Source organism: Lacerta agilis, chromosome 11 (genome assembly GCF_009819535.1).
Source record: "Lacerta agilis isolate rLacAgi1 chromosome 11, rLacAgi1.pri, whole genome shotgun sequence".
NCBI lineage: Eukaryota > Metazoa > Chordata > Lepidosauria > Squamata > Lacertidae > Lacerta > Lacerta agilis.
This window is the reverse complement of record NC_046322.1, coordinates 37,552,591-37,696,769: the sequence shown is the minus strand read 5'-3', so window position 1 is coordinate 37,696,769 and position 144,179 is coordinate 37,552,591. Positions and strand designations below refer to the sequence as shown.

Sequence of the window (144,179 nt, the reverse complement as noted above, 5' to 3'; positions counted from 1 at the left end):
CCACACTGGAAGGTGCTGCTTTAAACAAAGGTGGAAGTATTCTGCCCCTTCTGGTTCAGAGTTCTCTTACTTCATCACCTAGAGAAGAGAAATCTCTCTCGTTTCCTGACAAGCTCTCAGTGTGGCTGCCCCTGTTTTGTGGAACATTATCCCTGTTGAGATATTTGTACTTCCTGAAAACAATCAAAGACACTTTTGTTTTGACAAGCTCTTCCAGCTGAATGAAAAGGCTTCTGCCTTAGGGTGTTTATTCTGTGTTTTTAAAACCGTTCTTCAGTTGTCATTTTTTTTGCACAGTTCCTAAAGCTATTTTTAGTAGTTTTCATGTCAATCACATTAAGACTCATTTGGAAGGTGACTCATTAATTAATAAAGTAGTATTAGTATTAGTAGTAGTAGTAACAACAACGAAGAAGAAGAAGAAGAAGAAGAAGAAGAAGAAGAAGAAGAAGAAGAAGAAGAAGAAGAAGAAGAAATATTCCAGATACATGGAGAGTTTCCACACCAATGATAAGTGTCTCAAGAAACATCCGGTGCTGGGAAGTAAACTCTCAACATGATCAAGAAGGACACCCATGGCGACAAGCACTAAACATTACATTCAGGCAAGGAGAGCAATTGCATCTGGGGATAAGGTACCATGTAGGTCAGTCCACTCTTGATACAAAATGTTAAGTGGTCTCTTACATTCCAGTGTCAAGGTGAATGAGAAAGAGACAAATGTGCAATAAATGAGCACATAGATAGGCTTATGAATAAATGTGAGTCGTCGGTGTGAATATGGATATGCCTGCTTTTGTGGAATAAGTTGTGGTTATCATAATGTGATGCTTCCTTAAATGAAGATTGTCAGTGATGCTGAATTTGGGATGACCTTAGAATATAAGTTGGTCCCTCTATCTTCTCTTAGGTAACAGCTAAACAAGTTCCTGTATTGTGCAAAAGGAAGTAAAAGGTCACTTGATGCAAATACTGCAGTGGTCCAAATCATAGACGTTACCTCATGATATTTTCCTCAGACTTTAATTGAAACATGACCACCTGGGGAGTCTGAAAAAGCCCTATCAGAGGAGTTATCTCATGAGGCTTCCCACAGGGCTTTAAATGAAGCATTGATAACCATGAAGGCTGCAGACCATGAGTAATACATTTATAAAATGGAAAAATGGATGCTCATAAGCCTGGCCACCTCAAAGTTAAGCTAAGCATGGGCAAAAGCCTGTGACCCTGCAGTTCCCTATGAAATACATAACCAAACCAGACAACAGCATATATTGGTTACAGATGTGAATGGTTTGGCATAGGCATTGGGTGAAGCCAAATTATTCCACTCCAGCCCATCTATGGATAAACCACCACTAAGGGGACCCTATGACCTACATCAAATAGAGGTGCCCCTTGATGGGTTCCTGTTGGAGGTGTGCTTTGGCCCTAGCCCCCGCCTGGGTGTCAGACTGAAGCCACTCCTCATGGATCCCTTTAACAGGATACCGTTAACTATGGAGGGGCATGTAGGGACTACGACCTCCCCTCCAGCCAAGACTAAGGGTTACGCAATTCCTAACCGCCACAAACTTATTCATGAAAATTTCCAAATGCAATTTCTTTTCTTATAAACTGATGAAGAACAATTGTTGGGAACAATTGGGGGGGGGGGGCAAAAGACTATATCACATACAGTAACAATGGTATCCGAAGACATGTGCATGCACACAAAAGCTTATACGAAGAACAAACTTAGTTGGTTTCTAAGGAGCTACTGGCCATATATATAATGGTAAATTTTGAATTTCTGAATTTTCAGTTTGCATTTTGATAATAGAGAGTCAGAGCAGTTTTATATGTGCAGAATAGGCACCTACTGAATCATTGGTACTGAATGTTTTGGGAAAATTTATACTGAGTTGTTGGTTTTCAAATGATGAAGATATTAGAGGTGGGTTGTGGTTGTTGTTTTTCATTTTGGCACTATAGCTCAGGAAAACTGGCAGTATGATTTGGAGACCAAAACTCACTCATTTTTGACATGATTTGGAGGTTTCCCCCCCCCAAGCTGCTATGATGAGTCATGTGCAGCCTGAGGAATACAGTGGACCTTAGCTCCTCACCATGAGGAGAACCTGCAGGAACACAAATAAACATGCCATGTTCTTATTGAAATAGTGCCACTCAAGGCCAGACAATCCCTATGGTGTTGGGCACTTTAGCTACATAAAAGAAAAATGGCCATAGAACCATGAGCTATAAACATTATATAACATGCTTGAGAAGTTCAGTGCAAAATCTGAGAATGCCTATTTCACAAAACGGGCATTAAGACTTCAGGGGGAAAACATATATTACAATGGATGGATAGAAGTCTCTCATTTGCCATGATTCAAAGGCATGAAAGTGTCAACTAACCACGTGCCTTAACAATGGAGTAGGTTTCCATAAAGCTGCTTCTGTACCTCACATTACTTTGTAAACTCCAATGAGGTTTCTGTTTTGAAGGGAATGGACAGAAAAATACCTTGTGTGCAGTAGGAAGAGGTTTCATGCCAAGCAACTCTTCAGTTAGCTTCTCCAAGTGGCTTTTAAAAATATCTCTGAGTCTGAAAATGTCACTTTGAAACTTACTCTATTTGTGGAGAGAAGGCTTCAAGGGAAGATTGTAGGTGGGGGAATCTTATAGATATGTGATGAATATTTAGGCCTGCATCTGATTTGTCCTCCCTATTTCTTTAGTTCTTACTTCAACACTGGAGTGTTTCATTATAGGTAAGGTAAAGGTAAAAGACCCCTGAATGGTTAAGTCAAGTCAAATTTGACTATGGGGTGCGGCGTTCATCTTGCATCAGGCCGAGGGAGCTGGTGTTTGTCCACAGACAGCTTTCCGGGTCATGTGGCCAGCATGACCAAACCACTTCTGGCACAACAGGACACTGTGACGAGTGCCAGAGCGCACAGAAATGCTGTTTACTTTCCCGTCACAGTGGTACCTATTTATCTACTCACACTGGTATGTTTTTGAACTGCTAGGTTGGCAGGAGCTGGGACAGAGCAACAGGAGCTCACCCCATTGCTCAAATTTGAACCACTGACCTTCCAGTCGGCAAGCCCAAGAGGCTCAGTGGTTTAGACCACAGCACCACGCACTCATTAAAGTGAGACTTGAATTGATGGAGTGATGTGGTGGGCATGAAGAAATTGTTTTTGTGTATGTGTTCGTTGTGTTATAGATTAATTATGAATAAGTGACAGATTTCAGTTGTATTATGTGCCCTTTTTTAAAAAAAACCACATGACTTTTTTGATGTATTGCATTTTGATGTATCTTGATATATTTTGATGTTTTGGCACATTTGTTTCTGTGGTTCTGAGTTGTTTTTACTTATGTACATTTTTAGAGCTTCATTTAATTTTGTTGTTTAAAATGTGGAAATATTATTGCTATTATGAGGAGTAGGAGTGGTATTGTTTGGTTTTGAATGGGCCATTTGTGTTGTTTTTCTTACATTGATTCCTTTTTGATGGGATTCATAAACTACTTATGCGATTTCTGTTGAAATATGACTCAGTATTAAAAGTAGCTAAATATTTGCTTTGTTTGTAAGACCCTTGTAAATACCATGTGAAGTGTTGTGTATACTCAAGACAGCACAAGAAAATGAGTATGCTACATTATAAAATTGAGGAATTTGGTGCCCCAATCCAATGGGAGGGAAATCAAACTGCATACCCCACCTCTACAAACTGAAGGATTTGATCCAAGACTTGAGGCTACTCCAATCATTGATTCCCGGCAATATGCTGAGTAATTCTTGAGTGGGAGGAACTGCACTCTGATTAAAGGTAAGGTAAAGGTACCCCTGACCGTTAGGTACAGTCGCAGACGACTCTGGGGTTGTGGTGCTCATCTCACTCTATAGGCTGAGGGAGATGGCGTAAAACTTCTGGGTCATGTGGCCAGCATGACTAAGCAGCTTCTGGCAAACCAGAGCAATGCACGGAAATGCCGTTTACCTTCCCGCCAGAGTGGTACCTATTTATCTACTTGCACTTTGACGTGCTTTCAAATTGCTAGGTTGGCAGGAGCTGGGACCGAGCAACGGGAGCTCACCCCATCGCAGGGATTTGAACCGCCGACCTTCTGATCAACAAGCCCTAGGCTCAGTGGTTTAGACCACAGCTCTGCAATTGGTAGGGGGAGGCTTTTGAGCTTGGGGAAATGTTTGTGTGCAGCTTTGCCTTTTGAGTCTTGGTTAAATTGTGATAGTTAAGCAAGCCCAAACCACATGCAATTTCCATTGAGCTTTGTGGCATTCCTTGGCAAATAATATTTCTGAAATATTAACTCCAAATTATACATTTGCCTACCACATTGTTCTATATCGAATTTAAAACTTTAATGTAAGCAAATGAAAATACAGGACTCCAAAGAAGTGAAGATGTGAGATTAATTTCCCAAAGATGCAAAACACCACTGCAACAGTCAAAGTAGGTAGCCCTGGCAGATAAATATAAAGGGGTAATAAATATAAAGCAGTACACATGTCCCGCTTCCAGAACACAATGCGTTCCCTGGAAATCATTCGTTAGGCTAATGTTTGTATAACAAGTCAATGATTTATACTGGTTCCTATGGGGGAAATTCTAATGTGTTTCCAACCACAGAATGTTGACCCCAGAAAGCTCAAAAAAGCCCAGGAAAACAAATGCTCTGATTTGTCTTATCACTCCCCCTCTGTCCTTCCACTCCTCAGCCAACCAGCAAAAGGAAAACAAGGATATTTAAAATGCTGAATCTGTGGTGTGTATTTCAAGTTTTGGGTACTAATTCGTTGAGTTCAAATAAGTGAATTTTTGCATAGTTAATGTTCGTAAAGCAGGATCTGTGTGTCTATAGTACCAACATTTTGTATGCATAAAGTTGCAGTGTAGGATTTGCACCAAATTTCATTATTAATTGACAGGGACAGTGCTCTGTCAAGACAAGGGACTCCCTGCTGCTGCCTCTGCCAGACCCACCACCAATCTCCTGTCTCAGGTAAGTTTGAGGAACCTTGGGGTTCAGGGAAAGGAGAATTGGATAGCAGCAAAAGTGGTGATGTGGTCCTTGCTTAGCCTGCACCTAACTGTGAGAAATTAGCACAGTGCTCACCATTAAAAGTGTCTTTTAAAAATGACTCCTGACATCTTTACTCCCCAGTAAGTGTGCTTAGGATTGTAGCCTTTGTTTGTCAGCGATTTCACTATTACAGGCTTGAAGGTAGAGCTGAGAGAAGATAGATAGGGCTGTACAGTCTGTTGCTTAGGAGCATGAACTGAGCTCCACTCCTAGGTGTCACCAAACAATTAGGATAAAATATTCTCCAGCGTTTCTCATTAAATGAAATGGTTCCATATCACAGTGATGAACCCAGCAAAAAATCCAGAGAGACATTGACTCCAAGGAAGAGCAAAAGAAAGAAATTAATACTTGGCACTCAAATATATTTCTCATTTCCCCCCCGTTACAAAAGCATTTATCATATTTGGTCTGAGTAAGGCTGGAATAATAGCTAATATGATTATAATGACTGATAGGGGTTGTGGTTTTTTTTTAATCCTTAGCTAGATTTGTCTTGCAGAGTGATGGGAGTTACGTATAGGATATGAACTTTCCCACCAGTGGTGAAATAATAATATTATGTGAAATCCTTCTATGATTGTTTTTCCGGGGGGGGGGGGAGGGAGTCAAAAGTAAAGAAATTTGCCCTCTATGATCTGTCATATGCTAACCCTTTCCTTAACTTGGCACACCTGACCCCTGCTCTTAGCTTAGAACACATTCCTTGCACGTGACCATCAAAACATCTCCCATCAGGCCCAGCACCAGTGATCAGCCACTTTGGGGGCAGCAGAGAACCCAAGGGGCTCAGAAGGGCCTCCGCTGAACATGCCCGGCAATGCTGGTACTCAGCACCCTCTCCACTGGGTCCCCAGAGCTGTTTCAGTGCTCCATTGCTTTTGAATAGGAGCAGAGGGAGGGAGATTGGGAAACAGAACAATTGCTCACCCCTCATAACCTCCCCAAAGCTCCACTTCATGTCCTAGTTGTCCCAATATTTATCAAGCAGGAAGAGTTTGCCCATTTCACAAAATTGGCCCTGGAGGTGGGGTGGTGGGGGCTAGCCTGGATTTTGTTACATGTACCAGTATTTCAGAGCTAGACCCCCAGCAACAATCAAACCCCGAGAAAGAGGAGAGTTTTGCTGCAGACCTACTTGAAGGACAGCTCATATCCTTATTTTCTTTATCTGGTAGCAGTGACTCTGTAAAACTGTTTGTATTACTACATCCCAGTGCCAGGTCATGAGATTGCCTTCTAAAGGATTCTCAGCATAATACATGCTGGAATTACAACATAATGTTGTTGTTGTTCAGTCGTTCAATCGTGTCCGACTCTTCGTGACCCCATGGACCAGAGCACGCCAGGCACGCCTATCCTTCACGGCCTCTCGTAGTTTGGCCAAACTCATGTTAGTAGCTTCGAGAACACTGTCCAACCATCTCATCCTCTGTCCTCCCCTTCTCCTTGTGCCCTCCATCTTTCCCAACATCAGGGTCTTTTCCAGGGAGTCTTCTCTTCTCATGAGGTGGCCAAGGTACTGGAGCCTCAACTTCAGGATCTGTCCTTCTAGTGAGCACTCAGGGCTGATTTCTTTAAGAATGGATAGGTTTGATCTTCTTGCAGTCCATGGGACTCTCAAGAGTCTCCCCCAGCACCATAATTCAAAAGCATCAATTCTTCGGCGATCAGCCTACATAATATTTGATTGGTAATGGAATTGTGCCTGTAATTTGCTTTCTAGTGTTTCTCTTTTTTCTGATTCAGGTATGCATTTTGTTTCATTGTCCATGGGGCAAAAGGCACAGGGTGACACTGATATGAAGAGTCCTATCAACCACTATAGTGAATGCATCATTAAAAGGTAGGGGAGGACTTGCTGGGTTATTTTTCTTCTTGCTTTTCTGTAAGACCTTCATTTAAAATGAAGAGTTATGAAAGTCAAAGTAGAAGGATCAAAATAAAATTGAAGTGCCTAGATCTCTCTCTCTCTCTCTCTCTCTCTCTCTCTCTCTCTCTCTCTCTCCTTTGATCAACAAACCATGTTAAAAATAAGTGGTGCACCATCTATAAAATAAATATATCTTGGTGCACTTTCAAGGTGTTATTGGAAGCACTTACAATAACTCTGTTCTATAGCTTATTCATGCAGTTGATGTAATGACACCTGAACTTAACACATCACTTATTTCCTTGACAATAATGTAGCTTTCTCCCACATACTCACAAGTGTGCTCTTTTACTAGTGTATTTATCTTTTGTATTTAGTTTACCGGGTAAATATGTTATGTTATAGCGATTGCCCAAATTGCTAAAATTGTGAGCCACCACAAAGCAATATTGACAATCCCGCATGCATATGGAGGCACATGTTAGATTTTCTTCCCAAATGGGGTCACATAACTTGGCCATCATGGGATGTTATACATCTTGACTTGAAGTGCTGGGGGGAAAGAGGTCCATTTGCCCAGGAAACAAACTGAGCCAACCCTTAAGTGTCTAGACAAACTAACTAAAGCCTTCTTTAGGCATTATAAATAGGGCAAAGACATGGGGTGGCTGTGCTCCCTCCATTGCCATTCTTGTCACCTTCGGGCTAAGATCTGAACTGGCGGGGGGGGGGGGGTCCCAAGGTTCTAAAATTCAGTACATGGGAAGCCTCCACAAGTGTGGATGGCTACCCACTTCCGACCTTTGTCCTCCGTGAGTTGGAAGCTAATGGGGATAATGATAGGAGATGGAACTAGTGCATTTCCCCCTCGCTGCCCAACCCCTCATGTTTACCCCAATCATAGGAGCGAACTCCTAGGGGCTGTGGGGGCTTCAGCTCCCACAACAAAATATTTGAGTAGGCTGGACCCTCCCCCCAAAAAAAAAATTAAAAGGCATTGCCATTCAAATGCTGTGTGTGCACACCATGTCACGTAGTTGATTATGTAGGGCAGGGCTTACCTGGGCCCCCACAATATTTTATTCAACTTAGCACCTCTGACCCTAATTGTAACATTTGAAGAGGGCTTACCGTAATTGACTGGCCACTTTTGACAGCAGAATGCTGGATTAGGGAGACCTTGAGAAGATCCAGCAAGGCAGTATTTGTGCAAAGATATTCTTGTCACGTTGTCAATCACATTTTTGCTCATTGAGTTTTCAGTATGTGTTACTACTTCGAAAGCTTCTTTCCTGTATTATTTTGTACCTCGTGCAGATACTATCTCATCAAAAGTTTCATTCCATACAGTATAAGGACTGGATCCTTGGAACTCCCTCCTGGTATATATCAACAAACCTTGACTCAGGAGTGGGAGTGTCTATTAAAGACACTCCTTCCTTTTTTCAACAAACCTTTTAAGTGGGGTGTGTGTGTTTTATGCCAGTCTTTCTTTCTTTCTTTTTTCCCCCTGCTCGGATCTGAAATTGTCTTTACATATTAAAGTGTTTTAAATTGTTTTTAAATTTGGAAATAGTTTTACAAATATTTTTGATTGTTATAATTGTTTTATATACGAAATTGTTTGAATGTTTATATTGCTGATGTTTTATTGTGAAATTGCTTTGAGATATTTTATGAGAAGTTATTCATGAATGAAATGATTATTTTCTGCTTTTGTCACATTGTTTTCTAAACCTTGCAGGTTTTATATTGGTGTGTGTGTGTGTTAGTTAATCCCTAGCTTTGTCTTCCTGATTTACATTTTTTGTTACAGCATTTTTGACTGACAGACACTTTTCAATTCCTAACCTCTAGCCTATTTTCTTATCTTTTGAATTAAAACCTCCAAAGTACATTATTTAGTATTAATGGCCAGGCAATTTCTTTCTTTCTCTTTCTCTGTTCTGCTCACATACTGATTATCTCCCCAATGCTGTGTTGCCCTTTAGGAGATCAGATTAGCCCTTCACAATGGCCACAGTCCAGGAAATAGGTGTGCTTTAATTTCATTGATTTCAATGAGCTTAAATCTGGGCTGGACTGTAGCCATATCTCCCTCCCTCCCTCTCTTTTTCTAGTGACTTGCTGCACTGTAAATGGCAATGGATTTGCAATTGTAGAAATGGGAGATGATTGATTAAACTGTGCAGTTTATAGCACCAAGGACTTACCTTTATATAATAAAAAAATCCCATTATTACAGTGCTGTTGTGACCCAGTTGTGTGTGTGTGTTGGAGGGGAATCTATGGCAGGGGAGCAATTATGACCTATATTCAAATACTTATCTTTAGTATGGATTCAGAAGGTATAGCATCTTCAATCTGTTGACCATTTTCACAGGGTTTTTATCCCCTTTGATATCTTCTCAGTGTTGTCATTGAACCCCAATATGATCAGGTTTAGTGTGACTGGGAGCCTTGCCCATTCAATAACAATAATACATATATTTATTACTATAATGGCTGGCATGCGCGAGTAGCAAAGAACACTTGAACCAAAACCTTTCCATTGCCCTCTGTTGTTTCCTTTTACATCATCTTTGATGAGTGGGAGCCACAGAGAGCTGTTTCTCTTTCCAGAGCATCATGGATCCATGCTGTGGCATCTTCTCCACATTTGTTGTCTCCAGGTTCCAAGAGGTGTAAGGCTGGAGTGGGAAAACATGACAAGGTGGTTTCTTGTACATCACCCAGAGTTTTATATGCCCAAAGATGGAAGGACCCATTATTACCAACAATGGAAGAATGGCTTTTTAAACTAACAGACCTAGCTGAGATGGCGACATTGACATGTTTAATCAGAGAAAAGTCATTGTTAACATTTGTTAAAGACTGGAAACCTCTCATAGACTTTTTGTGTGAAAAAGAAAATGAATTAATGACATTTGGATTTCAGGATTGAAGATTATGTTTGCTTATAGAAAGTGGTTTTGTTGGGTGTTATATTGGAGTGGATGAAGTGAATATTGTTTGTATATACTGGACAGACAAAGAACTGGAAGTCACTTACCTGCTGAATTTTCTTTCTCTCTCTCTTTTTACCTCTTTTCTACTTCTTTTCTTTATTTCTGTCTTTCTCCTTTTCTCTACTCCTTTCTCCCCTCTTCTCTTTATGTTTTTGTTGTATTCGGATCAAGTCTTAGTTTGAACAAAAAAGAGGAAAATACATTTGATATTCAGTTTTGTGTTTTTCTCTAAAGGCCGTAAGAAAAATTTACTCTAAAAGGAGGTGTGGGGTGGAGGAATCCAGGTGGCTTAGGAATCGAGTCTCAGAAACAGTGGTGGACCTACCGGTACATATTTTGGGGCCCTGAAGCTTGAGCTGTTATGGGGACCCTTCACAACCAGCAATGAGGTCTAGGTAACTGCTATCATCTTCTTCAAATGCATTGTTTGTAACAACCTTGACAATAGCTGTGCTACTGACTCTCAAACTTCTGGATTGTTGAAATATACACAACAACAACAACAAAAAACAAAAAAATCAATTTGAGTCATGCAACTCAATTTGAGTCTACTAGACCCATTTTTAAAAAAGTGATATGGACTAAAGTCGCTTCTGAGGCCCCTCCAGGATTAGGGGCCCTGAAGCTTAAGCTTCAATAATTTCATAGTAGATATGCCCCTGATCAGGAACACAAGAAGCTGCCTTAATATGAGTAAGAATGCCGGTCCATCCACCTTAGTATTTTCCTTGGCACCAACTCCGCAAGGGCCCAGGCAGCTGTGTCCCCCAGCCATACCTGGAGATGCCAGGATTGAGCCTGGGACCTTCTGCGCACAAAGCAGATGGTCTTCCACTGAGCTATGGCCTTTCCCCTTCATACATTTAATCTCCACACACATTCATTTTGCCTCCACATTGTAACAGGGCTGATTTCCCAGGGATTTAATAACTCACGAATCCCAGTGACAAGCATACCCATGGATTATGGGTCCTCTGCACATTATCGCAGTGCACTTTCCTCCTTCTGACAATTTGATGCCTAAAAGGCATAGATAATCTATTGTTTCCTTGACACAACTGTGCATTTTCTATTAAAAGTGGAGGAGTCAGCCTGTAATATTTCACTGTAAATAAATAAACCTTTTTTGTAGTAAAATGAAGGCGGAGGAAGCACCTCAAGGAGTCATTTAAAAAAAAAAATCCCGTTACACAGAGACAGCCTAATGGGCTTCTCTGGAAATTAAACTAAAAAAAGATTTGCTTCGAGCTTTAGGCATCGTAGATACGCTTAGTTGGGAATGAATTGTTCATTGCCAGTTTAAAATACTTCGTAGAAAGGAGGGTTGGAAATTGAATTGCTGACAGAAGCTTTACTTTCTTGTGTCACTATAGTACATAGAATTGGTGGTGTCATCTCATTCTCTTCCATGGCTGATTTTTGCCATTGATCATGGCTGAAGAGTTCTGAACCTAATTTCCTGATAGGAAGTAAAGCAGAAAATGCCTTCCTTGGATACACAGAGATGAATTTTCCTGCATAGAAAATGAATTTAAAAGTCCCAGCAAATGACCTCCAGTGGTATCATTAAAGAGCTGTGAAGGACACAGTTCACCTATGATCAATTCTGATATGGTTCAAAAAGTGTACATGGGGCAGTTGACTAAGCATCTCTGTAAGTTGAAAAATAGTTCTTTAAAAAAAAAAAGTTTATTTATTCTTGGCCAAAACTGTTAATAAATTATACATTCTTGCTCGGTGTAGGACTCATTAGGATTCAGTTTTGCAACAGGATCAAGAGTAGAGATACAGTGGTACCTTGGTTCTCAAATGCCTTGGTACTCAAACAACTTGGAACCCAAACACTGCAAACCCGGAAGTAAGTGTTCCAGTTTCTGAACAATGAACAGAGTACATTGTTTATTGCTTTCATTTTATGGACCAATGGTCTCATTAGATAGTAAAATTCATGTTAAATTGCTGTTTTAGGGGTTGTTTTTAAAAGTCTGGAACGGATTAATCCATTTTACATTACTTTCTATGGAAAAGCAAGCCTTGGTTTTGGAACAGACTTCTGGAACAAATTAAGTTTGAGAACCAAGGTACCACTGTACTTAAATCCACTGTGGCTTTTAACAATTTAGAAATATGGATTGTGGTCTTATTTCATATATAAAGTGTGTCCGCAAATGGAATGCTGTTGGTTGGCAAGCAGGCTATATATAAAGTGGCTTATTACTAAAACCCACAAAAAATGCAAAAATTAATTAGAGATATGTTACAGTGGGGTAGGAAGCAATTTCTTCTGATCCCCTGTAGTTAGCAATGCAGTCCAGATCCCAGATTCTTCACCATTGAGGAGTACAGAAGACTGCAAATGGACTTGGGGGCTGGTTGATCAGAAAAATGCCAAACCACAGTCACCACCATTCGATTCATCTGCAATTTTTACACTGACCTGCTATTCCTCCCCTCCACCTGACTGCTCATGAATGCTGGTGTCTTGTGCTCAGGGCTCCACTGACACAACAGAGGAATGGTTTCACATTACATGAAGATATATATTTAATATTTAATATACCTGAAGGAATGTGTCCACCATCAGAGGTACTACCCCTCCTCTAAGACCCCACACACCCCAGGTAAAACCACAGCCTACGAGCCTAATTGAGAGTGCATCTAAAACACACCTCAGAATCCTCTGGGGTGATGCAGAAGACAAGCAATATACAAGCTGCTTCCCTGGAGGTTGAATGTTTGTGACCAATGCTATCAGTCAGGACTGCTGCTGTCAAAGCATATGAAATCTAAAAATGTTGCCTCATTGAATTCTACCCTTTACAGTGAAAGAAATGCATATGGAAGGATGGATCCAATTTTAAGCTTTTATTGCAGCTGGACTCAAGCAACGATCAAATAGATACTAATTGAACAACAAAGATATAAGTGAAAGCAACCTTATGCCGTACCTTATTTGCAATTAATTTGAAAGCTCCCCTTCCTGTGGTTACAACGTGAAATTCAGTGGAGAAAAATTGCTACTGAACCTATTAGCATTGTGCCTTGCAACCCTTATTACTCAAGATTATGAACTACAGAATTAACATTAGCTAGTGCAGGAGAATTCTCTCTGCGTGAAGTGTTGCAGAAAGAGGGAAAACAAATTTCTTCCAAAGCTTCTAAATTATTGTGCAGCTGAAATGATTGTGTTAGACCCCCTGCCTATTCCCATCAGAGAAAGAATCGGATTCCCCGAGTGCATCAGGCCTTTGCTATTAAATGCCATCATGGAAATCTTTCCCCACAGTAGTCGTCCAATACAAGCACAGAAAGCAAACAGCCTACAAGATGGGCAGTGATGGCGTACTCGGCTTCAGTACTTCCGTGAGTTCCAGCTAACCCATGAAAAAAGATATTAGGCTTTTCATCGCTTACCAGTTTTCTTGAATCTCACATTTTAATTTATTTATTTCAACTATTAGGACCCATTTGACAAGCCTGTTTGTTCACATCACACTAGCCCTTGTTCTACTAGCACCAGAGACAATAGGCTGATTTCCATCATCGTAGATCTTCAATACAAAACAAGAGACATCACCTACGTGTTTTTAAAAATAATAATGATAGCTAACAGAGGCCAGAGCTGTTTTCACTGTGCATTAGACTTGATTTGATTTGATCAAAAAGGCTTTTCAGGCATTCAACTAGGTTGAAATGAATGGTTTAGATAGAAACACAGGGATTTACACATCACCAAAAAAGAGGAAATGCATTAACAAAAAGGAAGGTATAGATTTGCATAAAAAATTACAGATGCTGATAGGTATGGGTGCACATTTAGAAATAGTTATTATAACTTAATAACACATGTCATCATATCTGATAAGGTGACCTATATGCTAGCCAAGGTGCTAATTGTTGATGGTCTATTTCAGTGCTTCTGCTCGACCTTCTAATGCAGGCATAGGCAAACTCAGCCCTCCAGATGTTTTGGGGCTACAACTCCCATCATCCCTGACCACTGGTCCTGTTAGCTAGAGATGATGGGAGTTATAGTCCCAAAACATCTGGAGGGCCGAGTTTGCCTATGCTTTTTCTAATGGGTCTCTCAACTAGACCGCCCTTCAAATAGGACTTTGTCAAAGAGAGGAGTGTCTTCTGACATCCATTCAAATAGAGGGTTGTCCTCTGTAAAGCAGTATACACAACTAGCCTACTGTATAATAGAAACAAGGCTCTAAACCCAACATTTGCAGACTTGTTCTGAAGAAGAAGTTCTGAAGAAAACCTTTGTACATAGTGTACAACAGTACACTATGTACTAAATGGTCGGGGACTGAGGCCACCACTCCACTGTTTCCACTCCACCCTCATGCATATACATTTTCACCCATACTGAATGTCTGAAAGGCCCTAATGTGCTCAAGGAAAGAGGCCAAATTACACCTCTTTCAGGATAGCTATTCTCCTCTTAGGAGCATAGTTTAGAGCTCTTGAGAGAAAATGGGATCCAAATGGGTACTTTCCCCCCTGCTCTGAGTTCTTAAAAGAAAATGGAATTCAAACCAATATGTCATTTATAGCGCACAGCAAACAGCACCAGTCGCTCCCCTTTCATAGTGCTGCTTGTCTCTCTGCAACAGACAGAAAGAGGAAATTAGATTCCGAAAGGAGTTGTTGAATATGTACACCATTCTATACTAATACATTTCTGAAAAATTCTAAGTGCTCAGAGACTGGCAATAGGGAGGGAACCCCTGTGTTATGTTAGAGGGTAGTAATGAAGTATTAGTAGGCATTCTGAATTTTTCTCAAGATGTGAGCTTGGCTTCTCTGGGGAAGCACTGAACAGTGTCATGTCCTCTCAAGCTTATCTCAGTTTTGGTGCATACCCTCTTTGGTCCAGTAGGCATGGTCCCTGTGTTTCATATTACAAAAGGACAATACAGATTTAAGAAGTCCGCTCATCTTTTCCCTAATAGGCGGAGGGACGCCACCTCTCCGCTTCATCACTCTGCATCATCATTGCTGGGATTCTTCCCCATGTGGCCCACAGCCAATCAGCTTTCAGGGTGGGTGTGGCCCCGGGCTATTTAACTGTAGCGTGGCCGGCCGGCCCCCTCTCTCTCGCCCCATCGTCTAAATATAGCATGAAGAAGGACACATTTGGGAAATCTAGGGATAATAATAATAATAATAATAATAATAATAATAATAATAATAATAATACACCCCACCCATCTGTCTGGGTCTCCCCAGCCACTCTGGGCGGCTCCCAACAGAATATTAAAAAACGACAAAACATCAAACATTAAAAACTCCCCAAAACAGGGCTGCCTTCAGATGTCTTCTAAAAGTCAGGTAGTTGTTTATTTCCTTGACATCAGATGGGAGGTTGTTCCACAGGGCGGGCGCCACCTCTGAGAAGGCCCTGTGCCTGGTTCCCTGTAACCTCACTTCTCACAGTGAGGGAACCGCTAGAAGGCCCTTGGAGCTGGACATAAGTGTCCGGGCTGAACAATGGGGGTGGAGATGCTCCTTCAGGTATACTGGGCCAAGGAACTAAGGAGAGGTAGTGCACATGTTTGGCCCAGGTTCATTATCTAGTGTCTCCAGTTAAAATGGCAGCAGCGCTGAGAAGGAGCTTTCATTGACTGAGATCTTTTAAATTTAACTGTGTGTGTGTATTTGTCTTAGTTTTGTTTTATATGAGCTTAAAGCTGAAATAAAGTGATTGATTGAGATCTTGCAGAGTAAAAGTTGAGAATACTGTACTGGGTTAGAGAAGCCAGTAATGCAAGTCAACTGCATATGTTCATACAACTTGGCTCTGTCTCATTTCTTTGAATTCTGCTGTTCCTGCCTCTCTCCATGACGGTATCAGGATAATCACCACCTGCTTCCCCACTCCATTTACCTGCTTCCCACAAGCCCTTGGCGATGTTGCTGCTTGGCAAATGAAGGGGAGAAATAGCTCGTTTGCCCAGTGGACAGGGCAGTTTTGACTGAGAGCCAAAATATTGTCTAAAGTATAGTAGGCTGCCAGTGTTCTGAAACCTAGACAGTGCCCTGGTACATGAAGGCAGAAAAAAAGCCCTTGTAGTATGACATCACTGCACTAATTTCTCCATGTAAATCTAGATACTGGGCAAGCATTGGATACTTTTTACTTAGGCCTTCATGGTGATTGTTTAACTTAATGGAATTCAAATACAGTAGAAGTATGGTTCACGCTGCCCAGCAAACAGCATTGAAGAGCTTCCAGGGAGGTGTTAATTGTGGGATTGGTGCTCCTTGTGCATGCAAATCTTTTGCAGCACCCATGTGTATTTTTGTCCATTTAATCCAGATTTACCCTTTCCAGGGAAAATCAAATAAGTAAGAAATAAAACAAAACTCTGCTGCAAATGAACTGTCCATGATAGTTCAGTGGCCCATGCAGAAATTCACCCTCCAACTGGAAACACCCTTGGTTGTTCTATTTTTTTATGGTGTTGTTTGTGCAATGAAGTGGTAAATGGAATCAGATTCCTCAAGCAGTTGCCGGGTGTCTTATATACCTCATTTGCAGAACTGCAGGATTACAGTTATAGTCCACCCTACTCCTCATTTTAGGTGTAGATTGATATTCAACACCACTTTCTTTCTTTCTTTCTTTCTTTCTTTCTTTCTTTCTTTCTTTCTTTCTTTCTTTCTTTCTTTCTTTCTTTCTTTCTTTCTTTTCTTCCTTCCTTCCTTCCTTCCTTCCTTTTGCTGCCTTGCCTTGAGGGGGGAAAATCCTGGTGCTCTGAAAGATTAGAACTGTTGATACTGAAACATCTAACTGCTTGGATGTCTGGAGCAACTCCTTATCAAAATAAATCACTTCTTTCACCCATCTTCTGAATTAACATATGAGAGGTGAATAAATCAAGCCCAAACTGCTTTATGATGCTGGACCAGTGCATTTAAATAGAAAGAGATGTCAAATGAGTTCTGTGCAGGACTATTTATTTTCTCTGAAGACTTCTATACCTTGCATAGCTTCCTGTCTTGCAGCAACAGAGGCAAATGATAAACTCTGCAAGATAACAGACAGGAAAACTTTAGACAAAATCAAAAATAAAGGAAGTGAACCTTTAAGTCTTGTCTATACTGCTTGCTCCTCTGTGCTGTGCTCTCTCTCTCTCTCTCTCTGTGTGTGTGTGTGTGTGTGTGATCATGCACTCTTATTTTCGCTATATCTTTATATCCATTTCCTTCCTCTCCTGCAGCCGCCAATGGTTTCATGAAACAAACAACACTGAAAAATACGTCTTTTTGTTTGACTGAGTCAGAAGAGAGGTTGCCAACATTTGGCAACATTTTAATAGTAGTAGTAGTAGTAGTAGTAGTAGTAGTAGAAAGGTGTCTTCATCTTGTTGAGTCAAGGAAAGAAGCAAAGCACAGAAACACGTAAATTTCTGATGCTACATTTTCTTCTTGTTCTTTCTTTTATGGTGTGATTTCTGATATTAGTGACATGCTCATTAACCTCAACCAAATAGATTATTCTTTCAGATTAACCCTGTGTAAGTAATGTGTGTTTTCCCCTCAAGGGAACTATTCTCACTGCTTTCATAATAACAGGGAACTCTTCTTGATTTGAATATTTTTTGCAGTTCATCTTTATGTCTGGATTACTATTGGGTTTTTTACTATCTACGAAGCATTTTAATTATTCAGGTACAAATTGTACTGTCAGCTGATACAAAAGAAAACTGCTTTTGTTATACAAGAAATGGCAGTCAGAATGTTTCTATTTGGCTTTGAACTGTAAAGTCAGAGTGAAAGCCTCTCATTAGTTATATGTGATTCGATCCAAAGGAGTGTACCAGAACCTTTTAACAAATATTATAGGTTTAATGAGGGTCGCAGGTGGTGTTGTGGGTTAAACCACAGAGCCTAGGGCTTGCTGATCAGAAAGTCGGTGGTTCGAATCCCCCCGACTGGGTGAGCTTCCGTTGCTAGGTCCCAGCTCCTGTCCACGTAGCAGTTTGAAAGCATGTCAAAGTGCAAGTAGATAAATAGGTACCACTCTGGCGGGAAGGTAAACGGTGTTTCCATGCACTGCTCTGGTTTGCCAGTCATGCTGGCCACATGACCCAGAAGCTGTACGCCAGCTCCCTCGGCCATTAACGCAAGATGAGCGCCGCAACCAGAGAGTCGGACACGACTGGACCTAATGGTCAGTGGTCCCTTTACCGTTTATAGGTTTACTGACAAGTTCTGAATGTAGCCAACCACTACACTAACCATCCAGAAACATGGTGAATTTTGGACAGGACTCCATGCACAAAGTCACAATTCTTGGATTGGAGAGAGGGACCATCTCTGTGCAGCAGCCCCTGTGTTCACAAACATGATTTCCCACTAAGCTAGGCATTTACAATCATACCTTGCTTCTGGAAAGGAATCTGTTCTGGAAGTCCATTCGACTTCTGAAAACGTTCAACAACCAAGGCACGGCTTCTGATTGGCTGCAGGAGCTTCCTGCACTCAATCGGAAGCCGCAGACATTACGTCGGATGTTCAGCTTCCAATAAATGTTCACAAAACGGAACACTCACATCTGGGTTTGCAGCTTTTGGGAGCCAAAACATTCGATTCGCAAGGCATTCAAGATCCAAGGTACGATTGTATATGCATAAGTCTGCTTCTGTATCTGGCACCACCACCCCTCCCCAAGCTGGACCAAGGCAATTCAGTTGAACCACCAGATATTAAGTATAGTATTTCAACCTTATTCATAGACAGAGCTGTTGAGATATCATGCTGGTTTGGCCATGAGGATCTGGGCTTGCTCAGCTTGGGCTGAAAATTCATCCTGAATTGTTTACAGGGCATTTAGACAAAGTTGGCTATTTGGTGAACATTTATTCAGATTTGTTTGCAGAGACATTAGAGGATGTGGCATCAAAGAAAGTGTTATCCAACAATTTCCAGTGAATTTCCCAATCACTTTCTTTACAGCAAAAAAGTGGGTTTGTTGCACAACATCACCCAATCACCAAGATTTGCACAACCTGAAGTTGCCGGTATGAGACTGACTCCTACCCCCAAAATAGCAACAGTCTGGGAGTGTGTGTGTTCAGAGTTTTAAATGCAAAGGGAGAGGGGTTTTTTTGGGGGGGGCATGCTTTCCCTTCTGCAGTTCTTTCCTTTTGGTTCACTCACTACTTCTTGTCTGCCTGTCCCTAGGCCTCAGGACTGTAAGCATAGTTTTTAGTTCAAATGGAAGAGCCCCCTCAATGTGAATTGGAGGGACAGCATGCTGCTTATTTCTTTTTCTGCCACAGCTGAAGTTTTTATTTGTGAGAGGTGGAATATTTTATTTCTGAGGCTGCCTGCCACTTCTCAGAAATACTTAGCTCGCTAAAATAAATAAATAAAATAAAACAAGAAAAATACTGCGATCTTGTTTTCTGATACTTTGTCATTTTCACCTAGATGAAAAATGACACTTCAATTTCTATTCATGCCCAGGGGACGTATGAGTGGAAAATTTAGCTCCATTTGAAGGTTGTTGTTTTTTTAAGTGCTCTTTGAAATACCAAGTGCATTAGCATTATCAGACACCTGCATTGCTAAATGTAAGTCATACATACATGGATTTATTTATTTTTAAAAAAAAGAAGAAATCACAGAAAGTTCTTAAAACCAACAATTTTTTTGCAAAAATATAAAATACAGCCAACATACTTGTTGGAATTTTCAAAATGCTTGGGAATCATTGCGCCAATATTTTGGTACTGAAGACAGCAGTATTCAGGACTGTCTTGTGCTTATAATAATCTTATTTATTATTAATATTTCGGCTCGCCCATGCCCAGGCAATCCCAAAGTAGTTTATATTAACATTCCAATTCACAATACAGAATGAAATAAGTTCTAGTAACATGGGGATAGTGACTCAGCAAGTGATTTCAGCTCTCTGACATAGCAGGCAGGAGACAGCTTCTTCGTGTAACACTCTTTATTCAGGCAAACAAGACTGGGGAACTGAGGAGAGGGAAGCTACATTTATAGGGACAGAAGACTGGCTAGAAAGGATACATTTTGGAGGGAACAATCTCAAGCAATCACAAAGCTGCCTTTTGGTGGGAACCAATAAGACTGAGGATCCAAATGCAGCAACTTGAATGAACCAATAGTAGTTGTTCCTTCTGGAACAGGAAGGCAGTTACTTTCCATTCATGTGAATACAGACAACAGTAATACAGATATGATAACCCATGAATCAATACACAACAAAATACAAGATAAAACAATAGCAATAGGACAGAAAACAACTAGCAGGGGGGGGATGACAATTCAGTCTGCCCCCACAAAAGCCAAAGCGAACGAGTGAATCATCTTCTGGTCAGTGTTCGCATCAGCTATCGCCATTAGGTCACTGAAACAATCAGGTTATTGGTGTTGGATGGCAGAAGAATCTGTCCTTGCAATGAGGCTGGGTTTTCACAGAGGAGAGCAGTTCCTTCAAATGGCAGCAGATATCAAAGGCGCCAACTCTATAGGGTTGACGTGTCTTCAGCCCCCACAAAGTTTGTTGGGACCGGGCTGAGACCCCCCCTTCTGATCTGTAGTCAGAAGTGTTATCCATTGTGCCACTGGCCCTGCTACACCCCCAATCTTGAGGGATCAGGCCTCACCGAGGCGGGCCTCACTGGGTCTTGTGGTGGTGGGTCTTGCTGGGCCTCGCAGCAGCAAGTCTTACCAGGCCTTGTGGAGGCAGACAGTGGCAGGCCTCACCACGTTAGCAAGCCTCGCAGTGGCAAGCCTTGGTGTGCCTCGCCACAGGAGCGGTGGGCCTCATCTGGCCTCGCAGCAGTGCTGGACCTTGCAAGGCCTCACGGTGATGGGCCCCAACAGGCTTCTTCTTGGCAGGTCTCTCCAGGTCCCACAGCAGTGACCTCCTTTTGATATAGGCCTCCTCCCAACGCACATTGCACAAAGCACATGGCATCACATGGGCATGCTATTCATGTGACGGCCCCCAAACATTGGGTGTAATTCAGCACCTCTGGCAGACATGCTCTACCTATCAATTCTGAATCTATTCTAAGAGCTTGATGTTGTCACCAGTTTCTTCTTCTGTGAAATTGGCATTTGGTGCTCCCTGTGAGTTTTTTAGATTTCCAAATGTGCCTCCAGACCTAAAATGGTAGACGGCTGCTCTACAGTTTACCAACAGACAGTACCCACACTTTCAGAAAGGATGCATGATACAAGTGAAGGAAATCTAGAAATTGACCCAGATATTTAGAAAATATCTGTCTTAGCCCAGGTACATTCAAGTCTGAAAGTGTTTTGACAATAAATAGTGGGAAGGAATGCAAGTGTTAGGATAATGGGGGTGGGTGGGGGCCAGAAATGAAGACAACAGCTTGTGCATTATGGATCTCCAGACACCGTAATTGCTTCTGAAGCATATGTCCCTGGTATGGTTGCCTTTCATAAGAGCTGATGGGCAGTCACTTCAGCCTTAAAATGAACCAATTTCACTAATCATCCTTTGCTTCAGTCTAAGGAATTACCTCAAGAAAGTTGCAGCGCTGGTTCGCATTCTCTCTCACACGTACACACAGTGTGAAAGCTTTCAGTGTGCCATGGAGACTAGCACTGGAAAATTATTGGCAGGAGGCGTTCATTTACATCTCATAAAAACACCCTCTAATTACAGAAAGAAAGGGCAAATTCAATAGGCCAAATTCAAAGACAGGCATATGGAAGAAGCTCCTAAGAGACAAAAGGCTTAAAGTGCATACCCTCCAACATTTCTCCAATGAAAATAGGGATGTACTGTTCCAGAAGAAGAAGAAGAAGAAGAAGAAGAAGAAGAAGAAGAAGAAGTTGTTCTATTTTTCTAGAAAAAGAGGTGCAGGAGCGCCTACCTTGTTCTCTTATAATGGCAATGGCGCCCACCAGAGATGTGCTGGAACTGAGTTCTGGCTGGGGAGAAAAGCCCTGGTGGCCCATTTGATAATCCATTTAACCCTTTCTGAATTTCTACAAGGAAGGGGTGTAGCCCAGTGCAAAAGCACATCATTTGTGTGCCCAAGATCTCAGGATCAAGCCTAGGTGTCTTGACATAATACTTAACTAGATGGGCCACTAGTCTGACATGGCTGAAGACAGCTTCTTGTGTTCCTTGTAGAACTTCAGGCATATGAACTGGCTTTACAGTTCTTTCTCCTTCATTATATTCCCTGGTTTTGTACTCTTTCTGTGCTCTCTCTGTTAAGACATTCATGCATTTAGAGATAGCCAGCATTCTCATTTTCAGCCTGACATCTGAAAAGTCATACATTTAAGACATCGTGAAACTGGGGTTTTTTTGTTCTTGATACTACACTGGCTATAATCTTGCAATGACAAATTCAACTATGGAATTTCACTTGGACAGATTGTTCTGTTCACAGTGACAGGTTATGATTACTGTTTGCATTCTGTCTCCTGCTCTGACAGGAATTTTAACATTTCCCCCTCATGATGCCTTCCTTGACAAGGGTAACCTTTCTGCCCCAAGCCAAACCAATAACAGCTATGACTCGTTACCTGTTGATCTTGAGTAGCCCATTGACTCTTTCAGCACTATGCCTGAGAAAACAATCTGAGGGCTGCAACCTAAGACTCTGATGCAACCTGTGGTCACCTGGTTTGACTCCAAGAGATGAAATTTCTGATTGCACAAAGGCAGCTTTTACAATAACTGAAATAAGAGGAAGGAAGACTGAGCAATTTTTCCTTTGTCTCTATAACAGACTCCTCAGTCCTGCAGACGGCTAGTGCTGTTGGGAAGAAGATGAGTGTTATGGGTTTGAGGTGTCAATCTAGGTGACACCCATGGGTCCCTTCCCAAACATGTGAAGTGCTGTCATTTCCAAGTTCAAAGAGGTTGCCTTAGAGACAAATGAGTGAGCCTTTTCTCACCACACCTGGCTGGCAGACACATCAGCCTGGGATGGAGAACAGTAGGTGAGTCTGGCTGATGCTGGAAGCTGGAGAGACAGAAACATGCCTGCTCTGTGCTGGACCCAAGAGTTGTGGCTTGGAACATCCCTGGAAAGATAATGGGGAAGCATAATGTGTTGGGGTGTTAATGTTTTGAGTGCAGGTTGTATGTATGTTGTAAATAAAACTATAGGTTCTGAAGACACCACAGTCTTTGCTTTTCAGGGAAGTTTTTAATGGTTGGTGTTTTTAATATTTTGTTGGGAGTTGCCCAGAGTGGGTGGGGCAACCTAGTCAGATGGGTGGCATATAAATAATAAAATTATTATTATTATTATTATTATTATTATTATTATTATTATTATTATTAACCTCTATTTCAATGAAACTGAATCCTGGGTAAATACAGTAACCCTGGAAGTCTCTCCCCACTCAGAGAGTGGGCTGCATAGAACACTATTTTGTAGAAAGCTAGATCAACCAAAGGGACCTGAGGTGGAATGAGGGGAAAGACATGACAAGTGCCACCAACTACTTACTGCTCATTCCCCAAGTACCTGCAGTAGCTGGCATAATGCCTCTGCTTCTCTGTCTTGTGACCTATAACCTCAGGCCCCCCACAAACAGTATCCACAGATATATGCATTGCAGAATAAGGACTAGAGGAATACCGGTAGGTCTTCACTGGTGATTAGGGTTACAGATCTGAAGATGCTGGACTAGATGGACCATTGGCCTGATCCAGCAGGCTCTTCTTATGTGGGAACAGGGAGTTCAGGGAGGGGTTTATTTATTTAGTGGGCTGTTTATATTGCAATTCATCCTTGGGTCACTGCTTTCTTTTCTCAATAAGAACTATCGATTAAATAAATACATATCCTGATTTAAGACCTAAAATGCCCCCTGTGAGACAGGTTGCCTATCAATTTAATGAAGTCAGCAAACCAGACAGAGGGCCTTCTCAGTGGCGGCGCCCGCCCTGTGGAACGCCCTCCCATCAGATCAGATGTCAAGGAAATAAACAAGTCTCTGACTTTTAGAAGACATCCGAAGGCAGCCCTATTTAGGGAAGTTTGTAGTGTTTGATATTTTATTGTGTTTTTAATATTCTGTTGGGAGCTGCCCAGAGGGGCTGGGGAAACCCAGCCAGATGGGCGGGGCATAAATGAAAAATTATTATTATTATTATTATTATTATTATTATTATTATTATTATTATTGTTGTTGTTGTTGTTGTTGTTGTTGTTATTATTATTATTATTATTATTTACATAAGTATTTATGCTTACTGCTTCATTTTCAACTCTGTGCATTTGGTTGTACTCCTCAAATCTCCTATGATTTCTGATGTTTGAAAATTAGCGTCAGGTTTTCTATCCAGCTGGAATATGATGACATATATTTATATACCTTTTTCAACCATTTGGAAGTCTAGGTTGAAAGCCAATGAGGGGCAACGGCACTATTTAATGGCCCATAATGGCAGCCTAGAATGAAGAAATGCCCTGTAGTTTTCTTGACTTCCACGGATGGCCTAACCATATAGAGTTGCATTTTCAGTGACATACGTATCAGCAGCAGCTAAGGCAACATCTTTGTAGTGTGCAATCAAATCATTTTCTGAACGAAATTCCCCCCCCCTTGACTTCCAGAGAAAGAAATGCTGTGGAACAGGGCGCACTAACATTTTATTTGCTTCAGCTTCATCTTCTGAAGTGAGTACTTCAGTTTACTAAGCAAACTTTTTATCCACTTTTGTATGCTGTTCTTTGAAATAGCCTTATGAAAGACACTCAGAACAAACCCAAGTTCATTGATTTCACTGTATCTGCTCTGAACATGGCTAACGTTGGATATCAGCCTCAATAAATTTGCCTACAGATTTGTTTTTTGTCCCCCCCCCCAAAAAAATCTTAATTGACTTTAATTGAGGTCAAAGCAGCCACGCTCATTTATGCTTATACCACTAGGTCCATTTGATAAAACCCATCAGCTGATTATTTGCAAAATTAAATACGTTTTTATTTAAGCAGATTTTATCTGAGCAGGTTCATCCTCTGCAGGTTTCAATTACAGCAGCATATGGGCTCACGGAAAAATAAAAACAAGGCACTTCTGCATAACCACGGAGTACTTTTCCCAAACAACAGATGTAGTGGTAAATGATATTCGTACTGAAGATGGGAATTCGTATAATTGAGTGCTCCTCCATAGAAAAAAATTAAAAGTACAGATGCAAATGCAGATGGGTGGATACTGCAGATCTGCAGCACTTGCATAGCTTCCACATAGCTGTGTGGGCTTTTCCTTGAGCTGTGCAGGACACTTTGAAGCCCCAACTATCAGCTGATGGTTGGGTCTTCAAAGCACTGCACAAGGCTGTCTGCAAGCACTGATGATCAGCTGTTGCCAATGCTTGCATAAAGAAGAAGAGTTTGGATTTGATATCCCGCTTTTCACTACCCGAAGGAGTCTCAAAGCGGCTAACATTCTCCTTTCCCTTCCTCCCCCACAACAAACACTCTGTGAGGTGAGTGGGGCTGAGAGACTTCAGAGAAGTGTGACTAGCCCAAGGTCACCCAGCAGCTGCAAGTGGAGGAGCAGAGACGCGAACCCGGTTCCCCAGATAACGAGTCTACCGCTCTTAACCACTACACCACACTGGCTCTCAAAGCATTGCAGGGTGCTTTGAAACCCGAACAATCAACTGTTTATTAGGGCTTAAATGTGCCATGCTGCTCTTTGCAGGCCCTTACAAGCTGCTGATAGTTTGTGCTTGCTTAGAGCCCTATCTTGTATTTTGAAGCCCTGGTAATCAACTGATAATCAAAGCAATGTATATGTGAAAATGGGCCATCTGCCACCACTGTGATGTCAGCTGGTGGATAGGTGAGCAGTATCACTGTATGACACCTTGCAGGTGATTAAGGTGCCTTTTTCAAAGAATCATAGAACTGCAGAGTTGGAAGAGACCCCAAGGGTCATCAAGTCCAACCCCCTGCAATGCAGGAATCTCAGCTAAAGCATCCATGACCGAGGGCCATCCAACCTCTGCTTAAAACCCTCCAAGGAAGGAGAGTTCACAGCCTCCCAAGGGAGACCACTCCATTGCTGAACAGCTCTTACTGTCAGAAAGTTCTTCCTGGTGTTCAGTCAAAATCTCCTTTCTTGTAACTTGAAGCATTTGGTTTGAGTCCTACCCTCCAGAGCAGGAGAAAACAAGCATGTTCCCTCTTCCATGTGACAGCCCTTGAGATATTTGAAGATGGCTATCATGTCTCCGCTCAGTCTCCTCTTTTCCAGGCTAAACACACCCAGCTTCTTCAACCATTCCTCAGTCTAAAGGCTTGGCTTTATGTGTTTCCAATGTCTAGAGCTGATCCACTTTATTCTTTACAACAGTCATCTTCAACAGCTTAAAGACTGTTGATCTGAGATCTGAGAAATTATTAGCCCTGGGTCTAACAGCACCATTTAAATGTTGCCTCTAATATTTTGCATTTAGGTGCTCATATACTCTTTTCAGGAGGCACGCCTGCTGTTTCTCTTTCTGCTACCACCATTGCCTGTCACATGAGCAGTGGCAGACCTACATTTTGGGGGCCCTGAACTATTATGGGGGCAATCGTCTTTGCAACCAGCAATGTGGTCTGGGTAGCCACTGTGATCTTCTTCAGTTGATCACAGAACAACCTCTACAACATCTGGCAATTTACAACAACTGACAACTACTGACTCTCAAACTTCGGGATTGTTGAAATATACCTATACAACAAAACATTAATTCATTTATGTTGTGCAACTCAAACTGGGTCTACTAGATCCATTTTTTTAAAGTGATGTGAACTAAAGTCGCTTTGGGGCCCCTCCAGCATTAGGGGCCCTGAAGCTTAAGCTTCATTAGTTTCATAGTAGATCAGCCCCTGCACATGAGTAAATGGTTGCCAGACACAAACTGATCCTTCAGTTGCCTTTGTATGTGCTGACTATATGTTTAAATAGCACTGGCAGAAGCAGGTGTAGGAGTACCTGAAGTAGCTGAAGATGCAAGTAGTTTTGTGAGTAGTATCAGAAGACTTCAGGCCAATTTGTACTGATTTTACCTGACAATGTGCATTCATAGCCCCAATAAAAAGGCACGACTCCAAGAATTACACAATGCTTTAGGAAAGAACCGTATTGCTGAATTAAAGACTGTGTCATATTTCTTCTCTCATTTTCTCCTATTCTGTTCCTGACTCTGAACGGCAAGCACACAGAGAAGCCCTTCTGGTTTTTCTATGCTAAATGAATCCCTGCTGGGTAAGAAACTGCTGTATATCTGTCTCTCCGCATCCCAAGCAAGGCACAATACTTAAGGCAAAACCAATAAATATTTGTATCTTAATAGCATCACTATAGTAAAAGGATTTTCAAGTCTTATTCGCTGTCAGCTTCGAGACTGGTACTATATGATAAAACTGTGAGTAACTGTTATGCTAAAACCATGTTCTATATTAATACTTTTGCGCTTTGTTTGATATCTCACCTATGCTATTGTGCAGAATAAACTACTGTAATGTTTAGCATAAGATCATTCAGACCTTGGCTACAGTATTCTTTGCTAAAAGGTTCCATATTTGAGGAAAATCTGAACAATGGAAGTCCAGTGTTATGTGCAACCCCAATCTCTGCTGAATGACTGCATGAGATTCCAGGGGTCCCAGGGGTTCATCCAGGGTTGTATTTCCACTGGGAAATCAAGGCAGAGAGGAGCCTAGCAGTTTTAAGAATTGTGGTTTATTGTACACATATTTACACCTGGGTTGAGTTTGGAGTCCAAAGAACCCTGTACGCCATTTCTGTGCCTCCAATCCAGCCTGCCAAGATGGTTCTGCCCCACATGGCCTCTGCTTGGAGTTCTGGCTCCCCCCCTCTCTTTCCCAAAGACCCCTTGCCAGAAAAATACACCAAGCTTTGTGTAAAATGACACTTTCCCCCTGTGGTGTAGTGGTTAAGAGCGGTAGACTCGTAATCTGGGGAACCAAGTTCGCGTCCCCGCTCCTCCACATGCAGCTCCTGGGTGACCTTGGACCAGTCACACTTCTTTGAAGTTTCTCAGCCCCACTCACCTCACAGAGTGTTTGTTGTGGGGGAGGAAGGGAAAAGGAGAATGTTAGCCGCTTTGAGACTCCTTCGGGTAGTGAAAAGTGGGATATCAAATCCAAACTCTTCTTCTTCTTCTTCTTCTTCTTCTTCTTCTTCTTCTTCTTCTTCTTCTTCTTCTTCTTCTTCTTCTGTGTCCATGCCCTCTCATTTTTCCTACATCATGGAAGCTGAAATCATAAACCTTTCGCCACACATGGTAACCATGGGAACTCCTCCATCTGTCCACCAGCAGAGAATATCTTGCCCTGGTTATGGCTTCTATTGATGGGTTAATGTCTTGTTTTCAGCACCTTTTGTCTTTCTTGTTGAGTTCTATTCCAGGTGAGGCCCTGGCTTGGAAAATAAACTTTGCCTTATTTTTCACTGGCCCGATATCTTCTCTTCAATACTCCAAATACTACCTAAGTTCCACCATTTATTCATTCCTAACATTCAGTAATTCTAGCAGTTATGGGTGCCCTTGCACCCCCAATCTCTGCTACCCCAAATCTGTAGCACCAAATCTGTAGCACATCCTGTTCCTCTTACTCCTCAAGCACAATCCTGAATCCACATTCACTTGGCATTTGGGAAAGCAGTGGAGAGAGAGAGAGAGAGAGAGAGAGAGAGAGAGAGAGAGAGAGAGAGAGAGAAGGTAAAAGGTAAACGACCCCTAGACAGTTAAGTTCAGTCAAAAGTGACTATGGGGTTGTGGCACTCATCTCGCTTTTCAGACCAAGGGAGCCAACGTTTGTCCACAGACAGCTTTCTGGTCATGTGGCCAGCATGACTAAACTGCTTCTGGTGCAACATAACACCATGATGGAAACCAGAGCGCATGGAAACGCCGTTTACCTTCCCGCTGTAGCGGTACCTATTTATCTACTTGCACTGGCATGCTTTTGAGTTGCTAGGTTGGCAGGAGCTGGGACAGAGCAACGGGATCTCACCCCGTCACAGGGATTCGAATTGCCAACCTTCTGATCGGCAAGGCCAAGAGGCTCAGTGGTTTAGACCACAGCGTACCCACCTTTACCTTTGAAAGACCAATACACAGAGAGATATTAGGTTAAAGGTTGCCACAAGATTAGGTGAAGTATGTTGGATGCAACCTGAAGAAGGAGTTTAAATCAGCTTGTGGAGATCAGTGATGGAGCCAGCAGGTGAGATCCTGGCTCTTTCTTTTAACATGCTCCTCCCCCTCTCGCACAATATATTAATTCTTGAGTTGTCATGAATGCAGACTTGGGGCCTTGTATCACTCAGTCTGCTCAGATACACCCATCTTTACATATGGGCTTTCTGCAAGTAAGTTCTAGCAACAGATTGCTACTCCCTTCCTGTACACAGTTTTGCTGAGTTTTCAGGAGCCAGCTGCTACAATCGTCATCTAGCCTGTCCAAGGCTCCCATTTCACCCTTACATTCTTACAATAACACATAAATCACAGAGAAAACTAGATGGCAGGGAGAAGAGGCCTAAGGTAGACATCCATAACATATGTGGAGCAGAATTTATATTTAGTGGGGTGTAATTATGTCAACCTCAACTGGAGCTTGAAGTGGGACAGCCCAGACAAAGGTGTACCATTTCAATCGGAATTAATCACACATTTTGAACTTTCAGAGGCACAAAGCTCTAGCAGCTGACTGTTATTTCACAAGAGATTTGGGGAAATCTGATGCATAACTGAGGAACTTACATTTACATATATGAAACTATGTCATGCATAAAATGGCACTTTTTTTGTAAATGTCATGTAAAATGTCATAAAATGTCATAAATCATTACTGTCCTTCGCTTCCAAATGGTAAGCGAAAATTACTCTTGGATCTTTTGCTCTGATATATCCTTTCTCTTGGATCTACAACAAAGCTGTCATTGATTTCTTCTTCTTCTTAAAAAAAATAAATCAAAATGACCATCTTGGATACTTTTTCTATTTCATGAAAGCCTTGTAAGGTTCACATAGATGAAGTTCTGTTTCTTTAAAAATGCAGTCTTGTCCAAATATTTTGTACAGCATTGATTAAGACTGCTATTCAGCCATGGTGTTTCTTCATGAGCTGCAGACGGAAAACCTATAGTTGCTTAGATGTTGCCACACTACAGTTCTCATCATGCTGTCTGAAGCTGATGGGAGTTCTAGTCCAATAACATCTGGAGGGTTTACCCTACACCTTGTGTGTAAAGTGCTAAACTACATGATCCAATAGTCTGATTTGATATAAGGCAGCTCCTTGTGCCTATATGTTGTTTGTCTTCTTTGTCAAATACACAAATTCACAATAAGCACCTTTGCACCCCATATCCTAATTAAGATCTCCTTCCTCTGGATGCCCCCAGCAACCCAAGGTATTTTCGGTGGTGGAACTCCAGATGTGAATGTTCTTCCCCGAACTAACTTGATACTGGTATTCTTCAGACATTGAGTCAATACCTGTCTGTTCTCTGGGGCTTTTAATTGATTGATCTCAAAGCTTTTAAAACTGATTTCGCTGTTTTTATCTGCTACTTTTAGCAACTTTTTGCTTCATCTGTCTTAATTGTTTTGTTTTCTTGCTTCTGCTGCCATGGCAGCAGCTTTGGATATTTTTTATATAGGAAGGTGCAATATTAATATTTTAGTTAATTAATTAATGACTGTAAAAACAAGAATAGGGAGGAGCAACAAATTAAAGCAAAGTTGCACAAAATTCAAGTAGAAAAAGGAATTTAAAAGAAAGCAAAGGAAAACTACCAAGTTCTGAAGGCCATTCTTGAGATTTCAGACAAAATATGCAGGGCTATACTGTACACTGCATAGTTTTTATACACACACACACACACACACACACATACACACACACACACACACACACACACTACATTGAAAATAGTTATAATTGTTTAATTGTCTAATTTTTAGTTTATTCATCTCTACCGAGATTTAATAAAGCTTTCATATTAATATTTCTTTTTATACTAGAGCCATAAGTTTACAACTGTAATATAATTCTACCTTTAATAAAAGTGGCAAGTACCGGTAACATTTACTGAGAGTTTGTGCACACAAGTGTTCTTTTGCAGCATATCCCTGCAGGGTAAATTATATTTTCCTGTTAGTTTCCATGTTATGCCAGAGGTGGGTTGCAGTTCTTGCCCATGCTGGTTTCATTTCTTTCTGGTAAATTATTTCTCGCCACTGTGTAGTGTAGTTTGCAGCCGTTTGGGATGTAAACATCACAGTCAGCTCTTGGTACAGTAAACACAGAGAAAAAAATCAGTGTATCAATCCAGGAAGGGCAATATACACAAGGAATCCTTGCTTGATCTGGAGCTGCATGAAAAATGGGACGCTGCAGAGGTAGCGTACAGTTGTGCCAGGGAGACCCAAGTTCAAATTCCCATTCAGCCATGAAACTCAGTGGTACCACATTCACACCATACATTTAAAGCACGACAATGCCATTTTAAAGAGTAATGGCTTCCCCCAAAGAATTATGGGAGCTGTAGTTTAAGGGTGCTGAGAATTGTTAGGAGACACCTGTTCCCTTCAAATAGCTATAATTCCCAGAGTTCCCTGTGAAGAGGGGCTGATTGTTAAACAACTCTGGAACTGTGGTTCTGGATCGCCTAACATCTGCCTTAACAAACTCCAGAATTCTTCGGGGATGCCATGACTGTTTAAAGTGGTACCATCGTGTTTTAATTATATACTGTAAATGTAGTCTGGGTGACTTTGAACCAGAAACCTTCTCCCAGCCTAACCTGCCTGACAGGAATCTTGTGAGGATAAAATTATTTGAAACCACTGCTATCAGACTTAGTTCCTGAACTAGCAATCACACTATTTAAATATTACAGAAACACAATGAATCCAGGGGGAAGAATTAACATTCTATCAAAATAATAACAACAAAAAGAATTAACAATGTACTAATAAAAGACAATTTAAAATTCATTTACAATATCTACCTTAAATAAATGTCAGCTTTTACACCAATCCGTCGCAATATCCTTAATTTTCAACGTTTCAGTAAAATGCTTTACTTTGATTTGATTATTACTGCTTTGTTATTGAAGTTAAATTATATCTACTTTTTATCAGCTTTTAATGTCTTTTTTAACTATTGGAATTTCAGTAACCTACAATAAGTACTTCAGTAAAGTCAGCAATTTACTTCCCATTGTACAGCTGATGAAGTTACTACCCTCATCCAGTTCTAAGCAATTAAAACCCTGGTGGCTATTGATATATGTTGTTAATTCTCGTGTCCCTGTAAAATTTTACAGAGAATTTTAGAGCCTCGTGGCCCTGGTGGCAAATGCTAGCCCTAGTTGGTTAAAATGTTCTTAAAATGCAAGCATAACTGTTGCAAAGGAATATTTGTCCTACAAATTCTCAGCAGAGAAGTGAATTATTCCAAAAAGTTTCATTAAAAAATCTGTTGAGTTGTTTTGGAGATAAGAATGTGGGGGGGGGGCACCTACTTTACACATCAAGGCTAATAATACTACTTTAAAAAAAAAAAAAAAACCAAAAATAAGCAATTTAACTAGAAAGGTTTTTCCAGGTGTTTTTTTCTGCACAGATAACTCAAATATGATGTAAGTTTAACACTTCAAACTCTGTATGTGTATAAGGCTGGATTGTGTGTGACACAGATAAACTCACTGCTTCATCCAAAGTGCTTAGGCAACACAACTTTCATTGAAGTGAAAAATGAAATACGTTCTCTTTGCCTCGTAGAGATGCTCAACAGTTTTTGAGGTTTTCAAAGAAGACTTAGAGTATATATAAACTGAAGTTTGCAGGCTTGTTTGAAGAAGTTACAGTAGACCTTAAAAAAAAAAGTTATAGCTGTTTATCACAATTCAAACTGCAAATAGCATTTGACTTGAATAGATTTCTTATGAGCAAATATAATATTTCAGTTGCTGTTTAAACAGTTTATTGCCCACTTGGGCCTATATCTGTCTGCGCCCCTTCAAACCACAGTGGGGAGGCCCACACATTTAAAAAAATATATTCATTGAGTATAAAAGGCTAGAGAAGAACCCATAGAGTTTTCTATGAATGGAAGAGCATTCATGTCACTGAGCTGTATAAACTGGTATAGCCCAACCATTGGCCCCATCTGCACTGTACATTTAAAGCAATACCGTTCCACTTTTAAAAGCCTTGACTCCCCTCAAATAATCATTTGAACTGGAGTTTGTTACGGTTGAAGACAGTTATTAGGAGACCCCTATTCCTTTCACAGAGCATCCATTCCCAGAGTTGCCTGGAGAGGGATTGATTGTTTGAGTACTGGAACTCTGTCGAATAGAACTCTTACAACAAGTCCTATCACCCTTAACATACTATTTTCCTATCAGCAACTCTAATAGCACCCTTGAATCTGCTCATTGACCACGCAAGCATCCTTTTAGCCCTGATGGAACCTCTCCTGGCATGTGATACACATTCTCACTTAACTTCTGTTATTGTGGTTTGGTAGAACCCACAGACATTCTGTAGCTTTGACCCTCCTGACAGCCTTCATGCTCACTTCCCCCACAGTTTGTTCCTGTATTTTATAGTATCATCTTTATACAGTGCAACTATTCTTTTTTAGCCTCTGAGCTACAGATACATAGATACAGATGAGTCAAAAACTATCTACCAGTGAGTTCTTGAATAATTAGAACATTCAGTAGAAATGCATCTCGCTGCCACCAGCATCACCATAAGAACTCTAGCATAACGCCTGACAAATGGAGCTTTAACTTCACAATAGGTCTCACAGCAGGCTCGAAACACGGAGGAGGACACTGTGGGCTTTTTTTTTTCCCTTATTGTTTTATTTATAGTGTGTCTTAATTTGTTCCTGGATAGGAAAATAGCCTAGTTAAGGCATTTGGAATCCTCATTAAAAACTTTGTGGAGACGACTACATATAGGGAGTGCATGCTTGGAAGGAGAGAGCTAGGAAAGAACAGGGGCAAGTATGTGGTCCAGGTGAGATTGAAGTCAAAGTTCAGAGCAGTGAACAAATGTCATATGGGCCAGATTCAGATATAGAAAAGATGAGGAAGATGAGAAGACTTGAAATATGGTAGCCAAAGGCAAGGCCAAGCAGTTCTGTCATTGAAAATGTCTCAAGAGGAAGATCTGACGTCTTTTCCCCAACTTGTTCTAGCATCATGTCCAGTTGAAGATTTGCCCTGTACATTATCATCTATGCAGGATCACCTTCATTTTTTTTTTTAATTAGGTGAGCATCAGTCTCCATTTTGATATTCACACCTTTACTTGGAAAGTACAGTTTTCATTAGGCTAAAAATATTCACTGTTCTTTGAAAAGTCAAGTTCATTTTTCACAATAATCTTGCTTTCAACTCCTAAGCTGCACATCATCAGGTCTGTAATTAGTTTGATGGACTGCTCATATGACTTAGCTTTGCCATGTCTGTCACAGATCATAGTATTTTTTGAAATTCAAAGTGCCTTGATCCATTTATAATTTCTTTCACACTCTCAAATTAATGTATTACGTATCTCTAGAATTTCTGGTCCTCGCACACATAATGCTGCAGAAAATATACCCTTCAAATATCTTTTCCAATATGACTAACTTCAAGAAAAAGAACAGGCAAGTTTCCAAACATTTTGTTTGGGGAGCGAAGGATTTGTCATGTTTGCAATCTTACATGTAGTGTTTCTTAACTGCCCAGTTATCAGTCCTGATATGCTAAGTATTTAAGCTTGACTATCTAGATTTAGGTTGATTTATTCCCCTAGAGTTTGATGACAATAACTTGATTTAGCTTAAATATGAGTGCCAATTGAAAAGGTTGGTCTATACATGGTATAGTTGTAATTTCTTGGTCCAAATCCAATGCCTAATGGCAAGGTTACATTATGATTCTATAACAAAGTTAGCCCATTACGTTGCAACATAGGGTAGGGACTTCTCTGTTGTGGTTTCCTGGCTTTAAAATTCACTTTCCCTGGAGGCATTGAAAGCAGAGACTTTAATATAAACACATTTCTGTTCTCCTAGACAATAGGGGTCAGTCCATGAGAGTCACTATTGTTCTTGATTTCTAGACTGCTGCCATACCGTACTGATTCCTATTGGTTGTTTTATTGAAATGTATTTTAAATTTAGTTGCTTTTTATGTTGGAAACTGCCCTGGGATTGCTGAAGTGATGAAGGACAGTCTATGAAACTGATTGGTGAATACATAAATAAATATTTCCTGTGTTACAAGTTGGCGAGGGAGAAGTAGGCCGTACGCCGAGACTCTTCTCATTCATAGAGTTAAAATCTTATCAAGGATTCAAATTCCTGAAATAGGCAGGCCACCTTCTTGGTGAAGTGATAGCCTAGGTAATGGGCTATTAAGGGAACAAAGGAAGTAGATTTGTGCCAGATGACAAATGAGGAGAGATGGGGAGGGGGGAGAAGAAAACCAAGGCACCTCTTTTCTTCTTCTTCTTCTTAAGTTACTTGCCTCTTATAAGGGCTTGGAGCAGCTAAGATGGCCATGGTTCAAAGAGACCGGGAGCCAAGAGGAATTTGTTTGTCAGATGATGGGGTGGCCCTGCTTCAGTTCTATGGAATGGCTGCTGCTAGGTGACAGTTAAGTGAGGGAAGGCTATGATGGAACTGGTCTCTGATAAGGGCAGATAGAGTAGTAGCTTTTCCCTTCTCTCCTTTTGCTGCAGCCTGCTGAGAACATTGTGAAAGCCAGTTCCCTCCACCCAAGTTGGTGCTTCTCTCTTTCCTCCCCTCAGGACTAACGGAGGTACAAGCATTTGTACAATCTGAGAAGAAACTCGCTAACAACATGTGGTTGAAAGACTTGTGGTAAAACTGCAAGTAATTTCACTTTATTAAACACACACACACACACACACCAGTGGATAGTGTCTTCCCATTACCAGAGCTCATGGCTGAGGACTATTACCTCAACCCTGCACCCAGAGAGCTCTATGCACTCTGGGCAAATAGTGGCATCTGGTGCATTGGATAGAGATTGAATCAGGTGGCAAATGCAACAGCATAGTTAGGATTATTCATGTTGGCTATATGCTACAATCCAAATTCTAAGGCAGTTTTATGTAAAAACCCGGCCTTTATTTCAGGCAGAACTTGCCTGAACTCAGTTCTGGCACCTTTCAGGTGGGTGCCATTGCCATTCTAAGAGAACAAGGGGAGGCATTCATAGTGAGTTCCAACACTTCTTTTTCTAAAAAAAATAGCACTGCTGGGGAACAAAAGAAGAGGGGCATTAATATCATTTCCTGCCCATGGACTTCCCAAAGGAAACTAACTGGTCAAGGAGGAAAAGGATGCTGAATTATATGAACCTTTGGTCTGATCCAAAAGGGCTCTTACATTCCTAAGGACACAGCAACATTTTAAACTTTTGAATGGGGGCAAGGCCCTGAGAGGAACATGCAAGCTCCTTTTCTGATCTGTTGCATCTTAGCACTTCTGCTGGAGACCATGGTAAAAGTAAAGGGACCCCTGACCATTAGGTCCAGTCGTGTCCGACTCTGGGGTTGCAGCGCTCATCTCGCTTTGCTGGCCGAGGGAGCTAGCGTACTGCTTCCGGGTCATGTGGCCAGCATGACAAAGCCGCTTCTGGCGAACCAGAGCAGCACACGGAAACGCCATTTGCCTTCCCGCCGGAGCGGTACCTATTTATCTACTTGCACTTTTGACGTGCTTTTGAACTGCTAGGTGGCCAGGAGCTGGGACCGAGCAACGGGAGCTCACCCCGTCGAGGGGATTCGAACCGCCGACCTTCTGATCAGCAAGCCCTAGGCTCTGTGGTTTAACCCACAGCGCCACCTGCGTCTTAGCACTTCTGCTGGGGACCATGAGTAGGAGGCTAAACCTCTGAAACTTCAGACTGAACCTGGAGACCTGGCAACCCTTGGAAGTAATAGCATAGAAACATTTTCCTAGATGTGAGACTCTTCCTCCAGCAAAGTTGGCCTAGAGAATTAATGGTAGCAAAGCTCAGGGAAACAGTTCAGGCTTAAATAATTAAAAGTTATATGTAATGAAGATTCCCTCCACCTAATAAAATTCTCTTTTTAAAATGTGGAGGTAGATTATGGTATTTTTATTCAGACACCTGAGGCCCTGGGCCACTATCCTTCACTTAGCATTCTTAAGGTTCTTCCAAATCTGACTTGTGTCTATTGAGTAAAATGGCAACAGTTTAATCTCTTTTGATTAGTAACTGAACACAGCTACTAACAGCAAAGCAAGATGCTTCAAGGCTGGGAGAACTGCCACCATTTTATTTTTTCTAGGTGGCATAGAGGGTAGTGTTGGAGGTCACAGTGGCAGGGTGAGCAATTCCCTAGCTTAAATGGGATTTTGATAACCTTATAACCTTCCACTAAAATAACATATAATGCGAGTCATTTTCTTTCTTTCATGTTACACCAAATACTAGGCAGGAATTGGTAATAATCCCCCCCTTCATTGCACATCCTTCCAGTATTGATTAGCATGGTTCCACACTCAACAAAGATCCCTGAAAGGCCCCATCTGTCTGGCAAGCAGTGTTTCACCCAATGATTCGTAACCGTTTGTGCAAAGCTGGGTAAAGATTGGAAAGGTTGGATAACTTGTATGCACAACAAGCCCTGAAAAGGCTGTTAGTACTGCTCGTGACTTAGTTTATTATCATTTCCTGTTGTAGCAACACCTTCCACCCTGGCCTAGTTATAGCTGGCCTTCCTCACTGGGTGCCCGGTGGGTTTATAAGTCATCTAATTATTTGGGGGGGGGGAAATATACTGCTTATATGAATAGATTCTTGGGGCAGATTTATGGCTGTGCGAGCAGTTTGCATGCACTAGGTGCTGAGCTGAGGAGACGCTGTCTCAAAACCCAGTGAGTGAGTCTTCCTCTTTCCTAAAGCCCTAGATATCACTTTCCCAGCTTTGGGAAGGAGGTGGGAGGTTTCTAGGACACTACCGGAGCCCTCACACCTCCTTCCCAAAGCCAGACACCTCCTTACCCACCTTTGGGAAGGCAGTGCAAGGACCCGGGGGGGGGGACCAGATTTTGGCTTTGCACAGGACACCATAGTACCCAATTCCGCCACTGTCACTTCCCGGTGGTGTTTTAAAGGAATGAATGCAGAACCAAAACAAATGGCCACTACTACGAATTTTTCCATATAGTTCTCTAGCCAAGTAATGTGTACCAAAAAAAGGCATCTACTCGAGTAAAGTGTGTGTAAAATGCACATATTAGTGAAAAAATAATGTCTTAGGAATACAAAATGCGTATACAGGATTATGCAAAATTGCATATAGAAATGTGTATATTCTGCTGATGAACTTTCATCAGGACTTTTCAAACTGACAAGGAAATGGGGAGAACCAACCTTGAGATTGGAAAAATGAGAAACTGAGCAAAACCCCAAAATGACAGATTCAGCCATCTCTAGTAGGCAGGTAAACTCCATCATTCCTCCTGGTAAGACTCACTTGCTGGGAAATTAGCATAGTGACAATGTCCCAGCCAAAGATCTGATTCTTCTGGCATGTGACCAACGTTCTCAGCGGTCCCTAATTTGTGGACTGTCGCAGTGCCTCTGTAGATGCTGGTCTTATGTTTTTGCTATGTTTGTATTTTCTGCTCGTGTTCCTCCCCAACCTTCTACCCCAGCTAAGCATACACAGGGTTTTGGTGGGATATCTCAGGACCTGGCATTAGGTAACTATAGGATTGCTTGGCTTGACAATTAAATTCAGCACACTACTGGGCTACAAGGTATTAGCATATTCCTCATTGGTCATTTCATCAACAGTGTTTGCAAGAAGAAAGAGTCAAACATGGATTTTAAGGACTGATATTTTAAAAGTCAAAGTTCAAATTATGCTGCCAATTTGTTAAGTCGTGTTAGCTTCAAAAAGGACTACTGTGTTCAACTATAATTGCTTCTAATATTATGCTTTCCTCCATCAAAGGAAGTATTTATATGTGACAGGCATAATTATGCTAAGAAATAAGCAAAAAGATTTTTTTTTTAAAAAAAAAACAACAACGTTAAATGTTCTTTATAAAGGAAGAAAGCACAACCTTCCCTGGTTGTACTTAATAAAAGCGTATTTGAAAAGTTATAAAAGTGCTCTGAAGACGATATAGTACTTATTTTTCTCTGACAGAAAAAAAATATTCCAGTACTGAATAGCTTCTAAAAGATTTTGATACCTCTTTTATCACTGTGGCCAGTTTAAACATTTCCATGCTTTAAGTTAACAGGATATTTTAAAATACGGTCTCCATTTCACTGGGGGAGATTGAAAATAATAGGATTAAGATTTTGATTGAAACTTTTCCAGTTATGGGATACGTTGGTGATTAATTCACTTTTGTTGGAAACTTCTGGCAGCCAAAAGATAATATTCAGTACAACTAACCCTGGTTGTGTGTATTAAAACTCTGAATGCAATCCTGTGTTTGAGACCTAGAACTGAGTTTTACACTCTTTGGGGATCTGGCTCATTAACTGCACATCTTCAAGGCCTAGTTCTAGTATAACCAACAGAAAAATATAGCCATATCTCTTTGTTGTTATTATTATTTTGCTGAAGTTAAGCTCACACAATTCCTGCCATTCCTTCTCCTCATTTTTAGAAGCCACCAAATCCTTTCTTCTTCTTCTTTTATTCTTTAATCAGGATTATGTGTTTTAAATGTGGCAATTCTAACCTCCTACAGCTTCTTGGTTGCTTCATCTTCCTATCACCAGGGGCGGAGGAAGGCTCCACGCTACTCGGGGTGGTGAAAGGAGACGCCTCTGGGGGTGGGGCGCCGTGATGTCACATTGTGACATCACGCCGATCGCGCACGGCAGCCCCACGAGCCGCCTTTTCGCTCTGCGGCTCAAAAGGGGGCCACTGAAGCGGCGGTCCTACGACGGAGTGTGCCTGCGCAAAACGTTGCGCAGGTGCACTCCGCCGTCAGGCCACGCGCTGCTGCTCCCAGGGAGATGGAGGGAGCGGCGGCACATGGGATTGGCGGGAGCGGCCGCTGCTTGTCACCCCCATGCGCCGCCGTTCGCTCCGTCGCCCCAGGAGCAGCAGCACCACACACGCCGTGTGCTGCTGCTCCTGGGGCGACAGAGTGGTGGATGGCGGTGGCCCCTCCCGCCACTCTCCACGCGCCGCTGCTCACTCCGTCACCCCGGGAGCAGCAGCACTGCACAGAGAGGGTGCTGGGCAGCGGGACTCCCCTTGGGGAGTGGCGGGAGGGGCCGCCACTTGTCACACCCCCTCCCCTGGCTCCTGGGGCGTACCGGCCCCCGGCCCCCCTAGTGACGCCCCTGCCTATCACCCCCTTTCCCCCACCTTAAAGTATTGTACTGACCTAGGGTGGGGAAACTCAGGCTCAGGCTCCAAATGCAGCCCTCCATGTCTTTCTATCTGCCCTGAGGAAATTTCTTAGACAACAACCCTCCTCAGGCTACACCCATCCATGTCCACAGCAGAACACTGAAAGGATACAATAGTGTGTGAGAGAAATAAGAACATTGCCCTATATCTCAGGTTCCACAAGTGCTAGAAACCTGTCTCTTTTCAATGAAAGTTGGGAATCTGGGAATTTACCCCATGTGGATGTCCATGGTCATCACCACCCTACTACTCCTGTTCCATGTCCTCCTATAATACTAGCTGGAATGTGTCCTTGAGCTATGGTAATACCTTTTGCTTGCCTAGATGGATTGTGGATTATTATTTTTGTAGGGAGCAGGAAGAAGGATGCAGAAAATTCTAACCTTTGTATGGCTGGTATGTGGCCTACTGTACATGGGCAAATTATGTATCTGCTGCTCTTCTCAGTATTTGCCTCTGGCCATGGCCATGACTGGCACATGGCCGTTGGAAGAAGAAGAAGAAGAAGAAGAAGAAGAAGAAGAAGAAGAAGAAGAAGAAGAAGAAGAAGATGAAGAAGAGTTTGGATTTGATATCCCGCTTTTCACTACCCGAAGGAGTCTCAAAGCGGCTAACATTCTCCTTTCCCTTCCTCCCCCACAACAAACACTCTGTGAGGTGAGTGGGGCTGAGAGACTTCAAAGAAGTGTGACTAGCCCAAGGTCACCCAGCAGCTGCATGTGGAGGAGCGGAGATGCGAACCCGGTTCCCCAGATAACGAGTCTACCGCTCTTAACCACTACACCACGCTGGCTCTCATGCAGGGGCAGAGGAAGGTGGGGGCGATGGGAGCGCACCGCCCCCATCCGCATGATCCCGGTGGGGTTCCATCGCGGCTGCCCTCCCCCGCCCACGCTGGGCGCCCCACCCATGCAGGCTACATGCCCCGCCCCAGTATGCATGCCCCACCCCTTTGGGCGGCGTGCCCCACCCCTGGGATGCGTGCCAGCCCCGCCCCCACCTGCTCCCCACCCCCGGTGCCAGAAAATGAAGCTCCGCCACTGTGTTCATGAGGGAATATGTCCCTTAGATTGAAAAAGGCTCCCCACAATTGTGCTGATGATCATGTTGTGTTGCCATTCATGGAACCTCACACCTTCCAAGTGTCCATATTTTCCAGGGACATTCCTGGATTTACAGAAGCCATCCTGGTTTCTGATTTGATCCTGGAATGTCCTGCTTTTCCTTAAGACTTCCCTATTTTTTATCAGAGAAATGTTGGAGGGTGTGGAGTTACGCAACCCCCAAGCCAAGGAGATAAGATACCACCTTTAGAAGAAATCTGAAGGCAGCCCTGTGTAGGGAAGTTATTTTATATTTAATGTTTCATTATGTTTTATATGTGTTGGAAGCCACCAAAGTGGCTGGGGCAACTCAATCAAATGGGCAGGGTATAAATGTTATTATTTATAAATATATTTTTTGTTTGTTTGTTTGTTTCAGAATAGGAACTCCCTATTTTCATCGGAGAAATGTTGGAAGGTATGGGACATTCCTGATATCTTTACAAAAATGAAGTCCTCTGTGAGACGTATGGGGCCTTTTTGCACTCTCCTGAGGAAACATACAAAAGGAAAGCCAAGCTTGCTCACTGCAGCACTTACTTGGGCATCTTGTGCGCAGCCAGCAAGCGCTTGAAGCCTGGAGAGAGTATTATCCTGTCAGGATTATGGATGTTTCCACTGCCCCAGAGACCAAAGGAGACTGACTGGCTGACCCACAAAAGACAGACTCAGTCCCTTTCCAATGCTTTATTATTACACACATAAGTATAGGTTCCCCTAGCACACAAATCTTAACACTAATAATCTAGCAGCCGATAATATAAATTTACTCGATCAGTCTGAAAACACGCTGGCTGGTTGCTCAGACCAACCAGAGGGCACGCATCTTACCAAACGCTGCAGTGAAATGGGTACCAGGAGAAATCTGAAGGGCTGTTTCATAGTAAAACACAGGGGGCTTTTAAAGGGTTAGAGCTTGATGTCCCCAATAAATTGGTCAGATGACGAAGTTCAGTATAAATTGCCTTGGGCTTAATGGAAAAGGAGATTCCTAAATTAATCTATTAATTATTATTAGTAGTAATAATTTAGTGGTAGTAGTTTAGTTGGAGTAGTAGTAAGTTGCTCTTCAGTAAAGCCCTCTTTAAAATGCAGGTATATATAACAGACAAAAGCCCAAACTTGGACTGCTGTATCACAGAGGAGGTGTATTGTGCAACCTATAATCATTTGTCTGTTGCATCAGCAAAGACTGGTTCCAAGGTGGCTGAATTATTTATTCAAGAGTCAGAAACTGCATTGTAAGCCACAGAGGGGGAGAAACGGTCTTGAACAGTAGCCACCTGGAGAAAGCACTGGTATTGCATGCATACTCAGGAGGGCTTCATTTGCAAATTGGGAGGTTTTACAAAAGCATCATGGGAGTTGAGTTCAGGTGCTGTAAGCTGACTGCCTTAAGAGTTACAGTAGCTGATGCTTTGGGAAATTAATTTGGAGGATGTTTGGAATGTGGCTCCGCTTTCTTTTTCTTTTTTCATTGAATGGAGGAATCTGCCTAAGAAAGCACACAGGCTTTCTTAAAAAGCACAATAATGCTTCTTTACAAAAAAAAAAAAAAAGCCACTATTCCAAACCGGGAAAAGAGGGTGAGGTTGGGGGCTCTCTTATCTGACAACAATTGAAAATTGACTATGGTTGTCACAAATTCGAATGCAAAGCTTTCTTCTCTGAATCCTAATCCACGGTATCGAGTTGGGCTTCCCACAGAGGATTGCTAGCAAAATGACAAGAGAGAATCCATGCTTATTAAAAACGTAGAACAATCTTGCTAAGCTGTACACCTTATGATTCACCAGAGGAAAACTCTCTCTAATTCTTAGCAAATACAGTACAGCTAAAAAATCTAGAAAGGTTTTCCATTTCCAACATGCCCTCTTTTTTGTGGCGCTCTTTATTCAAAAGTTCAAGCACTCCCAGCCTTGGGATGTGACACTTGGCTTAAAGCTATGAGAATCCAGAAGGAGCCACACCAGGTTTTTGGAAAATCACCCCTTCTACTGAGGTGGGCATGGCTCCCAGATTTATTACATTTTTATTCCACCTTATTTCTAAGAAGCTCAGAGCAATGAGCCATGTTATCTTCACAATCATCCAGTAAAGTAGGGGAGCCAGTGTGGTGTGGTGGTTAAGATTGGTAGACTCATAATCTGGGGAACCGGGTTTGTGTCTCCACTCCTCCACATGCAGCTGCTGGGTGACCTTGGGCTAGTCACACTTCTCTGAAGTCTCTCAGCCCCACTCACCTCACAGAGTGTTTGTTGTGGGGGAGGAAGGGAAAGGAGAATGTTAGCCGCTTTGAGACTCCTTCGGGTAGTGAAAAGCGGGATATCAAATCCAAACTCTTCTTCTTCTTCTTCTTCTTTGCTCTGGCAAGCCTACTCAGATGTGTACATCTGACATTTTAATATCTTATTTTATTTTATAATGTATGCATTTTAAAAACAGCTGATTTCATTAATATTTTGTCATTTTTGCTTTTAGATCAGCTTGTTTTTAAAATCTTCTTTTATTGGTATTTTAATGTATATTCTATGTAAACTGCTGAGGGGTTTTGATTATTACCGGTAAGTGGTGTTTAAATCCTGTTAAATAAAATAAAGATACTGGGGCCACATTTGCACAGATTGCTTTAATGGAGGTAGTGCAAGACGTGTATTGTAAAGTATATGCGATACGGTTATCGTTCTGCTTGTTCGTGCGTGGTTTCAGTAAATCCTGTCTGTTTATCTGGTTCGCTCTGCGTTGTGCTGCATTGAGTGTTTTATGCGAATATCCACGTTGGACAACGGAGGCAGTCAACTTATTAGCGGAAGTGTTATAATCATGGTGTAATGAAGAATTTCTCTTCAATTGTAAGTATTGTCCATATGGAAGATTTTGAAGTAAATGAGGAGGATGGAATGAATGTGCATGTAGCATGGAGTTACGATCTGTGGGTTTATGGAAGGAACGTACTTTAAGTTGTTGCTGGTTGTCTCTAAATACTATAGTATCTAGGAAGTGAACCTGTTTCTCATGAATGTGGCCTGAGTGACGAATATGGGGATCCTGTGTATTGATCCACTGTAGAAAGCCAAACCTATAACCTTATAACTAATGGTTTCACGAAAGGGTATAATATATATAAGTACTTATAAGTATTATAAGATTTATTTCTAACGTAGGATTTCTTAATATTCCAGGTACCGAAGAATTAGCAAAACAGAGCCTTGTCCTGGAGTTTATTTCAACTGGAATTTGTTTTAATACTATAATTATAAAACTGTTTGAAAACTTTAAAACTGATCTCCCGTCTGGCCAGAGTTCTTCAATTCTTTATTTTTGACTTCTGGGTATTACCAAGAACTCCAATTTCTAAAGCTGCTGAGCTAGGCTTGGATGATCAAACAAACCATGTGTATTTACTACATAAAATGTTAGTAAATCATGGCTTAGTGTTATGTGCAAACCAGTCCAATGACTGTCCAAAGGTCCCTCAGTGAGATTTATGACCAAATGAGGTTTTGAACCTGGCTCTCTCTGCTCTTAGTCCAACACTCTAACCGTTATGCGTTCAATAAAATGTGGTGATAGAAGTGCAGGCTTTTGCATGATAATGCTTTTTTTTTTTTTAATGAGATATGTAGTGCATTCCCTAAAACGCACACTGGCTGTGCTAATTAGCGCATTGTAATTTGAAGAGCTTAAATGTACAATTATTTCTATTATTCACATTTGCTCTTTCAGGACCACTTCATGAAGCAAACTGTGTCATCTTTAATGGCCATGAAACTGGATTTTTCTCAGCTGGTGTCTTCATTCCCTTAATTGAACTATTTAACATTCATACATACAAATGATTCGTTTGACACAAGCCACATAATTTATATTTCATTAGTCAGCTTTGCTCAGCGGCATCGTGAGGGGGGGGCGATGGGGGCAGGCAGCCCCAGGTTCCAGGGGAGGGGGGTGACACTTGGGCCAGCCCCGCCCCGCTGGTGGGCCCCAAGCAAGCTGTGGAGCGGGGCAGCCTTGCCCCGCAGCCTGCTCGCAAACCTGCTTGGCGGCCTGCGAGCAAGCTGCGGAGCAAGGCCGCTCTGCCCCACTGCCCACCCGGGGCCTGCCCACCAGCGCTGCTATGGGGCTGTGGGACTGCCCCCCCTGCTGCTCGAGCCGCCATGGAAGCAGCAGCGCCAGCCCAGACGAGTACGCATTTCGCGCATGCGTACTCCGTCCTGATGTTGCGCTGTGACATCATGACACAACGCCACGATGCCCCACCCCCAGGGGGTGCCTCTGTTCGCCGCTCCGGGTAGCAAGGAGGTTTCCTCCGCCTCTGGCTTTGCTATCAAATAACTGGCGTTGTTTGGAAACAGGGCTTCCATTTCTTGTCACTTTTGTACCTTCCCGCCACTGGAACAGGACGCGGGTGGTGCTGTGGGTTAAAAAACAGAGCCTAGGGTTTGCCAATAAGAAGGTTGGTGGTTCGAATCCCCGCAACGGGGTGAGCTCCTGTTGTTTGGTCCCTGCTCCTGCCAACCTAGCAGTTCGAAAGCACGTCAAAGTGCAAGTAGATAAATAGGTACCGCTCTGGCAGCAAGGTAAACGGCATTTCCGTGCATTGCTCTGGTTCGCCAGAAGCGGCTTAGTCATGCTGGCCACATGACCCAGAAGCTGTACGCCGTCCCCCTTGACCAGTAAAGCGAGATGAGAGCCACAACCCCAGAGTCGTCCACTATTGGACCTAACTGTCAGGGGTCCCGTTACCTTTACCTTTACCACTGGAACACAATTTAAAAATCAGAGTCACACAGCACAATCTATTGGGATACTCCTCTTCACAAGTAACACCCGCCCACCCACGCAAGCAAACAAACATATCTCACAGCTTTTGGAGAACTATTATTAATTTTATTATAGGCTGAGTTTGGAGATGGCTTGTGCAGTAGGTTATTGTGCCTGGATTATTTTTTTCCTTCAATAGATGTCTTTTGAATTGAAATAAACATTATCTTTGAAAATCAACCATATATCTTGTGTATGAATGCAATGGGACTCTTATAAGTGCATATACAAAATTGCTCCAGAAACATGTCACTGGTTTGATTAGCTATAAAGATTTGACATGGAATTTTATTTTCAATTAAAGTTGAAAATACAGGCAACAAATACTCAGCTATGCCCTGGTTCAGAAGTAATGCTAAATCGGGGATAGCCAACATGGTGTTCTGAATATGTATTGGGCTACAACTCCCATCATCCCCAACCAATGAGTATGCTGACTGAAGCTTTGAGAGTTGGAATCCAAAAGGTCTGGAGGGTATCATATTGGCCATCCCTGTGCTAAATCATAGTTTAGTGTTACCTGCAAGACATGGCCATAAGGAGGAGACAGGACCATAGCTGTCAAGTTTCAGATTTGAAAATAAGGGATCAGCACCCTCAGTCTACGGTTCTCAGGGACAGTCCACACCGCGATAATCCCGCCAAGGCTACAAATTAATTTACACCAGGAAAGAGCTCTCAGGAAAGAGAAATCAGGGCAGAGAAAAGAAAGCACTTATTCACGCAGCACACGGTTAACCTCTGGAACTCCCTGCCACAGGGAGCAGCGATGGCCACCAACTTGGATGGCTTTAGAAAAGGATTAGGCAAATTCATGCAGGAGGAGAGGACCACTGATGGCTTCTGGCCAGGTTGGCTCTGCTCTGCCTCCAGTTAGGGGCAGCAATGCTTAATCTGAGCACCTGTTGCCGAGAAACATTCGTCTATTTTATCTTCTTCTTTATATATCTGTCTGTCTGTCTGTTTGTTATTAGGTATTTATATTCCACCTTTTTCTCCAAGGAGCTCCCTGGTCCTAGTCCTCATTTAATCCCCACAACAGTCCTGTGAGGTAGGCAGTCAGGCAGGCAGGGCTGAGAAATGCAGGGACCCAAGGAGTCCCCGGACTCCAACTCTGCTTCCCGGAAATAAGGGAAATTTAAGGGATATCAACAATAAGGGATAGCAGCGGGAAACGGCTTGGAATAAGGGAGTTTCCCCGCAAAAAAGGGAGACTTGACAGCTATGGACAGGACACTTTTGCTTCTGTTTTCAGTTGACTCGTTTCTTATTGTTTGAATTGGGAACTATGGTCGATGCCAACTATAGTTTATTGAAACAAGCTGCAATTATCATTCATGGTTCAACGTTGGCTTATTTCAATCAATAACTATTAATTATCTCACTTTGTCCAGATATGGACGGAACAAGAAACTGTGGTTAGTTGAAAATAGAATCAAAGCTTCCCATCTACTCCCCCTTGCAGCTGCACCAGAGAAGGGGAGATGAGACAAGTGTGCATCAGTCCAAGGCTAGTGTGTGCAATGCTAAACTCTGGTTGGGTTTTATGCTGAATCTAAGACACAGATGCACCCATCACAGACTCTAGTCCTCACAGCATAGGAGCCAATTTACAGGGGCTGTGGGGGCCCCTAGAAATAAAATATTTGAGGGGGTGGGCCACCACAAAGTTGATGGGCATTCCAATTCAAATGGTGTGGGGGGGACTTCCGGCGAGGATGCCATTGCCGGCGGTTGAGGGTTGTCTCGGCAGCGAGACGACCCTGGCTTCCCCGGGGGTTAGGAGCTCCGCTACCGCACAGCGGGCTCCGTTAAGCCGCGGGTCGAGCGTCCCGCGGCGTGGGCTTTCCAGCTGGCCCCATTGCGCTGACCCTTTCTCCGGTTCCCCTTGTAAAAGGGGTGCAGGAGTGAAAGGGCAACGGCACAGGGCTGTGGAGGCTTTGCCCCAGCCGGGGAAGCAAAGTGGCGGCTGCCGCAGGCGATGAGCGTATCGTTCTTACCTAAACTGAAGCAATAAGAAGAACCCCGTAAGCTGTAAGTACGGAGTTTAATTGGCTTTGGAATTTCCTTAATTGGCTTTTGGGGAGGAATGTCAAAAGGAAGCCCATTCCTCTCCCCTGCTGAATTAGAAGAAAGTAACAGTGTATCTGGCTGTTGCTGCATTTGGCTGATATAATGTTTCTATTGGAGTTTTTCTGACAAGTACGATCTGTCAAAACCCCTGTTAGGGGAGGATTGAGACTTTTAAAGCATTTCTTCTCAAAGTTGCTGGAATATAATCTTCGCACCCTGATTAGGGGGAAATGGCGGCTGAAACTTGTGGCTTAAAGATGGAAAAGTACTGAACTTTGTTATTTCCTGCCTGCTTCTGCCATTTTTGGTTTCGCTTTCAAAATGACTTTAGATCCGGGGATGACCCAAGGACAAAGGATAATTCTTTTGAAACTAGAACTTTTAAACCAGAAATTAGAACTGCTGAATCAGAATGTTGACAAAAAGTTTTTTGGAATTGGTAAGGGTTCTGAGAACTTTGCTAATGAATTGGAGGAGAACCTTGCCGGGGAACTTGAGGAAATATTTGGAGAACAAGACACAGTGATTACGCAACTCCAAGAAGAAGAAAAACCCTGTGGGTGTGAGAGGCCCAGGGTTGAATTTAGACATGTTATATCCGATTTCTGGGGTGGGAGCCCAGGAATGAAGGAACAACAATCTTGGGAATTACAATTAAAAGTTGATTGGAAGTTTTAAATGGAGATGCTGGATGGTGACGTATTATATTTCCTGAAGAGCTCTGCAAGGATGCTTCTGGACAAGGCTCTGGCCTTTAGATACAAGGAAAAAGAGGACATTCTGGACAATGGTTTTGGAAAGGGGAGGAGGGAAGTCTGGTGGGTGATTCCGAGGTGGGGAAGAAAAATGGCAAGAAGAGGGGTAGGGTGAAAAATTTTAGATGTGTAATTAGGATGGCTTATCATGGTACCCCGAAGTCAGAGTGTTAAAAAAATTGATTTGGATTAGAGAAGAGATACTTGGACTGTTTTTAAAGAAGGATAGTTTAATATTATATAAGGTTTGAATCAGAAATACCAGCAGCAGTTTTAGTGGAATAAGAGTTAGATAAGGTTACAAGAAGTTAAGATTTGTATTAAGAAGTTGTATTTTGATATTTTGATGTTAAATGACTTAAATTTTAGAGATGAAGATTATGAATTTAGGTGAATGAATTGTTGAAATAGATAGAAAGTTACTAAAGTAAATTAGAATTGGAAGCAGAGGAGAGAACGGGGGAAGTCCCCCTAATTAGATTTGAAATAAGATTTTAATTAAATATATGGAGTGTTGGTGTTCCGGTGTAGGTATGTATTTTCTTTTAGTTCTGTTTTTCTTGTTGTATTTGTTGTTGTTGTTTTTTTTTCATTGTATGTGTATTTGTTCTGATGTGGAAAACCAATAAATTCTTGTTAAAAAACAAAAACAAAAAACAAATGGTGTGTGTGCACTATGTCATGTGATCAGTGCTTTTTCTGGGGGTACGCAGGGGTACGCATACCTCTAAACATTTTGTGAAACTAGGTTTGGCCTCATTGAGGGGCAGTATTTCAATATGAGTAGGAAAATGAGAGTACCCCTAAACATTTTTTTAAGAAAAAAGCACTGCATCTGATCTCAGCCCCCACAATACTTTATTCAAGTTGGCACCCCTGCCTCACGGTTGTCCAGTTAACATCCCCAGCCCACTCATGCAAGAATTGGGGGTAGGCATTTCTAGAATGGCCCTGCCTTTGAGCCTGAACTGTTTGCTTGCTTGTCTTTGAATGTTTTTCTATACCACTGAGTCCCAGCTATAAGCAGCCTGGAACATTGGAATGCAGCTTAGTCCAACCTAAAACGCCCTTGAAACCCATCCTGGGTTGTCTGTTGAAGCTTGGCATTCAAAGTCCACGCACACTGATACTTTTATTGAACAGGGTGATATACAACTCCAAGGAAGGATTTCTCCTAGTGGGATGGGAGAGAGAGAATGGAGGCTGGGCTGTACTTACAGTGCACCATCGCTTACTGCACCTCAATATAACACAGACCCAGCAGTGGGTCTTCTCCAGGCTGCATTGACAGCACAAGCTTTCGGCACGAGACTCTTAACCTCAGGGTCGTGGGTTCGAGTCCCACTTGGGGCAAAAGATTCCTGCTGCCTTAGAGGGGTGGGACTTCAGGTGCGTCCTCTCCAACCATCAGTTGCCGTTCACATCTTTCGGTTCCAGGAACAAAACCAGGCAGCGCGCTGCAAGTAAGGAACATTCCTCCCGAGTGCAAGGCTGTTATATGGCAGCAATCCTGCGCACGCTCCCTAAGCCCCGTTGCGTTCATTTAGAACTTATTTCCGAGCAAAGCCCCGGGACTGAATTGCAACCCCTGAGCTGGAAGAGATGCTGCTGCTTGCGTTCTAGAGATCCGTTTTTTCTCTCCGCTTTGCTGAGCAGCTCCGAGCCGGGAGCTGTTTTAAAGTTCGGGCAGGCGCCGCCTCCGCCTCCTCTGGCCCCCTATTGGCCGGGCTCGGCTCATCATTTCACCGCCAGGAGGAGGGCGGGGCTAAGTGACGCCCCGGAGACTGGCGGCTGCCGCCTCTGCTGTTACCTAAACTGGAAGGCAGCGTGAGAGGAGCGCAGAGAGGCTGGAGCGAGGAGCTCGCAGGAGCGCGTGGGCAAGAGGACTTTGCCCAGGGGAAACAGCCGCCGCCGTCGCCTTTGATCCCTACAGCATCACGACGCCTTTTGATTTTTTGCTGCTGGTCCTTAATTTGATCCCTTGCTCTTTTTCTCCTCTCCTTTTTAAAAACCCATCCTGCCAAACAAAGGAAACAGAAGGAACATACACACAAAAGCGCGCACGCCTATTTGCCGGAGGAAGGAGACATGCGTTCGATTAGGAAGAGGTGGACTATCTGCACGATAAGTATCCTCCTGATTTTTTACAAGACAAAAGAGATTGCGAGAACTGAGGAGCACCAGGAGACACAAGCCAACGGGTAAATGCAAAGGGTCTGGATGTCTGTCTGTCTGTCTCTCTCTGTCTGTCTGTGCGCACACCTTTTATTTTAATTTTTCCTGACCAAGGGGGGAAAGAGCGGGTAAGATGCAAGCGCCGCGTTCGGCTTGCCCCCCTGGACCTCGCCGCTTTCCATTCATCAGACCTGCCTCCTTTTGATGATGTTCGCGTGCTTTGATCTGTAGCCCGAGGACCCCCCCCCTCCCCGCCTAATTAAGCGTTCCGATGGGATCCAGGAGGAGATGCCTTGCAAAAAGCAGAAATAAATCGCGGGGGTAAAAAAGAAAATGTGGCCTCAAATGATTTAATGCCGGCTGGGTTAATTTGCAATTGATAAGCTGAACAAAGCGAAGGGATGGGGTGCGGTTTGTTGCTTTTTTAAAAAATAAATAAATTTCTAGCTCTCGGTACGAAAGTAGCGGGAGGTTTGCAATGCAGAAAGCGGTGTCACGCCGGCTCTGTTATGTTTCTGTGTTGATAAGGGGGAGTGGCATTTCTCCGAAGTTTGGCTGGCACCGATCGTTTTACCAGGAACTCCTAGCCGGATCCTTGACTGTGCACTGGGAGTTACTCCCAAGTAAATGCTCACAGGATGGTGGGCTTTGCCTTCTCTCTCTGCTGTCCCAGAGCAGCGTTCTTCACAAGTCCCCCTTGTACCCCGCCCACAGTAGGGGAGTGAGCCTTCCAAGAGCTGTTGCGCAGCGCGATCCTAAGCGTGCTAACTTCGAAGTAGCCCCCTTCGCTAGTTACCCTCAGAATGAAATGAATGGGTCCACTAGGAGGATAATAAGGCCGGAAAGGCGATTTATCTCCAGGTCCCACTGACGGGGACTTGCTTCTTGTGTTTGAGATTTCGGCCTCTCTTGATCCCCTTGAAGTTTTATTCTTAGCTAGTTCAATGGCACCTAGAATAAGTTCCCTGGGACTCTAAATACTATTCTCTCTCCCTGTTTGTCAGTGACTCGCTATAGAAACACGCGCTTCATCTCTTACAAAGATCCCCATCTGTTTCTTTCTTGTTGCTCTTTTTTATTGCCACCCCCCCCCAAAAAAAAACCCAAAGTCTCGTTTGGCTTCCCACTTGGGGCTTTGTTGTCCTTTCTCGCCTGTCAAGTGTGGTGAGGAGTTGTTGTTGTTTCGTTTCGTTTTTAAAAGCTAATAAAACCTCCTGTGAAAAGTTGCTTTGGAATCATAGAATCGTATCGTTGTAGAAGTTGTCTGAGTCTTTGAACAAAAACCCGATTTTTAAAATTTATTATTATTGTTTTCCATCCTGCACAAGATCGCATTTGATTTTCGCAGGCTTGCCGAACAAGCTACACCAAGGAGAGAGGGAGTGGTGGTGGGGATGGTGACATCTCGAGGTTGTTCTATTTATGTCGGCGGCGGCAGCAACAAACCGGAGAGCTTTGATAGCTCCGCGGAGGGTATTTGTTGCTGCATTATTTCATTGGCGCCTGCAAGCATTTCCAAGCGTGGCAATAACAGCTAATGCACAAGCAGGGTGGTTTGGCGTGGGGCGTGTTGGGATGTGTGTGTTTGTGTGCTTGCCTTGCACAGATGCTGTGGAGAGGGAATATGAAACGCTTAGGAAATCCAGCGTGGATCATTGTGCAGGAAAATAAAAGCAAGCCTTTAGGAGTAACTGCAACCCTCTCCCCATCCAATGTGCGATTTTTTTTTTAATCCTTCCTGCGCTTTGTCCAGTGGTGATATCATTGCAGCCGGTCACTCTGCCTGTCTCTCCCTCTCTCTCCCTCGTCTTTCCATGCGTGCCTGCCGGCGCCTTGGAAAACCTACGTCGGTTCCGTGTGGGGCGGCTAGGCGAAGAGGTAGCGCCTCTTTCCGAGGAGGGAGGGCTTGGAGGCTGCCTGAGGCAAGCGTGCGCAAGAGGTCATCGCCTTCCCTGTATCCGGGCAGCCTCATCCCAGCAGCATCTTTCCTCGAGTCCAATGGGACTTGCTTCCAAGAAGGCTGCAACACCCCTCAATTAACCGGGAGTATGTAAGCCCCATGAGACTCAGTTGGATTTGCGCCTGTATAGGGTGTTGAAGTTTATGCGCAGTGACTTTAGGATCGCGCGCGGCGCTGTCCCTCCCACGCGGCATCATTGCGCACCTGAGCCCAGTTCCAAAATTTGCCGGCGAGCTACGGTCGCCTAGTCTGTGCTGGCTCTCTCTCTCTCTCTCTCTCTCTCTCTCTCTCTCTCTCTCTCTCTCTCTCTCGGCTTCACGGCTTTCTAGGCAGCCGTGCCAAAAAGGGGAGGCGCGTACGTTTGACTGCCCACCTCTGGAGTTCCTCCGCTGCCTCCCTCTCTCCTGCCTGACGCTTGCATCCCGGGGCTACGCCAGGCCAGATGCGCACACAACTGGTTCACAGAGGAGAGCAGGCAAGCAGCAGAAGCCAGCCCTCGGCAGTGCTTTTCCGCGAGCAAAAAAAGAAAAAGAAAAGAAAAATAGGCGGGGGGAGGGGGCCTTTGCACTTCCTTTGCCAAAAAAATCCGCACGGCGGTTTTGCGAGGTTTACACAAACAGGAAAATGCTCTCCGTTTGGCTGTACGTTGGCTTCCCGTGTACGAAAGACAAAAGACGAGGCTCTTTGTTCCAGCTAGATAGGAAACCTCCTGCTCCTCGTCTCCCGCGAAGAGTTTGCGCAACCCATAGAGCACGAGTGAGGAGGCTTCTTCCTTTATTGAGTCCACTCATTACAACTCTGGAGGGGGAAACACATTGTGCAGAGAGCCCTTCTTTCATTTTTCACCAATCCTTCCTGTTTCGAGTTCGTTTGCAAAATCAAAAACTCCCAGATAAGACTTCTGGAGGTTATTTACTCATGGCTGTGAAGGTTAGGTTCCAACCCAGAAATGAGGAACTTGTGGTTGAATTAGTTAAATTAGTTCCCATTATCTGTGGCCATTGGTAATGCTGGCTGGGAATGATGAGAGTTGGGGTTCATGAGTATCACACGGTTCTCATCCCTGTTGGCTTTCCTGTCCAAACTTCGGTTGCTTTCAGGTGATCTGTTTATTTGGCATTCAACCTGATGTGTCTGTCCAACGTTTGCAGGCGGTTTAGATGACCTATGTGATCTATTGATTCATTCCGATTTTGTTTGCAGGGAGGTTATATGGCTGTGCAAAAAACCAAAAACATTATTCCACACTGCTGTACATTTCCCCCTGTTGTTTCTGAGTTTGCAGAGTGCCAAATCGGCTTTAGTTGTAACACCTGAATTTTCCGCTATATGATTGAATCCCAGCTGAAAATAGTGACAGTTTTAAAGTGCCCTTGATGTATTAAAAGCATAGGTTGAGTGCATATCAGGGGTTTTTTTTTTGGGGGGGGATCTCCAGGTTACAGATGCTTCAGGTTACAGATGCTTCAGGTTACAGACTCCGCTAACCCAGAAATAGTACCTCAGGTTAAGAACTTTGCTTCAGGATGAGAACAGAAATTGCGCGGCGGCAGCTGGAGGCCCCATTAGCTAAAGTGGTACCTCAGGTTAAGAACAGTTTCAGGTTAAGAACGGACCTCCAGAACGAATTAAGTTCTTAACCCGAGGTACCACTGTACTATTAAGAGTCGTAAAGGCCACGTGCTTTTCCCATCCTGTGACTGCAAGGTTTCAGGAGAAGGGAAAATAAGGGCAGAGATGTAGAATGAAGTTGGTTACTCTTTGCTGGGTACTTGCGATGCTACTTAACTTTAAAAGAAGTAACTGTCAGGGCAAGGACTTGCATAAGGTGATGGGACTTTCCAGTGGAGCTGCAGCTACGGTAATTTTGTTTCCATCTGTGACAAAAAAAACAAACAAAAAAAAACACACATTGCGAAACACATGTGCCCTAAATCACAGCAAAACAGGAGTCTGTATTCCCTGTCTCCTTGTTGCTTGTAAATGGAGTAATCAATACTCTTGTTTTTTTGGAAAGCCTTTTGCTCCCCTGCTAGCTTTCTCCTGGATCATGTATGCTGATGTCACTTTTCTGTGGGCAGAGGAAAACAACAATCCACCTGCCTCTTGTTTACTAACCAGACTAGTGGATCTTGTTGCTAGCTCTCCAGTCTGAAGCCCTTGGCTTGAAAGTTCCATGAACACCAGGAAACTTCATTCCAAGTCCTTTAAATGTTTGTGTAAAAGACTGGCTGCAGCTAAATAATATTGTAAATAGGAGCATCCGGCATATATTCACCCTTCGTTTACATTTTCTCATTTTATATCTGCTGCAGTAATTCTCTGAATGCTTATTTAGTATCTGCTTGAAAGATTTTATGGAAATCATGGAAAATAAGTCTATTTTTATAACATGAAATGAAAACGCATTGAAGTAAAATAAACGTATTTCGTCTGTAGACAGCTTTAGCATCGTCTGAATGAAATACCGGTAACCACTATCTACTCTTGCATAGTTTTAGTCATAGCTTGCCTCCAAACTTCTGTTTGCCTTTGAGACATTTTGTAGTGCAACTTGGTGTAAGAAACTAAGACTTCAATTTTTACTAAGATACCTAATCTCAGTAAAGGCTGTCTGCTAGATATAAAACCTACATATTTATTTATTTATTTATTTATTTATTTGCATGTGGTGCAAATGTTGAACCTGGTACTGTTTTTGGCATGATGGCATCTGCCTATCAGGAGACAATGGTTCAGGAGACAATGGAGGATGTGACTTTGGAGGTCAAGTCAAACTGTTGGACCTGCTATTTGAGAAGTAATGTTACATGGCACCACTCACTCTAGACTTCTGGTTAAATAATGTGCAAGAGCTTTTTGAAACAAACATCCATAGCAATTAATTTTAACAGTGTGCTTCTATGATTTGTCTTAAAGTTAATATCCTTTATGTCATAGAATGTACATATCTTGTTGTAGAAGCAATGGTCAGGGCATTGGTCTTAATCCTGCAGCCATAGCTCGTCAGCTTGCATTCCAGGGTTGTGTTCGGTACATTTAGTTGTTGACCTCAGTAACACTTATTTCTGAGTAAACTCGCTTAGAATCAGGCTGTAAAAGTCAAGTTCAGGGAAGAGTGGACCATAGGATAGCTAGATGCAGATGAGGCAAGGACTCCTGCCTCTTTTTTAAATAGTTGTTTAGGAGAGGGAATTTCAGCAAGTGTAGATTGCATGAGAATCTACATGGGCTAAAATCCCTTCTTCTATGCAGCTGTTATATATAGCCCTATGGACCATCGAAGTAGCACTTGAGTTACTTTTTGGACAACTTCCTTACAAATGTGGAAATACATTCTTGTTCTGTGTATGCTCTGCCTACTTGCCACAAACAGCAAAGCATGCTTTCTTGTGTTAAGAGTGTTGTGTTATGCTGACTGCTGATAATATGTATGGTGTGTCTCTAGATGAATTGTCTTACTAGATTTGCCTTTGGGTTCAAAGCTAAGCCTGGCTCTCCCTTTCATAGGATATTGCTTCACAGTTTCTGTAAAAAGAAGAAGCTTGCTTTTAAACCAGGGTAAGGCTTTGCCGTGGTGAATAAAATAAGCAATACATAGAGATTCTGCTTAAAAACATCAGTGGGGTCATAAAAATTATGTTCAGTAGCTCAAGTAAGGACCAGAGAGGCATGATCCAGCTAACATTAAATACATTGAAGTCCCAGTGGGATTTAAAAGCAATCGGATGTTGCTGAGATCCCAAGGACAATGTCTCAGTTTTGCTAGTTGAAAGAATGTCTTTTAAAGGACAAAGTGAAAGTAAACATGAACCAAATGCATCCTTGAGTGGGGATTTGGAGAAATGTCTTAATGATAAACAGTTGGGACCTGGAGTGCCCACAACAGATTTAAGGTTGCTTTAATGTACTTTAAATCTGTTGGTGGGCACTCCAAGTAAATTGTGAGCTCCTGGGTCTGCTGTATTTCATGCATTAGCACTTTTAGGGACAAAAACATTGTGAAAAGCCAACCTCTGCTCCCCACGCCACTCACTCCCTGAAAGTTCTAATGGGCTACACTTAGTCCAGCACAAGCAAGAATCCTTTCCATTGCAATTTAATGCATTTTCCTTCCTTCCTTCTTTCTTTCTTTCTTTTGAAGTGTATATTGCAATGCAGAAGAGGATAAAGAAGGAAAATCATTGATGGTTGTTTTGCGAAGGCTTTTTGGAATACATTGAGTATTGAATTAGAAGACAGAAAAACACCTTGTAATGAATCTCAATGTTGCTCTTTCCCTCTGGATTCATATAAGCAGTGTTCAATGAAGATCATATAATTATTCTTCACGGCATGACACTTTAAAGACCATGGTTTTTAATTTGAAAATCCTTCCCCATCCCACAAAAATAATTGTGTCTGAAGTGAGGAGTAAAGCGTGTTTGGTTTTTCAGTAGGTGGCACTCTTAGCTGTAAATCAATACTGCATATCGGATGAGGTGCAAATCCAGTATATATTAATGTATGATCATTGATTCTATAATTTCTTCACATAGTCAGGTTCCTGGATGCTTTTGAGCAAACTAAAGCCTCTATGCATACCAATGTATTGGATAAGATTTCTACCTGCAGTGCACAAAATTCCACTCACATTTAAAGTGACTTGTGATCTGCTGATGAGAGGCTGCATGCGGATGCTCAGACCCGGGTTCGGTATTCTCCTTCACTTGCCAGCACAGGAGCTGCTGGGCTAGTGGAAAGGCAAGAAAAGTGGTTGAGCAGTATGAACTCCAGTGCCACAGCTGCACTAGCAGAAGCTGGTTGTGCAACAGGAAGTATTACGGCTAAAGCAATCTGTTGAGCAACCAGCCTCATGAACTGTGATGGCTTCCTGCACTTTCTTTTGCAGAAGCCATTCCACAAGCACAGCCGGTATACTGCTAAGGGACATTAACTCGAATCCCAGTGTGGTGTAGTGGTTAAGAGCAGTGGACTCGCAATCTGGTGATCCGGGTTCGCGTCCCTGCTCCTCCACATGCAGCTGCTGGGTGACCTTGGACTAGTCACACTTCTTTGAAGTCTCTCAGCCCCACTCACCTCACAGTGTGTTTGTTGTGTGGGAGGAAGGCAAAGGAGATTGTTAGCCGCTTTGAGACTCCTTAGGGTAGTGATAAAGCGGGATATCAAATCCAAAATCTTCTTTTTCTTCTTCCCTCTCTAAGTTTGTTTGTTTGTTTTGTGAATGTTTGGAGAAGGCACCACAGTTCATGTTCCAGATTGAATAACCAGTGTCTCTAGTGAAAAGGACCAGGTTGCAGGTAACAGGGAAGACTCTCTTGGGAGCTGCTGGCAGTCACAGTGAACAATACTAGACTAGATGGACCATGTAGTTAGACCTGGCATGTGCATCCCTAGAAGTGGCTGGACTTTCTCAACTGGCAAAGAAATATTCTGCGTACGTATTTGATAAGAAAGACGAGGTCTTTTTGGTAGGAGGAGCTTTCCATAGGTAGGAAGGGCTAATCTTACCTATTCTTGCTCATTCTACTAGTTTTAAACATTCTGAATTTAAGGACTGCTCTTGGGTTCCATGATCACTGCAGATGGTGACAGCAGTCACGAAATAAGAAGACGCCTGCTTCTTGGGAGAAAAGCAATGACAAACCTAGACAGCATCTTAAAAAGCAAAGACATCACCCTGCCGACAAAGGTCCGTATAGTTAAAGCTATGGTTTTCCCAGTAGTAATGTACGGAAGTGAGAGCTGGACCATAAAGAAGGCTGATCGCCGTAGAATTGATGCTTTTGAATTATGGTGCTGGAGGAGACTCTTGAGAGTCCCATGGACTGCAAGAAGATCAAACCTATCCATTCTCAAAGAAATCAGCCCTGAGTACTCACTAGAAGGACAGATCCTGAAGTTGAGGCTCCAGTACTTTGGCCACCTCATGAGAAGAGAAGAATCCCTAGAAAAGACCCTGATGTTGGGAAAGATGGAGGGCACAAGGAGAAGGGGACGACAGAAGATGAGATGGTTGGACAGTGTTCTTGAAGCTACTAACATGAGTTTGGCCAAACTGCGAGAGGCAGTGAAGGATAGGCGTGCCTGGCGTGCTCTGGTCCATGGGGTCACGAAGAGTCGGACACGACTGAACGACTGAACAACAACAACAGGTTAGAATGCAGAGAGAGAGAGAGAGAGAGAGAGAGAGAGAGAGAGAGAGAGAGAGAGAGAGAGTTGTGTTGCCTAATGCATGAGACTCTTGCCTCCTGTGGTTAATAAAGGAAAATAAGAAAATAAAAAGTTTGTACGTTGTCAGGAAGCAAGCCAAACAGGACTCCTACTCAAACAGCCCAGCCCAATGATTTCATACAGGATAATTTCAGAAAGGGAGGCCATGTTAGTCTCTTGTGGCAAAAGACAGCCTGTTAGCATGCTATAGGCTTCTGCTGCAATACTATGCAGGCTTGGGAGTAAGTTCTACTATTGTCAGTTTGACTGGTGAGGACATAAATATAGAGTGGAGACTTAGCCAGCTTATTGTGACATGAATTTCCAAGGGAAGGAGTCAGCCAGATTAAAAAAACAAAACAAAAAACAGTTTGGCATCAAGGTGGGAACTGGGAAGTTGCTGTTAGTGTTGGCAAAATGTAAGTTCAAGTTTGGGGCCATTGATTTAATTTTTCTAAAACCAAAATTATCCCCTTTGGCACGATAAAACCTAATCCATTGTGGAATCTTGTGGGCCACACCATTGACCAATGCTCGGTCTTCAAATACTTGGGCATTACGTTCCACCGCAGATCATCCAGGACAGCCCACTTAAACACGACCATCCTGGCCGCTGCCGAACCATGGGTGCCTTGGTGAAATTTTTCTTTGCAAAAGGTGGGTAGCTGGTGGTGCCAATCAGAAAGATCTACCTTAGTAAAATACCCCCAATGTTGCTTTATGGGGTGGAAATAAGGGGATGGAACCTGAATATCCTCCAACGACAGGAGTCCCTGCAAAACCTTTTGGCAAGAAAGATCTTGGGCCTCCCTAATGGGACAATGGAGACCCAACTGAGAATGGAACTGGGTCTACCATCCATCGTAGCAAGAGCCCCTATCAGGATAATTACCTTCTACAAATCGCTTGCTGAAACTCCAAATTCTCTGTTAGCTAAACAAGCCTTCTTAGCCTTTACCGGCAGCAGCACCTGGTCAAGGGGCATGGAGATCATCTGCGATCGCTACTCCCTTCCAGATTTCGCCGCCCTATCCTCATGGGACAAAGACAAAATTCGCGACTGGATTCTTGCTAGGGACGCTGCCCTTGATCAAGAACTATCTAATGCGGCCAGACTCTCCACGTGGTTCCCCCGCGTGAAGGTAGTTAGATCTCTGGCCCACTATTTGAGTGATCTGATAAATCCTACGCTAAGAAGGACCTTTACACTAGCTCGATTTCATGCCATTCCCACAGCATTCTTACAGGGTGTATTTTCCAGTACCCCTTTGGATCTTCGACTCTGCCCATGCAACAAAGGAAAGATAAAGGACTTTATTCACTTTTTCCTCTACTGCCCACTATATGTCTCAATAAGACCCAGGCTTTTTCCTCTAATCCCACTGACTATTGCCAGGGACGATGACCGCATGAAATACTTACTGGCGGATGCCAACCCCTTGATTTCATGTGGAGTGGCCATCTATACATCACAGGACCACCTTTTCGGCTAACTTGCCTTAGCCTTAGTCCTATGTATCTTTCTGACATGGACACTGTCGACGTGCCCTGCTATTGCTCTGTATTTTATTTGTATTATCCAGCACGATTTTACATCTAATGTTTTAACTGTATTTGTAGTATTCTTTGTACAAATGCGCCAGGCCACTGCCTGGTCTTTTACTATGTGCTATGGTCATATGGCTAATGCAATAAATAAATTGATTGATTTAGAAATAGATAACAAGATTGCAGAATAGCTTTATGAATTCTTTGCCTCTGTTTTCACTGTGGAAGTTGTGTCAGTCTCTCAACCAAATTCACACATGCATTGTCTTGGTTCACACATAACACTAGCTACAAGTTGTTTCATGGGTGATAAAACAAATCATGGCTTGTTTCTCCCTCAAAATTTTATTGTTTCCCAGCTGCCGTTGTCTCATGTCATTATAGCTTGGCAAGCACCTGCAGTTTGATGGTGAAACAAAGCATGGTTTGGGAAGAGTGCTGGGTTTACACGTGGCATCAAGCCATAGTTAAAACAAATCAAAGTTTGTCAACCAGCAACATACTGGCTTCAGAACACATTTTGTTGGCAGGAAACAAACAATGGAGTTATGCTGCTGGGAAAGATTCACAATAAAATGCAAACAGAACTGAATTTCTCTCCCATCCCTTAATAATGGTATTGTTGCTAGAATAGTGGTTGGTGGCTCTTTGTTTTTGTGGCAAATGAATGGGCTGGAGTATCCTTTTCCTTTGCTTCTGCATTCCCAAGAGAAGGAAAGCAAGTCTCCTGCAGCTGGTCCTTCTCTGGATGATGGATGGAACCATGTCAATTTCCCCTGTTCCACTCCATGATAATCTTCCTGGGAGTTCAATCATCCAGTGGTCTTTGGTCCCCTTGGCCAATGTCGGAAGTCAGAGTGTGCTTCCTTTCTGCTCTGCAATCCCAGAGCAACGTTGGCTGCATTCAGACTTCACATCATTCTGTTTTTCCTGAAATTTCCTCATTTTGTGTGTTATGTAATCTTTCACACAATGTAGAAGCTACCTACAGAAATCTATCAGAATCTAGTGGATGTTCAGAGTTAAAAATAAAAATAAAAATACACAACCTTGTTCTTTTACCACAGCAGGGAAACAGCCAACTTTCCTATAGCAGTTTGTTGTAGCAATAGCTTTTTGTGGGCAAAAAAACTAATATTATTTTTAGGATGCAGTGATGCTAGAGGGCTTGAGGGGCAACACTCTAGCAGGAAGCTTATGTCTCTTGGGAAGGTGGAGGCAAATTTATTCATTGTGTTTATGTACCGACTTTCTGCCAAGGCACCCAAGGTGGCTTACAAATATAACATGCAAACTTGGGAGGGGGAGGGGAAAGAAGGAGACAGTCTGACCATTGCAGGCCTTGATGTTGTCTGTGCCTGCCTCCCTGACATGCTGCTTCCTCATCACAGGGCAGGTGGTTACCGTTGGCCTTCAACATATAAATAGGCCTGGCAGGGACGTAGCAAGGGGATGGGGGGGGCAGGTAGCACCCTGGGGGGTGACACTCAGAACGGGGTCCCGCCCCCCACAATCCCCGCCTCAAGCCAGCAGCGAAAAAAGCCGCTGAAAGAGGGGGCTTTCCCCCTTTCAGCGGCTTTTTTGCCGCTGCACTCCCTGAGGCAGCAGGAAATGGAGAGGGGCGGGCCAGCGAGGAGGGGTGTCACCCCCCTCGCTAGCCCAACCCTGCTCCATGCCCCGGGACGGAGCCCGCGGGGAATGGAGAGGGGCGGGCCAGCTGGCCTGGGCGGAGGCATCGCTCCGTGCGCATGCGTCATGACGTCATGCGCATGGAGCGACGCCCCGCCCCCAGGGTTGCCGCTTGGCTTGCCGCCCCCAGCAGCCCAGCGGCTCACTACGCCCCTGAGGCCTGGTATCAACAGCTAGCATTCCAGACCTGGTACTCTGGTAGGGACTAGTGGTGATGTTGACACCTGCCCTGTTCTTCCCATGTTCTCTCCTTAATACCTTGAAATGACACCAGGTAATGTGCCCCAGGGCATTGAGAGAAATTGAAAGGGTGGCTCTCAGTCACCCTTGGAGTAGGAAGTGATCCAGTGGGCGTTTGGTGCAGAGCCACGATCCTACATGGGTATAAATAAAACACCACTCCTGTAGATGTAGATAGGGCAGGGGAAAATGGTTTTTGGGTGGCTAGTACCAAGCTAATTTTTAACGCTCTCTTTTTGTATTGTGTTTTCAGAGACGGTGAGCTAAGTTTAAGTAGATCAATGGTCAATAGCTCTGATAAAATAAACCAAAAGAGTGGCTCTTCAATATTCCAGCATTCCGTAGAAAGATGGAAAATCAATTCTTCCTTGGTACTGGAAATAAGGTGAGTACCTCAAATAACACACAGAACTCATTTATACATTGTGGTAGGTTGTAACTGGGTATATGCGAGTGAGGACTGGCAAATTTGTTTTTCCTTACAGCTGTTGGTCTTTACCAATGTGGAAGACAAAAGTTTGGGGATTCCAGTGTAAAAGGTGTCTCTTTAATTTTGAACATTCCTTCAGTGAAAACTGAATCCTCTATTAAACTGAATTCTCCATGCAGAATAGGGTCTGTATAGTGGCATCCAGTAAGTTTGACTGGATTGGCTGCAGCATTTCAATGTGCTGTGTAATAAAGCACAAAAAAGATATTAATGGCACAGGGCTAATTAATATGTGCAGAGTTGCATTAAAAGAAATCTGCAGGAGGCCTCTAGTTTGATAGCTCTTGGAAGGCTTCGCCTGTGAATGATCCCACTGTTTCATCACTGTAAAAGCAAATGGCCAACAGTGATTCTGACAACTTGTATTTCAGTACACTTGACTGACTGATCTTTTCTTTTTTTATCTTACTGATATCATTGTACACATTTGGTTAAGAAAAAAATATCAGCAAATCACTTCTATTAAAATAAAGTGTAGTTGCTAGCTTTTGAAGAGTTTGCGTCTCTGAGTCATATCTTTCGTTTTCTGTTACATCAGTCTAAAACCACAATGGCAGAACGGGGCTGGGGAGGGGGGGTTTCCATTTTCTTCTGTGAGAAGGAAAAGAGACATCTTTTAAAGTGAGAAGTGTTGGGGCTCGCATCTGGCTGCAAGTCTCTCCCTGGACCCACACATTGGTTTATTCCTTTCTCCTAATTTAATTTCCACGCTATATATGAAGGGTTTCGCATGGAAACCATCTCTGGGAAATCTAATGAAATACAGTGGGAGTTTAGTTCTCATTTCCATGTTAATTTCTTCCAGAAAACAATTCCCTTGCAACCTCATTATTCACAGGAATAAAGTGACAAAATTTGGGGTGGTATATTGGCATATGGTTCTTTCATGGCACTTTAAATGTATGGTGTGAAGGTGGCCTTGGTTACTCCTACAGTAAAGGAACAACATGATCAGGTCTTAGTGCTGCAGATTATACCCTGGATAGGACTCAGGCCACCAGGCATTGTGCAGCCTGATATTTTACTATGATCTTTCCCGTTACTGGTTATTTTTAAGGACAGTTAAGGACTGTTTTCTGCTATGCTGGGAGCCTTCAAACCCCTTGCTCTGGGAAGGCTAGTGCGTGTATCTTTTGAAGGTGGTTCAGGGTCGGATTTCTAGAGAGTTTTGGTCATATCTTCATCTGGGATTGATGGTTCATGCAATACAAAAGACTAAGACTGTTGCTTTATTATGCTTGTATATTTGTTAGAAGCCACCTAGAGTGGCTGGGGAACACAGTCAGTTGAGGGGCTACAAATATAGGAAGAAGAAGAAGAAGAAGAAGAAGAAGAAGAAGAAGAAGAAGAAGAAGAAGAAAGTTCAGTTTTCTGGATGTGGATCTTTGTGTAGGCAAGACTAGACCATTCCCACCCAAGAGGGAAGTGCTGGCTGACTTGGGGAAACCTCAAAGTTTGCAAAAGTCCAAAAATACTTTACTCTCCCCTTATATTTCCTTATAGCACCCACCAAGCAGATGAGTAAGCAGAACTGAACATGCTTATTGGTCACGGAATGTGGGGGCAGCAGGGTGAGGAAAAATCGGGTGGGATGGAGTGTCCTGCAAGAGGACATAGCTGGTTGTATGGAACCCCAAACTGGATCACTGCACACAGCAACATTTTGTTTGTGGGTCCCACTTATCCTTTTAGTTTCACAGCCAGTTTGAGTCAGTCATAGGATGGCTGTAGCCCAGGAGGAGTTGCCCATTTAAAGGCAGTAGGGGCCTGGCAATTCAAAGGACACAAGCCATGGTTGCTGTAAGCAGACGCCTTTTTAATCCTTGCCATTATGGATTCATTTACCTCCTTTCAGCCTCCTTCATGCTCCTTCACACAAGAAGCAGTTTGCAAAAGTCAAAGTTCTGGAAAAGAAACCTGGCTGGGCTGAAAATGAAAATCCGTTATAGCAGTCTGTTCATTTGGCATAATTTAACTTAATTGTAGAATTGAGATTCAATCATTGCTGGGTATTGATAGGTGTGAAATATCTTGACTAAAGCTGTGCATCAGGCGTTCTCCCTTGTAGACATTGTGAACAGATGGCGTTTCAGTAACCAGGCAGTCCAGATCAGTAGTGGCAGAAGAAACATTGCCTCACGTTGTTGCACGGCACCTGTCACAGCATCTTGGACCTGACAAGTGACAGCTAACCTGGATGACCTATAACTGTGTTACGGCATAGTCACTACTCCTGCCACACTTAACAGTGATGGTGTGAGCACGTCACAGCAAACCTAACTTAATGGTTTACTATGCATGGCCTGATTGTGCCCACTCCATTCCTCGCTGCTAGTGTTGGTTTAGCATTTTGTCTGAACGAGGGGTTGTGATCATTATGGTAGATGAGCCAAAATCAACTCTCAGCTTTTATTCATTATGGTTTGTTGGGAGCAAAACATGCCCCATAGTCCGAAAGTAATGATAAGCCATGCATTGTTCTTTGTTTCCTCAGTGTGATGTTGGGGAGGAGCAAGAGTCCAAATTCATTGCCATTAAGTACACTTTACTGTGATGTGTGAACTGTGTGGCTCTGCAGCACCATGTGATGGCTTGGTGTATGTGCAGACAGTCTCTCGGTCGAGACTATGGCCTGATGCACTTTCCCCTAATGGGTGCTATTACACTGGGTGCTGATTTCCATTGATTGGGTTTATAGGATTAAGCCACTACGAGTCTCTGTCATGTGTTGGGTTGGAGTGAAGTTTTGCCTTCCATCCATGGAAGGCTTTTCATCCAGTGAAGGGATTTTACTGGTTGGGAATGGGTGACTTTTCTTGATCTTTATCCCACTGTCCCCATTAAAGGTTGCATGGAGATGAGGGAGTCAGAAGCATTAGCTATCAGTGGGACTAAAGTCTTCATACAACCCATATGTATATTGCAAGCAGTTTTGTGCAGTGACCTCATACAGACAAAAAATAAAATAAAAAGTAAAGCATTAAGAGCAGCTAAATGCCCAGGCTGCAAAGAGTTGGGTTCAAGTAAAAAAAAGAAAAAAAAGAACCACAATAAAGCAATTCACACATTTATTATTCGGGACCTATTCTGTTCAGAGGAAGTGATTTCAATTGTTAGAAAAATGATCAATGAAGTGAAGGCTTTGTTTACAAAGGTGCCTCATAGGATAAATAAAATAATGTGGAGTTAGTTATAATAGTGGCCATTTGTCTTTTGGTAATCAATAACTCCTAGGAGAATCCAAACATAAATCTTCCATTTTCAATCCTCACAATAAATTATCTGCAAACTCCAAAATATGGGAGCTTTCCTAAATGCATCCTCCGTAAAGCAGTTGTTGGGCCATTCGTCTTCTTGGCAGTGTTAGGAGTACGTACTTAACTTCTGATCTGCATAGCATACACCTTTAAAGAAGGAAATAATGTGTTAAAACAAAAAGCCGATCAAGTTAAATGGTGCATTTTTCATTTAATGAAAAGCATTACCTTAGATTGTTAAAAGTCACAAATTTCTTACATTTGGATGCTGAAGACAGGACAGTTGGAATGCGTTTCCCCCCTAATGATTTTCTTAAAGTAGCCTCTTCATATAAACAGTCAAACTTAAATTGTAAGATCAAGAGCAGCAACAAAAGGTCACTTTCTGCACAACTTCCTTTTTCATTATAGTATGCAGGAGCTGTATCTCTGTGTGTTTCAGAACAAAATGTTATCCCCCATTCATGTTTGCATAGCAATGTGCAATTAGAAACAAAGGTAATTTAGGCTGCAATCTTGTGCACACTTTTTCTTGAACTTAATGGGGCTTGCTTCTGAGTAGTTACGCATCGGAGTGCATTGTTAAGATCTCTGCAGTTTTGAGAAACTAACGTTTAAATGAGTACTTAGCTGTTTTACCCAAGACTGGCTGCACACAAGCCGGTTAATCTGCAGCATTTCAGTAGAGAATGAAGGTCTTGTGTATGCATGTTTGTTGTATCTGAAGTTGAACAACAGCATGAAATACTTTTAGAGGCTTTAGAACCAGCTTGGAGCTTTTCCCCCAGGCAGAAACTTAGTGAGTTTCTTTTGACTTTTGGCTACAGAAGGTACTTTTTAAAAAACCAGATAGAGGAAGGGGTGGTTATTGTTTTGCTGTTTTGCTTTACTTATTTTCATGTTTTTATCCTGTACTGGGAATAGTCCTCAGTAGACCCTCTGCATGTTGTTCCCTTTTAAAGTGCAGTCATCTGCAGACTAGGGGGGCTTTTGCATGCCTCTGCGTAGCTGAATACATGGAGGCTTCCATGTGATCTGGGACCATAAGTGAGTGAGTATAGATGCACATGCAACCCCCCTCCCTTTCCCCACAGTTGTTTGCATTGCATTTGCAAATGCAAGGGGAAGGCACTACAGTCGTACCTTGGAAGTCGAAAGGAATCCGTCCCGGAAGTCCGTTCAACTTCCAAAACATTCGGAAACCAAAGCACAGCTTCTGATTGGCCGCAGGAAGCTCCTGCAGCCAATCAGAAGCCACGGAAGCCCCGTCGGATGTTCGGCTTCCAAAAATAGTTTGCAAACCGTAACATTTACTTCTGGGTTTGCGGCGTTTGGGAACCAAAACGTTCAAGAACTAAGCTGTTCGAAAACCAAGGGATTCTCAGCACCTTCTGGTCACACCAGTATAACTCCTATATGGGTGTCAAGGCCCAAATGCTAACCAGACAAGGGAAGTCAGCATTAAACTTTACATCCCATGAGAGGTCTGGGTTGCAAGTCAATCAGGGTGTAAGGCTGGCCGCACTGTGGGTCCGGCTGATTAGCTGCAACGACTTGGCACTTCTGTCGCACATTTCAAATGCATGACCTCGGAAATCTTTAAAGCATCCCCATAAGACAGGCCAGCATGCTTATCACCATCGCCATCTTGCAGACAGTAGGCTGAAGGAACTGTGCCTCGCCCAAAACCACAAACAAGCTTGAATCTGAGGTGAACTGTGGGGGGCTTCACATCTCCCACTCATATCCACCATGCTGCAGCAGCTCTCAAGATTAAAAGATCAAAAAAGTCATTGCCTTCCGTGAGCCTTTTGAGAAGCTGTGCTGTGTTTGCTTCAGCTTGCAGAGCAAAAAGGCCTGTGCTCTGTTCATAACTTGATCTAGAGATGAGGTTTTCTCTGAAACTTATCTTTGATTCTGCACAGGTGTTCTGCCATATCAATAGGCCTCATTTCCTCTTTCGAAAAGCCACAGATCTAAGACTTCTGTGTCGTTAGTAACTATGAATCAGGGGGATGTTCAACAGTGTTTGAGTGTCAGAAGAAGCATGGGAGCTCCCTTAGAGTCGGGGAGGAGCCACGGATTGGTGTTAAAACTTGTATATTGTGATCCTGGGTTCAGTCCTAGGCATCTCCGGATAGGGTTGTGAGAATGGTGGTCTTTACTCAGTTTAAAGCAGCTTCCTATGCTCTTCCTCTCTAAGAAAATATGGGTCATCTTGTTAGATGAGATCAATGGTCCATCTTACTGATAGGACTGATATCTGGTTTTCAACATTGTGATATATCACCAGCTAAGCATCGGGATATACCAATATATCACAATATCTGAAATAAGGACAGAGCTATGTAGAGGCATTGGCTAGCTTCACGGTGATTCACCTGCTCCCTGCATGAAGCAGGGGAGAGTTCAGCCAGCAGAGTTAACAGGGGTTCCAGAAATCGAGAGAAGCATTGACTGGCTTCACGGTTTTTTGCATCACACACACACACACACACTCCATGTTTCGCGATATATTGCCAGGTCAAAAATTATGAAACCAGTGTCATGATATGGACTTCAAACCACTTTGGGACAATATATCAATATATCGCCCAGCCCTGCTTCCCGACAAGGCAGACTGTTGGCCCATCATTCCCGCAAGGATTGCTTAGGGCAATACTGTGCTTGGCCTGACTCAATTTAGAGCAACTCAATTTAGTATGCCTGACCCTTTATAGCAGGGAAAGGGAACCTGTAGTCCTTCAGATGTTGCTGGAATCCAACTCCCATGAGCTCTGACTGGGGCTGATAGGAGTTGGAGTTGAACCATATCTGGAGAGCAATAGGTTCCCCCGCCTTGCTTTATAAGGAAGCTTATAAATCAGGAGTTGGCAATCCTACTCAGTTCTCTTGCTATCTCATGTATTGTCCTATTGCAGGTCTTAAGTGCAGTTAGATCAGCTCATTTCCTTCTTAATGCATTTTCTCCAATATTTGCTGGTCTTGGCATATTAGTCCTGAGCAGCTTTTAAACCCATTTGTGTACAAGATTAAAAATATGATAAAAAAACATAGTCTTTAGGTTTCAGAAAAGCAAAAATCAGGGAAAGGAAACCTTTGCCTTTTCTTATCATTTATCTGATGCTCTCGGCACTTTGCATTTTAATATATCCCATTCTGCTTCATTACTATGTTCTCACACAAGCTCAGTCGTCAGATATTCTCTTCTCCAGCACGGCTTCAAATCTACACCAACATCCTAAAGGATGTTTTTCCTCTTCTATTTTACTGAAATGTAAGTTCCAAAAATCATGTCTCAGTTCCCTTAGGCTTAAGAAATAAGTGTAGCATCCTCATTGTTCTAAAACCAAGTATCAGAAATCTCTTTGCGACTTGAAGCTTTGACTATGTCTTGTATTGATATTATGGTGCCCTTTCCCTCTTTCCCAGAATGAACAAACACACTTAGGAAGTTTGTAGAGCCACTGCAATAGTTAGGAGAGTTGTTAGGAGACACCAATTGCCCTCACAGACCCACAGTTCCCAGAGTGGTTTAACAGTCAATCCCTCTTCCCAGGGAACTGTGGAAAGTGTAACTTTCTGAGGGGAATGGGGGGTCCCCTAACAACTCTCAGCACTCTTAACAAGCAACAGCTCCTAGAATTCTTGGGTGGGATCGTGAATGTGGCCTGATTCTTCATGACAGCAAAGGAACTGTTACTATGGGAGGTGAACACTGCTGTCATGTTCCTAAAGACACCATCCACCAACCTATCTGCCTCTTTCAGCTTCTCCAATTCAGCTACCCTGACAAACTTATTTTCTGAGAACCAGGCGCTCTTTATTAGAGTTGCCATATGGCTGGGTTCCCCCAGAGATGTCCTGGTTTGGGAGCCAGCATGCCCACCTGGGCAGATTTTTTTTTAATGAAATGTTTCTGGGTTTTTTGGGGGGGGCAGACACATGCCGCCAAAGGGTGGGAGAGGGCAGGCACTCTTCAGAGTTAGCCACTCTTCACCGCCTTTCTGTGCCGCGGCTGTGCCCCGGAAGCAGAAGCGCTGCAGCAAGATCCGGAACTCCACCACTGCCGCCACCCCACTCCTGGCTGCGCTGTTTGCACAAGGCTACCGCTTGCTGGTGCCGGGTGTGACTCTGGGCTGCTGAGTGGCTCCACTGTGGAGCTGCCTCTCCCTTTCAGGCCTCCTAGAGGTCACTGGCAAGGTCGTATCCAGGCCTGGGGAGGGAGGCTAATTGCTCTGTGGCCTCTCTGATCCTGCCTGAGCCTTCCCCAGCAGCAGTGGCCCCCCCCCAACGGCTGCTCAAGTGTGGAAGGGGATGCAGCGGCAGCAGCTGCAGCGGCATTCTGTGGAAAATGCCCCGCTACTATGTCATACCATAGAAATGCTTCCATTTTTTTAAAAAAAATCCCTTTTTGAAAATAAAATTCATTAGTAGTAATTGATAATCTTTAGTCTCTTGTCATATGAATTCATGGGTCCCATCCTTTTTCCCAAATGAGGTTTTTCACCCCCTTAATGGAATAAGCACCTCTTTTTCAAGAGGATATTTTAGAGTGCGGAATTTTCTGTTAGGTCTGTAGGCCAATCTGGAGTTATGGGGACAAACTTAAAGGTAGAGGGTAAGCCACTGCTGAAGTTAGCTTTGAAGCTGTCTTCTAAGTAGGATGTTAATTACCAAGGTGCCAAGGGAGAAGAAAGGAATAACTGTGTGCTAAGACATAGATGTTCCTTAAGTATCTCTACTTGATGGGACATTTATCAGGTGGGCAGGATGTGTGCTGTGTTTGAAGAGATAATGTGTGTGTGAGACAGTCTCCAGGGCACACTGTCTGTTTCCTAAAAAGTGATTCACCAGCCTGTTCTCACAGAAATCTCAAGCTGGTCTTTAATTTATAGATGTCTGGAATATCAAAAGGTACAGTATTCAAAAAGACCCTAGTTGCTCTAAGCAGTGGCATACTGTGGGTTGCCACTTTCCGGGGCCACATGGAAAGGGGGGGGAGAGGGAAACGGATGGATGCCTAATGGTGTCTGCTTCACCCAGGAGATCTCAGCTGCAGAGATAAGAAGAGCCATTCCATTGTCTGGAGATTGTTTGTGGTTCACATGGAGAAACAGTTTCTCAACAGAGCCCAGCAATGGAATCACACAGCTGTATTATTGAGGCATCACCGGGTGCGCCTAACAATTTTGCACCAGGCGTAACCTCCCTTGTGCCCCCCCCCATGCTGCACCACTGCTATGGATACCTTGTGTGTTTTGTGGCAGAAGAAATTGTGTAATTAGCTCAGGGCAGAAGGGAAGAAACTTTCTCATCTTCCCAGAGTGGCTGAATATTTAATACAATGGCTGTGCCATCTCCTGTCTTCAACCCCAAATCCACAGAAATGTCACTGGCCACATCAATGGAATTCAAGGACCTCTGGAGGTCCAGGGCCCACAGTTTGGGAACTCCTGGTTTAGGGCTCGGTGCTAATGTGCAGAATTAGCTTAAATGCGTCAGCATGTATCCATGCCTTGTGTCCATAAACAGTGCACTCTTTGCAGATTGCTATGCAATATGAACTAATCTGCACCTCTGGAACTAATGTGCATATTGAAATTTCGTTATCCCTGGGATTTTGTGTTTCTCTGAATGTTGCAATATAGTCCTCTGGTGTTTAAATGTATCATAATATGCATTCACAGACACATTTTGAGAGAGAACTTGAGAGAGCATGAACATTTTTATATGTACTCTGAGAGGAATTTTTAAAAATTGCAGATCGATTAGGAAATGGGTAGAAATGTGAAAGTGGCCGGACCAGAATTAAATTCACTCATCTCTTGCTTTGCACAATTACTTAATAAGATGAGAATTTCATGCGAGCCTATAATTTAGAATATTATAACCCTGCTAAAATCAATGACCATGTTGCTGCTGACTTCTGTGGGTTTTTTATTGTGCCTTATGTGATTAGAAACCGTAAACATGCTGGTTTTGAGCCTGGGCTCCACAAGTTTAACAATATTATTGAATCTGATTCTTGCTCTAGAACTGTTGATTGCTGTTTTGATTTTTTTAAATAAAAAATCAGTAAAGATGGATCAATGGAAACTGAGCTTTGACATTTTAAAATCAAGTGGTGGCTTCTCAATCATAGGTTTACACATGCAGTCTCATCACAGCAATGCAGTCTCCCCTACCTCCTGATTTCCCTATGGTGATTCCTTCCCGGTTTTAGCAAAACATTTCATTTCTTTTGAATTGGAAAACTTCGATTGGCAATCAGTACCAAGCCATGGTTTGATATTGCAAGTAAACCTTTCTAAAAGTCCATGCAAGATTACGCTGCAATTTTGCTCCAAGCAACGGACTACTCTGGAAGACCGTTCGACTTCCGAAATGTTCGAAAACGGAGGCTCAATGGGTGGTCTGCAATGGAGAAAATTGGGTTTTGGGCATTCTAAAACTGAAACATTAGGCTTCCGAGATGCTCGAAAACCGAGGTACCACTGTATATCTTGCAGAGCTATCATAAATTTGCATTCTTGTTTTCAATACAGGAAGAACATTCTTCGTTTCTTGGATGCAGAAAGAGATGTCTCAGTAATCAAAAGCAGCTTCAAGCCAGGAGATGTCATCCATTACGTGCTAGACAGACGCCGCACACTAAATATTTCTCAGGATTTGCACAGTCTTCTTCCTGAAGTTTCACCAATGAAGAACCGTCGATTTAAGTCATGTGCTGTTGTAGGAAATTCCGGTATTCTCCTTGATAGTGGCTGTGGAAAAGAGATTGACAACCACGAGTTTGTTATAAGGTGAGCATTCATCTCTCATTTGACAGGTTGTCTTTTACTTCAGCAGTAATGAACACAAATGTTTTAACTTGGAACAATGATTTGAAATTGCTAAGTGATAACTTTCACTGTGTGGTGCCCAGAGTTAAATATATTTCACAATAAAAAGAACAGGTCTGTCTTTTATATTGCAAATGAGAATTTGCACTGTTGGAGACCGCAGTGAGATTTGTAGTATTGTTTTGTAGGTTCTGGTTTTGCTCTTTATGCAGGCAAAAATCACTATTCCGATAGCAAGCTGGCTCTGCAAAATGAAAATGTTTTCATTTTCTCCTTCCTGCCAATAGTCATAGCAGAAAATCACCACCTTTACTTATTATATATGCACTGTATGGGGTACAATTTATGTGAAATGCATTGAGGATTAGCCAGATAGCTTCCATTAAGGGAATTGGAAGTATGCTGCACCGAAAATATATTCTGATTGCATGTGCAAATGTATTCACATATTTTAGTTTAAATAATTAGTTTGTTTGTCCAAAACAAAGTGTTCTACTTTGTCAAAGGTCAGCGAGAAATTAAAAGGAGTTGTGGGCACTGTTTAATAGACTGTCACGTACGAATGTAAAACAAGTTTTAGTTGAAAATATGAGGCATTGGGTGCCATCCAGAACCATTAAAAATCAATCTGAGTCTTGCTGTTGGCTTGAGTGGAATATGGCTTATGCCCACCATGCTTTTAGCAAGTAACAGTTTTCCATGCCTAATAGAACGGACAAGATCCTGCCACTTTCATTTGTCTCAATAGCATATTCTCAGCTCTTGCATTGAAATCAGTGGGCCTAAGTCTGCACTTCAGTATTATGATGGCTCGAGTTCAGTGGGACTTACTTCTGAGTAGGCATACCTAAGTACTTACTATGTAAGTAAGTAAACACTATTGAAATCAGTGTGAATTATTGCTGTGCCTCATTTTTGTGAGGTTTGGTTTTTGATATGAACGTTGTTGTTTCAGACTATAGAAACTTTGAAATAGAAATTTCGAAACTTGCTCTTTGTACATTAATGGCACCTATTAAGCTATTGTTGCCCTAGTAAGCTGCTGCTTCATCACCCTGTGCATTCTGCCTCAGTTATCCATCTACATTTGACTTGGGTGAGGCAAGGGGAGAACAGCCAGATTGCCTTGGTCATGGTAATACATGCCATCATATTGGATGTCCTGTCCCCTCTGCCCCCCAGAACAGTACCCGTGCTTACACAAAAGGCTGTATGTTTCATGGGAAGTGAACATTTTCTTGAAATATGCCCCCTGCTAGTTTACCTTGGCACTACTGAAATCATGCATAGGATTTCGCTGTTGAAAGTGCTGAACTTTAGATGGATTGAACCTCTGCCCCCTCTCATCACTGATAAGTACATCCAGGACTAAGTGCAGTGAGAGATGGAATGATATCTCAAAATATTTCTGCACCTTTCTTTTCTTAATTGTGGAATGCTGTCCTTGATTAAGGGACTTCAAAAAGACCAAGAATGCACACCCAGAACCCTACAAGGCACTCCTTAGTCTACATCATGGGTAGGCAAACTAAGGCCCGGGGGCCGGATCCGGCCCAATCGCCTTCTCAATCCTGCCCACGGATGATCCGGGAATCAGCATGTTTCTACATGAGTAGAATGTGTGTTTTTATTTAAAATGCATCTCGGGGTTATTTGTGGGGCATAGGAATTCGTTCATTTCCCCCCCCCCTTTCAAAATATAGTCCGGCCCCTCACAAGGTCTGAGGGACAGTGGACCGGGCCCCCTGCTGAAAGAGTTTGCTGACCCCTGGTCTACATGCTAAACGTGATGCTTTCTCAATCATTTGTTAAGATTGGTGCACCTGATACCTTTTAAGAGTTTTAGACTTTCAAGCATGTAAGATAAAAAGAAGTTAAGAGGTATTTGCTTTTTCTATGTATACAGTGAAAGAAACAGTAAGTGAAACAAACATTAAATAATTCCAAGACATGCCCTGTTAATCCAACGACACCATCTAGGCCTTCTAGGGTGTTTCACAAGCATATACAGTAGATTCTTTGGGTTTATATTAGAATAGCATATTTGAGGCCTGGATCTTTTATTAGTGCCTCCACCTGTTCTCCTAACTTAGGTTCTCATATTGCTCTATTTGGACACGGAATGCCCTGTGATTTACTCTTCTCTCGTCTGCGACCATTGCAGACCCATTCCTGCTAGCCAGATTCTAGGACTGCTCTTCTTATTTGCATGTGTTCAGGAAGGGGACAGACTCACAGGAGTCATTGCATCTCTGAAAAGTATAATGCAGGCAGCTGTCTTTGGGATTCAATTTTGAAAATAATATCACATTCAATACACTGGATACAAGTCTCTCAATGTGTTAGTCAAGTTAACTGCTATAGTTGGCATGTTGGAATCCAGGGATGTATAAACTCTCAATATCTGCAGAGTAATTCCAATTTATCCAGCAGTGAATCTGCTAAAGCAAGATGAATGCATAGTATAGGATATTCAAGCATGCAGTACGTGAAGTATTTGAAATCAGCAATGTATGCATTTATTATATTCTATTAAATGAATCTGGATTTCTATTTTTAAAGGGGCTAGGCTCGATAGATATTGCACTTCTGTAAGGTAGCACTAAAATACTCCTGTAGGGCAATTCTCTGGAAGTGGTCTGTATTACAAAAGATAAGAAAATTTATTGCTAAGTCTCTGTGCATCTGTAAATGACATGGTCCTACTTCATCCTTTCCCTGCATGCTCTCTTGCGGAGATTCAGTCAAGAACTGACTAGATAGTTAAGCTGAAATACCTACTATTAAATTGATCAGATAGGTCACAACTGCCTTTATTGATGAATTATATGAATAAAATGATAGGAATGTTTCACGCTTCCCCCCCCCCGAAATGGCAATCAAACATTTGTTCAGTTGATTAGAGCACCCTTGCTAGTGTGAGCACAAATCAGCTACTGACTTTCTGTTGCTCTACTGACTCCAATGTCAGAATTGAATCAGGCATATGTGAAAAGCCATAAGGGAGGACAAATAAACCTGTGTGTATGTAGACAGGAATGTAGAATAAGACTGTGAAATAACACAGAGATGAAGTCAAAAGACGGAACTTCTGTAGATTCCATTTGGATATACTTTCTTTCTCCCTCACTTTCTCCACTCCATCAAATTTCCTGCCCACTCTTACACAGGCAAAGTTGAATAAACCAGTGGCCTGTGTACCTCAGAAGAAGCCATATTTTTCATTCTCTAGAGTGATGTGTGGTCAGTGTTTTTTATGGAGTGGCATTGTTGTGCTAGCTAATGATGCCATTGCATTCTACATGGTGGGAGAAACTTGCTAGTATTATTCGAGATTGTCTTAGTGTCTGCCACATGGCCAAGTATAATGTCTAGATGGGCTTAAGCTTTCTTGACTCAGGAGGAAGGCCCATAAAATAGCCATACTTAGCCAAGACTCAGGAGGTAACAGATCCCTCCTGAATAAAGGAAATTGGTCTTCAGCATATTTGGTTGCAACCAATACTCGTGCTCTGCCTGCGCAACAGATTTTCACTCGTACAGTGGAAATTCCCTTTCCTCTTGATTGCAGATACCACCACACCTCAAACCCTCAAAATCTGTTAAGGAGCAGATTAAGGGGGATGCAAGGAGAGGAGGAGAAGGAGGAAAGTTCTGTTGTGTGTTCATGCAGTGTTGAATATAGCCCATTATGTCCGTGTCTAAATATCACTCAAGAACAAGCATGCATGCAAAAAGATGGTAACTTGTTGGTTATGTAATTCCAAGTGAGTAGTTTATCCCCGCTTCACAAAGTACTATTGAACTAGGTCATATTTAATAAGTATGCATACATTTTTATTATCACTAAACATAGCAAGAATTCAATGTAACACCAAGGAAACAAAGCAACAATCCCCTGTACTGATTGTAAGTGGCTGGTCATAGCAGCTGCTGCCCATGGTTCTGAAGTTTCATGGCTTTGCAATGGAGGAGAATGGGGTCCCATGGCAGGCAGAATTTAGCCTGCAGGTTTTACCTTCCCCTCTGCTGTACTAAATCATGCACTATTCTGATTCCCAGTATCTCTGCAATTTCCACAATACCTGTTGCAGATTATACCTCAACGACTTACATTTATATTTTGTGGATATATATTTTCCATGCAGCAGATCTTTAGCTCTCCAGCTGGTGGTCTCATGGGTATATAAGTATTATCTGTATAATCTTTACATAGCAAAGCAGATAGAAAGATAATGTGCATGTAGATTTGAAGAACTGGATTGTAGATTTTAAAAATCTACATCTGTTTGAAGCAAACACTCCAGTCTCTCCTACAGAAAGCATTAGAGTAATTTCAGAAGGTAGATGAATAGATCAAGGATGACAATCATTATTTAATGCTGTGTTATTTTTGCTACCTGTTATTCACATGGAAAAACTAGCCTTTGAAGCTGTCACACGAAAGGTCATGCAGGTCCCCAAAGACCTTTTTATATACAAAACTGAAAAAGTCACTGTAAAAAAAAGAACGAGTGAACGTATTGTTGGCCCTCCAAATGAGATGAGATCATGCAGATCAACAATGAGAGACTGAAATGAGTGACAACTATTTTTAAAAATGTTCTCTTTTTTTTTTAAGAAAACAGTGGTTCAGCCTGTTCTTCATATAGTCTGAAAATTTCTTGCTTTACCAGGCAGGTTTTTAATCTTGCCTAAAGACCAGATGGCAGGGCTGGAGAGGCTTTCACTCTCAAGAGACTTAAAAAGCTGTATGGTGAGCTTTTAATACATGGGTGAAACTGGCTACCCCATATTCTCTTCCCCCTGAAATTTAAATATATCCCTTTTGCTTATTTTTTTCATGCCCTTACCAACTACTGGCTTCAACAAATGAAACAATCTGAGAACTATGTTTAGCATCCTTCATGCAACTAAGAACTGAGAACGTGAGTTCTTTCCCCCACCTTCTTCTTTCTTCCTCAAACTAATCAGTTGCAGCATGCTGAAACCACTGCCACTGTTTTTAGCAAAGCAACACACTGTCCATAAATAGGTACTGTAAAAAGATAAAATTCACTTTCCTAAATTTGTTTCTGCACGGAATGAGTGGCATCGTGCCCATAGATTTACATACTGCATGCTTGCAAAAGTGGGGACTCTCAAGTGACATTAATGAAACCTCAAAATATAAATGCAAAATAAAATTTTGACGGGTTTTAGTAGCTTACTTTTTATAGCAGCAGAAGAACCTTCTGCAGTTGCCTCATGGTATCAGGGCCCCAGAGTCACACAAACTGGCTATTGAGTGTCAATGGGAAATAAATATATTTCCTCTTTTTCAAAATCCAGATTAGCAACAAGATCTATACCAGGCTTCCTCAACCTCGGCCCTCCAGATGCTTTTGGCCTACAATTCCCATGATCCCTAGCTAGCAGGACCAGAGGTCAAGGATGATGGGAACTGTAGTCTCAAAACATCTGGAGGGCCGAGGCTGAGAAAGCCTGATCTATACATTAGGCAAGCAGCATGCACTTACAGTCCTAGTAAGGTTAACTCAGAGATGTAGAACCTGTGGCCCTCCAGATGTTGTTGGAGCCCATCAGCCTCATACAGCATAGCTTAATAGTCAGCAGTCATGGGAGTTGTAGTCCAACAATGAATGGAGAGTCCTGGGTTCCATATCTGTGGGGTAGCTGAATTAGGGTGTTCTGATTCAATTCTTTTTTTGCAGCCATTTCTTGATCGCTCATGATAATTTTTTTTTTTCATGGCCTGCTTCAAAACTTACGAGATGACATGTTTTATGATTTCCTGCATGCATGAACTGTTAAATAAAATGTCCGTTTGTAGCCTAAGTGTCAGTGCCCGGACACTTGAAGCTTTGAAGTTTAAGTTTTGTATTGGTCTGGCCCATAAGTATTCGTTGGTAATGCCAAGACCAGTAAAATAGTTTAGTGTCTGTTTCTAGTTAACCTCGTAAAATACGTGCATATGTACCACAGGCTTTGTATGGAAGAACAAAACCCGGGAGGGTATGGTGGAAAAGTGTAACTCATGAAATAGCTGGACACGGAAAACCTTGAAAAGAGCTCTCTGCTTCTGAAGAATGGTATAGAGACAAATTTGTGCAATGATATATATATATATATATATATATAGAGAGAGAGAGAGAGAGAGAGAGAGAGAGAAAAGCAGGGAAAGTGCTGGGGTGTGGAGAGTGGTTCTATGAGCTGTGGCTTAAGTATGTTACATTGGCCAGGCAGATGCTTCCAAAATGTGCATCCCTCTATAATGTTCTCTGATACAGATCTACGTACAAGTTACAACATTTTACAAGTACAGTGGTACCTCGGGTTACAGACGCTTCAGGTTACAGGCACTTCAGGTTACAGACTCCGCTAACCCAGAAATAGTACCTCGGGTTAAGAACTTTGCTTCAGGATGAGAACAGAAATTGTGCGGCAGTAGCCGCGTGGCGGCAGCAGGAGGCCCCATTAGCTAAAGTGGTTAAGAACAGTTTCAGGTTAAGAACGGACGTCCAGAACGAATTAAGTTCTTAAACCAAGGTACCACTGTACTTATACTTTTTTTTAGAAGAGAGGGCTCTTATCATAATGGAGAATTCTTCTCTGACTGTGGGTAACTTATAAATATCCACTTAGCAAATACCTACCAAGTAACCCGTGTGTTTTGCCTAACAATGGCGACAGGTCAAGAGAACGGTATATAAGTATACAGAGATGGGGAATCAGCCATTGTGTATTTCTCCCCCACCCCCCTAAAGGCTGTTCTGCAACCTGAAACCTCCATAGCACCCACAGTCTATGTATTTTGAATGTCTGCCACCTTCTTCATATTCCGCCTTAACACTCTTTCAAGATGACTTTACATCATCCAGCTTTTCTTCTCCATCCCGTTGCTTGTTCATTTCGCCTGATGAGGAATTCTTGCAGAGGTGCACTTAAAATATGTATATGCCTCCAACCCTCCAATATCTATAATGTACTGAAATTTTCTGCTCTGGAGAGAAGCAGCAACATAGAACCCTTATCCTTTTTCTAACTACTGTATGTTTGATAGTAGCTACCCCTGACCACTAGGGCCAGTCGCGGAACTCCCAATTTTTGTTTTTGTTTCATTTAGTTGCAATGATGTTAAAAAAAAAATCAACACTAATTTTCCCATTGTGAAACAGTGATGTTAGCTAAAATAGTGAAATCTTTCTAAAGTTCTTTTGCTGCCATTGTTTCCTGGTTGCTCACAGATTGCATTTTAAATCCTTCCATAAACATATTCTGCAATGAAGGTATCAGTAGCATTGCAGTCTTCCACGGGAAGTGATGAATCACTGATACTCTTGCTGTTCATATTTATAGTCATGCACCTGCTTCCTTGAGTCAATATGCAGTCTGAAGAATGGCACTTATTTCAGATATGTGCTCATGGTGGAATGGACCATGCTGCAAATGGCTGAAATATTTACAGGAGTGTTTTGTAAGATGAAATGCTTTTTGAAATAGAAGGAGAGGTGGCTAGATTATCACAACAACTGAGATTTTAAATAACAAAGCTGCCCAGAGATGATTTTGAGCAGATGAAAAGGGAAGCTTTTCTTCCTTCTACCTTCTGAGCAAAAGAGACATTAATTTAGATGGGAAAAGTAAAGATTAGGGTGTATCTGGACTTCTCTTATTTAGGTGGTTGGGTGTGATGATCTAATGCTTCCAGTATTTTTCAGCTTATACTTGGCATTTAGGTAACTGCGGCCTGGTAGTCATTTAAGACTTGTGGACATTTTTTTTATATATTATAAATACTGAAAACCTATGTGGAGATTTGTGGGTTGTACTTTAGTTGTACTAAAGTAACAATGGTGGGTCCAGGATGCCAGGGGGATTGCCTCCTCTTGTACCAACCTACACTCTTCCCTGATATGAGATGGAGAGGCCCTTATCTGTGTCCCATCTAGGATGAAAGCATGGTTGGTGGTGGCATGGGATAGAGCCCTTTTAGTGGCTCCCACCATCATTGTGGAACTGTCAGGGTTCAGCCCTGTCCAGACCTGAAACCTGAGGTCTTCTCAGAAGAGGAGCAGAGGATTCAGTGAACCAGGTAGGAACTTCAGAGCTGCATCAAGGATGCTCAGCTAGCTGGATGCGAGGCTACTTGAGAAACTGGGGAAGCACCTGCTCAGATCAGGGCTGGTTGAGAGCTAGAAAGGGGCAGAGCTTCCAGCTCCTGTAGAAGCTCCCAGTCTGAGATGATTCATTGTGGAGGCAATAGTTCTTATTCAAACTCCATCCAGCCTGACCTGGGGAAAATGGACAGGACACATTGCCCTGAGAAGCCTAGGTGTACCCCAGTTACCTACGGCTTTTTAAAATGGCAATTGTTTTTCTAAACCTGAATCCAATCCTTAGCAGAAGACTTGCAGGACAGAAAGCCAAATCGTATGGAGAGGCTATTGTCCCTACTTCCTATAGGAAGCAATAAGGTCAGTCCCTCAGTAGTCTTTGCCATTGATGTCAGCCTGTGTTCCCTGTTCCTATGTAGTGATGCCTAGAATTATACTAGGTGACCAGTATAATAAATCTGCTATCCCTTTGCTTACAAATGGCAACACATTTGGGATTTTAAAATAGTAAGCTGCCACTTATACAATGTCATTTGAGATTTTATGGAAATTTTTCACAGCATTTTGCAATGTTCAAATAATATGCAGTCAATTTATGTCAACTAAGTAGCATGGCAACCATTTTTTTAAAAAAATATACATGTTTTTTTACAGATAAATATGTGAGCAGGGCTGCATTACAGTTTGAAATACCAGCCATAGAATGATTAATTTGATGGTTCGTATGACAGCATTCTTATTTGTGCATCCTGATGGCAACTTTCGAAAGGGTGTAAGAGAGAGAGAGAGAGAGAGAGAGACAGAGAGAGAGAGTGTTAGGGATGAATCCTTCTATTCCAATCTGTGACAGATCTGCATGTGCTCATCCATAAACCCGTTCTGTCCATTTCTGAATTAATATATGAAATCTGCAGGAGAATGTGGGTTTTAAACCATTTTGACACTTTTTGAAGCTGAGAACTGTGTTGCAAAACTCGGAGAAGTGCAAAATCCCTAGGATAATTTTGTGATGATTTACACATTAGTCTGGGAGGTGTGGATCAGGTTAGTCTGCATTGGAATTCAGAGAAATCAAATTCCTCAAGCACCCTTTGTGGTATGCTTAGAGTAAATGAACACTGTGTTAATTTCAAGAGCACTGGTTAGTTCCTTACAGCCTAACTATAAAACATTATTCAGAAGTTCGTTGCATTCATTGAAATGGTGCTTATCTTCTAGGTAACGCGCTTTAAATCAGTGGGCCATTCATTCAGCAAGTACTCTGTTCTTAGTGTTGCTTCAGTGCATCATAAAGTATGAGGTCCTTGTTTATTTCTGTGGGATTTAAGATGCTTCTGGATTTCACCCAATATTTTTTAGATGGCTAGATGCCACATGGTGCTTTGTGAAAGCATGTGGGACGCCACAGCCTTGCACGTTCATTTTCAGCCCTTATTTCACGCACACCTTTTTATCTGAGTTAATGTTTCATATTTATTATTTTATTTTTTTCCATTAATCTCTTCCTCTTCAGGTGCAATCTAGCTCCCGTGGTTGAGTATGCTGCCGATGTGGGGACTAAATCAGATTTTATTACCATGAACCCATCAGTTGTACAAAGAGCATTTGGAGGCTTTCGGAATGAGAGTGACAGAGAGAAATTTGTGCATAGGCTATCCATGCTGAATGACAGTGTCCTTTGGATCCCTGCTTTCATGGTCAAAGGCGGAGAGAAGCATGTGGAGTGGGTTAATGCATTAATCCTTAAGAATAAATTGAAAGTGCGAACTGCCTATCCATCACTGAGACTTATTCATGCTGTCAGAGGGTAAGTGTCTGGAAAAGACTGGCCTGTCCTTGGCACAATAGAACTCATAACTAAAATTTTCACTAGAGTGAAAGAATAGCACTGGAAAGGTTTATGATAATTCTGTTCCGACCACAATGGAGTATGCTTTTGATAAAGTCATGCTTGTTTGCCTGAAAACGTTTCCCACTCATTTAGTCCAGGCAGAGGCAAACATTGGCAATGATTTGATTTGGTGATCTCCCTTTCCTCTTTTTATGGGACAGAGCAACTTTATGAGGAATTATTTGAATCCTTCTGATTTATAACAGAACCAGCTAATCCCAATATTAAACACCCTTATTTGAAAGTTGTTTCTGTCCTCCAGCTGTATGCGTTAAATTTCTTCATCTGAAACAGGCCTTTCGTAGCCATAATTCTCCTGTACAATCAAGAAAATGGATAAGCTTAACAGGCCAGGCATGGAGTACCTCTTCGTGATTTATTTTTGTCTCAATCCTTCTTGTACCTCTTTTTAAATCCTCCCCACAAGTTTCTATGTCAATTTAGAAAATATAGACAAAGGTGCTATTCTAATTTCAGCTTACCTGGTTGTGTAAAAATCATGTCTAGCTCCTATTGCCCTAGTTCCTCTGTTTATGCATTAAGAATTGCATTAGTCATTTTGTCACAAAAGTCAAATTCTTGTCTGTTGTGATGTATTAAGTCTTCCTTGGAGACACTTCTTTCTAGGATTTATTTTTTCATTGCGCTGCATTGCTGTGCTGTGTGTTTTCCTGTTTTGCTTTTTCTTATTGTCTTTTCTTTTTTTTAAAAAAAAAAATTGGTATCGTAGCATATTTGTGGCTAGAATTAGCAGAGTTTTTCAGTCCATTAAGCATTGCTTGCTTATTAAATGGGAGATACCCTGTGGATTGAAGATGCTTTATGAAATTACAGGATTTTCATACTGAACTTGCTGACAGTATTTGCGCCCTATGCAAATTTCACTGTCAAGTATGTAGTGGATCGGATGCAGAGAAATGCATGCATAAGGAACTGGAAGAAGCAGACTTTAGTACCCCTCCTCCCTGGCAGAAAACCTCCCCCATGAGCTGTGGCACAGGGGTCTGAGAGAGCAGGGAATACCTGAAAACAGAGGTTGCCTTCAGCCATTTTTTTCCATAAACCCTCTTTTTCGTCTCAGCCCACTGCTTTATCCCATCCAGCAATGTCCCCCGATCCCCTGGGAAGCCTTCTCCAAGAGCTTCTGGTGGAGAAGGTCCTATTAAGCACACATTTCTCTGGATCCAACAGAATATTTTCTTCATTGATATAACGTTTGAATGATATTAATGTAATACAGGCGCTGACCATATTGTGCGGGGGTTCCATTTCCAGTCCCTGTGCATGTCGGGTGTGTGCATAAGTGTCAGGGAAAGAGGGGCTACTCAGGAGGAACAGGGAGAGAGAGAGAGAGAGAGGAGCAGGATAGTGTTTCCTCCAGAGAAGGGGGGTCGCTGGGCTACAGAGAGCAGCCAGTGATAATTTCCACTGATTCATCTTCCAGCTCAAGCCCACGTCAGGAATTGTCACCGGAAGAGGGAGAGGTGCCAGGCTATAGGAGGGAAGGGCAAAGACCAAGAGCAGTCAGTCTCAGGCAGGAGGAGGAAACAATGGGGGGGGGGAGGCAACGCAGACGCCGATTCAAAGTTCCCAGCCGTTTTCTGTGTTGGCGGGCAAGACAGAGCCCGCCACTCTGAGAAACTGAAAGTAACTGACCAGACGTATGTCAGAGACTCTGTAACTACATAATGAAAATAAGTTTTAGATTACCAGAGAGCCTGTCGTTTCTCATGAGCAACATCTAAAGGGGGTGCAGACCCATGACAATAAGCCTGCCCCATTCAACCCCCGTTCTGCCCTCTTCCGACTCCAAAATAACTCGTGTGTCGGCGATCGCATGCCAATTGGACGCACCTGAAATGTTCGCCGCTTGTATAGATCTGTTTTTAAATCCCATTCAAAATATTGCATCGATTAGGAGATTGACTCGGCTCTGCCACCACAGTTAGAAGCTTCCCCATGACCATTGCTGGAAACGGCAGGACAGGAGAGTGCTCTTGGTCTCGAGTCCTGTGTGCAGGTTTCCCATAGGAATCTGGGTGGCCGCTATGAGAACAGGATGCTGCACTAGAATGGCCATTGGCCTGATCCAACAGGCTGTTCTATGCAACCCATTAAAAACATTTTAAATATGTACCAGAAGGTTTTGTCCATTTTGCAAGTCTCCCTGATATTGTTAGGATGGAGCTCTTTCTTATATCCGCATATGTTCACAAGTCATTTCAAAATTTTAATATATTACACAAGCACAGCTATCAATCAAATGAACAATTTAAAAAAATAGCTCTAATGCACTAAATGGTTTTTTTAAAAATAAAAAAATATGAAATAACCTAGAAACAAATCAAGCATACATTAACTTCCATAGAGAACACTCCTTTCAGCTTTTCCATCATCTTCCCCAGTCTTTAGTTGCAAACAAACAAACCCTTCATATTTTCCCTGTGAGAGTATTGATAGAAGTTCAACTTCTTTCCGCTCAGATAGGGACTGAGCGTGGGAGAAGGATTTGATTCAGTTCTCATTTAAAGGTAAACCTGTTTAATTTCCGAAACATTGCATGAACTGAAACACAGCCATCCTTTGAAATGGCTGTACGGTGTCTACAAAAATGCCTATGTGAGGGCAAATTGTGCATAAAAATGCATATATTCATGAATACGACATAAAAGAATGCATTCTATCTGGAGAAGTAGCTTTGCAAAAATGTGTGTATTTGGAGAAATGTGCACTAATTAATTTTAATGACAGCTGACATGGAAATGTGGAGAACTGAACAAAATATTAGAAAAATGAGCAACTTAGAGAAACCACAATTGACAGATTCTCTCATCCCTGTTCTCGATAACACATGCTGGCTATATCTGCATTATACTTACATCCAAGGAAAGACTGCTGTCAGAAGCAGAGAGTAGAGCCAAACATCTGAATGCCTTTTCCAATTGTTCTCTGTGTGACTTTTCTCACAAATAGTTGAAAGAATTCAAATGCAGGCCCTGTTTTAAAAGGCTGGGGTTTTTACTCAGCTGTAATGTTTAAGCTAGTCTTTTAAATCCAACTTTCCGCATCTTCAGATCTTCTCAAGAAGAAAAACTGTGACATTCCACGCAGCAACATGAATGATCTTTTCACTCTAGCATCTGAACATTTTTCAGCAGCACTTTTCTGGGGCCCTTGCTCCCCATAGCTTTGTTGATTGCTCTGTTAAATAAGCTCATATCACCTGTTAGTTACAGAGGTAGAGAGTTGCCACCATTATACCTGGTAAGGCTCCTGTAGAGCTGCACAAAAATCAAGGGGACAAAAAAAGCCCAGAAATGAAACAGTTGCAGGGTTTTTAAAAGTCTGATTCAAAGATGCAGTGATGGAAGAAAGCTATACAAGAAATTCTGTATGTCATGCAGCTGTTTTGTTTGCTGTTGGATCGTTTGGGGAGAATTTTAAGAATATCAGAGCCATTTATGGGGGGGATGCATCAAACAACAAAGCAGACAGGCTTTCAGGATTAAATACTAAAAAGCAAAGATCCTAGCCTCCTTCTGAAATGAAATCGGAATGAGTGGAAGGTCACCTACCCTGCATTGCAGGGGGTTGGACTAGGTCAGACACGTCTAACAGGTAGATCACCGGATATCTGTGGTAGACCACTGGTAGATCACTGGCTCCCCCCAAAGAAGCTAAAAAACTTTGGCTCCCCTAAAAAAGTTCAATATTTTAGCCCTGCACCCCCCCCAAACAACTTTGATCTGAGCCCCTAAAAGGGGGGTAGATCACTGCCAGCTTTTAACTCTGTGAGTAGATCACAGTCTCTTGGGAGTTCGCCACCCCTGGACTAGATGATCCTCAGGGTCCCTTCCAACTCTACAGTTCTATGATTCTATAATTCTTGGGAGAGTCATGGTGTTCCAATGGAATAGGTCCTGTATTTGCTTCAATTTCAGTTGTGAAGGGACCATAGGGGGCCATTTGATGATGGTCTTAATCAGAGATGCTTGCAAAGTTTTCCTGAGCCAGGTTTAGGGAAATCTTTTAGGAGCTCATAAAAAGCATGTTCCAAAGGCAATGCAAGCTTTACTGACATTATTCTCTTTGGATGAAAATCCATGGCAGAAAAGATGTGCCAGCTTCCCTGGCTGACGAATGCTTTCCATGGCCAGAAGAGAGTTGTCTTCTTGGCTGAGCAAAGCGTTATCAGCCAGGCATCATGGCAGCAAAAGATCCAGTTGAAAATAGTTTTGGCATGCTGAATATTCGGCTGCCAGAGCCTCCACCAGCCACTTATTTCATTACTGTTTAATGTGATGGAACAAGGTTGCTCCATCCCATTAAATATTACCAGAATCAAGAAGTACAGGGGCATTAGAGAGAGTAGGGAAGCCAAACCTTCATGAAGGGCCAGCATAGGTTGGTGTTACTCTCCCATTTTTGGACTTGTGTCCCTGCCCCTCTTTTTCCCAGCCCTCTCTGAGGTACTGAGTTCACTAATTCGGTGTTTATGCCACCAGATGAACCCACAAAGACCTGTATTTTCCTAGCTAAACAGAGGGAAAGTGTCTCTTTAATTTCTTGCTTAAAAGCAGTGATGGGGCACACCAGCGGAGGTCATTTGGCAGGCCTCCTTGGGCATCTGTTAAACCCTGTCCTTGCCATCTCTCTGCCCCAGTTCTGTCGGTGTGAGTTGCAGCAATGCCTGTGTGAGGAGTGCAGTCCCACATCTTTGCCCCACCACACCAGCTGCTACTGAAAAGTTCTATGGGGGCCTTCTCTGAGATGTTGCTATAGGAAAACAATGCAGTGACTAGAAAAACTGGGAAACTCTGATTGGGGACAATTCGTGGAGTTGATGCTGGGTCAACATGGCTTTGGTTGAGACAGTACCTAATTGGACATATTTAGTATTTTTAGTGTCATATTTAGCAGAGTGTACAATAGGATTTTTCAGAAATAATGTTGCCAAGAAGAAAATATATGAGTATTATGTGGTTGTTAAAATTTATAAAAATGTAATATTTTAAATGAAATTGTACATTTCATATTTATTTATTTTTTTGTGTGTGTATCCTCTTCTCTTGTTATGGAAACCTTTAACAACAACAACAACCTTCATAATTGATCTGCACTCATCTGTAAGAGCTTAGAAGTGCAAAACATATTAAGCTATGCTGACTTTAAAGAATATTTAAATCAAATGATATTATATGAGCCTTGGATTCTTGGGTACCACACTTCCTTTCTGTGGGCAGAACAGTAAGAAAAAAACTGGAAAGTACTACATACATATTGCCCTGACCACAAAAATAATGGAACTTAAAAATTGTATGGCCTAGGGGAAACTGTTTCAGAAAATGTTGCATATCCGTATTCATTTGTTAAGCCTTTCTTCTCCCTATTTGAAGAAAGTGTGTGCGTGTGTGTGTGTGTGTGTGTGAGAGAGAGAGAGAGAGAGAGAGAGAGAGAGAGAGAGAGGCAGACTGTGTGTGTGTGTGTGTGTGTGTGTGTGTGTGTTTGTGCTTCATGCTGGGTTGAGAATTTCCTCTGGGATGCAATGCCTGAACAGGCACAGTGTTGTGTTGTATTCTATTACGAATCAAGCCTCGTATGCACTGAATATGATCTGTGAGCACGTCAAAGCAATCTTGCTCTTCCAGCAAAAGGGAGTGATATTGTTGTCGGCTTCAGCTGCTATTGAGCACAGCAAGATCTTGAAAACATGACCCATTAAGTTACTATCTAATAAGCAAATTATGGCAAATTAAGGAATGCAAATTTAGCAGAGGCATAGGAAATAGTACAATGGGGAACTGAAGATTGCTGCTAGCTCTATGAGGCGAGGTGTGTGTGGAAGAGTCAGGAAAGAGCAATGCACTCGCTGAGGCCTTGCCTCTTAATTGAAGAAGGGAGGAAGCTGTGAAAAAGCTTCTTATGACGTTCCCATTAGACAATACCAGTTATCACTGGTTGCACGGAAACACCAAGAGGGGATAATGTGGGTGTTACTGTTGAAACACAGATGAATCTGATTGTGGGAAATACGAACCTATGGAAGTTAGTCCAATGTATATACTCTTAGACCACCCATCACCACTCCCAGTTAGTAGATGGCTCTGCGTACTGTGGGAGGAAGGATGTGCAGATAAGCTAGAAAAGCCATAGCTGGAGAGTGCACACTTTGCATTCAGAAAGTCCCCACATCAACCTCCAGCCTCTTCTATTAAAGCAGGAGTGGCTAATATTGCTGTATCCCAGCTCACTTCATTTCCAGACAGCATGGCCAGTAGTAGGAATTACTTTGCTTTCCAAAAGCCATCACTTCACCATCGGAGGCAGTGTTAGAAACTGAGATATGAAAGCTAGAAGCTAAATGGCACCTTAAACCTAGCTTGCGCATAAAGGCCACAATCCAACCCCCCACCCCGGTGAAATAAAGACACAATGACACATGATTTAAAGTTTAAAATTTCGCCACAACTTTACTGATTACAGAATGTGAGCGGTATTGCCTTAGGCATTGGCATCCAAACTATAACTGACTCCTGCCCGCCTTGCAGGGAGTCTGGTAAGGGTAACCACCCAAAGAGGGAGCTCGGTCGATGGCAATCAACTCAAGCTCTACCCAGGGACTCCCGGTAGAGGGCATGACCCTCACCCCTCTGTGGGCTTTGGATGAAATCCAGAGCCCCGGATTCCTTTAACGGAATACCCTTGATCATGGAGGGGCAGGTGATGGCCACACCTCCCCTCCCCCACACATCACTAATCCAATGCCGAACCGTCATACGAGCCACTCGCTCACCATCAATACCCTCACACCTGCTAGTTATGAAAGCCAGGAGCTAAATGGCACCTTAAACCTAGGATATGGGCACAACAACAGAAGGTCTAGGCATGCTTTTGTTTTAATAACAATAATACAAAGCTGAAAATGAATGAACTGCAGCCAAAATATTATGTTCATTTTTCACATGGTCTAGTCCTTTCCCCTGCCCACCCCCCTAATATTCTTAAGAGGGTCTCTTCTCCAGTCTTCAGAGAATAGCTGGAAGTGGGGAGGCAGAAAAATGTCCCCCTTTCCTTCCACTCCGCAGTTTTAATCTGAAATCTTAGGCACAGTACTGCGCCCAGAGCTCAGAAACTAAACTGCTCACACTAATAAAATTCCCTGTCGCAAAGCCTGCCTAGAACAACGACAGTTTCGAACACTGATTGGAGATGCTCAGTCCATAAACCACGGGAGCTGTCCCATAGCAAAGGTACTAACATATTTATAGACAGTATTGCATATTTATAGACAGTACTGGGGAGAAGTTGTTGGTGATCATGGGACACCTTGGACCTGTTCTTCCTACAAATCAAAAGCACTCTAGACTTACCTCATCGATCACTGAAGGGATGAAGTTTAGCTTTTGGGAAAACAAATCCCCTCAAGTCCACACATTATGCCTGCCCTGGGCATGAACACAGGCACCTGAAACAGCTGCCACTACATTTTCCAACCCAGGCTTTGTGGAAGAGGGTGCCCAAGTGAATGGCTGGCAATGTCACTTGCCTGTTCAAGCTTAAAAAATCCCGAGCTGGATAATAGTTGCAGTAGTGTTAATAATAATAATAATAATATTTTTTATTTGTATACCGCCTTTCTATCTTACGATACTCAAGGCGGTTTACAAGCAGAAGAAACAAAAAATGTACATCTTATAACCATCTAATGCAATACAAAAATGTGATAATAATACAAAACTTTAAAATAAGCAACCTACATCAAAAAGTAACATTCAACAATTATTAGAGTAATATAAAATAATGCCAACATATAAAAGTTAAACAGAAATCCACTCAACATTTACAATAAACAATTTCTAAACTAATCAATAAAACAACGGCAAGCCACAGTACATAAAATAATACAATAAAAAATTGAGAAGCAAAGACTAGAGGGTGGGGCAAGGCAGGTGGAAGGAGGCCTTGCCTGATGGAGTCTCTCCCCTCACAGTTCTTCCTCCAGTACCAGCTCCCTTTGAAGAGTCCCAGGACCAGGGGGCACATTCTGGCTGGGATGCAAAGCAAGGCCAATGGGGGAAGTAGCCTGGAGGGCCTCGTGGTTTGATGTTCTCCATCCCAAGCAAGTACCTGTATGAACTGTTGGACATGCCAGCAGTGCCTACTGGATCTCTGTGTTTGTGGCACAGTGGAAAAGGAACACAGGGCTGCTCTGGAAATGACTGAGTAGTAAAGCAAACAAAGGGAGCAGAAAGATGGGTGATTAACAAAGCGGAGAGTCTGTGCCAGCCGAAAAATGGGTGAAGCCCCCTCATCGAGCTCAGAGTTGGGTAAAAGAACCAAGGCCTGTGGCAGAGTTCCAGGACTGCAGTTTGTCCTTGGAAAAATGTTAAGACACCAGTCAGTTTGGAGTAAGCTCAGCAGTTTATAATTGTATGGAGGGGAAAAGATGTAAGATTGCTGCAGTTTAAACGGCAAGTGGCCACGCCCCAATGATGCCGGTGACGTCCCTCCGCCCTCCAGCCGGGTCACTAGGTGGTCCCAGATGCCCTTCTGCAACACCACTCCCCAGGGAAGGGGAGCGGACATGTAAGATTGATTTGGTTAAACTAGAATATGTAGTCATAATCAAAGGAAACCATGGAAGGATAGATGGGAAGTCAACTAATTGTATTTCCCCCTCCTTTTTGTGCTTATCTCTTTCTTTGTATTTTTCTTTCTGTATTTATCAATAAATAAAGTTATAGCATTAAAAAAATGCATGGCAGTTTTCCCTGGTGTGCTCTAGAGCAGGGATGTCCAACAGGTAGATCGTGATCTACTGGTAGATCACTGGGCTGTCCCAGGTAGATCACCGGGGTGTCGCAGGTAGATCGCAGGATGACATAAAATGATCACTCCCCCCCAACCCCAAGAAAATTTTTGAAATGTGGTCTTTCCTCCCCCAAAAAGCTCAACAACTTTGCCTCCCACCCCCACAAAAAAAGCTCAACAACGTTGGGCAGTTAGCCTACCATCTTGGGTAGATCACTGCCAGTTGTTTTTTTTTATACTGGGAGTAGATTACAGTCTCTTGGGAGTTGGACATGCCTGCTCTAGAGGAGAGGTTAGAAGTTAACCTGTGAGCAGGAGAGCAGGGCAATCTGCAAGGCAACAGACAGGACTGTGCCTATGGGGAAAGCGAGACCTTCTTGGAGTGTAAAGCTGGGAGCCCTTCCATCCTAGGTCCAGGCTGTATATAGGTGTAAATAAACCATATATCATAAAGATACCACATTTGAGTGCCATTTCCAAAGGGAACATGAACCCTTGGGCAAACCTCTGGAACTCTCTGGAATCTCACACTGCAGTGGAGATTGTGGGTGGCATGTAACAATATATAGTAGACTGTACAATACTTAGATTTTTTAAAAAAAAATTTTAAAAAAAAATTAAGAATGCATTTGAATGCATACATACATATATACATCCACTCCTGGTGCTGTAGATCACATCACCCAAGTGTAGCAGAATTACCACCTATGGCCCAAAGATCAGGAAAGTCCTCAATTGTTGAAGGAACTTGCCTCTAATACCACCTAGATAGCAGGTGGGTAATCGTATCATCTCTAATGACGTCCTGATGATACAGCAATTGCCACTGTAGTACCAGTGTTGTACTAACATGTAAGACATACCCTCATCAATTAATATATTTTATCTGGAAGGTAAAGGAAAGCTTCCCTTTTAACATTTGCAAACAGTTTATTTCATTCTGATCCATATTAGCAGCCAGGCACTGCCTTGTGTTTTATTTAAAATAGGAACATTTGCATAGAACATCCATTTACAAAGAGTGTTGTTGTTTTTTTAATTAGATTTTAATGATGAGGCTGTTAGTCAGCAAAGTCACAGAGGCTGTTATGGCAATTTTTAATACATAGAAATGAATCCAGTGTCATATTCTTTTTTAAAAATGCAGGAATCTTTCTTTTTAAGCTCTACCAGAGGCACATCATTAGGGACATCTCCTCAAGTAGCAACCTGAACTCAAATCGATATAATCTGAGTAGGGAACACATAAACAGGACAGTATTATATTTAATAGCCTAAGTGAGTCCATTAAACTGTTTTGGAGTAAAGGAATATTTATCTCCGATAGTAACATGTCCCTTTGTGCCTCTCTAATAGGCTCTGTTTTACCTTCTGAAAAACACAACTGCTCAGTAGATACTCTGGAAAAGAATAGAATTCTTTTTTCACCCTGTCTTTATATAACATTTTATTATGAGTTCTATCGCTAAAAACTGCCTGAACACACACAATTGAATTGTTTATTATTTATATCACAGTAATGTCAAAGTTTCCAGCTGAGCATATGGCCCCATTGTTCTACTTTTTGTAGGAAATACAGCTCAGGATATTACTGGTATGCAGTCAAAGCATGAAAATTTCATTGTCAGCAACCTTTTATATTCAGATTATTTTGCATCTGTTTCTATATCTAGAGCTCTTTGGTGTGACCTTGAGTTGACTTACTATCAAATCCAAACTCCTCCTCCTTACTATAGCTTGAATTTTGGAGGCCTTTTTTTTGGCTGAAAAGTGGTATACAAATAAATTGGAAAAATAATTTATTTTATTTATTTTGATTTCATCAGTTCTTAATACCAGCGCATGCTGCAGCATACAGTATCATTAAAACAACCAGAAAAAATCTGTTCAAACAAATAACAAATAGATAAAACATGTGAAATTGGTAGAGTATAGATATATAACATTTAAAATTAAGAAATACATAATGCAACAACAGTTTACAGCTTAAACATCAGGTGCCCTCCACAAAAGCTGCCACCAAAAGGCAAGTTGGGCTGACTCCTGCCTTTCTGCACTGGGGAGGAAATTCTGCAACCAAGGGGCCACCACTGATAAGAACCTTTTTTATGTTGCTGCACAGTGATACATTTTAATAATAAATGTTTATCTTAAACAATCTCTTTGTTTAACTTTAAGTTATGTACCTCTCTTGATGAGAAAGATCAATAGTTTATGCCCAGTAAACTATTTTGCAGACAAATAAACACAGTTTCTTGTAACTATTGTATTGCAATAAATGCTGTGTGTTCATTCCCTTTCTTTTTTTTCTTTCTTTTTTTTGCATCAGAGCTGTGCTCTGGATAACTGCGCGGCGTATTTGTGCATTGTTTCTAAATAGTTTTTGCTAAATTTTGTTACATAATTGTGGGTACATTGTTGGAAACATAATTGAGATAATCAGTGCACTGCAGTGTTCATTAACAGTTGAAAGCAATTGCTGAAAGGTGACATTAAAATTATTACTTTCTGCATCTAGACTTCAGTGTCAGGTTAATAGCAAAGTCATTCCAGTTTCCAGGATAGAAATGTAACACTGAAACATAAGAGGAATTTGATGGGTGTTTTTAGGGACATGAAATGCATTGCAGCCAGACTTCCTTGAACGTAGATTCAGTGGAAAGAACATAACATATATGTATAGTAGTATCCCTTAATACTCAACAGCTTTCCATAATGAGGCAGCTTGCCTTGAGCCAGGGATCTCAGGCACAGTGGTGTAATGTGGATTGCTGGCACCCGGGGCAGGGCAAGTGTTGTTCCCCTTGGTGGACTGGGCAGTTGTGGTAGGGGTGCACGCCGGGGTGTGTGTGCATGGAACCCGCACAAAGGGTGCATGGAGCCCGCCTCCAACAGGCTGCTTGCCCGCTGCCTCCACCCACTAGACCAACCTGTCTGCCACTGCGCTTCAGCTGCCAAGGCTCTGTGTCTGTCGTGGGAGCACTCAACTGTGCCCCCTCAAAAATGTGTGCCCAGGGCCTTGGCTTCCCCATGCTATACCTCTGTTCACACAGCCACAGGTCACTGTGGCTTCAGAGTTTCAGTACCACTAATGTGCACTGCATAGTCCTGCTATTTGGCAATACACGAGATAATTCTGTAAGGGCAAACATGTATCTTTTTGTTACATGAGAATATTTTGTGTCATTTTGTCTGCCACCTATACTTCGCCAGGGGTGAGGGACTTCCTTGCATGCCTTATTTTAAATGGAGCAACCCATGATGTTTGTTTATTTTTATACTTTCGCCTTCAACAATCTAGGAAGACCCTTTGGCACTTTCCTACTCATTCCTTTATACAAGGAACTGCACAAAGAGTATCCTGTTCTCTCCCCCCCCCCCATTTCCAACTCTAGTTTGTGAAAGACAATAGCATTATGGTTCCGTACTTCCTACCAAATGCTTGGAATAATTTAATTGAGTTTGTGCTCAGGAAGATGATGGCTATTTATGATTACTTTTCCAGGGAAATTTCTTTTTTTTTCTTTTTTGGGCAAAACTTCAGTTAACAGCTGTGCCACAAATCACCCATCTGAGGAAGTTTAGCTGCCCCGTTTTTACATAGGTCTTTGTAAGTTCTAACTAAAAAAGAATCCTGTTCTTCGACTGTGTGTAATAGGTACGTCATTGCCATCAACTCTCTGTTTTGCTTAATTTGTTTATTTGGTTGGTTCATTTATGTCCCATCTTTTCCAGAAGGAGCTCAAGGTGGTGTAGATGGTTCTCCCCCTCCTCATTTAATTCCTCATTTAATCCACAGGTTGGCTAGACTGAGAGGCAGTGGCTGGTTCAAAGTGGCCCAGTGAGCTTCATGGTTGACCAGGGGTTTGAACCCTGGCCTCCCAGGTCCTACCCTGACACTCTAACCACTGTAGCACACTCGTTCCCATTCCATTCCATTCCATTGTTTCTTTCTTCCAAGGCAGAGGGTGTCTTTAGGAATATGGCTGGTCTCTAATTCACCCTCTTCTTTTTTGTGTGCTGGGCTTTCCAGTCTCCTGGTACCCACTCTTAGCCAGATCTGTCACTTTGCAGACATCTGGGAACACAGGATTATTCTTGTGCTGCAGTTTAACGCCAGACTTAGAGCAGTTAAACAACCCTTCTTCTGCTTCCCCCCCGTTCAGTAATGTGCATATTTGGAGGCATCAAGGAAGAGGTAAAATTCCTTTTCTCTCATCTAACTGCCTTGGTGGAAAGGTGGGAATACATAAATATATACATACATGCCTATCTATCTGATAGTTCCTTGAGAAGCTGGTCCTAAGATTAAATTTAAAGTTAAGATGCAGACACATATTGATGAAGAACCTTCCACAGGATCCCCAGAGGCGAAACCTCTCTTTTTCAGAAAGACAGTCTCCGGTGGCCATGTATCCCACAAAACAAGTCAGGTATGAGGTTGATGACTGAGCATCATGTAAATTTTGGCCAGCTGGTTTTTGAAGTTGTGCTCTGGAGAGTGTATGTTAATTGCTGCAGGCAAATGAGATCAGGAAAGGACACCCAACAGAGGCTGCTACAGAATTGCTGATACATACCGAGCTTTTAAGCTGTTTATCACTTGGGGGGGGGGCGGAAATGCACAGGAGATGAAGGTAGAATAGGTGTGGAGACCTTGAGACAACTTCACTATTTCCTGGAATATGAGGTCAGTGCGAGCAGATGAAAGATGATTTAAGAGCTCCTTTCCTTGTTAGTCCTCCGCACATGTAGAATACATACACTCTTTGGCTCTGAATTTGGCTCCAGCACATTCAGTGGAATGTCAGACATGGGAGCCTAGCCTGTGTGCATAAGGTCTCCTTTCTGGCATTCTTCTTGCAGACATCAAGAGTAGGAATACTGCACATGAATGCACAAATGGAAACAACATCCTGTCCCTCCTCCTTATAGAACTTAAAACATGGCTGCCATCTCTTTCACACTGAGCTCCATAGAACAGCATTTCACCTAGTCCGGACACAAGATTAGGCACATGGTTGGTTCTCTCACTGAAATACTTTAATTGAATATATTGATTGAAAAATCAGGTTTAAAAAGCAAAAACTATCAATGACAAACCACCCTAATCTCCAAGCAGTGAGACATTTCAGGGATTTCGGTTTCCATGGATTGAAGGCCACTGGAGAGTGTGGTGTCTTTTCGATATGCCATTTTTATTTACACTGATATACAACCAGAGCATAAAATGGAAGTGCTTACAGCATTATCACTTCAACATATCTTGCTCATTGGGTCTCTCTAGGAAGCCCCCCCCCTCCGGAAAGCTATAGCAAGTTAGACATTGTGTATTTCCAACTCCTGTTGTTCTCCTGCTAGACAGATGTGGCATCCCACCAGGTCAGTGCTGTGGGGAAGAGGTCTACCTGCTCCTTCTGGAGGTCTCTCTAGCTAGTTGTTTCTATGGCAACACATCTGCACCTCAGACCAACTGTTTAAAAGGCTATCAGCAAATAGAATGGTTTGACTACTTCAATGGTTCTTTCTATTATAAACTCTGATATTGCAGGTGCAAAATTTATTGTAATGTTCTTATGTAGAAGAAAATAACTTCTTTCCATTGTACCTTTCTATCTGCATTAGAGCAAAGATACATTAATTAAAACAAAAATTAAGACTTTCTAAAGCGAAAGACAATTTTTAAATATAATATTTATTAAATTTTCTTTTTTTCCTTTATAACAACCAAATAAAATTTCTTCATCACATATTTCTTTGCTCAAATTGAGCTTTGACTTCCTCCCGTTCCCCTCCCTGGCTTCCATATGCAATCACTTTTATCTAAATCACCCTATTTACCTTATCTTAAAGGGGAAGACAAATTAGTGTATACTGGTAAATGTATTAATAGCTACCTTAAGCATTATGTGCTCACTTACCAAAATAGAAATGGATAACCAAGTACTGCCTTCTGCTTTGAGTTTCGGGTTAAGATACTTTCATTCCTCTTCCTTGAATTTTCAGCAAGCAGTGAAATAATGTTTGTTCTGCTTGTGCAGAGGTGTTGTGCTCATGTGTAAGTTGAAGATGGCATAGCATGTATGGTAGAGATTCACACCAGCAAAGCTTATGGACATACAGATGTTGCTGGACCATAACTGCTACCACCTCAGGATTTGCAGACTGGATTTGCAGATAGGAGTGGGAGCCCACAACATCTAGAGGAAACCAACTTGGCAATAGTTGGAATACAGCATCAATTGCGGTGGCTATGAGGGACAGGTATTGAGGGGGGGCAGAGGCAGGACATACTTTTTGATGACAGCTGCAGAAAACTGATAATCCAGCTTCTTACGTTTTCCTTTCACCTTTGAAAATTTCATATCGGGCTCTGAAAGTGTAGTGTTGGTTACTAAATAAATATCCTTCAATATTTCTTCTCTGTCTCCTGTTGTGGAGTGTTTCGCCATTGATTTTGTTGAAGATCAGGCTGTGAGTCTGATTAAGTAGAACGGTAGTGCTTGACATCCTGTAGTGAATTTGGCACCTTACTATTAGTTTTCTTTTTAAAAAAAATGACCTCAAAGTTTGCTTTCTAAATACTTGAGAGTTCAGTGAGAAAGCTCTCTTCTTCCAGGTAGTTGCTAAGAGGAGCATGTGACATAACCCAGGTGACAGGCCCACCCTGGATTTAGCCGTTTAAGAGAGAAACGAAGTGTGCAGGCCGAAAGCCATTTTGTTGCTCCTTAGTGAACTGTAGGGTTCTGAGTGATCCCTTGGCGCCTGATGCGGAAAAACACCAGTTCCTCCTGGCTTTGCAGGCATGCTTGACTTCCTGACTGAGATAGTAACCAGGTTACCAAGGCCTTAGCTCAGGATGTGGGGCGGGTGGGGGGGAGAGAGAAAAGGTTTTAAGGTATGAGACTAGAGGAGGAAACATACATTTGTACTTTGCCTGCCTGCAATCTAGTTGTCAGATTTTATCAGAAAACGGAAATTAATGTTAGGGCACCAACAAGTTGGCGTGCTGAAGTGCAGCAGTCAGTCAGATAAGCCAAGGTCAAACAGTCCAGGTCAGAAGCCAGCTGAAGTCAGATATCAGTATGGGGTCAGGAGAAGCCGAAGTCAGAACAGTCCAAGTCAGGAACCAGCCAAGTCAGTCAGGGAAAAGCCAGGAGCCAGGAACAAGCCAAGGGTCAGGAACAAGCCGAGGTCAGGAACAAGCCAGGAATCAGGAACAGAACGAGCAAGAGCAACCACGCACTCAGCATAGCAGTTGCAGGTGCTAGTGAAGGGAGGAGCTAGCCTTTCTTAAGTAGCTGGCCTGCAACCACGTCTCTTACGAGTTGCAGCTGCCTCTAATTGTTCCCTGCGTCTCTCAGCTCTACGCTCTACAGCTGAGAAGGGAGGAGGGGAAGGGCTGTTTCTCTCCTGACAAGGGCCTGATTCTGGCTCGACTTCCTCCTCCTCCTGTTCTGGTCTTCCCCCCTCTCCATCTGACTCTTCCTCTTCCGAGGAGTGCCGCCACTAGTCTTCTCCAGGTACGAACTCCTCCATTTCCCCAGGTTCCTCCGTGGGTGCAGCCTCACCGGGGGGGGGGGGCTTGCCACCACTCCTCCTCATCTGGCTCAACCCTGACAATTAATTATATTTGCAGGGAGGATGCCGATGAGCCAAACTGAGAATAAAAATGGCACAGGGCTTAGTACGCTGAAAAGCATAATGGAAAAATGGATAACAATACCAAAACCAGTGCCATCCAGATTCAGCTAGGGGGCGTAAATGTACACACCTGTAAGGTAAAGGACCCCTGGACAGTTAAGTCCAGTCAAAGGCAACTATGGGGTTGCGGCACTCATCTCGCTTTCAGGCTGAGGGAACCGGCGTTTGTCCACAGAGAGCTTTCCGGGTCATGTGGCCAGCATGAACAAACTGCTTCTGGCGCAATGGAACACTGTGACGGAAACCAGAGTGCATGGAAACACTGTTTACCTTCCCGCCACAGCAGTACCTATTTATCTACTTGCACTGGTGTGCTTTTGAACTGCTAGTTTGGCAGGAGCTGGGAGAGAGCAATGGGAGCTCATCCCGTCATGCAGATTTGAACCACCAATCTTCCGATCGACCAGCCCAAGAGGCTCAGTGGTTTACACAACTGTTTCCCAAGCTGGATCAAGCACTGCTTTCACAATTGCCCACCTTTATCCTCAGCTGGAACATAATTTTTGTGACCGTGTAAAAGTTGGAATCACCCAAAGAATTTTTCACCACTGCGTAGATACATTGTTTATTGTGTAGGGTATAAGCCTTTAAAATAAATAAATGTATAAATTGCTGGAAATAAATTGCCGTTGATACTGGACTATACACATACTATCCTGGCAGCTTTGCCTGTGACTGATTCGTAAGCTTAAGTTCTCTGCTTTCATGATAATTGATACTTCCTTTGTTTGCTTAAAGGGTTATCTTTTATATTAATGCACTGTGGTTCTTCTGGCTGGCAATTGTGCCCAGGCACCAGTGGGATACACAACGGTAAAATCAATAGCTTTTATATCTGATTAATCTAACCTGTTTAAAACCTAAGCATCTGTAAATGGATATTTGATACGATAGGGCTTTGAAAAGGATGTTTTGCATTACATTGATTGAAGGGGAAAGAGGTCAGAGTTTAGCGGCATGATAAATTAATATTAAATATGTGATTTTATCAGGAATGCAAACCACAGTTGATTCATAGCAGTGTGCCTGAAGAAGAGAATCCTGGGTAGAATTTAAGCCCCAGAGTTCCATCATTGCCTTGCAATTATATTGAAGCAGTGTGCATTTCTCAGGTCTCATGTTGTCTGTAATTCAGAACCTTAAATGTTTACAGGTCTCCCATTGCTGGCAGAGATTATGACTACCCTTTCCTGCAATGAAAAGCCTGAGTTGCAGATGCAGGACTAAATGGTGGTTTGCAGTATCTGTCATTGATGTGCCCAGTGCTTTTTTTTTTTTTCTTTAAAAATGTTTAGGGGTACTCTCATTTTCCTACTCATATTGAATTACTGCCCCTCAATGCGGCGAAACTTTGATTCACAAAATGTTTAGGGGTTTGTGTACCCCCACGTCCCCCCCCCCAGAAAAAAGCACTGATGAAGCTGGTGGAAAATATAATTGGGACCAACCTCCGAAAAAAAGAGTTGATTTAATGCTTTTTGTGCCTGTTCACGTCAGGAGGCAGGTGGGAAATTGCAAACTAGAGTGTTTCTTTCATGTCAAAACCTTCCTGACTGGATTGTTGGCACGTCTGGAAGAAGAGCATTAGCTTAACTTTTCCTCTGAAATGCTAGTTTTCTAAATAGCGGTTCATTCATTGGTAACCTCAAGCCTTGATTACTTTAACACGTTTTATGCGGAGCGGCCCTTGTATCCGATCTGGAAGCTGCAACTAGTACAAAATGCAGCAACCAGGTTGCTCACAGGAGCAGATTGTCAGCACCATGTTATTCCACTGCTGAGAGAGCAGCACTAGACCAGGATCAAGGTACGTGGGTGAATTCGCAAAGCCCTAAACAACTTGGGCCCAAAATACTTTTAAGGAACACCTGATCCCTTATATTCCATCTTGATCACTGAGATCCTCTGAAGGGACACTTCTGGTGGTTCCCCACACCCCTGAGGTTTGGTTGGCCTCTATTAGGGATCATACCATTAGGGTTGCTGGCCCTGCCCTATGAAACTCCCAAACTCTCCAACATTTCGCTGATGAAAATAATAATAATAATACCCCACCCATATGGCTGACCCACTCTGGGCAGCTTCCAACATACAGTGGTACCTCGGGTTACAAACACCTCGGGTTGCAAACACTTCAGGTTACAGATTCCGCTAACCCAGAAATAGTACCTCGGGTTAAGAACTTTACCTCAGGATGAGAACAGAAATTTCACAGCGGTGGCAGCAGGAGGCCCCATTAGCTAAAGTGGTACCTCAGGTTAAGAACGGTTTCAGGTTACGAACGGACCACCAGAACGAATTAAGTTCGTAATCAGAGGTACCGCTGTATATAAAAACATAATAAATCATTAAACATTATATATATAAAAAAACTTTCCTATACAGGGCTGACTTCAGATGTCTTCTAAAGGTTGTATAGTTACTTGTATCCTTGACTCAGGGTTCACATAACTCCATATCCTCCAAAATTTATCTGATCAAAATAAGGGCATTCCAGGATCAAATCAGAAACCTAGCAGTTTGAAAGCAAATCAGAGTCCAAGTAGATAAATAGGTACCACTCCAGCGGGAGGGTAAACAGCATTTCTGTGCGCTGGTCTGGTTCACCAGAAGCAGCTTAGTCATGCTGGCCACATGACCGGGAAGCTGTATGCCAGCTCCCTCGGCCAGTAAAGCGAGATGAGCGCCACAACCCCAGAGTCGTTCACAACTGGACCTAATGGTCAGGGGTCCCTTTACCTTTAAGGAAAAGCAGGACATTCAAGGATCAAATCAGAAACTGGAACAGCTTCTGTAAATCTGGGACTATTCCTGAAAAATAGGGACACTTGGGGAGTCTGAACTCCCTACCTATAGAGGTTCTTCAGGAATTGTCCCTGCCTTCTTTTGAAAACTGTATTGTATAGACAGTTATTTGGAATATGATTTCTTTTTCTTTTTTAATTGACCATTATTTACTGATGTTTTATCGATGCTTGTATTTATGTTTTTACTCTAGCTTTTACTGGTTTTATTACCTGTATGTTGCGTACTGCCTTCTTGTACTGGTATGAAACACAGATTATCAATACTTCAATGAACAAGTAAATTCAGTGAAATTTTCATGAGGGGAAGTATTCAGTCATGCGATTCCCATATATGCATATCCCTCCCCAAATAACACAACCCCAGGAAAGTTCTTTTGCACTTAATATATGTGTAGGTTATACCATTTTTAGAGCAACACTGGTAGTTGTGTGGGGGACCTAATTTGTATTTGTCAAGCACCACACATGCAGGAACTACAGTTTCCTCCTTTGTGTCATCATTCCAGTGCACAATGTGTGCCCTATAATGTGTTTGTGCATGCCTGTGTGTGTAAAACATTCCTTGATGGAGAATTGAATGAGACAAGCTTTGCGTTTCTTAGGAACATTGGATACCCACATCGTACTTGTGAGTGCCTAGTGTTTTCAGAGCGAATACTCGGTTGAAATAGGCTTCAGAGATATTTGTGTAATACTTGCCTTTCATTTAGCATTTATGCTTTGAAGGAGATTGGCCTCATGCTTGTTCCACAACTCTTAACTCAGCTGAATTACAGCACTGACACCCTGAAATCGAGACAGAGCATTAGTCTTTTAACATCTGGCAATTGTGATTTAGATTGGTAGTTCAAAGAAGCCCGGAGGTCCCTGATGTGTGTTTATTTACTTCAAGATCACATGTCTGTGCCGTTTACAGGCTCTAACCTCAGATCTGCAATCGGAGCAGTATGGATTGATTGAGGTGTTGCAGTTGAGCAAAGGTGTGTGGTTCTGTTCTGTTATACTTTGCAATAATGTGTTCAGTCAGCAGGCTACATATATATCCAAGAATCTTAAACTCCCACTGTACATATGGCATGGTGCCACTCTGCAGCTTTTCCTTTCCTCAAAAGGCAAATTTGTCCACAGCAGTTTCAGCATTAACTTAATCCTTTTGGTAATTGTACCCAACAATAGTTCCCAATTGTTGTATTCTTAGCAACAGAGGGTGTCCGTGTTAGCAAATCACTCCTCAGTTGCTAACATTGTGGCTGGTGTGTCACATCTCTGTGTTTACTTCCCTGAGCTGGGAAAGTTCTGAGGACAGAAGTTACGTCTTATCTCTTCCGTCATGTTGTTCTGTTGCACTGTTTTTGTTTCTCTCTCTGTCTGTTGCTGAAGAAGAGAGCAGATGCCATTATGATTTGTCCTATAAATATCGTAGAATAAATCCTTAGGATGCTCATAGTCATGTTCTCAGTCATTACTGCTATCTCTGCTGATCAATAGCGTGCATAGGATCAGCCAATCTGTGTCGCTGGGCGCACCGGGATGAAGATTGATGGCCATCCTGGGGGAGCACAACATCAGAGGACGGCCAGAGAGTTTTTGTCTCATACAAGGGGTGCCCCCGGCTCCTCCAGAAAGTCCATAGGGGGCAAGTGGGGGTAGTCCCTATGGAATTTCCTCCCACAAGAGGCAGTGATGGCCACCTGCTTAAGATGGCGCAGGAGGGTTTTGACACCCACCCACCCTACTTTCCCAGAGCCATACCATTCCACAATTGCCACTGCCACCAAGAATGGCAAGCAGTCCCCCCCTTATTTTGAAAAAACCAGGCTGTTGATAGAGCAATTATCATCTATTTCATAAGAAATCTGCCAGTGTATGTTGCAAAAAAGGATGTTTCTGTATTCAAGTATGCGATGACGATTTATTTATCTATATAAAATTGCCTGGAAATATGATGAAAGGTTAATTTATGACATCGACCTTTGCAGAAACAAGTTTCTGAATAGTTGATCAACCCATCTCCTTTCCTAATGCATTGATGATAGAATGGCACCACTTTATATAAGCTTTACTTAAGTGATTTAAATTTCATTTAAACACTCCTGCCAGCTGTACTACAAGAATCTAGAGAGCATATATGCTTTTTTGGCATTGGTACACATTGGCAAATCATATGGCAGGAGGCTGATTGAACTATCTCTTGCCTGCAGATGTTCTTAAAGGAGCTGATATGCTTTAAATAAATATGAAACTCTTCCCTCCCCCCAAAAAAACATTCTTGGAAGGCAACTTTGTTCTGAAATACTTCAAATGGCCTCCTTAAAACCCACTGTGATCTTCTCACAAACTAATGGAAGTTATTTATGAAAGTAAAGTTTTACCTTCTTGTTTTGTTTTGTTACACAAGCATCAATTCTTGGTAAGAGCAGAGTATATTTTGGTATAGAGAGCGAGTCCATTGTTTATAAAGAAATGCATATGGTGTACTGGTAAGAACTGTGCTTTCATTATTATTTTTTTGTACGGAGAACTGCAAAGCAAAGATAAGTGGGTTTGGCACTCGTGCCACCCAGAAGTCGCAATACATTTAGCCTAACAACAATGGTACTGAGTTTCTATGCATGAGGTTATAGTAAATTGATGGGTAGCTTAATTTTTGTGTGTGCACACACATACAGTGTGTGTGTGTGTGTGTGTGTGTGTGTGTGTGTTATTTTCTCCAATGTAATATTTGCATGAACCAGTTTCTAGCCTACTCTCAAAATTTATTCCCGTGCCTACTGTCATCAAAGTCTCTTCCCTAACTTAACAACAATCCTAGTATTCTCAGAGGGACCGTCACAATACATTTATCAAAGCAGGAGAACTTCAGAAAAGCAGTGACTACTGAAGGCTTGGGCGGGTGTGCAGATAATGAGGAGTGACAAAATTCCAGGCACAGAGAGCATTCTGGTATGGCTTGAGGCACTGAGCCATGCTTGAAGCTCCAAAGGCATTTTTGAAAAGCTGTGTTCTGCAAACATAACTGCTCTGAGGGAGCAACAAGAACTCAGAGTGGCCCTGGACATTAATGATATCATCTATTAACGGCATGTTATAAACTTCTGAAGTGGGGACCCGCATATCTCTCCGAGGGAGATGTACATGGGGGTAGCCACTTCCTGAACACTTGCCTCCCTTTAAATGTTTGAAAATACACAAAGTGTGGCTTGGTCATTAATGTCTGAAGCCACTGAAACCAGATGAGTTTCACAGCATTTTCAGGGGAATTTACTTGTTGAAGCACTTGCAAAGGTAGGCAGAACAGCTTCAAAGGAATCCACCGTTCTCAAGGCATTCAAAGGCCTATATGAGTAGTAGAACTTCACACAGTTACCATTGTGTGAAGGAGAGAGCAGGGCTTCACTTGCTGCCCCTCCCTTGTCATAAAAGTCCTCACCAATATGCCCACCGCATTCCACATGTTGCGGGGGGGGAGAGAATCTACATTTTTGGGCTTTCAAACCATGTGGGGAAGCTACATACAGAGAACCGGCTCCCCTATTCAGGCCTACCCCAACACATGTTGGTCAGGAGAGTGATGGGGTTATGGGTTGGGAAAGGCAGTCTTGCTCTCTGCATGATGTAATAGTGTTTGCACATTGCATTCTTCACACATGAACTCGAGACTTCGCACAAGTACAAGTGAATTTTGCAAATAACTGTACCCATGTTGTTGTTTTAAATCAAACTGAGGGCACTTCTGTACTCATATTGTACTGTATGTGCTTGGATTTGATCATCTGCAATGTTTGTGTGTGTAGCAATTCAATTCAATTCAATTTATTTATTGCATTAGCCATATGGCCATAGCACATAGTAAAAGACCAGGCAGTGGCCTGGCACAATTATACAAAGAATACAACAGATACAGTTAAAACATTGGAGGTAAAATCATGCTGGAAAATACAAATAAAATAAAGAGCAATAGCAGGGCATGACGACAGAGTCCATGTCAGGAAGATACATAGGACTAAGGCTAAGGGAAGTTAGCCAAAAAGGTGGTCCTGAGTTTCAGGGCCTGTAATATGTAGATGGCCACTCCACGTGAAATCAAGTAAGTATTTCATGCGGTCAACGTCCCTGGCAATAGTTGGTGGGATTAGAGGGAGAAGCCTAGGTCTTATTGAGGCATATAGTGGGCAGTAGAGGAAGAAGTGAATGAAGTCCTCTATCTTTCCTTTGTTGCATGGGCAGAGTCGAAGATCCAGAGGAGTATTGGAAAATACACCCTGTAAGAATGCTGTGGGAATGGCATGGAATCGAGCTAGTGTAAAGGCCCTTCTTAGCGCAGGATTTATCAGATCACTCAAATAGTGGGCCAGAGATCTAACTGCCTTCACACGAGGGAACCACATGGAGAGTCTGGCCACATTAGATAGTTCTTGATCAAGGGCAGCGTCCCTAGCAAGAATCCAGTCGCGAATTTTGTCTTTGTCCCATGAGGATAGGACGGCAAAATCTGGAAGGGAGTAGCGATGACAGATGGACTCCATGCCCCTTGACCAGGTGCTGCTGCCGGTAAAGGCTAAGAAGGCTTGTTTGGCTAATAGAGAATTTGGAGTTTCAGCAAGCGATTTGTAGAAGGTAATTATCCTGGTATGGGCTCTTGCTACGATGGATGGTAGGCCCAATTCCATTCTCAGTTGGGCCGCCATTGTCCCATTAGGGCACTTCTGTACCCACATCGTACTGTATGTGCTTGGATTTGATCATCTGCAATGTTTGTGTGTGAAGCAATAATGTCTGAAATCGAAAGTATGACTATTATTAAAATGCTTTATTAGTTCTAGTAAGAAGAATGTGCCGTGCACATGATGAAATTTTATGGGCAATCACATTCAAAGAAGTGCCACTGTAGCCACACACCGATCCATCTCCCTTAAGATGGAAATAAATATGTATATGTGTAATAATATTCTCTACCGTTAGCTCCCCCTTTTGGGGTAACTTGGCTACCATACTTGCCCAAAGCAAGCCTATTTCCCTTCCAGTCCTCTCAATTTAAAAGCGAAAAATGTAGGAAACAAAAAAGTGCAGGGAAAATCTGCAAAATATTTATTGAAATTGGGCTGAGGGCCACATGCCCTCAGTATGGTGTGTTTGTTAAGAGTGTCAGATCAGGGTTAAAATCCTCACCCAGCCCTGAAGGTCACTGAGTGACCTTGGGCCAGTCATGATACCTCAGGCTCACCTATCTCAGAGAGGTAGAACCATGTGTGCTACCTGGAGTTCCCTGCAGGAAAGGTGGGATATAAATGTAATAATGAGGATGGTGTTGTTGCTGAGAATGCCCTATAAAAATGCTTGATAATGTGCTTCTTTCTGAAATATACGGTGAAAAATAATTCTGTTGCAGCATTGCAATTAATGCATTCTGTAGAGAATGGGGAGGGAAACAAACTCTGTTGCTAAGGCACCATAGTTACAGATGAACAGCCAATGTAAGGAGTTCCACTTTTGTTGGGGGGGGGGGCGTGTTTCCACACTCTTCTTATTTACAATGCTGTTCATGAGTCCTTAATCCTAATTGCCATATTCTCCAAAGAAAAATGTGTGTGTGAAGAAATAATTTTAGAGCTGCTGCTTGCTAAAAAAAATTCTGCTTGTGTCGTTTAATTTCATAGGTCTTTACAATGCTTGAAATATTTATTTTTAATAAGAATAGGCAGGTTTCGGGTAAATACGAAAAGCAAAGGTGTTGGGGGAATTAGTAACAACCAGGGTTTTTTTATTATTGGGAAAAAATACTACTTTTTACGGCTACCAAATTCTATGCCCCCATCTTGACAGAAGGTTATCTTTTTAAAGAGGGCACATACCTTTGCAATGACGGATGTTTCAAAGGCACTGATAACTCCCCAAAGCAAGTGAAAGCAATGAAATTTCCATGGAGCTCTCTGCCAAATGAAAGGCATTAGGTTTCCCCAAAGGTTTCATCTTTCTCAGCTTCTCAACTTCCAAATGGTACTGTATCTCTCCTGCCATTCTGTCAAAGGGGTTCAGGGGCAAAGGGTGGACAGATGTCTCCTCTGTGAGTCTGTCTCTCCACCACCTTCTTCTGAGATGTGCTTACATGGACCAGTATTTTTAGTGATGAGACTGAAATACATTTTGATTGTTCAGTGTAATTACATTGTTGAAGTCATCCATTTATTTTTAGGGAATTACAGTCATACCTCATGTTGCGAACGCTGCGAGTTACATGTTTTTGGGTTGCGCTCCGCACCGAACCCAGAAGTACCGGAACGGGTTACTTCCAGGTTTTGGTGCTCGCACATGCACAGAAGCACTAAATCGCGCTTTGCGCATGTGCAGAAGCACCGAATTGCAACCCGTGCGCGCACAGATGCGGCACTGTGGGTTGCGAATGCGCCTCCCGCACAGATCGTGTTCGCAGCCCAAGCATCCACTGTACATCCATTGCTGTCCATCCATTTGTGGACAGCTCATTGATCCAGCTGAGGATTCCCAAAATTGGAAGGGGGAGGGATAATATTTTTGCTGATTCCCTTACAGTCCCCAGTACAACCCCCTTCCTTAAAAAAAAAAAAACCTGGTCCAGAGAGTTGGGGTGCCCTCTAGAATGGCATGAGAGGTGGCATAGAGGACTGCAGGAGAAAGGTGAAATGTGGAAAAGTCCTTATGAGGATGACAGGACAGTGTTGGATACAACCCAGTGTTGTTTTTAAAATGACTGAATAAATGAAATAATCCTTGTACCCGGGATTTATTTAGGGAACAGTCCACTGCAAAGCAGCTAAAATAATGAGAGATGTGCAAAAATGCAGTTGTGCTCTTGTGCATATCCCATTTATTTCACATTTCAACCTCTTTCTTTCTTGAAAAATAAGAACACTTTATTTTTGTCTTGGGGATGCAAGTCAGAGTGATTTATCGTGCCCTTAAGGTCTGTCGGATGTTGCTCATTCAGTCAGATGCTTCAGTAGTGCTGCTGACACAACCAAGGAGAGGGAAATACCTACGACAGTGGGGGGGGGGAACATTTGTCTGCCTCTTCCCCCCCCAATATAGATCAGAAAAGTGGTCATAGGAATTTAAAATTTTACCTATTGAAATGTATTTAATTTTGGCCTGCTACCATGCTGAAACAAACATTTATGTAGACATATGTGCATCTTTCTCCCACACATGTGGAACCCATAAGTTAATAACTTTGTCGTAATAATCACGAACATATTTATTGTCTCTCAGTTTGTTTGTTCATTGCCATTTTATGTGTCCAGATATTTAGTTCCTTTTGGGTGTTCACAATGTAAGATTTAAATAAAAAATAAAAAATAGTACATTGTAACATAATGGTTGTAATCCAACAGCCAAGTAACACAAATGCCTCTGGTACTTCCCTGTTGTCAGGTATGAAACGGCTTGTAGCAGTGTCTCCACAGCTATTGATGCTTTTGGTCTCACACATCCTGAAGTGTACAGAGTGTACATAAATGCTTTGTCTTACCATATGACAGTTACTTGACATGACACATGAACTTACACACTTTGTCATGCAGTTTTCATACCGTGTTTGGGGGAACTCTGAGGTTCCTTGGAATAAGCACTGGCTGAGTTCTTGAGAACATTTTTGGTCTTTGCAAGCTGAGGCAGAAGCTCTTGTCTGTTTAGGGAAGTTTTTAATATTTAATGCTGTATTGTTTTTAACACTTGATTGGGAGCCGCCCAGAGTGGCTGGGGAAACTCAGCCAGACGGGTGGGGTACAAATAAATTGTTGTTGTTGTTGTTGTTTGCATTTCACGAGCTCACTATATGCTTTAGAATGTGCTCATTCAACATGACTATCTAAATTTCCATGGGCTGCTAAGCAGACAAGTCTATGTAGGACTGGACCCCTGAACATACTTGTTGCAACATTCTTTTTACAAGCAAATTCTCACACTCTTAAGTATTTTGTGTGGAATTACCAATAAAGAAAGTACCGCTGTATTAATACGAATCAAATCACTTGAGAGAAAGGACTTTATAAAAGTGTAGTTTGCTTTAAAACATTGGATAATATTTACAGGGTAACGAGATATGAAATGAGAGCATAAAACATAAATTTTAAAAAAATGCATTAGTGGTAGGTGTAACAGCGGAAACACATTTCAACAGCTTTTTAAGCATTCTTAAAGAGCAAGCCTTTCTTTAAAAAGTCTTTCCCAGATTATCTTTCTGAGATTGCCTGAAAGGAAGGAAAGAGAAGAAGCCAAGGTGATGTGATGTGACGGGGCAGGTATCAAAAGCACCCTGAAGTACCGGTATATTGTCTTAAGTGGCTCAAATATGTGCTTTGCTAGTTATGTCTGACCTAAAAGGGTCTCCTGTAAGCATTCTTTAACACTAGATTATTTAAATTACAGGATATGACCTATAACTTAATATTTTCTGATTATATTATTAAGTAATTTGAACCCTCCTGATGATCCACAACAATCCACCTGCCAGGAAGTTAGCACTGAGGATCTAGGAGTCTTGGTAGACCACAAACTTGACATGAGTCAACAGTGTGATGCAGCAGCTAAAAAAGCCAATGCAATTCTGGGCTGCATCAATAGGAGTATAGCGTCTAGATCAGTGTTTTTCAACCACTGTTCCGCGGCACACTAGTGTGCCGCGAGATGTTGCCTGGTGTGCCGTGGGAAAAATTACTTTATATGTAGTCAATATAGGCACAGAGGACCAGCGTTGCCACCGCCGCCGCTTCTCCCTCAGGAAAGCTCTTTATTTCGCTCCCCACCACAGTATCCCCCTTCCCACGCCTGAATCTACCAGGCGCGGCGGCGGCGGCGGCGGCGAGCTGAGAGGAAGGAAGGCAAGAGCCGCGACGGCACCGGCAGCTTCTCCGCCTCCTCCTCCGCCTCCTCCTCCTCCTCAGCTGCGAGGGAAGGAAGAGGCGGCGGCTCCCTCCCCCCTCCCGAGGGGCCCCGCGGCCCTCCGCCTCCGCGCCCCCGTCCGGGGCGAACCGAGGGAGATGCCCGTGAAGAAGAAGCGCAAATCCTCGGGGCAGGCGGGGGACGAGACGGGCCTCAAGAAGTGCAAAATCAGCAGCTACTGCAGGTCTCAAGCTTCTAGTAAAGTGATAAGCGGTGAGGAGCATTTTTCAAGCAAGAAGTGCCTGGCTTGGTTTTATGAATATGCAGGTGAGGATGAAGTGGTAGGGCCAGAAGGAATGGAGAAATTCTGTGAGGACATTGGCGTTGAACCTGAAAATATTATTATGCTAGTTTTAGCCTGGAAACTGGAGGCTGAAAGCATGGGATTTTTTACAAAGGAAGAATGGTTAAAGGGGATGACCTCATTACAATGTGACTGCACAGAAAAGCTGCAGAGTAAATTTGATTTTTTGCGCTCGCAACTGAATGATATTTCAACATTTAAGAATATCTACAGATATGCCTTTGATTTTGCAAGGGATAAAGACCAGAGAAGTCTGGATATTGACACTGCAAAATCTATGTTAGCTCTTCTGCTTGGAAGAACGTGGCCTCTGTTTTCAATATTTTACCAATACTTGGAGCAGTCAAAATACAGAGTAATTAACAAAGATCAGTGGTACAATGTGTTAGAATTCAGCAGAACTGTCCATGCAGATCTTAGCAACTATGATGAAGATGGGGCATGGCCTGTTCTTCTTGATGAATTTGTGGAGTGGCAAAAGGTTCGCCAAGCATCATAGCAAGAGCAGCTTTGAAGAAGGTGCTGGATCTTGTGATGTTGCAAAAACTGAGTCAAAACCAAGGGTTGCGTTCACATCCTTATGAACTTTAGTCATTTTTTCCCCTTTTATTTTTAAAGGAAGCCTTGTTACATGTGAAATGGGCATTGAACCACACCTCATCTGAGACTGAAAATTGGAGGGTTTCGTCTTAAGTTTCTAGCATTTCAGAACAATAAAGATTCAGATTTGTAACAGTCTTTATATATATATATATATATATATATATATATATATATATATATGGGCACAGAGTTATTTTTTTAAATATTTTCTAATGGTGGTGTGCCTCGTGATTTTTTTCATGAAACAAGTGTGCCTTTGCCCAAAAAAGGTTGAAAAACACTGGTCTAGATCAAGGGAGGTAATAGTACCACTATATTCTGCTCTGGTCAGACCTCACCTGGAATACTGTGTCCAGTTCTGGGCACCACAGTTCAAGAAGGATACTGACAAGCTGGAACGTGTCCAGAGGAGGGCAACCAAAATGGTCAAAGGCCTGGAAACGATGCCTTATGAGGAACGGCTTAGGGAGCTGGGTATGTTTAGCCTGGAGAAGAGAAGGTTAAGGGGTGATATGATAGCCATGTCCAAATATATAAAAGGATGTCATATAGAGGAGGGTGAAAGGTTGTTTTCTGCTGCTCCAGAGAAGTGGACACGGGGCAATGGATTCAAACTACAAGAAAGAAGATTCCACCTAAACATTAGGAAGAACTTCCTGACAATGAGAGCTGTTCGGCAGTGGAATTTGCTACCAAGGAGTGTGGTGGAGTCTCCTTCTTTGGAGGTCTTTAAGCAGAGGCTTGACAGCCATCTGTCAGGAATGCTTTGATGGTGTTTCCTGCTTGGCAGGGGGTTGGACTGGATGGCCCTTGTGGTCTCTTCCAACTCTATGATTCTATGATTCTATGACTGCAGCCACGCTCCACCTCGTAAGCTTTGCTTACATTTCAGCCTTTCGGAAAAAAGAGCTTCCACAAACAGAACACGTAACCAGCAATATCAACATTACCAGCTTAACCAAGCTCCTTCTGCTTGAAGCCTTTCTTGACTCTTTTTGGAAATAAGACTAGAGCAGACAAAATTCAGATGAATAAAAGTCTACGGTAATCATATTTTAAACTGTTGGGCTGAGAGTTCAGCAGTTAAAAGGACAGTAGGTTTCTTGGTGAGAGGTTGCAGCGTGAGTCAACCAGAGTGAATTAGTCTGCTCAAATCAAAATTATTTCAACTCCTATTCTCACTTTCCCTGCTTAATATCTCTGCAAGGTCATTGACAGCACTCCAGTCACGAAGCAAAGATTACCAGGCAAGCTCCTAAGCCAGCAAGAGTTTACAAAAGTAGTTTTAAAACTAAGTGAAACAATATGCTGGATAATAAATTTCTGGGATGGGAATAAATCTATTTTTGTCTCCTGTCCATTACACTAGAAAGTGTGAAAATGATTGGTGTAGATCTTTCCTGAACTGTTTCACAATTCATCTCTTAATTGCTATTAGATTGCTGTCTAAAAACCATAACTGTGACTCTTAGTGCTTGGCAGAGAAATAGAGGCACATCTAACCATTGTGAAATGACATATTCATGCATACTAGAAGGCAACCTTAAGATACATCTATCTAAAAATAATTTCAGAAGGAACCATGAAAATTGAAATCTTGTCCTATCAACGAATTAAGTGGAGTTAATATTGTGCTATGTCACTGCAATAAAAGGGAGCATTCACATGTTAGTGGAGAACTTAGACTAGTCTAAGTTTTCCACTAACTTGTGAATGCTCTAGCTGACTTTATGTGACTTGCTTACATTACACAACCACAAGGAGGAATAAGGGTGAGATTCAAATCAGTGTGCATTTATAGACAAATCTGCCTAATTTACATTTTCTGAAGCACAGCCTTCCTTTGAAATGTGTTCTCTGAATATTGCAATGCGGTATTCTTCAGCTATGTAATGTGTACAAAAATGCATATACTAAAGTGTGCATAAGAATGCATATATTAGTGGAAATGACATATACAAAATTTGTGGGTTTAAAAAAACCCATATAAAATGCATTATATAAGGGGAAATTGTTTTGCACATACTGTATGTTCATACAATTAGCCAAAACTGCATACAAAAATGAGTATATTAGGAGAAATCTGCATTAAATGCTGCCATGTTTTCATTAGGACTTGTGGGGGGGGGTCCCCTCCAAAAAAGATTGCAAACTGACGTGGAAATGTGGAAATCTGAATTTAAGAGTGGGGAAACTAAGAAACTGAAATTAATTGGCCCATACCTAACAGCCAGTGTTCAGTTAAGATTCAGCTGCCAGTCCAGTTGCCTTAGTCATGTGGAACAGAGAGGGATGCCATATTGACTTGCAGCAAAATTCCTTGGCCCAGCTCTGCTTAGGTCACAGTTCTGATGAACATGCTTATTCAAAAATAAACCCATTGATTCCAAGGCAGTGAGCCTCATGAAAACAGTGGACAGACTGACTTCCTGCTAAGCAGACATAGGATTGTGCTACATGTTCTAATTGGCTTCAAAGCTGCAGTAGCTGAAGCTTCTTGTTCTGTAGGAGAACAGGGGACATAAAATTAAAGGCCATACTAATGGCCTTTTCATTCAATATCTGCTTTACAAACAGGAATCTTGTTGTTCCTGCAATATTTAGCAGAAACACTTAGCATTGACTGAGGTCAAAGTGGGAAGGAGGAGGAGGAGGAGGAGGTAGTATTGATTCACTGAGTGGAACTTGTCATTAAAGGAAGATTGAATGTTTGACTCTTATCTGCCTTTTTTACAGTGTGTTTTTACCTTGGATAAAACTGCTGTTTGTCTTATTTTATGTTACCTACTTGAGAATGCTCTTTAGCTAATGCTCATATGTTGACATTATACTGACACATTTATATGGTGCAGTTTGGCACACGCTGGCTGCTGAAACCATCACTTGGGTGATGCATTATCTGGACCCGAACCGAATACCATGATAGTGAGCTGCACATATGGAGTGTGTGTGGTGGGCTTTTTGGAACTGGGTCCACCAGGCAAGTAACTCCAGATACAATACTGAGAAGCTGGTAAAAAAAAAAGGAGCAAATCCAGGCACACAGATCTGTTCTGCATGTCTAAACGCAACCAAATTGCAGATGTATAGACAGTTTCATTGTGTGGATAGTTATTTGTGTATCTAGCTAAACTGCTTCTGCTACTCACAACTTTCAACAAAAAATCACTTTGGGATCATTTTGAAAACAGCATGTATGGGTATGTTGATTATTCTCCTTCCTTTTTAAATGTCTTTCCCAAACTTGGGTCTCCAGCTGTTTTTGGACTACACTTCCCATCCTCCCTGACCACTGGTCTTGCTAGCTAGGGGTGATGGGAGTTGTAGTCCCCAAAACAGCTGGAGACCCAAGTTGAGGAAACACTGCTTTATATTGTACCATGACTGTGCATTGTTGCTTTACAAGAATGGAACCTGCAGTCAGGGCCTAACAATCTAGAAACCAGGGGTTGGGAGCATAAGGCCCATGGCCAGATCCAACCCTTCAGGCATCTCTGTCTGGCCACACTCCCTCCCTGAACACATTGTCTTTCTCCTGGCCACAGCTTTCACTTTGCTTCATGTCCTTCTTGAGCATCATTGACTGGTTGGAAAGTTTCCTTGAACTCTGACAATTATCCTTGCTTGCTTAGCTAGAGGGTGGGGAGGGGTCTGTGATTGTGTGCAGAAATCAGTCTACTGTACAAAGGTAAAAGGTATATTCATGGCTCTGCACACTGTTGCCTCTGGCACCACTCACAAGTGCCTAGAAAGTTGCTGGGGGGGGGGGAAATGTGGCTCATGTGCTGAAAAAGGTTTCCCGCCCCTGCTATAATTTAACAAAGAGAAAAGAAAAGAAGCAGGAATAAACAAAAAAAGGGAGGCATGGATAAATAGCGGAAAGCAGATGTGTTTATTTCAACTGCATGCGCTTAGGCTTAGTAGGGCATGGGAACTGGGGAGGGAGGGGTTGTACCAACGGATTCACAACAGGAGTGGGATTTGGGGAAGGATTTGAGGAAAGGATGAATCAGCTTTTAAGGAATGCACTGGTTTATAAAACCCTCTGCAATATTTGATATAATATACTTAGGCTGGTATCCAAAAGCTGCATTAGGCTTGGGGTTCTTTTTTTTTCCTATTGAAGAAGAGATCTGCATGGCACATCACAAATAACTTTTGAAAGTCACCTTTGGTCCGCCATGTGACATAAGTGCTGCTGTTAAGAGAAATGCAAGCCCATAGTGCCATTGATCACACAGGACTAGTATCACTGTTCTTTGGAACCCAGATTGATTGATTGAATTGATTGATTGTTCAACACTTTTCATCAAACATAATCCTCTGAAGAGGACCAGGGTGACATAGGTTGGGGATTGCTAGAAAGTCCATGGTAGACCTTCTACGTTTTGACACTCCTTAAACACTGTTGTGCTGAGCTGATTTCTTATGACTGTGAATATTTGCTTTTACAAGCATCTCCCCTGTAGTTCCTTAAATTTATTGACCCTTCCGATACACAGCTGACCAATCCACATGTTTCTCAACTACTACTGCCAATAACATCTAATCTGACTCTTACATGTTGGTTGTTAAATAGGAAGAAACAATGCAAGCATGGCACTTCAGTGTAATAGGGTGAAAAGTTATGTTTCAGGATTGTCTACTTCTTGAAATCATAAATGGTGTGACAGGGTGCATTGTCTCTCTGAATTATGTTGCATAAATGTACATTCTGGGCATTCAATATTTAACCAGTGTTTCTCTAAAATTGGCTGCTTCCCCAAATCTGCTCATAGCTGCCTCTTATGTGTAGATGGTGCTATTTTGGCTACACAAAGGGCTGTACTTACTCTTAAATTTTAGGATTCCTCACCTCCTGTTTTAACCTTAAACAAATATCTTTGCTTTGCTAGCAAGGGAAGTTTTCCACTTGTCCACAGATCCTCTTGCAAGGAATGCATTCCAGAAAGTATGAGCTTCTGGTGTGTCTGCAGAGCCAGATATAACACACACACACACACACACACACACACATCCCACCTACCTTAAAACATTAAAAAAAGGTAAATGCAATTTGGAGAATTTCTAACAAATTTATTTCCCCCTCTTTTTAGGGTGCTGTATGTTTAGGACTTCCCCATGCAAATTGCTAGGAGGAAAAAATCGGTCAAAATCTCAGCACAGCTGTAAATTTTATCTTGTCTTATGTGCCGTGCCAGATTTTGCAGTATCTGAATAGTCCTTAAGGTGAATCATATTGCAAAGCATTGCTCTAGATTAGTCAGAACAAATCTAGTCAATAATGGCAGCGCGAGCAATATCTATTTTACTTCACCAGCACCCATCTAACACAATTCAAATTCACATCAGTCATTCGGTGTTTTGCATATGAAATCTCACTAACAGAGCTTGGACTCAGGATATTTTCTCTTTAAGGGGGAGAAAAGTGTCTCAACTTTCTCCTTGGTATTTGTTTGCATTTTCCTTGCTTCCCCATTAAATGCTGCAGGCTGTATTGATAATGCATTCTTTCCTATTAATCTTTTCTGTCCAGAGGAATAATACGGGTTCATTTGTCGTTTCAGGGAGGAACTAGGTATTACGCTTGAAACATGAGTGCTCAAACTGAGTTATCTGCCTTCCTCTTCAAAATATTTAGGCACTCTGTGGTGTGATTTTACGTGCTTTTCCATACCCCCACCAAAAGCAGCCAGTGATGTAGAACAAGTGGTGATGTCACAGCATGCATAACAGGGAGAGGAGGCTGAACTTGATGCAGGGGTTTTCAGCAACACCTCTATGTCTAGCGCATCAACCAGGTTCAGTTCTCCCCTTAGATAATGAAAGATCAGCTTGCTTGATGAAGACTGATACAAAATTCTAGAGTTAACCATAGTCAAGTCTGAGGTGGAGTACCTATCTTTTTCAGAAAACAAACAGTTTGCATATAAACTGGGGTATCTATTATACATCTATTATACCTGACCATATACTGATTACCGGTATATGATTGTATACCCAAATTTTTATATGCCTGTTGTCTTTGTCCAAGGAGTTCCATGATCACTGCAGATCCATGATCACTGCAGATGGTGACAGCAGTCATGAAATTAAAAGATGCCTGCTTCTTGGGAGAAAAGCAATGACAAACCTAGACAGCATCTTAAAAAGCAGAAGCATCACCTAGCCGACAAAGGTCCATATAGTTAAAGCTGTGGTTTTCCCAGTAGTGATGTATGGAAGTGAGAGCTGGACCATAAAGAAGGCTGATTGCCGAAGAATTGATGCTTTTGAATTATGGTGCTGGAGGAGACTCTTGAAAGTCCTATGGACTGCAAGATGATCAACCCTATCCATTCTGAAGGAAATCAGCCCTGAGTGCTCACTGGAAGGACAGGTCCTGAAGCTGAGGCTCCAATACTTTGGCCACCTCATGAGAAGAGAAGAATCCCTGGAAAAGACCCTGATGTTGGGAAAGATTGAGGGCACAAGGAGAAGGGGACAACAGAGGACGAGATGGCTGGACAGTGTTCTCGAAGCTACCAACATGAGTCTGACCAAACTGCGGGAGGCAGTGGAAGACAGGAGTGCCTGGCGTGCTCTCGTCCATGGGGTCACGAAGAGTCGGACATGACTAAATGACCAAACAACAATACCCAAATTTTTATATATTGAATGCACAGCACCAGTTCAATTTACATGAATTTGGCATCCTTTTGAGATGCTGGAACTAGACAGTTTTGAAAACTAGTAGAGGACTGTTGGTATCTTTTTTCATCTTCTTTTAAATATCATATGGCAGTTGTTTGACATGCTGAGACATTTCTGTTTCCCAGAAATAACATCAACATTTGGCGCATTCAGCCACCCTGTGGCATTAGAGCCTGATATTTGCAATCTTCTATGTTCCGGATAAATCTGTGCTATCAGTTCCTAAGAATAAGACTTCAGGTGATAAATAGTCCAGGCTGCATATTTAACCTTGTCTTTTTTACAGTCCTGTCCTGGGAAATAGATCCCACTCCGTTTGGTGGGGCTCCTCCAGAGTCATTATTAGTTAGGTTTTTACCTTATTCTTATATAGTGTCGGACACATTAATGGTGGATCACAGCTTATTCATTCCCTTCTTCTGGTTCCGGATATTCTGTATGGCACAGTGGAGTATGTTCCTTCCTTTGTATTGTCCACGTGTTATTTATATGCAAAAATACACAAGTTGCATTCAGTGAAGGCATGTGCAACATTGAGAAGTTTCCTTAATTGAGATCTCAAGCCACCACTTTGGGACAATTAAAGCCAGATGAGAATTTCTGCACTTACCATAAGTGCTCAGAGGACAGAGTAGAGACAGGTACTTAGCATCCCTGGCAGAAGTCCTTTGCTTTCCTTCACATCAGCAAGGACACCTACCAAGTGAGCATCTATGCACCTGCATGGTGGTGAGTGATTTGCTTCCCAGTGCTTAAACACAGGGGAGAGAATCTTTCTGGCCACCCACTCTTGGCCCTGCAGTGGTGTGTGGCAGTTTGGCAAACTATCACCTTAGGCTCATGTCAGAATGTAAGTGAAGTTGACAATGGGAATGGGAATTCCTCCTGGAAGAGAAGTATGTATTTTCATTGTGGATTTTTTGTGTGTGTCAGTTATTTTCATAAACTTCTGATTGCTCAAACAGGCTTTAAAGTTGCAGACACACAAGGAAGCCTTGCGGCCTCAAAAGGTTACTTTTGGGCAGTGTTATTAAAAGGAGGCAGGCTCAGAGCAGTGACTCAGATAGTGCTACAACAGCCATCTTCTTCAGAGGTGAGATAATTCTGCCATGTCTTTGGATCAGCAGCAGGAACCCTAACTTTCCCAGTGTTTATTGCTGGCGGAGGGATAAGGTGATACAAATCTCCACTAGGCTCAGTTAGCAGCAGTAAGCTGTGGTCGGCAGTACTCCATTGTTAGCCAGCAAAATAGTCCCGAAGTGGAAGGAATGCCTGCTTCGACATGCCTGCAACACTACAAATTCCTTCAGTGCAATCCTGAGCACGCTTACTTGAAGTTAAGGGGACAACGGGTTGTATTCAACCAAAGCCAGTGTTTCTTCAACTTGGGTCTCCAGTTGTTGTTGGACTACAACTCCTATCAACCATGACCACTGGTACTGCTAGATATGGATAATGGGAGTTTTAGTCCAACAGCTAATGACCCAAATTTGAGAAACACTAAACTAAACTTTACCTAAACTAAACTAAACTTTACCTAGAATTGTTGTTGTTTAGTCGTGTCTGACTCTTTGTCACCCCATGGACCAGAGCACGCCAGGCATTCCTGTCTTCCACTGCCACCCGCAGTTTCAATCCCATGTTAGTAGCTTACCTAGAATAGACCCACTGAAATAAATAAACATGACTAAGTTAGGTCCATTAATTTCAATGGGTCTGCTCTGAGTAAAACTTTGTTGGATATCACTCTTAATCTTGAGTAAGCAAGCTTCGGATAACATAAAAAATCTCTTCCAAAAACATGTCTTTCCCCCTGAGGAAAATGAGATCAAAGACAAAATGAGGCTTGTACAGTGACAGATGTCAATTATATTACTTAATGCACTACTTGAGGTCCATTGAATAGATTAACAAATTGTGACAAAATGACAAGTACATTCTGTGGTGATTGATGAATTGATGTGTTATCAGGGTCTTCGAACGGCCAGACCCAGAAAAATAGAAATTGTGTGAGATCAGTGTGAAATCATTGTTGAGCAAATGCAGTTACTTATTTTGTATGAATAGCCTGGCTTATTTTATCTTTTCCTGATAGTTTTCTTTTTTATTTATTATGTTTATATTCTTCCTTTTGTTCCTTGATAGTCTTAAGTTTAAGGCAGGGACCAGACCCAGACCTCACTAATCTTTAGAAGGTTATTTCTGGAAGTGCTTTCCAGTAATGTCCTGACATTCCCCAGTTTATACAGTAATCCAAGGATGTACGAAGTGGGCTGTGTTTATGGTGGTTGCCAACCAACAAGGAAAGCTCTTTGTGTACAAGTGTCTATGTTTTTCCTAAGTTCCACAGGTAGAAGACAGCTCACAATGGCTTCAGTCACATCGACCTGATCCTTCATTGTATCAGTCATATTTGTTGTTGTTCAGTCGTGTCCGACTCTTCGTGACCCCATGGACCAGAACACGCCAGGCACCCCTATCCTCCACTGCCTCCTGCAGTTTGGCCAAACTCATGCCAGTCGCTTCGAGACTCATGCCATGACAAGGCAGTGATCCATGAAGGAGATCAGCCATATAGGCAATAACAAAAGGCAAAAAAATTGGTGGGCCTGGAGTACATCTGATTGAGGAGGACCTGCAGGTTCTTGCAAGTGAGGTGGCCACACTTCCTTCTTCACACAACTGCATTTACACAGATGGATTCAATGTGGTGTCCATGTTTAAGACTTGGAAAACTTAGTTTTGTTACTAATCATAGTTTTCACAGATGACACCATTGCCATCATTTTTCTCAAAGGATCCGCTCCAAAAATACTGCTTCCATTATGAGAAAATAACACATGTGTAATGAACAGCTGTGGAGCCATTTAAAGGCATGCATAATGTGCTCCCTTTACTTCCCTCCCCAACACAATCCAGATTGTTCTCATCCAGATATACACTCGTGCATCTTGTTAGCAGGTGGTCAGCAAGGCTTGGGAACTGCATGGTGGACAGCCCCTTGTGTGTGTGCATGTCAGTAGCTAATGTGCAGATAAAACAATTGCTGGATCACATGCACAGGAGATTTTAGATGGGACATTTTATCAGATAATTCTAAAGTGCTTGCTCCATGCCTGTTAAAATTTCTGTTCATTGAGGCCTCAAACTGCTTCTCTCCCCTTCCCAACCCCCAATTCCTGTTGGGTCAATTTCTTGGTTATTGTGGGGAAAAGGATTTCCATAAGTAGAATCTGTGTCTTCAAAGAAACACGGCCATGTCAGGATTTCTTAATGACCAAGAATTACCTGAATTTACTCACCCATAGGACAGAAACAGTGCAAGCAGACTATTAATCAAACAATTACTTTTCTGGTTAAGCAATTTTCCAATAATCAGATTTGACTGATCTCTTAGGCAGCAATGCTATTCACTAACCGGTTCAGTTGTATAATCTAGGAAGAAATCACGGAAGCCAAATAAACCCACAGGTCAGTTTTAAAATCATTTAAGCAGAAACTGGAAGCCAGGGATTTACTGGGATGAGATGTGTTATTGACTGATTAATTACAAAATTCAGCCTTTGGAAAGGGATTTAAGTTCTAAACTGCAGGTTAAAAGCCTCAAGTCATTTTTGTTACTTGGATGCACTTGGATTCTCTCTGAGATGGTTAGAAGCTGCAAAATTTCACTGTGAATTTCAAGGTGTCCTAGATTTATAGAAATTGAGATTGAGCCTGAGCTCCTTTCTCATTTATAAAGTACCCAGCCATTATTTTGGTTCTGCCTTTTGGCTTAATATCACCACATCAAGACTTGTGCAGAATGTGGGAAATGTGTCTTTTGTTTGTTCATTTCCCCTCTTATTTTCTAAGGGTCAACTAAAACTACTGAATTTCTTCACACCCTTGTTTATACAGGTACATAGCCTGTAGTGTGAACCAAGCTGGCAGCAGATGTGATGAGCCAGCATGCATCTGCATTCATTTCAAGAAAATGCAAAATTCGTTCGTCATGTGTGCCACCCACTCATATATTTTAATGAGTGAATGTGATTACATTAGACCCATCAATTTCAGTGGGTCTGTTCTAAGTAACTTTTAGCTGAATACTATTCCAATTGTGGAACACATTTCCACTCACCACTCTCCCATGCAACCGCAAATCTGCTCTGGAGGGTTGGAGGACACTCCAGAGCACCTTCAAGGAGGCATGAAGGACTACAAAGAGTAGGGGAAGAAAGGAAGTTCCCCTTGCACAAGCCCTAAAAGTTTCACCCCCTTTTTATAAGGAAATTGTGTTCATGGCAGCTCACAATATACAAGATAAATGATCAGTTACACCAATAAATAAACATGAACAATGCACATTTCAATAGCAACACATTTCTGATCTCATAAGGGCATTTCAATGATGTCCCAAATAACAATTCATAATTGTTTTATTTAAAAAAATAATCAAACTGATATTTCTTCATAGTTATGAAAACAGGGGGGGGGAGTCTGCCCTCTAGTCTGCTTCCCAGGCCACACCCCCTTGTTCCACCCACAATTGGCTAAAGCCATGGGTGGGCTCTGACAGCCCCCACAGCTGAGAAGGAAATGACAAAATCTGCCAGCTGCGCAGGGCCCAGAAGGCTGCTTCAGCCCAGGGGCAGGCCGCCCCAAGCTGCAACCACCACTCCCTGGCAAGAACAAGGTGACTGGTGTTTCTAGAAGCAGCTGCCTCTTGGAAGATCCTGAAGCTGAGCAATAAGGCTGATGGTAGCCAAAGAGAGAGACTTTCTCTGACTAACTTTCTTCTGCTCTATACTTTCTCCAGTTAGGACTTTGTGACTCCCCATGTGGACACCATGATCCAGGATTTATTGCTAGGTTATTGGATTGATGTTGGTTGGCACTTGGCAGTCCTATAACTTTCTGCTTTTTTTAAGCAAGCGAGAAAACATTTTGTACATTCTCAAGGGTATTGTCTTGTTTTTGGAAGCTCTGTGGGCAAAATGTTGACTAGGAGGACCTACTGACAAGGATTTTCTGGAACTGGTTGTGCTAAGCATATGCCAATATAGTAAATCTGAATTTGCAGTAGGCATTAGAAATCTAGTCCAGAATAAAAACTCAGCAGATGTTCACTCTAGGCATGGGTCCAAGCAAAGAAAACCGGGCATTGGCACCAGCCTAACCAAGGAAGCTAGCCCAAGGCAGAGCAGTGCATCTGGCAAATCCCAGATGCACTATGAGATTCATGTAGAAGGAAGCTGATACCAACTTCCAGTTGATAAATCCAAACTTTTGTGTGTGGCACAGTGCGTGCGAGTGTGCCATCTTCACCTTTCATTTTAAAGTTGCTTCAGCTTCATGGGACCAACTCCACTTTTGTAAATTGCTTGACTGCGATGCAAAATGAGGTTGTGTTATTTCTTCTTTCCCTGTAATATAAATGCCAGGGTTATTTGAGCCATAGAAACATATTCTACTGCATTCCTGGAAAGCTGAGACTGTTCATGTTACAAAAAAACTATAGCCATCACTAAACAAGATTCCAGTTTCTGCTGGCTAAAGGTGATCTTTCCCAAAGCAACTTCTGCTTGAGAATTGAATGCCTGTCTTGGGATCCAGAGTCGCATGTGGCTGGCCTCTTTATTTCCTTGCTCAGGGTTGAATGCAGGTTCAATACAGTGGGCAGCCAGTGCTAGCATGAGGTTCTCCTGCACCACCCAATGCCTGTTGAAAGAGGGACCATTGTTCCATCCACAACAGCCAAAGAAGGAGCTCTGTACCATAGGCGCATGATGATCAGCAGAAGTTGAGTCCAAGCAGGACAGTTATAGAAGCCTGCAATCTGTTTCTCTAACACTTGCAGTGTTTTTGCACACACTGGGGAAGTGACAATGTCTCAAATATATGCAGCTGTGCCTTATTCATTATTTCTGCTGCTGTGCTTTTATTCATCTCTTTTAGTAGGACCAAGGAACAATTGCCAACAGAGTTTCCTCCCAGTGTTGGAGGAGCGCTTCCTGACACGAGCTTTATATAGAAAATGGGTTGTTCAGATATATTTCCCCCCCCCTGTGTATACAACTGGTGTGTTTGTTTCCACACAGTCCATTCTTCTCATTCCTTGGTGCTCACAGCTATTTTGCTGTTTGCCCTCCACACCAGTGGGGGGAGCTTAACTGAACGTTTATCTTTACTCTGCTACTCCTCCACTTTTTCCCATTCTGGACATGTATACAGTAGTACCTTGGTTCTCAAACTCAATCCATTCTGGAAGTCCGTTCGACTTCCAAAACCTTCAAAAACCAAGACGCAGCTTCTGATTGGCAGATTGGCCCTGGAAACAATGCCGACAGCCTTTCGGCCTCCAAAAAACGTTCACAAACCAGAACACTTACTTCTGTGTTTGTGGCATTCGGGAGTCGATTTGTCCATTAACTAAGCCGTTTGGGAACCAAGGTACCACTGTACATGTTATTTCTGTACCTGTGCATGTGTATTTAAAAAAAAAAAAATCACCAGAAGCAGGCAACCATTACCACCTCATAGGTATCATTTTTCAGAATGGACAACGTGGAGGCTTGAAGTTTTGGCACTTCAAGACCCATTTCTATGGAGGTCTTGTACAAGCTTGATATCTGGCTATATTTATCTGCTGTTTAACTTTGGGGGAGCAGAGAGGCAGTATAAAACTCCCCAAGAATACCTTGAAGGACCCCGTAACAGTTGACAGACAATCACACATTTTCCCCACAAAAACGGGGGTGGGGTGGGGAGACACAAAATTAGTCTTCCCCCACATAATAACTTTTTTTAAGGCCGGTGTATGTACTGTGATTACAGACCTTGAGGAAACCATCAGTTACCCACATTTACTGTGTGGAAATCCTCCTTCGAACTGGGTTGTTGAAATTCAGAGGTGCCATTACATTGCACCAATTGGTGGAAATGGGTGTCAAATACACACTTCGGATTCACACTCAAATCATTTGGTATTGGGGGCTAACTAGACCAAATGGATAGGTTGTGATTTGGTGGTGAACAAATGGGAGTAGGGGACAGTTCTAGAGAACACCGCTCAAAACATTGCTACACACATATCCTCCCCCCAGAATGAAGTGGGTTCCCCCCCCCCCGTAATGAGTTCCCACAACAGTGGTGACTATGGCGACATAATATATTTTTCTTTTCTTTTTTTACAAATTGGATTTTTCAGAGTAAGGTAAAATCTGAATTAAAAAAAGAGTTGTGATTGGCATTTTGATGACGATGATGCCACAAAACCTGTATACATCAGCTGCTGAGATTCCAGAATAAATTCCTGCCTGGAAGTGTCCAGAGCCTAGTCTGGAACCAAAATATGTATAGCTTTATGTGTCCCATATTCTGCTTCTAACAACAACAAAAGAGCTCCTGGCTGAACTTGTGAGATGGTAAGAAGCTTGAATAAAAATCAAACTTCGGCAAGACAAGTGTTTTGGCTCAGTGTCTGTTTTCGGACTTCATTTCTTTTAGGTTTATTCATAGCATACCAGAAAAGTGGCCCTTAATTATCTACTGAAGGATTTGCTGCGAGTCAGGATTCTCCCTCCCTCCTCCCCCTCTTAACAGACAAGAAAATAACTCTAAAATTAGCACATGTTTCACATACTCCATCCCCTCCCCAGGTCTGCTACTGTTGCTTCAACATTTGCTTTTTAGAGGTTTCAAGTCACAACTAATGTAGGCTTTGGGGGGAAAAACCTGCCCAACATGTGATTAATGACAGCCAAAGCTAAGCCTGGCAAAACAGTTTTTAAAAAAATTGTTGCTATATTCAGCTATATTCAGAAGGAGATTTTGCTGAAAACCAGAAAAGGGCTGAGGTGCAGCATTAACAAAAGAGATAATCCTGTTTGATCGTTTCTATTTCGCAAAAATACATTTCCATGTGCTTAAGCCTTCATAGAGCAGGAACGGCATGAGCAAAAGGCTGGTTCTGAGTTCTGGACTGATCATTCTAAACTAAGCAAGGAATTACAGTGGTACCTTGGGTTAAGAACTTAATTTGTTCTGGAGGTCCGTTCTTAACCTGAAACTGTTCTTAACCTAAGGCACCACTTTAGCTAATGGGGCCTCCCGCTGCCACCGCCACGCGATTTCTGTTCTCATCCTGAAGCAAAGTTCTTAACCCGAGGTACTATTTCTGGGTTAGCGGAGTCTGTAACCTGAAGCGTCTGTAATCTGAAGCATCTGTAACCCGATGTACCACTGTACAGATTTGTGATCTGATCACCCTTCCCTTAAGAGTTGTTGGTTTTTTTAAGTAGCATGGTGGAGGGTAATGATGGACTGCATTGTGGCACCACATTGTGGTGGGTAAATCCAATCTCCTTGCCACCTTTATTCCCCCCCTTCCCCCAAGCTGCTAATTGCCTTATTGGAGAACCCATATTGCATCCACATACATTTCTCCAAAACGAGTAGGAGGGAAGATTATTTGCACATGAAAACAGTGGGGGAAGGATTGACACACTTCTTCACCCAGTTGGTTTTGGTCTGTCTCGGGAGACAATGGAGGGGTGCACCTTTGGGGTGAAGTCAAACTGTTGGAAGCTACAGTGTTTTGTGTTGTGTATGGACCTATTAGGTCCATAAATTACCATATAGCATATGCCTGTATTCAACACAAAACAGCGACAATTTGTTGTTGACGAAGGACAGCTGGACATATAAAGGACCCCATTACCTTCAGTAGCTTAGGGCCTCATCAAACCTAAATCCGGCCCTGTGGAAGAGACATGTTTTGTTGCAGTTGAGGCAGATGAAGACACCCAGTTGTGCTGCTGCAGATGCACCCTGGTGTTTGTTCTCTTTGTGCTCTTCCTAGCGGTCATTCCTCCTCTGGTCACTGCTGTGGATAGACAACCTGACTGTTGTTGCACTGTGGTTGAGATTCCCACAAGGTGGTTCTGATTCAAATTGGGGCTGGAGGCATGGTTGCTATAAAGAGATGCTAGAGCCAGTCACATATCTCAAAAGTCGCAACTAGTTCATCGCAAACATACACAGCACCTGATTGACAGTTGCCACTGTCAGCTGGTCACTTGAGGTGGAAGGAGGCTCACTTCAGAGTCTTTCTGTCCCCCACTTTTCCTCCGCTGAGCAACAGAAGGCTCAAATTCAATCTCCGTGTTTACTCACTGCTTTGAAAATACAATTCACCCAAATAATGATGATGATGATAGCAATAATGCACAAGGCATATATTGTATCACAAGTGCCAGCTTTGCTGGTGCAACATTTCTGCACCTGGTTTTGGGCAATTCCCCCATCACACTGCAGCCCTCTGCCACATAGCTTGTTCAGGAAGGTCCTACAGCCCTGGGAAGAACCTTTTCAGGGCCACACAGGACTGCAAGAGACAAAAGGACAAGGTGTCTTCAGCTCATGCAACCATTGGGTACGAACTGTTGCTGATCTTGTAAGTTAGCCCAGTTGATCCGTTGATCGTACTTATATACCTGTAGTCATAATTGATTCTGATGGTTTGTTGGGTTGTGCATGTGTGAGAAAAATACGGAGGTGTTATGCCTCACCCCCAGGAAAAGAAATAGAATGCCAATCAATGAAGAAGCTAAAATAGTAATATGCATGGGAGGTAAGTGGACTTTATACTTGAACTGTGTACCTGAAAAGTGTATACTCCTCCTGGCCTTCTCCACTAGTGATGTGTGAGTAATTCAGTCTTTTAGATTTCAGTATGAATTGACCTGTTCTGCACCTCCTCAGCTGCTATTTGGATTGAACTTTTGTTATCTACCAGCTTTCTCACTTCTCAAATGTTCCAATGCAGTTCCCAGCTCAAAAACTGTATCAAAATGCTCCTTTTTAAAAACAACAACAACAACACACAAAGTTTACTCTAACAGAAAACACATTTGCAAGTGTGTTTCCTGAAAGGAACCATGTTTAACAATACATAATTAATAGGTATAAATTTAATTTTTAAAAAAGCAGATTAATGCAGAAATAGGATGGGATGGGCCACAGAAATAGAATGGGACTTTCATCTCCATGGTGATGATAACATTTGTTATTATCAAAATGTATTCAATGTTGTTGTTGTTGTTGTTGTTGTTATTATTATTATTATTATTATTATTATTATTATTATTTTGAGAGAGAGAGAGAGTTGTGCATGCTGAAGTGGAAACAAGATATCCAAATAATCAAATGTAATCTCTCTTTTTTCACTTACCTTACAGTTATTGGCTGACCAACAAGGTTTTCATCAAACGACCTAGCACAGGACTCCTCATGTACACACTTGCTACGAGGTTCTGCGACGAAATTCATCTCTATGGATTCTGGCCCTTCCCGAAGGATATAAATGGAAAGCCAGTCAAATATCATTATTATGATGACTTAAAGTATCGATTTTTTTCTAATGCCAGCCCACATAGGATGCCATTAGAGTTTAAAACTTTAAGTATGTTACATAACAGAGGAGCACTTAAATTGACGACGGGGCGGTGTGCGCAGCAATAAAGCACAAGTCGAGGACTAGGAGAAGTGCCAGATATGGGCTTCACCATGCAGATTTTATGGAAGAGCAGTGGGATCAAAACAGTGGATTTATCCCTGTGCACTGTACCAAGCCATTGGAGAAGAAGGAAGTGCACCGGAACTCCCGTACCAGCCAACATTTTTACCTGTTGAAGTGCTAAATCTTGAGTGCAATGGTTCGAGTAAGTGCCACTTTCTCTAAGAGCAAAGCTTGAATGTATAAAATCAGTAGTGTTTACAAGATCCAACGATGCATTCATCACCTGTTAAAGAAGCAAATAGTCCATTTACTGCTCATTTGCCAACACGAAGTCTGGCAGCGTGTAACGAAATACCCAAGAGGTGGGATCTGCTCTTAAGGAAATACTTTGCATTTGGCATCAACAATCAAGGCGGAATTGGCAGAGCAGTGGATAACATCACAAACATCAAGCAAAATACCTTGAGCTGGGGGCATCCCTGGTTTTGTATTATAACCTTTCTCTTTTTCCTCCCTGTTTTTAAAATTGTCATTCATTTTCTATGGTGTTTGGGTATTGGAGCCCCTTAAGGGATTTTGACAAGATAATACTATGAACATTTTAAGTAATCTTCAAGAAGTGGTCTTAGAAGATCTTATTTTTTAAACAAAATCTTCATTGCATCTTATTGCTCAGCTTATGCATTGCAGCTGAAGTTGCCAACACGTGACAACTTGCTGCTGCTGTAACACACAGAGCCAGTCACCAGGTTTTGCCCCCGCATCCCTATATCTCAGCACCAGCCACTGCTAGGAACATGTTCTGCTGGTGAAGGTGATGTCGGGACGTGTATGGGAAATGGGAGCGGGGAGGTTCTGGATGGTTGAAAAAAGCTTAGGATCTCCCAACTGCTTTTAGGAGCTTCTTTTAGGGTGAACTACGTGTTACAATAAACACACAACAAAAGTGTGCTAAAACTTCTGAACAAAAAGCAGCTGTGTAGTCACAATCCAGACTGGTGACACATTCCTCATAGGGGCTCCAAACAAATTTTTCTGCTAACCTTTTCTCTCCAGCTGCTGATGGCTCCCGAGTGTATTTAGGAAAACTCCATACGAAATACACGGTGTGTACAAACTTGTATAGGGACACAGGTGGCGCTGTGAGTTAAACCACAGAGCCTAGGGCTTGCTGATCAGAAGGTCGGTGGTTCAAATCCTTGCAACGGGGTAAGCTCCCGTTGCTCGGTCCCTGCTCCTGCAAACCTAGCAGTTTGAAAGCACGTCAAAGTGCAAGTAGATAAATAGGTACCACTCCGGCGGGAAGGTAGACTGTGTTTCCGTTCGCTCTGGTTTGCCAGAAGTGGCTTTGTCATGCTGGCCACATGACCCGGAAGTTGTACGTCGGCTGCCTCGGCCAATAAAGCGAGATGAGTGCCAGAACTCCAGAGTCGTCCACGACTGGACCTAATAGTCAGGGGCCCCTTTACCTTTACAAACTTGTATAGAGTGTACATTTTTATCTTTGGGAGACAAATATTAGCAAGGGCAAGGAATTTACCACAGGATACTGTCCTGATCTAGGTGTGTGTTCCAGATCCCAAAGTTGCTTCTTCTTCAAAACGGAAGTAGTTAGTTTAAACATACCCCCCCCCCAAAAGTGTGTTTATTGTAACATTTAGTTTGGTCTAAAGTAAAACTTAACAGAAGCTAAATTGCAAGTTAGCACTTTTAAACAATCTGATGTTTTGAGCTGTCTTTAAGGCAAGATTTTTGTTATGAAGATGATATTGTTAACAAGCAGGTGCCCTTACATTTGGTACCAAAGATTATGCTGATTTTGTAATCGATGTAGATTTGTTTTCCTTCAAATGATGAAAATGTGTAAAATTTAGTACTTGTTGCTGTGCTGCTTTAGAAACTGTTTTCAGTCAATTTTTTTGTTTTGTTTATTTGTTTACTGCTAACTTGGTGTCTGGATTTTGTTTGAAGGACAAATTCCATAACTTGACTTTGCTTTTTATATATGCCGTGAAAATCTGAAACAGATGCTGTCCCTTTAAAAAAAAATCAGACTATGACCATAATATTCTTGAATCAAGATATTTAATCAGAATTAATGTAAGTTATAAATAACATTGAAATGTCAAAGTCTGTATAGTTTAGTTGGCATAGTGTATTTTGGTTTTAGTTGACAAAACCACTTTTAAAATGCAGATTCTTCATAGTGCTGGACAATATGTGCATTATTCCTGTTCTATAGCATTCTGATGAGCGATATGTGAAAATACCACTGACGAGTTCCCTTGCCTTTTCACTTCTTTGAAGCTCCACTTTCTATATGGGGCTGTATTTTTTGTTCTGAGACAGCAGACAATGAGAATTATTAATGGTTTTGTATGAACAAAAAGGGTTGTAAACAGAATGGCTGTAAATCTAGAGTATCAAAGCACAATTGATGGAGTGACTTCAGAAATGCATGTTGGGGGAACAATCAGTGGTCCTCTCACGTGCTTTCACCTGCAGATTTCTGCCATATAGAAGAAGAAGAAGAAAAACAAATGCAGAATAAATCTTCATTTTAGCCCTTTTCAGGTATTCAGTGCCCTTTTCACACACACTCATTTGACCTTCACATATTTAGTGTGTTTAGCTGAACAGACAGGACCCATGCAGTCTTCATTGTTCAATGCATAATAGTCTGAGAGGGACCTCAAGACAAAAATAGTCCAAAATAAAAATTCCTTAGGCTGCTTAACGACCATAATAGTAATGACATGTTTCCTTTTAAAATATAGTAATGTTAGGGCAGTCTAGCTAGACTGATTTTCCATAAAAGGTGTTAGATTTCACACAATCACCTTAAAGAAGTTGAGACTAGTGCCTTTTTCATCCTCATGCATAACTTCAATCCTATTACTTAATTCTTTTGTGTCATGTTTTCCTTCCCTTATCTAGACTATTTCCACATGTCTATAAAGGGCTAATAAACTGGTTAACAAAACCACTTTTATGTTTTGCATCTCAGGGAAATATCAGTTTTCCAATATAAACACAACAGGAAAAGATAGAATTGAAAGTGGATGAAAGCCTATCATATTACATAAAAAAGAAGAAGCAAGGTTTTCATGTAATGGAATGAGGCTGTAGTCCTATGCACCTTGGAAGAATTCAAGGGGACATGTATGGGATTGCACCATCAGGCTGCAATCCTATGCAAGTTTGGCTGAGAGTAAACACCGCTGAGCACAGTTGGCCTTACTTCTCAGTAGAAGTGCATGATAATAATAATAAAAAATAATAATTTATTATTTGTAACCCGCCGATCTGGCTGAGTTTCCCCAGCCAGTCTGGGAGACTTGGGAGTGTGAAAAAAAGAATAAGGATGATTTGAAAGATGCTAGGAAAGATTTAAATGATGGAATGGTCTGCTTAAAATACAATATTTCAGTGTTTGGTTCAGCATTTCATTTAGGTCTTGTTTCTTCGAAAATCTAAAAAGACAGTCATTTTAAATCCGGATGTCACAACTGTCTTTTTTTTTATGCGCGCTGCCATTTTGGGTCCTCCAGCCCCTTCATTGTTTGCATATTATGCAGAGACCATGAGCTTCTTTCTCTTTGTCAGAACTCTGTTCTTAGTTACATGAGCACAGATTGTGGAATTTCCCCTGAATGACAGCAGCCCTGCATTTCACCAATGGGATGTTGGCGCAAACTTCTCATATCCTGCCCTGTGTCTTTGCCTTGAGCTTTTACTATATATCCCTTCTCTTGAGTAGTAAAAACTATCACCATTTGAGATCTACATTCCCCATTGAGATCAAGCCCTAGAGTAGCCATCCACAACCCAACACCCTCCCAATATTTTGGATGACAACCCCCATAAGCCCCAGCCAGCACGACCTTGTTGCCTGGGTCTGATGGGAATTGTAGTCCAAAAAATTTGGAGAGCACCAGGATGGGAAAGGCTGTCCTAGAACTTCACGAGTCGAAAAGGTAGCCTACAGAAACTTTGGCAAGGTTACAGATAGTGGGATTCACATTTGCTCATCACATTGCAAAAAGTTACAAGTGTTCAAATACCGGTAAGGAATAAATGGCTTCTTTCCCCCCCATAATTTTTCCATAACATATATTTGTTGCTTGTTTCCTACCACAAATAGCTACTGTGATAGCGAATCATAATTGGCCAGCACTATCTCCAATGCATACCCAGTGGTTAAAATCTGATCCCTTAATGCAAAACTATAGGAACAGTGTCTTTAGAAATGCGCAGTAAGGAAGGGAATTTGTTTTCATTTGGATAATTTTACTTGTGAAGACTTGTAATTCATAAAGCGGTGTTTTATAATTCATGTTTTTCTTTTTGTTTGGAGCTCTGGAGCTCCTCAGATTAATGAAGATAAATGTATAATATATTCATGTTTCTCCTTTGAGGGGATTCTCCCTCTCATTCCCTTTCTAAAATGTGAAGACTACTCAACGTTTCAATTGAGTTTGGAGTCTCTCTCTTCAACAATGGCAGAATAACGTCCCACGAAAAATAAATACAATGTAATGGAGCTAAGCAAAAATGAATGCAATTGCCAGGTAGTATTCTGTTTGCATACGCACATTTGATACCTTGAAAGACCATAAAAGTGAGGATTCCAATTAGTCTGCTTTGTGGCAACTTTCAATAATGGTTACCCACTGCCTTCAGCAAGTGTGGAAGTTATGCAGCCTCTTAGATCCTACAAGGCTTAGGTAGGCTGTGATCCAATGAGATAACATCTATTCAGACAAGCAATAGTGGTGTGTGCACTGACCGCAAGTTTCCGTTCAGACCCCTGTTTTGCCCTTCAGAAAACAGTCCAGGGACCATCAGCTCAAGGACCATCCAAATACCTGGTGTTCCAGTCCACCACCTCCACCCCGCCATCTGAATTCACTATTGGGAAATTTAAAAACTGCTATAACTCATTTTGACAGTGGGTGAAATTTGCAAGTCCCTCCAGAGCAGATAGACCCTTCGAAATTACTAGCACATTGGTTTTCGAGCTTTTGTGCTGGGCACAATTCCTTTTGTAAAGGAGATATCTATATTATTTCATTTGGAGGACAGAATTGGAAGGAATTTACAGACAATATTGCCCCTTCTCAATGTATTACTCCTGCCAAATTTCAGAAGAATGTCTCTTAAAGTTTTAGGATAGGTAAAAAAGGAATCCCTTAATCTCCCAGGCTAGTGTTTTGAGGGCAATAGGTCTGAAAATTGTAGATAAGAAAGCTGCCTTTGGGTAAGAAACCAGCCAAATTTCAGGCAAATAAATATGGGGCCTTTTGTGTTACGCACCTGTGACATTTATTTTCGGGGGCAGATGAACAAAATGGTTTTGACTTTGGGGGTAAAATCATTCCCTCTGATTATAATCTTGATTTGACATTCATAGCAGAGCTCTTCCTTTGCCCCCTCCCCACCCTGGTGTCAGCTGTCCATTTCCCCATCACTTAGAGATAATACTTTTGCTTTTATCAGATGCTTGTCTGCAGCATTTTTTGACATTTGAATTACTGGGGTGCCGTGAAATGCTTCAGGGGTGCCTATTTTTATTCACGACACCTTGAACAGAGCCTGCTTTGCTTCGGAAAAGCTCAAAAATCTCTCCAAGGCATCCTTCTACAACTTGGGGTTCTGGTTCTGATGCACACCCCTAATATATTTCACAATTAGCCTTTCCATATATATTCCAGTATCTCAACTGCTAAAGCTCCGGTCCTTTTTCTTTTTTTGTAAATGGCATGTGTTGCAGGGTGAAGAATGGGGCAATTGACTTAAAAAAAGGCTGAAAGTTTCATTATAATTTAAAAATATGTGCTCCAATCCAATGGGAGGGGACAGTTAGAAACAAGTAATTGAATGTGTGTTTCCTGGGCCAAAAGGTTCCAGTATCTGGATCAGACATTGAGCTCTATGAAACAGGCACTCATTATCTGTTTCTCCTATTAAATTGAGATGGTGGACACATATCTCTGGATCTTGGTGCAATTTCACTTTCTCCCCCCCCCCTTTCCCTTTTTTTTCTTTTTAAGAACACTGTTACCCTGGATAGGCAAAAGCACAATTGTTTTAACTGTATATACTAAAGGAAGTAAGTTTGCCAAAACCAGCCTTCCTGAACAGTACTACTGCTATCGAGCATACCCAGCTCCCATTTGTGTGCACTGTTGAGATGTATTCTGTCAGGATCATCTTGTCTGATGCTTTTTTTAATATTATTTTGTGTACAGGAGTTGTTGTTAATTCTTTGTTACTTGTACAACCTGTAAAATAAATTAAAACTTTTTTTCCAGTACTTCTTTTGTTGAGGTTTTTGTACACACTTTGTACAAAATAATTTCATTTCACCAAAAGCCATAAATAGAAAATTAACACATATCAGGATCACCTCCCTCCATATGAACCTACCCACACTGGCAGAGGAACAGGGGTGCGGGGGGAGCTCACCGCCCCTGGCAGCATGATCCCTGTGGGGTGTCATTGTGGCTGGGTGCAACGCCCCCACAGGCAGCGCACCATGCCCCCAGGAAGCGTGCCAGCCATGCCCCCGCCTGCTCTCTGCCCCCCCCACTGGAGCTTGAAGCTCCACCACTGCCTTCCCAAACCCTTAGATCATTCTCTGAGGCCCTTCTTCATGTGCTTCCTCCATGATAGGTCCTTAGGGTGGAAACACAAGAACTGGCCTTTTCTGCAGTGGCTCCCCATTTGTGGAATGCTCTTTGGACTGGCACCTTCATTATACACCTTTAGGCACCAGGCAAAGATGTTCATTTTTAAGCAGGCCTTTGTCTGATTGACATTTAATGCCTTTTAAATATGGAAGGGGGGTTATTGGTTCATTTTTGCTTTTATTTTCATTATATATATTGTGATTTAATGTCATGAACTGCCCTGACCTGAGATTTACGGGTATAGGGCAATATACAAATTTAATAGATCATCATCATCATCATCATCCTGCTAGATTTTGTAACACTTCTGTAGAATTCTAAGGCCTAATATACAGTGAAATTAACATATCTATCCAGTATTCATTGGCTTTGGTGTCACCTACTATTGACTTCTCTTCCTTTCACCCTACTGTTCCCTGTGGACACCAGCCACCATCGCATAATGGTGATTTGCTATTAGGAAAAAATGGGCAAGCAATTGCATAGTTTGGGTTTTCGGCTTGAAGCCATTCAGTACAATGGCATAGGTGTCACGGAGCACAGCTGTGTAACACTTTATGAAATAATTGCCATCATTGCAATCAAATGGTACACATGACTTGACATTCCCTGTGCTAGTCTTCACACTGAAGGCAAAAGTGTGAGAAGCATTACTTGCAAGGAGACAAGTGACACTGTGAATACACACACATACACAAACAAACACACACACACTTACCATCATTATCCATCCATGCTTTCCAATATAAACAAGCAGTGTATCTATACTGGCTTCAGACTGTAAAACCAAAAGTGTCTTCTAAATGACTCCTTCAGTAAGACCTTCATATTTCTTAGAAAGCACCCTTCCACAAGCTTAGAACAACCCCTCTTTGTCCTTTCTTGTTTGATACCTCCGTTTATGTGAGGGATCAGAAAAACAACTGGAATACTGAATCATCTCTGCCCTTCAATTTTCCCTTTTGCTTCTATTCTCAGCATTTTATTTATTTATTTATTTATTTATTTATTTATTTATTTATTTGTTTGTTTGTTTGTTTGTTTATTTATTTCCCCCCTTCACTTTCTTGCTGTTAAGCACTTAGGAGACCAGAACACACAGCTGGTAGGTATGCTTGAAGACTTTTGCCTGGTTGGTCCAAGGTGAGCCCTTGAGAATCTGAAATCATCACATGCAAAAGTGTTGGTTGACTCCATCACCAGGTGTTTTTTTTTTTTGGAACATTTTACCACCTGACCTTATTCTGGATATCATCTTGCTTTCAATGCTTGCCAGAAAGAAAACATCAGATGGACCACTTGAATTACTAGCAATGGTATATCAATTTTCTTTTTCTTTTTGAAGATTACTGTTATTTTTATGGGACTACCAAGGGATCCAAAACACACAGAGAAAACAGTGATTCTGCTCTCCTTGGTTAATGCACCACACCATTATGTTAATTTATACCAGGCTTCCTCAACCTCGGCCCTCCAGATGTTTTGAGACTACAATTCCCATCATCCCTGACCACTGGCCCTGCAAGCTAGGGATCATGGGAGTTGTAGGCCAAAAACATCTGGAGGGCCGAGGTTGAGGAAGCCTGATTTATACCATAAAGCAGGGGAAGAGACATGTTAGCTGGGTTCATCATGGTATGGACAGACACTGCTTAGGGGTGAGTTCGTTCTGCCAAAAACAAGGATTAAAGAATCACCCTGAAAAAAATATATGTTTCTCTGATATTCCAAATCTTTATCCAGAATCAACAGTTGATTCGGCCAGAGCAAGGTCCCTTTCATAACTCCAAAACATTTGTTTACACCAAAGCTTTATATAGCAAGAGAGGGAAATGTTTAACTATCCATTAGGCTGACAAATGCATGAACACCATAAAAAGACAGCTTGCCTCAGCTACCTCTTAATTTGACTAAATTAGAGAATTAATGTAGCCTTTCCCCTCTAAAATACATGATTCAATCAGAGGTCCCCACCACCTACAGCTTCTCCAGTGCATTATGCTTTTTCAGAGAAATTATCTCATTGTAGCTGGCTAGTTTGGAGGGAAAAAATTACAAAGCCATCCATCACTGTCCTTGAATGAGATAAGAGTATTAATGTGGAACCTGTTTATCTCCATTCAGGTATAAAATTACAATTATTTTAACATTAATTCTTACCATTCTGTGTTTTTCTTTGCTCTCAAGGGTTATCAGTTCACAAATTTGCTCCTAATGCATAGCTAATAGCAAATCTTTTTTCCTCATTAAAATAGGCCCATGATATTCTCTCTCGGGAGCTCCTGTAGGTCTGTGCAGAGTGCACAGCATGCTAAACCGCCATCTTAAGTTCACTTTGTTGGTGACAGCAGAACTTGACAAAAAGAATACTGCCAGAAAGTAATAAAATAATGCCCAAGAGAAAATATGCAGTCAAGAAAATATACTGCAACCCCACAAAGTTACAACAAACGACCATCAAATAATGCAAATCATATTTTTGTGGCTGCTTTGTAAATCTCAGGCAAGACTGGGCCCACCATCAGACACAGTGAGGAGTTAATTTGGGGTGTCGTGAATATCTTTTATATCTTTTATGGGTATTATACAGAACAATAAGATTCAATAAGCTCCTCTCTGCCCCACATGGAAGAACAGATTCATACAAGAGATACAGAAAAACTATCCTTTGAAAGTCATCCTACTAAGAGATGTTAAATAAAAGTATCTGTCCACAATTTGCTGTGAGTTGCCGGTGGTTGCCGGTGCTGTGAGTTGCCAGTGCTCTTTGTATAAGCATATGCAAATCATCATCATCATCATCATCAAATCATGTGTTTTGGAATGTGTCTCTTTTGTCTATTCTTTGTTCACCTAGTTTCCAGTCAATTTATCCATTAGTGACATGTTCCCGATTTAATTCAGCCACATTTTATACAAGTCAACATTTAGAGTTCTTCAGTTCCTGGGAATGGCCAAGAGAGCAGCCATTATCAATTGTAATATAAGCTTTTAGGAAAATAATTTTCAGCATCTCCTTCAAACATAAATAATAAAGGAATTTTGGGACTGAGATCTACCTGTTGTTTACTTATACAGTCATACCTCTGGTTACAATAGCTGCTGGTTGCGTTCGGCATGGGTTACGAACGCGCTGAACCTGGAAGTACCGGAATGGGTTATTTCTGGGTTCAGCGTGTCACACATGCGCAAATTCGGCACTTCATGTTGAGTTCTGCTCATGTTGCGAACGGGGCTCCGGAACGGATCCCGTTCGCAACCAGAGGTACCACTGTAGTACTTATTTCACAAAAAAAACTTTTCCCCCAAAATGAACAGACAAATTCACCACATGTAGACAAATGAAGCTACATTTTCACAGTTTCTCCAGCAAGTTTTTGGGAGAGCGTCATTGATTTTATTGAGTAGTACAGGATGCATAAACCATCTATGAGTGAGTTTTAGTGTGTTTTACCTCACTTTAGCTGAAGAAGATCTAAGAGAAATCTTCTCCCAGATTCTATTCCAGGAAGCCTCATTTATAGTATCATTCAAATGTCTCTCGCAGTGGAGTTTGAGAACATTTAAAGGTTTGGAAGAAAAATTGGCCCATGAGCTGTAAAGAAATCATACCCTTGCCCAATGGATCCGTGGTATATATTATATATCCAGGGGAGTTAATGACTAGGTTGCCTGGGGTGTAATTTCCCCCCCCCTACAAGCACATTTTAAATTTATAGACTTTAATAATAGGTTTAAACTTTTCAAGTAAAAGTACGTTTCTTGGAATCAATGTACCCGGATACTTTGTATATGTTTTCTCAGTGCTAAGTCCAGTAATGTTATGTAATTTAGCTCTTAATTCCCGTCAGGTGTGAATACCTAGCAGATCAGAGTTAGATACATTTACGATAAAGCCAGAAACAGAGCCATACAGTTTTAGTTCCTGCATCACTGCCAAAAGTGAGGTTTCAGATTTAGTAATAATCAATACTACATCATTGGCCAACAGGTTGATGAGCAAGGCTAGCTAATTAATTCTTTCATGTATTGTCTTGCAGGTAGAGGAATAAGCACTTGTGTAACATTTTCTTCTCCTGCCTCAGCTGTCATAATATCTTGATTGGCTTGGGTGCTATATATCTTGACTTGGAAACAATGAGTTCATTTGCTGCAGCAAATCTCTTCAGAAGCAAAATTCTTGAGTCAACCTTGCAGTCAGGGCAAAAATACAGGAAATGTCCTTACTGCTACTGGCTGAGAGAAGCACATTCCTGTTAGCTGGATTGGTCCTAGCTAAGAATGGTCAAATATGTCAATCTTGGTTTCTCTCAGTTTTCCATTTTCCCCATTTTTAAGCTCAGTTCTCCACATTTCCATATCATCTTGTACCCTGAGAACGAGGAGCAATGCCAACAATGAAAGAGAAGAAGAATGAAAATAACTGGATTCATGTGAAAGGTTTAGTGAGTTTTTTTAATATATATATATATATATATAATTAGTTTTCCAATATATAATAATAGCCAATTTATAACAATAACAATTAATTCCCAAATTATACAATTATCAAAATGCCAGTCAACTTCCAATTAATACATTTCAGTTAAAGTGGCTCCCCGCATGGTAGTTTGGGTGCATTTCCGCTCTTATATCAATGCGTTCCATAATCTTAATTAATGTCAGTTACATTTCAGTTACCGTATAATAATAATCCCTTCATCAACAGCTACATAATTAATGATTTCCATTCATGATGTTACAGTATATAAATTTTTAAAGCTTCAAGTGAGGAACTCAAGTGAGGAGCTTATCTTTATTCTGCCCTGCGTCTGAAAACTGTTATGTCCATGGAGATTCCTTCTGTCTGTATATGGTGTGGTCCTTTTCAGTTCCCAGCTGTTTTCTTCCATCGTGGTTTGGGATGGAGGTGAATCTCAAAGTTTCTCAGAGGTCTTATCTCTCTGTTCCTTGCTTTGATGTCTCGAAACAGGCAATAGTCTGCTAGAAACCATTCTTTCTCACTAGTAGACAGAATGGCAGACCTTTACCATTTTCTTCTCAGCCTAGGAAAAGGTGGACAGTCTTCGAACACGCTGAAGATTTAATACTCCTTTCCAACTCCCAGAATTTCTGCAGCATTCTCTTCACAGCCCCCAATTTTTTTTCCAGCAAGAGATTTATGGTCCAATTAAAATTTATCTTAGATTACATTCCATCAGTAGCACACACAAATCTCAGTCTCTTTTTCCTTGTCATAAAAGGTGAGGGAAGTTACTCTGTCTTTCCAACAGAGTCGTACTTGAGCTTCCCCTCCACCTCCACCTCCTTTCTTCATTTCAGATCACACGCAGTTTCCACTTTTGCTTGTTAATATCAATATTACTCCAACATCCATTCCTCACTTGTAAAGATATTTTTATCTTATATTCCGGAGAGGGCTGTCGAATCATAAATATATAAAGAAGCTTAGAATAAACAAACCATGGGCGGCTTCCCTCTCCACAACCGACTCTCATGCCAAAGAAAATCCTATCTCAATTCAAACGTTTGATCCATGTAGCTGGTATATTCCGCAGTATGTTCTTGCAACCTTTTCCCATCACGTGCCAGTACTTTACAGCCAATTAAAGATCCAGTTAAATGGAGAACTTCTGCTTCTTAATGGCGGTGTAGGAGGGTTTTCACTGGATGAAGAGCTTTCGCACACAGCACCTCCCTGCCTCCCACATTCCATGCTGGAGCGAGAGCCAGTTACCGAGATGAACTGCGAGTAAAGCCCATTCCCCCCCCTTCCGTTGGGGGGGGTTCTTTACTCTCTGTCATCCTTGTTTTGCATTCGCCAACGGCCCCCTGTTGTCATGGGGGCTGCCTCCATTAAGGTAGGCAGGACCCGGAAGCCCAAGGGGAAATTTTTGTAGCCATGTGAAATTAATGACATCGGCAGGAGATCCAGAGGAAAATGTTGACAAGACACGAATATGGTTCTGAATAGATGAATCAGAGGTAGAAATGTAGAACTGAAATCCATTAGCATGGTGTTCATAGCAGAACAAATAAGATCACAGAAAGAGAAAAAGAAAGGATGGAGAGGAATAAAAAGAGTAGATTGAAGACTGAATCTAGTGGGTCACTCCTGGGTGATGGTAAGAAAGAAAAGTCATCAGAAGAAACAGGGAGCAAATAGAGAGAGAAGAGAATAAGAAAAGCATACAGTAGCTCCATAGAAGCCTATTAAAGAGAAGGAGTGAAAATGGATGATGCCACACACATTGCCAAAGTATTGCTATAACATACTTTGTGGCAAATACATGAATGTTAAACTGTGGAGTAACAATATTGGTTATTCTACTGTTGCATGCAGATTTCATGAGACACAGCCAAGTCTTCCAAGAAATCCTGAAATGTGGGAATATTTCAAATCTCATCTCTCAATCAAAAATATCTCAAGTCAAAGCAGCTTCCTTCTCAAAGCTATTGTCATCTCTCCACAGGAGGTTGCCAGCTATGTGCATTTTCCCTTGTTCCTGACAGGAACCTGGATAGATATTCTCAAGTTGTTTGCTTGAAAGAATGAAAATCCTGCATTCTGCCACATCGCTGTGGAAAAGCTCAATATAAAAAGCACTGCTACTGTTTCGACCAATGCATTTTTGGCCTAAGTGTGAAATGGGCCATAAATAAGAAATTAAACTGCTTTTCAGAATGCCACTTTCCTCACCTCAGAACATTTCTTGTTTCAAAAGGGTGAAATATAAATGTAAATACCTGAAAATTCCACTATTGTGATTTTTAAAACAATTACTGTAATGCCAGTTATCTGCTAGGTACTAGGGGTGTGCATCAATGACAAGATTCAGTACAGAACCCTCTTTCATACCCTCCAGCATTTCTCCAATGAAAATAGGAACAACCTTTATATCATCATCATCATCATCATCATCATTACCACCCTGCCCATCTGACTGGGTTGCCCCAGCTATTCTGAGTCACTTCCAACATAGTTAATAACATGCATGCCATGGAGAAACTGGATAGAAAACCTTTTTCTTCTCCTCTCATAACAATGGAACTCATGGACATTGAATGAAATTGAATGTTGGAAGATTTAGGACAGATAAAATAAAGGATTTCTTCAATGCAACACATCATTGAACTATGGATCTCATTCCTCCAGGAGACAGTGATGACCACCAACTTGGATGGATTTAAAAAAGGACTGGACAAATTGATGGAGGACAGGACTGACAATGGCTATTCGGCATGATGACTATGCTCTACCTCAGGGGTCCCTGGGCCGGATCAGGTTGACCAGGCTTCTAAATCCGACCCGCCCGCAAAGCCAAGACTCCTGGTGATGGCAATGGGAGGAAGAGGCTGAGCAGCAGCAGCTCTGCCAATCAAACGCCACGCCTGGTTTACCTCAGCATGGTGCGGGGACGTCTCTGCCAATCAAATGCTGTGCCGTGCCGAGGTAAACCAGGCACGGCATTTGATTGGCAGAGCTGCCACCA

General features: G+C 42.2%; 2 protein-coding genes across 2 annotated transcripts; both read left to right on the top strand.

Moving 5' to 3' along the window:
* Window positions 1–51,019: 51,019 nt before the first annotated feature.
* ST8SIA4 (ST8 alpha-N-acetyl-neuraminide alpha-2,8-sialyltransferase 4) lies at window positions 51,020–130,832 on the top strand. Its single transcript, XM_033164162.1, has 5 exons — window positions 51,020–51,428; window positions 63,306–63,437; window positions 73,348–73,605; window positions 83,275–83,568; window positions 129,714–130,832. Exons 1-5 carry the CDS (start codon window positions 51,316–51,318, stop codon window positions 129,994–129,996), a joined length of 1,080 nt encoding a protein of 359 aa, XP_033020053.1. The 5' UTR covers window positions 51,020–51,315; the 3' UTR covers window positions 129,997–130,832.
* Window positions 111,989–112,847, top strand: LOC117054927 (DCN1-like protein 5). The gene has a single exon (XM_033164163.1). It carries the CDS (start codon window positions 111,989–111,991, stop codon window positions 112,691–112,693), a length of 705 nt encoding a protein of 234 aa, XP_033020054.1. The 3' UTR covers window positions 112,694–112,847.
* Window positions 130,833–144,179: the final 13,347 nt, after the last annotated feature.

Bases quoted from the DNA above. Each gene is read 5' to 3' on its own strand.
- ST8SIA4 (XM_033164162.1), top strand. From the start codon at position 51,316: ATGCGTTCGATTAGGAAGAGGTGGACTATCTGCACGATAAGTATCCTC. The intron at 73,606-83,274 runs GTGAGCATTCAT...CTTCCTCTTCAG, and splicing joins AACCACGAGTTTGTTATAAG to GTGCAATCTAGCTCCCGTGG. The intron at 83,569-129,713 runs GTAAGTGTCTGG...CTTACCTTACAG, and splicing joins CTTATTCATGCTGTCAGAGG to TTATTGGCTGACCAACAAGG.
- LOC117054927 (XM_033164163.1), top strand. From the start codon at position 111,989: ATGCCCGTGAAGAAGAAGCGCAAATCCTCGGGGCAGGCGGGGGACGAG.